General features: G+C 40.3%; 1 protein-coding gene across 11 annotated transcripts; it reads left to right on the forward strand.

The window, feature by feature from the left end:
- Nucleotides 1–3800: 3800 nt before the first annotated feature.
- On the forward strand, nucleotides 3801–87007 carry ELAVL4 (ELAV like RNA binding protein 4). Of its 11 annotated transcripts, none has more exons than XM_055725130.1 (7): nucleotides 3801–3878; nucleotides 43145–43385; nucleotides 66490–66593; nucleotides 77024–77177; nucleotides 77579–77804; nucleotides 79178–79216; nucleotides 83536–87007. In XM_055725130.1, the coding sequence occupies exons 2-7, from the start codon at nucleotides 43157–43159 to the stop codon at nucleotides 83861–83863; spliced, it is 1080 nt and encodes a 359-aa protein (XP_055581105.1). In that variant the 5' UTR covers nucleotides 3801–3878; nucleotides 43145–43156; the 3' UTR covers nucleotides 83864–87007. The 11 variants fall into 11 exon arrangements, with proteins under 11 accessions (XP_055581105.1, XP_027662831.1, XP_014136335.1 ...); XM_027807030.2 differs by lacking the exon at nucleotides 3801–3878 and adding an exon at nucleotides 20740–20929; XM_014280860.3 differs by lacking the exon at nucleotides 3801–3878 and adding an exon at nucleotides 21227–21358.
- Nucleotides 87008–144179: the final 57172 nt, after the last annotated feature.

Genomic DNA, 144179 nt, shown 5'->3' on the forward strand with positions numbered 1-144179 from the left:
GGTTTAAATCAGTGCTCTGTCAAAGTCACCTACTTTCTGAAACAAATGTTTTATTTATCTCCTCCTCCCCACTCCTACTATTCTGAATCTGAATAAAACCTACAGGAGCCTCAAGGCTAAATCATTCAGTGGGATCCACTGTGGCATTTTTATCCCCTTTGTATTTGGTAGCTTACGATATCTGCACGACTTGTTAAGTATTTATAGTAAAGCACAACTTTGCAGAGTGTTTTTAATAAACCAAACAGCCATATTAACTAAAATTAATAGTGCTATGATTGACTCAATGCCTTACACTTAGAGTCACACAAAAAGATACAAAAAATGGCTTGCTGCTAAAATCTGAGATTGCTACAAAAGTCTAGAATCTTCACCTGGAAAAAAATTCAGCTGTCTTTACTTGTGACACAAATATAACCTCTTAACCTGCCAACTGTAAAAAAAAAGCTGCTGTCTTGAAGCAGAAGCATTTAATTACATTTTTTAAAGTGTTTTTTTTCTGTAATAATAAGTCCCCCAAGAAATTGCATTCTAAAACACTGTGTTGCCTTACATTCAGCAATTTAAGAAGAAACAAAAAAATAAAACCACAAAAAAACCTCACTACAAGAAATCACTAAATAAATTGTAAAATGAATTACAATAAAATTCTGAATGAAGCTGCCTATGTAAGCCTGAGTTCCATTAGTATTACTGAGCATACTTGGAGTTGTGATCCTGGGATGCTGGCTTCATGGGAGTTTTGACTGTGTGAAGAATTAAAAGTTCGTATCTGATGTCCTCAAAGCCTTTGATGTGTTTATAGCTTTTATAGGTCAGTTGCAAAGATAAGCTTTGTAATGGCTTTCTACACTTACCTTGGAAAAGCACTTATAATCTCTTTCCATTGCTTAAAATACGTATTTCCTTCTGACAGTATTTGCTATTTATTCTAAAAACAGTGGTATGCATTAACAATATATTGATTCAGAATGCTATATTCTGAATAGGCAATTTCATCATTGTGCTCTAATAGCACAATGAAGCTATCAGATTTTGTCACCATCTGACTTCAGCTAGTCCTGCTGTTTCATCATGAAGTAATACAACCAAAATTCTGCATCAGGTGTTATGATGTTAATGGTGAACTAGGTAAGCCACTTCTCCTTAGCAAATCACGCCCCTCCATTCAGTCCAGGTTTCTAAACTTCTGCAGATCCTGTTGTTGGTTGCTCAGGTTAGACAAAGAAATGGGGCGGATTGTGGGAGGAGTAATGTGGCTCAGATGCTCAGGTAGAGACAGATGCACATAGACAAAGCAACGCAGGTGCTTTTCTAGTTCACATGTAGAATGAGCACTCACGTCCTTTGAGTAGAGACTTCACATCACTTTCATTGCCTACAACACACGACTTGTTTTTCTGAAGGAGAAACGTAAGTCCTTATTTTAGAAGGTGTTCTTGTTGGTTTTGTCATTTAACTAAGATATGAAGTAACATGAAAATGAACTAATTCTTTTACTTTGTGTAGCACGTTATCTAAATCATGCATTAGCAGTATTCAGTTGTAAGAAACATTCACATTTCTTCATATTTGAGCAGATCTACCTAGAACTCTCTTTTCAGAATAACAGCATCAGGCTTTACACTTCTCAAGAGCACAGAAGACTTTCCTATGACTCTTCTGATATATTTTTAAATGGCAGTTAGAAATATCATCTGAATCTAAACTTGTATCATCAAGCAAATGCCACATAATGATCATTAGTTGTACAACAATGTAGACCTTTTGCTATGCCTGTGGAGAAGTATTTGCACTGTAACCAGATCCAGTAGGAACTATAAAATGGCAGATACAAGTTTCTGGAGTATTAAGTAGAAATACTGAATAGTGCAGACTCAGTATACTGCCAATAAAAAAGCTGTGTAAGAGATGTAATTTTCTTTAGGTATACAGAGCTACAAAGTGAACTGCTTTTAGAAAAGCTGTTGTCTAATGGGGTGATACCTTATCATTTAATGGATTGATGCCCTTTACTTGACTGTTGTTTGGAGCTAGACTTCTCAATTTTAAGAATATCAATACCTCTTCAAAAGAAAGTTGTAGAGGCTATAAGTCAGAATTTCCATAATTCTGTCAAAATACACACAAAGAAAAGGTACAGCGCACCTACAAGTACAGCAACACAACTTTGGTTCAGAGAAAAGTATTTCAATATCAGTATACTGTTCAGGGGTAGATGATTTTTAATATAATAGAGTGCACTGAGAAAGTCAAACTTGTTCCCAGGAAAAAAAGAAACCAAAACTCTGTAATTTATCTTTGTCTGTATTTCTGACAATTGCACTTCATATCTCCACTTTTTAGAATAATTTACGTATTTTAGGGGATGCCTGCACTGAGTCTATCACAGGTCCTTTCTGTACTTGATAGTGTGTCTCTAAAACAAGAGGATTTTGACCAAACTAATAGACAGATGAAGTCAAACAAACAAATTGCTGCTATGCTAATTTCTGAAACAGATGGCTCTGATCCAGTATTTGCTAGCAAATGTAATTCATTGTTGATCTAACACAGAATCATGTATATCTTTCTGTCATTCTGTATGTATGGCATATAGGGAGAAATCTGGCACAGGATACTCCACCCACAGCTAAATTTATACACAAAGAGCTGAAAATCAAAGTGCGTAAACAAGTACAAATTCTGCCATCCTTACTGGAAGTGGAGATTAGACCACTGTTTTGAAGTTTCGGGTACAGATCTTCAAAAGGCCTGAGATGTTAGGGCTATAGTTTTTCCTCACTTTGTGGTAGAAATACACTTGAAATTAATGCAATTTGTATACGTGGCTTGCAGCATGAGAATATACCAGTCAAACCACCCTATAAACTTCAAATTTTCTAGACATGAGATATTTTATTTAAATGGCTGAGATTTTGTTACCTTTAACCAAGCTCCCTGAAAACATAGTTTTGCACCCAGCCTCCTGACCAGGCCATGCAGTTGAGACCATGGGTCTAATTCAGCTTTTCGAGACAGCCTGTCTTTGCTCTTGGTGTATCTTCAGCTAAATTTAGCCTAATGTTAAGAATGACCTACACAGCAAGGAAATAAACTGTTTCAAAAAATATAGGACAAAGCTTATGTTTAAGGGAAAGCTTCCCACAACGTTCTATTTGTGGCACACGATCATACATTTGTGTCACATCATCTTATCTTTTCCTTGAGCATTGATTGAAACAGAGGCTTTTTAACCTACTCAAAATTTTTCGTGAATCTTTATCGGCGAGGGTCACGGACCTGGTCAAAGGCAGCAGGGGAAGCACCTCCAAGCAGAGGACCAGAGCAAACCCCTTCCTGCCGGTTGCACTTCATTTATTTTTGTTTCCAACTCGTGAGGCACCTGGATGCTGCGCGGCCCCGGGAGGGAGCAGAGCTCTGCACACCGGTTGGGTATGTTACCCCGGCCCCGGCGCTCACCCTCACCCCCCAACCGCCGTGGGCTCACCGACCCGCCCCCCACCTGCCCCACGCCCACCCCTACCAACGCCCCCGTCACTGCTGGTTTCGCGGCGCGCCCCTGTGAGGTAAAAAGCCCACCCCGGCCCCCCCGCCTCGGACGCCACCTCACGCCGCCGCGTAACGCTGCGCCGCGCCCCGCCCCGGCTGCGCGGGAGACCCCGTGCCCGCCACCGCCACGTGCTGTCGTCGCGTGCTGCTCCTCCCTACCCCCCCTCCCGCCCCGACAGATGATGCGAGTCCGAGGCGCGGTGAGGAAACACCTTCCCCACCCCCACCCCCCTCTCTCGCCCCGGCCCCCAAAGTGCTGCCGGAGGGTGAGCGCACGGGAGCGAGGGCCCCGCTGCACCGGCAGCTGCGGGAACGGAGGAAAAAACGTAATTTTCCGGGATGGCGGCGGGGAGGGGGGTGCTGGTGTGTTCTGCCCCCTCCTCCGCCCTTTCTGTGCGGGCTGCCGGGGCGCGGGCGGTGGGGCGGGGGAGTGCCCGCGCCCCCCGGAGGGGTTGTGGCGGCGGGCCCGCCGCGCGGGGGAAGAGCCCCCCTCGGGGCGTCGAACGGCTGCGGGTCCTGCCTGCCCGGAGCGGGGTCCTGCCAGCCCGGAGCGGGGCCGCGCCTCGGGCCGGCCCGGCGGGGCCTCGGGCGGTGCTGCCCGGCAGGGCTCGGGGGCGGCCGGCCCGCCGGCCCCGCGCAGCCCGGCTGCGTTTCTTCCGCATCTAAAGAAGTGGGATTTTTTCCTTAATTTTTTTTTTTTTTTTGAGGGAAAAGCTATGCTCCGGAGTGCTGTTGTGCAGCCAGCCCCCGCGGCGGGCTGGCCAGAGGCCGGTATCCCCCTCGCCCCCCCCCCCCGCAGTCCGGTGCGGCGGGGGCGTGGTGGGGGCCTCGCCGCTTGCGGGCGGGAGCGGCGGGCAGCTGTGCGCCGGGCCGCCGCGGCTAACCGCCTCTAATGACTGAGTAGGTTTAGTGGCTTGATTGCATCAAATGCGTAAGAACCAGGAAAGAGAAGGTTACGTTCACCGGCGTAATGACTGTGCAAATGGTTTCTCTTTATTTCCGTATATATACGTGGTGGAGAATGTAAGCGTTCTAGGCTCAATCTAGTTTACTGTGATTAGCGCAATTAAGGTGTTTTTAATTAAAATTTTTACCCATGACAGTATAGTTTTAATTGCATAATACTTACTATGGAAGTTAGTACTGGTTTTGTGCCAGTAGCATTTTTTTTCCTGCAGTGGGCTGATAATGCTGAGTATTCCATGATACTAGAAGGGTAGCTTTGGTATAGTTGAAACTTCTCTTTCCTTGTTATTCCATATAATATAAAATTTAAAAAATTATATTGCTAAAGTGTTATCAATGAACATGTGTGTTAAAAGAATACATACGTCTCTAAATGTGCTTTTTAAGTGTGATGGCACATCTTGAATAGGAGTTGTAGGCACATACTGGCTGTGGAGACTTGGAAGTAGGGCTGATTACAGTGATAAATCATCTTAAATTTGAGCAAAGTAAAGAGTAGGATAATTCATATCACATTACTTGTGCAGTTTGTCTGTCTGTTCTAAAGCAGGTCTCCCACTGACTTGGTTGGAAAGTCATTGTACACAATGGCACCCTCAACACCATTTAAGGCTTCTGCTGTCTCTCTGTATTAATAGAAGGCCACATAATGCTATTCAACAGGTACGTTGGAGGTTTAGGTTTGTGCCAACACCTGGTCGTTTCTGTAAAAAGGACCAGGGAGAGCAGTAGAGTATTTTAATAAAATTAAAGCAGTTCCCATGTTGTTGTTTTTTAATTTAAAAAGTCCAGAACAGTATTGAAACCTTAAACAAGAACGCTGTTCTAGCGGTTGAGAGGCAGAACCTGCAGCATATGCAAAGCAAAAATGGAATTCATAGTCTAATTTTACTATCCACACTGAGTGACATACAAAACAGTAAGGAAGCCTAAATGATGAAAAGTAAATTAGATTTTTAAATTGGGTAATGTTTGAAGATGTTAGAGTATTACTACATTTATTTCATTGTTAATATTCTGAGATGTTTTAGGAAAAAGGAAAGATAAATCATACCAAAATAATTTAAATGACATTTGGAAAAAAAATCAATTATAATGTGAGGCTTATTGTTATGCAGAAGAAGAAGCCTTTGCACAGAAATAAGCCTTTACTTTACTCCACCTATTGAACAGAAAAATGTAGACCAGGGAGAAAGTGTTTGTCTAGCTTTGGCAGTAGAGAAGCTTGGGAATGATCTGGGGAAATGGAGATTACTGTGCCATTCCAGTTCAGCATGGCTAGTGAGATACATGGCATGGGCATGTATGGGTTTTTTCTAAATTTTAAATGGGTTTTGAAACACACAACTTCTTTTAGCCTTATACAGGAAGGACTTTTTATATATTTTTGTCATGGTACAAAGAAAGAAATGCCTCAAATTTAAAAGTTTAAAATGAATGACTTTAAAGTAAGATGTGTGCTATGGCATTAGCTAAAATAAGACTGCTTTACAGATTCAGGATACCCTGGTTTTGTGGAGGAGAAAGAGGTGACACCCTGCAGCCATAATAGCCTGAAAGATTCAGGCAGGGCAGCAATCCAGTGGTGGACCTGCAGCCTCTAATTTTAAAAATGGGCACAGGAAAAACATTGCTGTGGGCAGCGAACTCTTCCTAGGTAGTTCAAGGGTTACATTGGGCTAATGTGCACTGATATACCAGAACAGAACTTTTCTAAAAGCCTGTCAATTTGTATTAAATGTAAGATCGTATTTTAAAAAGTAGAATTTTGGTTCCACATAGCTGCAGAAATAGTTTTATGAAAGATAGTTCCTCCTAAGATTTTACTAAGCTGAAACAGTTGATGTGTATCTCAACAGGGCATTGGGTTTCATGCCAGCACTGTTGAGGAGAGGCAGAAGTTGTTGATTGCAAATAATTTTGCTGTTTGCATTCTGGGATTGTGGGTGGGAATTCCTTTCTTGCCCATTTTTATTTCACCTAGGTATACCTGGGATGTTTACAGCTGGGAGTCAGCAACTTTCGTTAATTTTCTGGAAATAGATGTGTAGCAAATAAGTTCTTAAATAACTTTAGGTTCTGTCAGCATTTTTCTTTGCTTGTTTCTATCAGCATTAACTAACTTATTGTTCAAATCAGCCCGGTAACAGTTTTGAAGAATGGCAAAAGTAATGAGAATGGATGTATTTTCATGGAAGGGTAGTATATAAGAGGAAAGTAGTAAAACCTAAATATTGCCAGTTAGATTCCTATTATCTGTAACTGCTTTTAGGCCTTAAGGGAAGTTCATACCGAACAGCAAGATCTGTGTGAAATCGCACCATATTTTTATACTGGCCTAGCTGCCTGGATAAAAGAAAAACACATGGAGTATAGCATTATTGATGTAGTAATGTATCAGGATCCATTTGCAGTAACTGCATTTGTTCAGGACAAATAAGAGGAGTGTATAATTATAATTCTGGCCCTATAATAATAATACTGTCCTAGGCAGAAAAGAGAGTGTCTCAAAACTAATGACAAAATATGCCTGTCATACAAAGTTAAATCTCTGTGGTATTTTCTTCACTTTTGCTCAGTTTTTGAAGAATTTCCATGGGAGAATCAAACATTCAAACAACAAAGGAGTGCAAACAAGATGTAATACTAAAGAGCAAGCTGAAAAATCATGACTAAACTCAGTAACAGTGACAGAATAATTGTGGTCATTTCCAATTAGCCTGTTTACTTCACAGTACCAGTTCAGATTTTTCTAAGAAAGTCTATACGCTGGTGTTTTTTTAATTAGCTCTCCTTGATTTTTCTTACATATCTTAATTAAAAGTTTGGTTGTAGTCGTTAATTATGATGTTCTTGTTTAGCCTTTGGTTTAGTCTTTGTTCTGTTTATGAATGCTGCCTTCGAACAGCATTGCTCTTACTCAGACGTCTTGCATGATAGTTTTCCTTGGGGGTTACGGAAATGATAATCAGCCTTATGCTTGCTCTGTTTCCAGGTGCCAGTAAGAGAGACTCTTTGGAAACGATAGCTCAACAAACAGACATTTCGTGTTCTACTGTGACCTAGGCCAGTTTGTCAAAGACTGAATTTTAAAGCATTAAATGGCTTATCACTAGCCTGAACTGCTGGTGAGATTTTCATATTTCCCCTTTGGCTGGACTTCAGAGTTTCGGTTCCAGTGGGTTTTTTTGGTGTGGAAAGAGGGTTATAGTGGAAGATCTAATGTCTGTTGTACTACTTGCAGCTTTTTATATTTTTATCAGCTTGTTTTTTCTCCCCAAACTCTTTGCAGTGAGTATGGCATAGAACCACAGAAAAATCCTAACCTCTCATGAGAAGAAATAACATGTCAAATATTACAATATGTTACTGGATTCAAAAAACAATTGACTTGTGAACCAGGCTTGGTGAACCATTTTGTTCATAATGTGTTTTCATTACTTATTCAGATAATTGATGCAATGTTTGAAATCCCTGAAGTGCACAGAAGCCTCTGCAATTTCATTGACATAGTAAACTATTTTCAAATAAAGTAACATGCTTCTGTATCTTCACAATAGAGGAAATATGCAGCCTTTGTTTCCATAATGATTTCAAGTTAATGTATGGGAGACAGGGTTTGGGATTTCCATAAAATAAGAATTTTTCCCACCTTTAAACAGTTGGGTTTTAGTACTGAAAAACAAGTTTCTATGTGCATTTTGTAGGACTTCAGTAAAAATAAGCATTCTGGTGCTTTCCTGTGATTATAAAAACTAATAATAAAAATAGTATTATTTGTAAAACCCTTGATACTTCTTCAGTTTAAGAATTATGTTGAACAGATGCTTCCTATTGCCATCTACTTCAGTATGTTTACTGGTGCTTCATGCAGCCTAGGTTATATTCTTGTTTTCTTATTTCTGAGTGCTCCGGTAGCCTCTGCCTTTTGAATGCAGTCAGCTGCTCCCTGATTTGGTTTACATGCTCTTAGTGTCTCCCTCGGGTTCTCTCCATTCACCCGTCTTTCACAACAGTCTCTGCAAGCTTTGTTAATCAGCTCATCCATTTGCATTAGGAGGTTTTATTTTTCCAGTGCAAGAAAAATTGTTTGCATCCCTCACTGCTTGCTGTCATTCCTTAGTTTGGAGCAAATCTGTCCCTGCTTCCTAGTTTATCATCAAATTTATCACTTGCTGTACTTCTAGATAAAGCTATACTTTTTTTGTTTGGTTGGGTTTTTTTCCCCTCCATGTGTGTCCCTCTATGTTATCTGGCCTCTTGCCTGCCTTTATTAAAAAAAAAAAGCTTACTTTTTCTTCTTGATTGATTTCTTCCACTTGGCTCCTTTCATTTTCTTCACTGACTAGTAGTTTTGTCACTTCTGGGATTTCATGCACTATTTCCAACGCAGTTGATTTTATGTGAACCATCATCCTCCATACTTGCATGCAATGTATAGCTAAAAAGTCTTTGCACCTTCCTGCTGTGCAAGTTTGTCTGCCCTTGTTTCTAGACAGGTTTCAGTTAGGCACACTGGCTTGCTATAGTACAAATACCTATATGCTGATGCTTTCTTATAGGTGATATATAAACAGTGGATTTCCTGACCTTCCCAACACGTGTGTTCACTGTGTATGCTTTTGTGATTTTTCTTCTACAAATGCATAATTACAGATTTCTTTTAGCAAGTTTTTTGACACCAGTTAATGCATTTTGACATCCTTATCAGTTTCTTTAGTTGCAGTAACCTTTGGCTAAACTGTTGCTCACTGGTTATGCAAGAACCCCAGATTTTCTAAGGTATATAAAAATGGTTGTGGTTTAATAGAAATACTTTTTATTGGAGGAGATTTCTAGATCAAAAGAGAAGGTCTGGCACCCTTGCGGCAAAGAAAACTTCCCTGTCTCCTGTGTGCACTGCCCACAAAATTTCAAAACCTCTTCCTGGGAAGATTCTGCTACCAGACACAGGATCCTAAAGCCCACCCTCTGCTGTAGACCTAGCTGTAGGTTACAGAAGGCTTATCTCACCTCCTCATGCATGCCAATTTACGGAAGTAATAATACCCCAGCTAATCTACTTCAGTTTGTTAAGGGATATGATGAGTTACGTGGTGGCTGTTTGTGTGCAGTCTCCTGGGGTTTGCAGAAGAGTGACTGCTACACTGCTTACGAGATGTGCTAACAGGGTTTGGTGGCTCCAGTCCAGGTTGTGCTACAGAGGTGTATGAAGCACCCATGGCTTTGCTAGAGAGGTTATTACTGTTTCTAGATCCAAGATTAGTAAGCTTCATTTACAGAAGATTTGATAAAAAGCTGGTGTGATACTTGGACTCCTGTTTCCAGGTCTGTCACTTGCCAATAGTTTTTAATCTTTGTTCCTTATTCAAGTAGATGTGTTTTTTAATAGCTTTTGTTTGGTTTTTTTTTTTTTAAGAAAACTAGGAAAAAGTCCTCATCCTACCCTGCTTGTCTGTTGGTCATGTATTCCTTGCTTAATAGCTTTCTAACCCACCGGCAAGTCTTGAATGGATGACAGAAATATGGAAGTTTCAAAGTTGCTAAACTATTACAAGCTTTGCAAAACCAAACATCAATGAAGAGCCTTAATTTGAGCTCATCTCTTAGATAGAAGGGAATTGCACAGCAGTAAAACTGAATGCCAAAACCTTTGAGAAGCATTGTTTCCATGGGACAGGGTTCCTGCTAGAAGCCTTGATACATGGGAGAAGATTTCACCCATGCTATGATGAGAAGAGATAAAGCACTTTGTATACAAACTTACTGACATCCTAGGCAGCATCTTATAATCTAGGCAATTTACTTTTTGGTGGAATTGAGCTGTGTGTTGTCTGTTGGTGTTTGCAATACAAGCCTTTCTGTTAATGTACTCGTAGCTGAACTTAACTGCTCTAAGGAAAACATCCACTTTATTCATTCAGATGCTTCTCCTTGTGAGTTTCCTCTCACTCGGTCCTCCACACCGGGGTTTGTGCTTGGCTCACTGGAGCTCTTAGGCTCTCATGTAAGTACAGAGCTCACAGCAGTACCAGGACTGTCCTCTGCAATTGTGCTTTGACATGGTGGTAGTCAGATGAAATTAATAAACACAGTAGATGAAAGTGGCCAAGGAATCACAGATGAAAAAGGTATTGGTAGAGAAGGCAAAAGTAGCATTTTCTGAAGTTAGTAGTGCATTGAGCAAGTTGGTTTGGGTGGTTTGTTTTGCCTTTTTTCCATTCTTGGGAGGGAATGTGGTATTTCTTGACCAGAAGAGCAGATCCTGGAAGAATGGTGTGCCTAGAAAAAGGGAGGACTAGGACCTATGTGTAGGTATGTAGAAAGAATCTGCAGGAATGTCTACCAGGTAGGTGTATAGTAGCTTCCCTTGGCAGATATGTGATACAGAGGAAGGAGCAAGAAGATCAAAAGCAGCAAACACCGTATATTTGCAATGCAATTTCATATCATGCTGGGCACTTTCCAGTCCAAGTAATTTACACTGGCTGTGAATAATGTCAGGAGATTTTATTCTTTCACATGATTTGTGAAGCCTCTCTTCTTTCCAGTAAGTCAGTCCTGTGATATCTTAATACTAACAGCACAGCCAAATTTCCCACTTCACCGGTGGGACCTTAGGAGGAAGAGAATTTGCCACTCCACATTTGCCGCAGCTGGCAATGTGACTGCAGGGCTGAGAAACTTGCCTTCCAGCCCACATACCTTCTTCTGGTAGCAGAAAGGAAAGAAACTGGTTCCAGACTTCTCTCCTCTTGTCCTCTGGTGGTATGTGGAGGGAAATACGAAGGTCAGCCCCGGCTCTGTGTGCTGTGATGGCATAGGTTGTTCCCTTTACACAGATGGTCTAGCTACTGAGAATACTTCGCTGAACAGAGTACTGAAGCAGGGTTAGTAACACCCAGCACCAACTACCCTTATGGAACCACATAGTTGAATCATCTGTAGTACTAGTACGCTGCATGTAGTACAGACACTTTTTGGATCTGTGTGCATGTCAGTGTACATAACAGTCTTGCCCTGCAAATGGTTATGATGTCAAAAATCCCAGCCTTGTACTCCAGAGAGGTATTACAGAGATTACAGCTGGACGTATGCGGTCCATTGTCTGCTTTTTCCATCCATTTTCTCAAGGGTAAAGTGGTCTCCTTACAAAGTGAAAGGTTGGATTTTTTTTTTTACCTCTGTAGCCCAGCCCTGAGCTTAAATGGAGTACCTGGACCAGGGGTGGTGGAAGCTGCAGGTGGGACTGATCTGGACACTCAAGACCCAGGGGCACACCTGGCAGTGGCATGGCCCCAGGCCTTCCTCCTTGCTTACTCCCTGAATCTCATACTGTTCTCAGCAGATCATTCTACTGGAAACCTGTTTGAAATTTTGCCAGGTTATGTTGCTTATGTAGTGTTGAACAACGCATTTGGGATCCCCTTGTGGTATGAGGCTGTCATCAGCCGATGTGCTTTTTTGTCTGCTTTCTGTTAACCCATCAGTTTTGATGCTCAGCCGTCACACTTTAGCAGAATGGTTAGGCTGAGCTTGTGGACAGGATGTGAAAGTGCTGATGAGCAAGCTGGGTACACCAGAGCATCTGGCCTGTCCATCTTAATCTGAACCTTACAAGTAGTCTCTTGTGTAGAAATTAAGAAGTTTTTTCTGGTTTCTTAAATAAAGTGTTCATTAAGCCTGATGGCAATGTTTTTAAAGTTATTTCTGTCAGGATCTTATGGAAGCATTTGGAGCAAAATACTGCTGTGTACACTCAAATGTTTTTTTTCCAACATTCATTTTTAGTATCTGGTCTTACTTTGGTTTGCATAGTTGATGTAACTGTATTTGCAAGGAGTGGCTTTTTTTCCTTCATTCATTACTTAAAATCTTACAAAATCTGTGCAATACCATCTAGTTTTGACAGATCTTTTTTTAAAAAAATAAATTACTATCATGATACAGAAGAAAAGGTTGACCCTGATTTCCACATGGATAGCAAGTGATGAGATTAAGGGAGTTCTTAACCTGAGGAAAATTTGCATCCGTCAGCATGTGCAGAGCTGCAGTCTTTATCATGGACACTTTTGTAGACTGTGGTGTTGTGAGCACAGGCTATGTGTATGGAGGCTCTTTGTGGTGAAGGCCAGAGTCTTAAACTTAGGATGTCCTGATAGTTGCCAACAGAAAGAGAGAAACAAGGTGCTTGGTGTGTGTAGTCGGGGTAGCTGATGAGTGTTGCGTGCTAGTAGGAGTCTCCTAAGCATCAAAGGTTTTGTGCCCTAGCATGTGGCAGCTGTGAAGTGGCAAAGGCAGGAATAGAGATAGTCATGTCATAACCCAGCAGCCTGGGATAGTCTCCGAAGCAGCTGAAGAGGGTGTCTTCCTGAACAGATGATAGTGCCTAATTGGCCGCCTCCTCAATGTTGACCATCTTGCAGTTACCAGTGAGGTTAGTGGGATTAACTGATTTTCATTGTGCCTTAAATTTAAATAGTGCCATTAATCAAAAAGGTAATGAGCTGAAGTTTCCACTGCTAAACCATGGTATATTGTGGCGTGCACCTGTACTGCCTGATCTTTTGACAGAAGAGAAAAGACCATTCAGGTAGTAGAAACTGAAGGAAGTAATCTGGGGAAAGAGACAATACAGACAGGCTGTGGGATTTTGCCAATTGTTGCAAGCAGTTGAATTTTTCTTTGTAAAATGTTTCACGTCATCACTGATCTCTGGTTTTCCTTTACCTGCAGAAGTAGGACCTCTACCACAGCAGAAAAAATAATATCTAATATCTTACTTTAAGTGGTGTCACATGTTATTTGTTCACTAGGTGTACGTTGGTTATCCATGCTCTTTTGAAATACTACTTTGATTATTTTTTGTGTGTGTGCTCCTGTAGGCTTTGGGGCTATGGAAAATGTTAAAAATAGAGGCCTGTTTCATTTATTAGGAGAGTTTTAAAGTTCCTTCATAGTTCGATATCAGAACAATTAAGTTTTATCTGAGCAGAGCAGGATGTCCCTAGATGCAGGTTACAGTGCATCCAGTGATACTATTAAAAGAAAGATCATTTGTTGTTGCATTGGGGAATCCTTCTAAAACATCAGGAAGACTGCCTGGAAGAATATAAATGTTCAAGCAATGGAGTGAAATACTCTTAAACTGCAGGGTGATGGCCTGTAGCTGGATAGGTTTTCAGAGTAGCTGTTTTGCTGTGATTGTTGCTTCTCCCAACAGTCATAAATTGGATGTACTAGAATCTTTTTTTTTCTTGAGGCTTCTGCTGTTTGTAGTTACGGTCCAGAATCAAAGCTTCCCTTACTGAAGAGAGAGCATCTAGTGTAGAGTTCATGAAATAGGCCTTGGTGGGTTTTCCTTTTGGTAGGATCCACATGTGCCTTATGTGCTTCCAGATATGTTAGGCTTTCCCATGTACAGACCAGCATAGTCCTGGAAGATTTGCTTGGTGTAGCTGTTACTTGTGCATTTAGTGTTGGCATTGTGTCTCAGTCTGTGGTCTGGTTCCCTGGACTGTCTGGAGCTTGCCTTCTTTGAATCACTACTTGTACTTAAGAATGGCTATGCTGAGTTACAGAAAAGATTACACTGTGGTGATAAGAGCTGCCAAAATTCAGGTAAACTTACTTGCATCTAGGTGAGCGTCAACTGGAGACCATCTGCCTTGGACACGTGGTCAACCTGTGGTAGGACTGGTCTGACCGAAGGTGGACTTCCTACCTGAGCTAGGCTCCCTTGGTCATTGCTGGAGATCTGCTTAACACACAGCCAGTGAAGTCAAGACCATGATTCATCTTACTCCAGAAGAGGTTTCTAGAGCAAAACAGATGAATTGTGCCTTGGAAGTGACCATTTCTCATAATTGCTTGTGCAAGGGGGTTTGGAGAGATGAGCTCCCCTGCACATGTATAATCTTAGGTGAGGTAAATTCATCCATGCTACCCCTGGACTGGTAGAGCTCACCCTGTCATGTATGGGTTTTGTCCACAGACTGGTAAAAACAAAAGCAGCCTGGCTACTGCTTCACCTCTCTTTCCTGCCTATTGAGTTAAAAGTTGGTCTGAAGTAGTGAGGAAAACTTAACAGCATGTGGCTGTGGAAGAGGCAGTTCAGAACAGAAGTAAATTGTCTTGGGTGCTAACCTACCAACTTCTCCAGCTCATCTGTACAGATAGATCCCTTGGAACCCAAGCACCAAATATGCATTGCTTAGTAATTGTAACCGAAGATATTTATTAGGAAGGTTAGGCTTCAAACAATTTTTGTAGCTGCTGAACATATTTTTGAATGGGTTTCCTTTTTTAGAAGGTGCTAAAAATACCCATTGTTCTTCATCTGCCCTATTTTAAAGGAAGCTAAAAATCATCTGCTAAGATGTATCTGACACTTTGCAAAGAAGATTTTGAAGAAAACCATAAATGCATATGGAAATGTGTGAGATCTGGGCAGGAAAACCTTAGGGCTTCCTGACAGGGGTCGTCCAGATTCTAAGACACTAGCTCTGTGAACTGTAGAGAGCAAAAAGAGGAGCCACAGGTGACTAATTTATTTAGTTGCCTTTCTTTAGAACATTCCTACTTGTGTGTCAGTAAGGAGAGTTCAGAGTTCGCATTGGTTCTTTCTTAAATGCTGTGTCTATGCAGGTTTTTTCTAACTTCTACCCTCTCTGTATTTTACCTTTTGTTCTCCTTACGGTTATAAAATTGTCACTTCTGTAATTTGAATTAGGCACTAGAGAGTTGTGTGAGCCATGTTCATGAGGGAGCCGTTTATCACTGAGTTTTGGGGTACCTTATTGGTGCAGCTTATTTAACTTTTTTTCTCAAGGAGTAGAATAAAATTATGTACATGGGAAGCTTTTCACAAGCCCTGAGACTTGCAAATACAAGTGTAAACTTCAGAGCATGAGGCAAGCTTGATTTATTCAGTTAAGCAGTTTTAAACTTTCTCCTTTTAAGCACCCTGGGTTTGGGGATAGGTTCCATTATAGGGTTTGCCCAGATGTGATTATGAGGGGGGTTTATATATGAAATTGTAATACTTACTTGCATTCTGCCTACTCTTACTAAAATACTGTAAGTGCCAGAGGTTCTAACAAGAAGTAATTGGATAATTAATAGCTTTTGATACTTTTTGTTGTCTTTATTCTCTTTGGTATCTTCCCTGGTTCTGTATCCTTCCTGTGTAATTGCAAAGTTGCAGGAGACATAACCCTTCTGCATGCTGTTTGTAGGTCTGTTTTGATTCCTGCTGTACCTCTCTTCTGATCCAGCCACCTCATACTCTTCCCCAGATCTTTTTCTGATCGCTGTCTCAAAGCTTGGAAACATCAGCACATTAATCCCCCTTTCAGGTTTTTATCTTTGTTCTTGTTATTGATATTATTTGGCCTGAGTGCAAGGTGTATAGCACACTGTATTACAGATTAGTTTAAAGTGAATGCATCAACTTTCCTAAAATTAGGCAATGCTTGTTGAAAGACCCTGTTCACATTTTTTATGAGGGTTTTTGTGCTCATACATAGGCACATTAAAAATGGCTGATCTCATGTAAATCTCCCTGGTAAGTCTAGAGTTCTTCAGTGTCTAGGTCCTTTCATTATTTACAAGTAAATACATTTTAAAAATGCAGTCATAAATCTTTGAGAAGTCTTCATTTGTGCTCAGTTGAAACTTTACTAACTGCATTATACAAAATAGCAATGCAGAAACATTTTAACTCTTTGTCTGTATGTAGGGTTGAATCCTGCTTGTAGTGATGGGAAAGCAAGCTGTAGAATTTAGGGTGTCTGATGTTTAATCTAAGTTTTAACATCTCTAAATTTAAATGGAAGAAAACAAAATCAGGGAACTGAAAGCACTGAAATATATATTCCTGAGCCAAAAGTAAGAGAACTGGGAAGGGAGAAAAGAATTGCTGGTATCTCTTACTGCTGTATTAACATGTTTACCTAGTGTATACTGCCGTTTGCTTTTCACTCTTCCAGCCCTGACTGTGGGTTCTTTAAAATGGATTGAAAATTGGCCAGACAAGATGTACTGTGTGACTGAGTGGATGCTGTGTTTTGCAAAACGTTAGTTAGGAGACAGAAGAGGAGCAAGGAGCTAAGGTGCCAAGGACATCACGGGCCTTCGGACATTCTGGGAAGGTGCTGAATCATCTTCTCCAAACCCTTCCTGCATTGTAGCAGAGATGTTGACCCACATCCCTGGTAGGTGTGTACCCTGACATTAACCTCAGCAAAAGCTTCCTGTGATTCACTGACATACATGCGTGCCTAAATCTGTGTAGATACCCAGCTTTCTGGGCACAGTTTGGAAAATGAGGATGTGGTTCCTATCACTTGAGACTTCTCTCACCATCAGAGCTATTTACATCTATTCATTTTGTAACCTCTGTGTTCTGGTGTGCCCTGGAGAATTTTTTTCCAGTCTCCCAGCATTCAAGCATAAGTATCCACAGTGGGATTTGCAAATACACATCTTTGGAAAATTGGTGTGTGGTACTTAGAGCAGCTATGCAGCATCCAAATTGCACATCTCATAAGGCATGAAAGAGAAAGTGGGCAAGCAACATTAAATGGTGTATTTGTGCAAAAGCAGCTGAAGTGTTATTTCTGTGGGAACTGTGATTACTTTCTTAAGCTTCATGTATCTAAATTCCTCATTAAGGGTTGCAAGTATATAGGAGGAATTTTTTATCTGGTTTTGCATCTAGCGTCTTTCCATTCCAGACCTCTTTAAGGAGCTAGATCTACTAGTTTGATTTTTTTAATATTTTTTTTTCCTGGGCACAGTCAAAAAGGTGATAGTGTTTCCAGGTAGATCCGTGGCATATTAATCTCCCCAGCATCAAGAAGAATCTCAGTGCACCAGATAGCTCTGCTGCTGATGCAATGTACTTGTACAGCTTGTCAGTGGGGTCCACAGCAGGGGCAGAAGAGGAGGCAGGGGCAGGGTCCCTGCGTTGCCAAGAAGATCATAAAATAAAAGAAACTAAAAAGCTCCAAACCATGTCAGTCATCTTTTTCACCTACTAATTCCTCAAAAAGTGTATGGTATTTCAGTCTTGCCTTTTTTTTTCTTGTGGGTAGTGTTTGAGTATCATGACTTACATATTTTTGTAGTGAAAACTTAATCTGACTTCTTTTCCTCAAATACATGAATTCACTAACCTTAAAGAGCAGTTTCCTGAGGAAGATTTTCAGTGTCATGCAGTGCTAACAGTCACAGTCACCCACTCCTGCGTAATTTCCACAGGGCAGTTGGTAGGGTGTGTACTTTGCTGGCTGTTTTTTAAACTATTCAGTAGCCAAATAAACTATGTTGTTGTTTATATATACACTTGATTGTAAACTGTTCAAACAACAGGAGGGGAAAAAACCTTACTGTAATAGGTAAATAACCTGTCCAGCCATTGTTTTTCCCTCCCCTGGTCCATCCTGTCTCCTGCACACACATACAGGGAAGGGCAGTCTGCTTAATGGGACTGATTTTCTGTTGTTGTTTCTTCCTGAAGTCTGACTTTGGGTTAAGTGCAACGAACAATTTGGCTGTAGCTTTTTCACCTGAGTTTGACTTTCACCACCTCTGAATTGCACATTTAGCTTTTCACATTTGCTTGTTACTTCATGGATGGTTAAAATATTTCATTTCTTCTCTCTGTGTACATTCATTAGGGGCTTGCACCCCTTCATGTTCCTTTCTGTTGCTCTGTTTTAGTTAGTAATGCAGTGAATTTGCTGGTGGTATAGAATGTAGAGGTTATTTTAAATTATTATGAGATCAGGTGATGAAAAGGCTGTGTGTAAGCTAAGTGTTGTTAAAGGTAGTGTTGATGTGGTATCTTGAACTGGAGGCTGTTTCTGCAGAGGTTCTTGAATTACTGCATAGGGCAAACCCTAGTGCTTGCATTGTGTAATGTCCTCTCCCAGCCCATTGCCTTCTATTAAATCACTTTGTAGTTCAAATCCATCTCTTAACTCTCTTGCATGCATCTCCTTTGTTCATCATCCACCTGCACCCTCCCATCTGTCAAACAACAAAATACTCTTTGATCAGAATTAAATATTAACTTTGATAGGAATGTCTTAGAAATGAATAATACAGTTCTAGGTGTAAATGTTTAGTCCTCGGGAAGAGTGGAAAATGAGGTTATGGAAAATGCCAGGTTGTAGTTCACAGGCAGCAGCATTTAAATGGTTTACTATAATCATATTAGGATAGAATTAAACTGAGTTCTTTATTTTGTACTGCAGTGAAATAGGGCTGTTACTTGTCATTTTCTCCTCCCTCTTGCTTTGATTAGCGTGAAAACTCAAGCAGCAAAAATTACAGGAGTTCTGCAGCAGTGCACAGAGAAACTGGTGTGAGAAGGTTTGAGTTAGTTTTGTGTCCTTGCACATGAGAGCTCTGGCGCTTCCCTAATAGACTGAAAATGAGACCACTGCTGCTTTATAAGAGGTCTGTTCCAGTCACATTGCTCTACAGCTTGGCAGATGGTGGCATGTGAATGGCTTCATATTGATTGGATGGATTTGCCTCAGGGTAAGAGAAGTGTGGGTCCTTAAAGATGCACTTCCAGATTCTTTCTTTCTATTTTGAAAAAAAAAAGTGTACTCATAAAACATTTCTCTTTATTAAAGTCAGAGGAGTGTGTGGTGATCAAAGCACTGAAGTTACCTGGAAATAAAAAGTCCTTAAATAGATTATCATAAAGACCGAAAAGCCAAGAATACTTAATTTACTAAATGATTACGTTTTTACATTAGAAGAAAGTGACACTTTTAATTAGTGTTCAAGGCATATGGTGAATGAGAAAATAAGCTTATTTCATGCAAACAGAAATCGATGCAAATAACCTTTCTTCTCATATAAAAAGGGATGACTTGAAACTCAATACATATTCAAGAAGGTTAAGTCATTACTGCATCACTTTAATATTAGTTAAAGGCCAACAAAGAAAATCACTACGCTGCATGTACTTACTCAGCAAGGATTGCTATAAATGAAAGAATTAGGTGATTGTACTTTTGTAGGTGATAAATCTGAAGAAGCCCTTGTCCATACAATGCATTTATTCTTTAACCTTGTTAAATAACTTTTTGGGTTCTGCTTTAGCACAGGTGGTTGCCAGAGGTGTCTTAATTCTCCAGCAATTGATGCCAGCTGGTAAAGACATTATGTGATGCTCTTTGTTTATTGTTCTTTCTCACACCTCTGTTTTGTGCTTCAATCTTGTAAATGTTGTTTGTAAATCCTTCAGTATGAAATGACTTTTCAGATGTGTTTGTACAGCACCTAACACAAATATCCCAATCTCATTCAAGCCTCTGGGTGCTGCTGTAGAGTGTTGCGTGAATTCTTTTTTTTTTTATAGTAATGCAAGTATTCCTTGAGGTATGTGACCTTAAAGCGCAAAAAACCTAATACTTAAATAGCTTACAGACATGTAGGAATGGGGACAGTTTGATAACTTTGGAGACTTGGGTGCAGTTGAAAACTGGATCCTTTCCGTCTGTTTTAGTCTTGTGCTCTGTTGCGTGCAACAGTGGCTTCATAAATGAATTGAAGCCAAAATACGTCATAGCAGTATCTTATCAAGTTGTCTTCAAATTTGCTTGAAGGTATAATTCATATTTTCTAACAGACTCTACCCACATGTGAATTATTTACGTGCTGAATTTTGTGCTTCCATGAAAGAACATGGTAGTGCTGAACTTAATGCTAATTTTGTTTCTTCTGCAGTACAGACCATTTCTATGGACGTGCTTTCCCTTTTAATTACACTTTGTTCTCAGAACTGATTGGATTTTACCTTTTAGTTCATTTTTGCCGAATGAAATGCTTCTGTGTAAATTTTAAGATCCCTTTAAAAAAAACATAATCAGTGGTAAAAGTTAAGTGATTTTTAGGGGGTTTGTGTGTGGGCTTGCCTCTGGGGAGGAAAGGGCATAAAACTGCAATTTTTTTTTTTCCCTCCCGCTTGATAAGCATAGGGGCATTTATGCTGTATATCGCAACCGGCAGCTATTCCAAGAAAAATCTTTAAGATGGTTACTTGGATCTGTGTACACTGCCCACCTGGTGGTTATGGAGTGAACTGTTACTTTAAAGAATAGTTTAAACAACAGCCATGTTTGGGGCAGGCTAATCTTGCAAAGAGAGCAGTACATATAACAGGAGTCTACAGTGTGATAAGGGGAAAATTCAGCTTACTGACTAGATGTTTTAATGTGCGAACTCTAGGGAAATAACATATTGACTATTCTGTTGTGCGCAAGAAAATTGAAGAACCCTTTGCAGACAGAGGGCTTGCAAAGGATTCTTTCTGTTTCTCTTAACCAAAATCTGTGGCAAGATGTTTGAAATCAGCAGGACGCTTAATGCTGCTTTGTTAAATAATGAGGTAATATTTTGTCACTTTCTCTGGGCAGCATCTGTTTTTTCTCCTTTTTCATATGTTTGTGAAGGATTCAGTTTAATCTTAGGAAAGTAAGAGATTTTTTAAAAAATCATTCTTCAATTTATGTTTTTTTTCTTTTGATGCTTTTGAGAATTGGGTTGTCTTTTATTTGCGGTTTCAATCGGCTGCTGTTGCCTAGGACATTATGCCACGTAAGGCTTCTAAACTGCACAGAGTAGGTAGTTATTAACGCTGAATTGGCTTCTGGTATAGTCCATCTGGGCTCTGTATGAGAGAGCTTGCTAGCGGCTACTGATGCTAAGATACCCGCAACCTTTGGGATGTATGCGTGGTGGAGAGGGGCTCAGTGATATGAGATCACTTCTTTTAAGGGAAACTGTCATTAATGAGTCAAGAAACTGCTCATTTATGGTAAGGAGAAGGAGGGGGGGCTGGGAAACAACCCTGTGATTTCATTTTGATATTGGATTAGCTGTTTAAGACAAGTTTCTTTTTGTGGGGATGGAAGATTGCATTAAAAATATGCTTTGCTCAGGGGCTTGCTGGCTGATGCTGGAGAGACTGTATAGAGAATCTGATGCTTTACAAATGTCACAACCGTGATGCGGTGGTCAGTCCCTTACCCTGAAAGATAAATAGTACTATTGGAAACATGAGAATAAGGTTGACTTTTTCAACAATAGGATTCTGCCTTTGTCTTTAGACAGAGGCCTCTGAGGGTGTTTGAGCATTTGTTTTAGCGTTCCTCGGAAAGACTGCATGTGTGGGGTGCTTTTGGGGACAGTGGTCAGTGTGCAGGGTACCTGGTTTTGTAAGACTGATAAGATAGCTAATTTTTCAGAGGGGCAGCGTGCAATTGTTGTTTCAGAAAAATGGCTGAATCTTTTGATATTCATAACGAATTTATAGTAACAAAGTAGGCTGAAGTTGGAAAGACTTAAAAATAATTTCTGGATGCCTTCTTTGGTGGTGTTAACCCCTGAAGAGACCTTGAGTAAAAATTTGCATTACAAATCTAACTTTAATATTCAATGTATATTTGCACAAGAATGTATGGTAATATACTAGCTGTGTAGCATTTTTATGCCTGTGTGTTCAGTCTAATAGATCACTTGAGCTAGGAGATCTATCTTAGGAGCTAGTTTAATCTTTACTAGTTTTGACCAAGCTACAAATGTGCTCAAAAAGATGCATGGTGAGAGAAATCCTCTGCAGCCTTTTACATTGTTCATATTTTAATTGAATTCAGTGCTCATTCCACAAATAGATTGTATGATGTCTTTTAAGTGTGATTTTTCTCTTTGCTTGGTCTGATTGTAGCTAGATTTTGTATGCTCCCTGTATTTCATATGTTTTACTGGTGTGTTTAGTCTGTGTGTGTGTTTGAGTGTGTCTGTGGTTTAAGGAAATTTAAAATGCACAGAATGCCAGCTCAGAGCTTAGTAGTTTGGAGGGAATGTTTATACATCTAAAAAAAAGAAAAAAACCACAAAACTTCTAGAACAATGATTATCTGATTACATATTTTTGAAAATGGTTTTGGTGGTTTGTAGCTAGGTTATCTTTCTCCAGGAAAGCTAAGTGAGCTTATAACGTGGCCCATCCTAGCTTTCTCTGTTTTTAGCTCTCAGGTTTAAAAATGCTTGCAATGATACTGAATTTTTAAAAAACATACTTGACTGTTGAAAGAAATGTGTGAATGGTAAAATTAAATGATTCGTACGTATGTTAATGGAGTAATACTCAGTCATTTTGGTGGATGTGAACATAAATTCAAGGTTAGTTGCAATTACAGGATGCCATGCCTTGTTACTTTTGCCAAAATGTGCTTTAGGAAAATAACTTCAAGTAAGATAAAGGAATGCTTCCGAACTTGTGAGAATTTTTAATTAACTTGCCATGCTTGGGAGGTGGTTAAATATTGTTGTTTGGAAGTGAAGTTTTGTTAGTTTGTTGGTGGCAGCAAGTGGAGGATTAATGAGTGTGCATTGTTAAGTTAAGCACGTTCCTCTCTAGGGCTGGAAAAAAAAAAATTCTTTTAAATGCCCAAAGTTTGCCATTTTATCTCCTGTAGAGCTGAAGAATAATGAAGCAAGGTGGTGAAATAATTCTGAAATACTACTGTCATTCGGGGAGAGTGCTCTGATAAATAGGTGTCTGCTGTGCCTTAGACAGCGTCAAGTGGCAGCAATATCAAATCCACTTCTAAAAATACGTATTTAAAAAAAAAAAAAGAAAAGGCAAACAACACTCACAGGGCCGAAGGAAGGAGAGATGGGTTGATTATTAAGATCAATAGTACCTGAAAATAAATGCAGCTTTAAATGCATGTCGAAGTGCTTTTGTTGTGCCTTTAAGCCTAGAGGCAGATCATTAAATATGCATTTCTCCGGAAAGCAACTGTCGAAAAAGATAAGGTGGTTAAAATACGCCGGACCTGGGAGCCGGGCGTGCAGGAGGTAAGAAGATGTAGGCACTGAAGCATGGCCGAGGTATGACATCGCTGCGGCCGAGTGCGCCGGTGGGGTGGGAAGAGGTTAAAAAAAAAAAAAAGAAATATTTTTTAAAAAAATTAAAAATACAGGGATGCGTGTTGTTTCTTCAACCGGGCCTTAATTACTAGACACAAGCAGCAGTTCAGAAATCTGGTCTCTGTTGTTGTAGAGGTCACCAAATCATTAACATTGTCAATCTGGCAGCGGCTAATTTCAATAGCACCTGATGTCGCAACGCCTCCCCGAGCGGCGGCGGCCAATCAGCGCCCGCCCGCCGCTGACAGATGGTCCCATAAATGGATGTAAAGGGGAGACGCCGGCAGCCAGTTCCAGCAGGGCTCCGCGCCGCTCCGCCCGCCGCCGGGGGCTGCCGCACGGGGACAGCGGTACCTGATTTTTAAAAAAAAGAAAAAAAATAATAGAGAATTTATTATTATTAATATTATTATTCGCGCTGCACAAACGTCTAGCACTGTGCTTTGTGGATCTTTAAAAAATAATAATAAAAATAATTCCCTGAAACCTTAGCAAATCTGTAGAAGAGTTGAAGCCTTTCAAGACCCAATATTTGCCATTAAGAATGGTTATGGTAGGTATTAGTAGATTTAAAATCGGATTGTAGCGGGTTTATATATATATAGAGGTAGATATAGAAGCTAACATACAGATTTTCCCCGAATCTGCATCATTCTCAGTCTGTGTTTTCACATGAATTTAGTTTTCTGCTACTGATTTGTTTGTACATGATCTCTCCCTTTCCCCCCTCCCTTTCTCTCTCCCCCTCTCTCTCGCTCTCTCTCTTTCATATTTAATGTGTGCGTATCCTTTAATAAAGGATGTACTTTGTCATTTTAAGGTAATTGCGATTTCTCTCAGAATAAAGAAAAAAGCTCATTTCTAATGCAAGGCTGGTACGTGGCTAACTGAAATGCAAAAGGAGGAAGAGGCTTTTTTTTTTTTAAGTGGTGGAGGTGGGGGGGGAGTTAATTTCCACATTGACATTTTGGAGATACAAATGCAGAGCAAAATCCTGGGGGGGGGGGGTGGGGGGGGGGAGGGGGGGTGGGAAAGCCTAGAGATTGGTAATTTTCTTTTGGTGGACTGCGCAATAGGTATGGTAATTTTAAAAGAGGGTGATTTATATGAGCTTCAGTAAATGCTGCATATTGTATTTCAAAGAGTTTCCTGTCATGACCTCATAAAAAGAGGAGGAGGCTTGTATGTGTTGCAGTGCCTAGTATATGTCGATTTTGTTGCATCGTTGGGCAGCAGCGCTGTAAGAAGGAATGTCAGCTTTTACATAACGCTCTTTTTGCTTTTGACTCTGTGAGGGGCTGTAAGGGTCCATCTTTGTGATCACAGATGGAGTGGAATGGCTTGAAAATGGTAAGTGAACGGGGAGAGCCTGCTCATGGGGTTTTGTCTCGCTTCTCGCGTGCCTCGTGAATTTCTTTTGTTCGGGGTGGCGGATTGTGAGTCATAAAATAAAATTAGAGAGCCTTGTTTATTTTTTTGTGGGATATGTCTGCCTGTGTGTGTATATATATCTATATATCTATTTAACGTATCTAACTGTGATGGCACTTCACAGCGTTTCCATTGAACGTTGCATTTCAGTTGAGCGAGGATGGTCTCTGCTGACAGTCACGGTGTCATTGTACCGCATGTGCCTGGCGGATCAGGCAGCCGATGATGCCTTTTAATCTCCGTTTGTATTACACCAGCCTTAAATACAAACCTAATAATCGCCTCTAAAATTCAGGTATTGCGTTTCCTATGGAGCCGGTGCTGTAGAGGATGGATGGATGGATGGGTGGATGGAAGGGTGTGTTTTTTTTTGTGTCGGGGTGGGGGCTGGGGGGGTGGGGGGAGCTGTGTTGTTTTGTGCTTTTTTAAATGCCAGGAGAAGTCAAAGCCATTTATGTGAAAAATAGTATTTCTATTTTTAGACTATATTCTCCTGGCAGAGGAGCCCGGACGTGCTCGTCTCGTCCCCTCTTTTGTGCTTTCCTTACAGATTGTGCAAAATGGCATGATCAAATACAACTGCCGGGGACTCTGGGCTGTGCCGAGCGGGGCGACCCGGGGTGGGGGCTGGGACCAAACCCGCACAATACCCATCCCTCCTGCCAGCCCCATGGGATGCTGGGGGGTGCGGGGGTGTGGGGGTCCCCCCTTCCCTTAATTTAACGTTTTGCAGACTTTTGCCGCGGATATTTATTATAACGGGGAAACAAAGCGACGGTCTTTTCCCATTCTTACAGGATTGTCTTTGTCTAGCTGCTTGTTTTGATGGGTGTAAAACAAATAAGATTAGACTGAGCAGCCGAACTGAAAGCGATAGCTGGGAGGAAAAGCCAATGAAAGGTTGCCGGGGAAACGAGCATAGGGGAAGCTGAGTGGGGGAGCAGGTGGCAATCATGTGGGAATACTGCAAACAGTGTAAAAAAAAAAAAAAAAATCTAAAAAAAAAAAAAAAGCAGGGGCTACCTCGATTATCTCTGCTGTTCTTTGTGGCAGTCACAACTTTAATTATTCTTTATAAATAGGTGTTAATTACATTTCTGGCTCAGGCTTACAGTGATTTCTAGAAATCTGGTTTTAAGCATCTGTTCTTTCTCTTCTGCAAAAGAGGGTTATCTTTCTTTTTTTTCTCCTTCCCCCTCCCTGCTGTGAAATTGTACGTGCAAAAAATTGCAAGGAATCCTGTGAGGCAGTATAAAAAAAAATGTAAATTATATTGAATGAAGTTGACAGAGGTATAATAGTGAACTCCCACAGCTGATAGCTTCTGCAAATCATTTCTTAGAATTTTCCAGCAAATGTCCCTATGAGAACAGTAGGTAGAATGAATTTACCCTAAGCAGTGATTTTGTGTTAAGTGATATTGGTATTTTTACAAAATCAGATGGTTATATGGCAGAATAATCAGTTCAGGGGAGTTCACCATATCCTAGGGTTTATGCACTGAGCAGAATTTACAAAAATAATGAGATTATTCTTCTCTGTGTCTCCAGCCCCACCTTTAGCCACAGTCTTATTATGTATCTGCTGGAGCAATATCCACTTCCACTGTCAGGCTCCTTGTGGCAACTTTACTTTTTAAACCACAGCTGAATATTTCACTAATTGCGATGGTCTCTTATTGTAGTGGCAAACAATAATGGGAAATAGCTATTGGTGCTAGAAGTGTTAGAAAAGCGTAGTAGACTAGAAAGTGATAGACGGTAGTGTAAAAGATACAAAAAATGTGGTTGTCCAGAAAATACTCATCTATCACACATCAGGAGGCACAAGGAGAAGCAAAGCAAGAATATAGAACACGCCTTTCTTTCTGTCTTCTGATTTTTGGATATTTTTACTTTCTTCCTTTTTCTGGTGCAGGGTTACTTGGAATGCTTATTGAAGCAGGAATGATAGTGCTTAGTTTAAATATGAATAAAAAAGAAATTAAATCCCCCTTTTAATTTGCTTTGTTTTAAGTATTGCTTCTGCTGCAGTCCTTTCTGTGAAGAAGTAATTGAATGGCCCTCTGACAACTGCACTGCTTTACAATGTTGGGGGGGCAAGGAATCTCAAGGGTGTGTGTGCGCCTGTGAAAAATTTTATATTTTATAGTCTGTGCATGTGCACAGAGATGTATTCTGACATGCATTGTAATTGTACGTGAGAGTAAAATAATTTTTCTTCTGTTGAAAACAGAGATACAGTGTTCTAAATCTGTTAACTTAGCCATGACAATAAATAAGGGTGCCTTTTATTATACACAGCTGCATTGTTTGTTTTAAGAGTCATCAGCTAGTAGTTACATTTTCATTTTCTGTTCAATTTGGTGTTTCTACAAAGACTTAAAAATAATGTAACCCTTGTTTTATGGTGCACGTGTTCCTGCCCCAATCTTTCTCTTTTCTTTGTTTTAAGATTTTATTAATGAATACAGCCTGCATGTACATAAATGACATTTTTCTTTTTGCATGTAAAAGATCGCATTGTATATCCCCATATAGAAAAACAGCTATTAAGTTAGTGAAATTAAATTAAGATTGGTACAAATATTAAAAGGTTAAAACTTAAAACCTCTTTCTGCTCAAACAAAGGTAGAGAAAATGTAGTTGTCTTTAGACATGATAGTTTCTTTAAAAAATTGTTCTCTTGGTGAACTACTAGTCAGAAGGGATGAGATACTACAATTGGATATTGATGCAACGTGAATACCAGCCATCAGTTTAAAATCGTATCCCCATGTACTCTACTAATCAAGTTCCCATGTTAGTCAACAGTGGAGAGGCATCCCTGTGTCTAGCTTGGTTGCCTCCTTCGCTTTCTTCCTCTTTATTAATTTTACCGTTTTGAGCTCTCTCAAAGTGAGCCTGAGCTGTTGTGACAAAGGATGGTTACAAGAGCTGGAAGGGGTATACTTAAAAATCCCATTTGAATGGGTGTGGAGTAGTCTTCATCATCTTTATTTGGTCCTTTTAAATATTGTGACTCTATTGAAAGAAAATCCAGTTGCATTAGTCTTACATATATTTAATGTATTAATTTTTTTGAAATAATATCTTCTAGGTTACAGTGAATTTTTTTCCTCAACCTTCCTACTTGGTATGCTGGGAGTGTACTAATTAAATGCAGGTTATTTTCTGTGTGTAATTCATACTGTTGGTACATAACCTGGAGCCACTCCACACCCCGAGGTTTTTAAAAAGAAATGAAGTATGATTGTGTCCCATATTCTAGCAGGGGAATTTGTTGTTTTCTTTGGGAACTTGCACTTTCAAAATAATTTCAGCAAACACCCCAGGCAAGAAATGGGCAGCAGCAGAGAATATTATAGCGAGAGGGGGAGAGATTCAGATAACTCAACAAATCCACTTGTCTGTTTTGGCAATCTGTGTCCACTAGACAACTCATTTGCATGCCTGGACACATTAAAATGTACATTTGTTTGTCTGTGGGACAGCTAACTGGATACACTCTGATGCACTGGCAAATACTGCAATGCAGTATTTTTTCAATGTCATTGGGGTTTTGGGGGAGAAGTGGGCACAAACAGTCCTTTTGCAAGTGAGGCGATGTTAAGAAGCATGGTACCTCTGTAAAGGATAGGCCAGGTTTTGCAGAATTTGCTAATCTGTGATGGAAAGTCACCCCTCCCCCATTGCACTCCTCTCCCTCGCTTGCTCTTTTTTTTTTCGTTCAGAGTAGGACGGAGGAAGAGATGGGTATGCATGTATTTTTATGTGTGTGTTCATGCATGTGTATCTTCCCTTCTCGTTTGAATGGACACTGAGGAAAATGCTAGGATTTGTATGAGAAGGGAAAGAGTGTTTGCATAATGTAATGTTTTCCAGTTGTTTGTGTAAATGTCCAGTTACCAGCAGCGTAGGACTTCCAAGTAACTTTAAAAGCAGGGTGCATTTTTCGGTTTCTAAAGAATTTTGCAAGGAGAAGGGTAATGTTTCAACTCAACAAGTGTAATAGCTTCAATCCTAACAAAAATAGCATTTAATGGGGACCTGTACCTCTCCTTTGCCTTTGCATTTGAGTACATTTAACTATTTGAGATAATTTAAAGTGAGGATGTTGGAGAAATGGATGTAAAGACTGTTCGCTTGCTTGCTTTTTCCCTTCAAATGATCAATCTTTACTTTCTAAAATACTGGAATTATTTTAGGTGCGGGGAGCTTTTGTAGGTCACTAGCTTTACAGCAAGAAGAAAGCTTTGAGGGAGAAAAGGTCTCAATGTGTCAGAGGCAGTAATTGTCTAAAATTAGCCGCCTAGAAAAGGCAGGAAAGGCTTGGAGGAAAGAGAAGGAGGTACTAATATGTGAAACAGCACTGTGCTAGTCGGGGAGATAATGAGTGATAAATTTGAACTGGTGCAGTGGTGTGATGCCCATTAATTTCTCAGAACCTTGACTTTGCAGGTTTGTTACTCTGTTGTTCACACCTTTAATTATAACCAGTTTTGGATGATAGCTTGGGGCATTGAAGATGAGACCTTTTGTTTGTTGTTTACTTACTTAAGTATCCAGGTTTGCAATAGCACTGGAACATCAGTGTTAGAAACTAAATGCTTTCAGATGAGATAATAATAATGCAATTAATTTTTGCAACTACCTAACATTTTTATTTGTAGCATTTACATTGCCTGCATAAATTCATTAAGAATTAGTTTAATAGAACCAGCATCAGGTTGATCTTTATTTTCTGTCACTGTAATCAATGTTTTTCCTAAATGTTTTGGAGCTCCTAATGCATTATTGCTTCTTTAGGGCCCCAAAAAGTAGAGAGGAAGCTGAGAGCCTGTCTTACCTATTGTTCTACCATTGACTGTGTCTTATGTGAGGACTTCCACCTTAATGATGAAAATCTGTAAAAGTCAGGAAATGCTGCGAACCAGTTAGGAGTCGTTAATTAAGTGAGGTGAAAAGACAGAATATTCAGAAAAAAACTAATTTAAAAAAATGGCTAAATCTTTATGCATGCTCTCTGGAAATGGTTTAGTTGCACAGTAAAATACAAGCCTGGCTTTGACATTAGAGTCATGATGTATATAAAATTCTGTAGTACGCCTTTGTTGCTAAGGCACACGCAATTGCATCAGCGATGCTGTTGTGATAGGAAGTTATATGTCTCTGAATTCAGAGGGGGGGGGAAATACTTGGTTTCATTTATTTCATTGTTTTAATATTAAACTTTTTTATTGTTATAAAAGCTCGTAAACATTGTGGGTTGGTATTTTTCCCAGTGTGGAGCCACATGCCAGTATTTTTCGGAATCGGCATGGTAGTGTGTTTGACGGCTTTTGAGCATTCAGAACTCTTGTAGGTAGAGGCAGTGCGGTAATGTATGTTTGTTTCAAAACCAACACAAATGACTAAGGGAGGTGGTTCTGCCATTCACAGTGCTTCGAGAAGTTTCCACACGTAATGTGTCTGTGTCCACGTAAGTGATTTTTGGTGTTGGCGGAGGGCAGCAATGCCACTGGAGCCATTCCAGTAGCATTAAGTCCTTCAGATCCAGCCACTTTGCTGCGTACCTGGGTGCGTTCACTGAGCTGTGGAAGGAAAACCAAACAGCTCCCTCTGGTTTTCGCTTCCAGAGGGACGTTTGGTGTGAATGTCCCATCTGACCCTCCATGTAGAGACCAAAAAGATTGCTGCTGGAGCAGGTAACTGCACTGTGCGTGGGCCCTGTGTCTTGGTCTGTAATTGCATGCACGCTTATCTGGAATAGCAGATTGTTTTATCTGAGCACTGCGAAGTATTTACTCCCAGGTTGAGTGCTGTAGAAATGCTTTTGTAGGAACATGAGGGATGAAGGAAGCTTGTCCTTCTTATTTTCCCTCCTCTTACGCATCTTTCATTATTGCATACTGGAAAACTAGCAGGGACAGCAATAATCACAATTTATAATTTAAGGTAGATCTGACTGCTCTTGTAATGTTACGTCTTAATTGTCCAGAAAGGACATAGAATTCCAGGGACTGACTCTGTTCCCTTGTCTCTCCTGCTGCAGGCCAGGGCAGTTGCCAGAAGTCCACATTTCTTTACTGCTATTAAAAGCAAACCTGATATTTGTGAATTTGAGAATTATTATTCGTAGACTAAACTTCCTCAGAAGATTTCACAGTGGGGATTTTTTGTTTAATATGTGGATTAATTTAAACTCTTGATGTCTGTGTGCTTAAAGTGTATGGTAGTCAACCTCTTTATAGTAGTTCTGGTTTGAGAGGGTGGTAGTAAATCACACAGGCAGAATACTAACACACCTTTTTACTGCGTTGAACACTAATCTAGGGAGGAGGCCATGTGTTTTCTCAGTCCTTCTAAGCTGACACATAGCCTCCCATAGCCATCAGCAGTTTGATGTTAGATAACCTGTGTTTGAGTCATGAATTTTATATTATTTCATGCAGTTAAGTCACTACTGTGGTGAAGTGTTTGGATTTGGGATCAGATATACTCGGAGGTATTTGTTTTTTTACTTGATTAAGTGTTTATAAATGTGGCTGTCGATTGCTGTACTTTTATTAATCTTCTACTGGTCATCCTTATCTTCAGATGGTGGTCAGTGACTTTTTGCTTTACTATGTGCAGAAGAACTTGTGGGCAAAGACTCATGCTGTTATATCTGTAGAGCAGAAGGCACAGTCACGACACTGTAGAAGTAATAATGCACATAAACAAATGCTCCTTAAATAAAAATAGTTCTAATACTGTTCCCTGTATATGTTTGTTCCAAATGAAGTTACTGGCAGTAGATGAGTAGGGGGAAGTTGATTTTTAGCAGAAAGCGTGAATGCTGGAAATGCTTCCTAATACGTGTGTGCCAGCTATACTGTGGCAATGTTGCTGTTGATTCCCTTCCTGTGAGAGCAGCTGTTCAGGGAATTAATCTCTTTGCTTGATGCAGAGGGTCCTGAAAAATTCAGTGCGAAAGCTACGGTGGTGGCTGTGGCCATTTTTAGTGTGACCATTGATGGGGACTAGCTCCATGATCTAGCACAGTGGCATATTGTTCTTTAGTCTAAACTGGGCCAGGAAAAAAATATTCTGTATTTTGTGTGCTCTGTGAGAGATTCCGGAGTGCACTTCAGAAATTGACATTGTGTTTGATAATTTATGGAGCACAGTTTATATTTAACTGTAGACACGCTAATCCAGGGGAAAAGAGTAGTATATTTTTAGAGTCTTTTTTTTTAATTCTCTGTACTTGTCATTACCCAACTACTGAAGGAAGTGTTCACAAATGTAGATGTTCACTGGGGTAGAAATGTTGAATTTAACTTCCATCGTTAATCTTTGCTATATGCAAAAATGAATATATAATGTTTGTAATGTTTTTTTGTGATTATCAAGAAGCTTTGCAGCCGTACATAGCCATTGCGGCCGCTGCAGGAGCCATGTTCTCCTCCAGCATTCCAACACCAGGCTGGACCAGGATGCCTAGGCTGAATGCCTCAGCAGTCAGGGATGCTTAGGTGATATATTAGTTTTAATAACGATGCAATATCACTTCCTTCCCCCAAGTTCTTCTTGGAGGTGAAACACAGATGGAGAGAATCCAGCTCTGTTAAGGAGTCTGCCTATGACTGCTGGGTATTGTAAGGGAAATCTAGCCAATAGAAAGCGCAGTAACTTGGTTAGCATTAAAAAAGCCAAAATAAGTAAGCTGTTCTTACATGTTCAGGCTGTTGGGATATTTCTGCCTAGTAATCTCTAATAATGCTGCCAGTTTGGGGGTTACCTGTTGACATCTAAGCAAAATGTAACATATGGCTTTTGAGTCAGGATAGCCAGGATGGCCTGGGTGCCACCCTGTCCCTAAGCGCCTGTGTCTGAGCAGGGGCTGAGGTCAGCAGGGCTCCTGTTGGGTGCATTAGCAGAACTGTGTCTTAACCAGGAGTATTGTTATCCATGGTCTGTTCACTTTGTTTTTAAGAGGAGTTTTGAAAGATTTTTAGCTTCTTGGTGTTCAGGGTATGTCGTTTGATTTGAATAAGAATCTGGTGAACTTGAATATTTCATGTGGAAATTTTAGCAGGCATCTTAGTAATTGGAATAAGGAGGGTGTTTGGTTTGGCCTGTGGCGTATTTCCCTCCCTTAGTACAGAGATCAATAATCTGCGTCCAGGATAAACGATTAGGATATGTTAGCCTGACCTGTGACAGATACGTGCATATGTACTTGATATTTTGTCCTGTATTGACGAATAAAATATTATTAAACTGTGGTCATGGCTCGTTGAGCTTAGCAGAGAAGCTTTTATGCATGAGATTGTTGGAATTTAAGGGTTACTGAACTATCCGATACAATACACTAAAACTTACTCTCATTTAAGCCATTCTGTGGATACTTCTTTTATGAGACTGCCAAGAGTAAACAGCTGCTTCTGCATACTAGAAGGTCATTTCTGATCACTTTTCCACCAGAAATTTCTTAATTCTTCAACTCTTGCTATCTGTTCATGACCTTTAAGATGGTAATGGCCATATTACTTCAGAGTAATTTGTTTTAACTTTGTCTGCCACAGGTATGTTACAGAAGAATGCCTGTATTTTATGGAAAGATTATTTACATAAGCACTATCAATGTGGTACACTGATCAGTCATCAGGCTGCTGACTTACAGGTGAATTGTAGAAATGACATTTTTTCTTTATTACTAATCCAGTTCAGTTTTTAAGATAAATACACTGTTAGGTTGCAATAAGCTAATGTTTCTAATGATGGAGGTAGAAACTGATGTTCAGCTAAGTCCTATTTTGGGGTCTCTTAGACCTGCAAGCAGTATCCATAGAGATGCTGTTGCCAGCAGTTGAGATGTACACATGTTGATTAGTGTTTTCTAATTGCATTTACCAGTGTGTCTTCATTAAGGTCCTGTTGAGGACAGAGCATTAAAACATCTTGGTTGTGGCATGCATTTTGCTAAGCCGTGCATTCCTGCCTAATATAAGCTTGTCTTTGCATTAAAAATGTATGGGCAACATTTTCAGAAGAACTTGAGGTTTAGGAGCTGAAATCCTATTGCAGTGAATGTTAATGAATCTTAAATCGCTTAAGGGCTTGTGAAAATTGTAGCTTTTGTTTCTAGAACTTCAGTAGAAATAACAGCGGTGGGGGGTTGAATGTTCCTAGGCTTCATGGAGAGCCTGCTCTGTCCTTGCTTTGCTTTGCCTTCTGGTAAGTAGACGTTTTTAGGTTTCAGTATGGCTTGTAATACAGCTTTCACTGTCTAAACTCTCAGGTTGCGAATGATTCTAGATTATTTTCTTAAAGGGAAAAACAAAGTGGAATTGTGACAGGTCTACAGCAGCTGAAGACTTGCAGCTGTCTGCTTGTTACATGAACATGTTTGTACCCATGGGAATCGGTGCATCAGTACACAGTGCAACATACATATTCCCAAGTCAGTAATATAATTCAGTTACAGATTAGTAATATGTAACTTGGTAATACAGTCAGTAAACTAAACAAGTAGGAGTGATTAGGAAGCAAAACTCAGGGCTAAAAATAAAATTCAAAAAGTAACCAAAAATATAAAAATACTTCCTCAATTTCCTTTGCTTTCATTTCAGTGTATTTTTAGGCTGTATGTCCTTCAGACTGAGGAGCTGTCTTAGATGTTGATCTCTACCATGCTCTATTAATATTATTATTATTATCATCCAGTATTCAGGCTTTTGAGAAACCCTCCAGTCTTTCAGGGTTTGCCTCATACTTAATGCTTTTGGTGGTGTTCCTTTTTTTATCAACCTTCTAACACAGATTTTAAATATGTTTTTCGTTAGTCACAGTCCCTCTTTCACGAGGGACAAGACAGTCACTAGGAGACCTCTTGCCTTTGTGGTATCTGCCTAATAAAATGCAATCCATGAAGAAAGAGTAAGTTTCCATCCAATTTTGGATTGGAGCATCAATCAAAGATCTGATCTGATCTTGTTGAGATCGATTGTTTTTCCAGACTCCTTTAGCCTTCATATGCTTGTAGTAGGTCCAGATGAAAAGCCAGGAGGGAGTAAGGAGCAATACAGAATGATGAAATAAATAAAATAAAGCTCTTGTAAAATTTTAGGTACGGAGTTGCCTGGTATAAATTTGGCAGAAGTAGAAGGGTAATTGAAGAGGAAATAGCTGTTCCTTCATAAGGCAGAGCCTGACCACATTGCTTTTTGTTCTGTTTTCAAAACAGTACAGACCTCTGAGTGGAGGTGGCTGGTGACCCATGGGGATGCGGGCAGACAGGAGCTGTTGATGGCTGTATCCCAGTGTAGAAGTAGGACATCTCCCTGCCACCAGCCTTTGTTATGGTCACTGGTGTGTGGGACCAAAAGGGGTTCTAAGGGGTTTTAACCTACGCTAGTTGTGTATCTCGTCTTAATAGACTGGAGACACATCCATTTTTCTCTCCAGTGTTTTTGACAATTGCTTTCTCCAAAGCTGTGTTCCAGAGCAATGTTTGAATGCTGTGGAATCAAGACTGTGTTCTCCTGTATCTTCATGGGTAAATTATGCTTAATGGCAGGAATTATTACAGGCAAATTCTGGTGAAACCAGTCTAAATAAAGAAGGGGCTAACTGGCTTTCTAGAAGTCAGTTTGTCTTGCTGAAAAGGTTGCCCCTGATACAGGGATAGTAGGAAACTCCTGTGGTGGTCACCTATTATGCTGGTTTTCCTCACCGTTTTGTTAGTGCTCTAGACTCATAAGGTGTATGGAGAACACTGAAGAATAGGGCCAAACATATCTGAGGTTTCAAATGTGCATAGTTTCTCTGTAGTCTTTGCAGGAGGTGAAGAAGCAGGAAACAGTGACTGAAAATGAAGCCCAGTAGAAGTTCATACAGAACCTCAAATACTGTGAGTTGAGATCATAAATATGATAAAGCTATAGCTATACTCCGCTTCTGGAAGAATGTTTCTTGTCCTTAAATGTGCAGTGCAGCCCTCCTATCGTGCTTCCCAGAAATTGTTGTGCATGGCGTGCTTGTCCATGCCATCTACTCCCCAGTCCTGTTTTTCCTCAGGGCTTTGGGGAGTGCTGAGCTGTATGTATGCTAATTGTAGTTCACCTCCTCCAATTCCTTATCCCCAGTGTACCTGCAGGAACAGTAAGAGACCATATAAAGTGTGTGATACGATGCCTTTGTTCTTATCTTGTCAGTCATTACTGGACGTGTAGTTCTGTGAGCAGTTTCTCCTGCCGATAGCCTTAGTAGTTACTGACATTGAAATGATTTTGGAGTCTTCTTTTTTTCCCCCCCACTCATTCCTTTTGTCCTTGAAATCAAATGCAAAGCTGTAGAGCCCATGTTTTGTGGGAACAGAAGACATATTTATCTGAAACTCAAAAAATAAAAATAAAAATAGGCAATTTGGTGCCTCATTATGCTGTTAAGCTTTTTGGAAAAGCTGTTAGGGGTGGTGACCTTATCGCTGGGCCAGGTTTGAGGATATTGTGTTGTGTTACGGAGCTGTCACAGCTTACTGTGTAACTTCAGCAGTTTGCCTAGATACTTTCCTCTGGTTTGGTGGTGGTTTTTTTTTTTTTCCTCTTCTGCAAAACTTGGAATAAAAATAACAGGTTTTGCCTTTCTATTTTTTTGTCACCGTGTTGGTACAGCGGCGGTCCCTGCCTTTACTACCTATTTGTACAGCATCTAGCACAACTTCATACTGGTATCAGTTACATCCTTCAGGCACTACTGTGAGAACAAGTAATATTGCCAATAAACTTCGTATTCATTTCGCTGCAGATCGGGGACAGAATATTTTGTTTTAGCATACTTGTGCAAAAGCCTATAAGGGACTAGATCAGGATAAATTTAGCTATTAAAGAAAACTTTCTCCTTCATTTGAACTGGAGCTTGCCTCTTAAAATGAATGTATTTGTTGTCTTCTCCATTTGTATTAGTTGCATGCTCTGTACAATTACTGTGGCACCCATAAATGTGAACTTGCTGAAAATGTTTGAATGCCATTTCAACCTGAGTGCAGTGTGCCCTGAAACCAGGATCTTGTAAGAAGGCTGTATCTGTGCCAGAAGAGCCAGAGACTGGTAGATTTCCGAGCTGAGAGTTTTCAGTTATGTATCTATATTTAAATATGGCTTTTACTTGAAGGAAGGTAAAGATGGAGCATGTAAAAGTGCGTGTGAGTGGGGAGCATGTCAAAGTATGGAGGGTTAGATAATGATTTGTTTCTGGGATATTGGATTTGCCTCCAGGCAGATTTACTCAAAAGCTTCATTTTCCTCCTTTATATCATGTTTGTGATGTATTTACTAGGTAAATAATAGCAAAGCGTAGTTGTGCAGTACATAAAAATGTAATTGATGGTGAAATTTGACAGTTGTGTTACAGAGAAGAAAATCTTTACTGGAGCTGCACACAGAGCATCGTTTGCCTCTCCTAAGGTCACTTTAGAAAGAAGCCCACCTAATGTGTATGTGAGGTTCAGGTGCACCTACTTCTCACTCTGTCTGGACTTGTAGTTTTGAACCAATGAATACTCAAAATCACTTTTTTAACACTCCTATGGGAAGAAGATGATCTGTCCTGAAGATTTTTATGATCCAGTGCCTCATTCTGCAAAAATGTACAGATGTCTTTAATCCCCCTGAAGTGAGTAGCAGTGGCTGCATATGAAAATGGGATGGGAGCATGCTGCTGCTGGTCCAGGGCTGAGGGACCTACCTGGTCTTGGATATATTTATATGTTCCACTCCATACCTACAGACTGACCTTCTGGCTTTGGTATGGCTATTCACATAAAGATCAGCAGATGGGAGGGCTGTGGATGGATCTGTCAGGCACTCCTGTAAATTAGGTATTCCTCACCTGCAGAAAAGTTCTTGTGGGACAGACTTGGGCTGTGCTGACTTCCATTCAAAAGAGCAGATACACTGGGAGTTAAAGCCTGCTTCCCATTATAGAAGGAAACTTTTGTGAATCTACGTTTATTTTCCTCGAGAGGTTTTGTTTGTTTCTCCTTTTGTCATCATTCAGGAGATGGCTGTGGGACCTCTGCCATGGCACCATTTGTTTTCACTTGTAAAAGCAAACAACTTGCAATGCTAATTAAAAGAGTTTTTTAGATAAATAATGCAAAGCTCTTACATTATCTAAACTCTTTTTTATGAGAATGTTCTGAGTTTGTTCATTAATGAACACTTAGAAATAATATAAAATTAGATCTCATGAATTCTTCATGAGGTGTAATTTACCATGATCATTTTTCTTGGCATTTAGGTGCTGTGAACAACAGTTCATTATTCGTAGATAAATTTTTTTGACTTGAGTCCTCAAAATGGATGTCTACATGAATTCTCCAGTTTTTAGAATTTTTTTCAGATTTTGATTTTGGGAAAAGATTGCTTGTGGTGTGTTTCAGAACACTTTTTTGTGCCTATAGATAATACTTAATCATTGTTACTGGTTTTTTTTCTATACATATCAACTTAATTTCTATTTGTTGTGGAGTATACGTAATTCAGATAACAAGAATGGGTACTAATTACTTGCTAAATACAAGCTCCTTTCAGTGTACATGTGTGACAGTCTTTCAGTTTAACTTAGAGACCTAGACTGCTGAGAAAAAAAATTGTAAATATAAAGCATGTATATTTACATTTATCAAGCCATTGGCTATTACTTATGCATGCAATAGAGAGATAAGACTGTCTTAGTTTGTGGGTAGTTTTCTAAACGATTCATTAGCTGCTTTGTAATGGTAGATGGATGTCACATTTACTGTATTAATTGAAGATTAATGTCAGTTACTCTAGCTTGTTTAAGCATTGTAATAGTTGTGTTTATACATACAGGTATTCTTTGCATCATTGTTTCAAGATAATATTTCAAGAATACATTGAAATTAATTGAATTAATTGTTTTTTAAAAAACAAAAGGAGATATGACAGAAGTATTTCTGAAACATTGTTTGTAATGTAGGAGATGCTATAATGGCTACTTGTCGCTGATACTTTGTAGGAGGGGTTATACCAAGCCTTTTGGTAAGCAGTGTTTTGCAAAACACTGGCAAAGCTTGTGCTGTCTTCCCGAGCAGCAAAGCATTTCTTTGTGAAATCTGTCAAACTAAAATACTGTGTACTTTGCTGATACGTTACCATACTGAGAAAAGTAGTACGCCAAGAAGGCATTTTTTAAAAGCAGCAGTCTGATGAAATACATCCAGAATTTGAAATACGGGTTGCCTTTAACTTAAATTGCAGTCTTTAAGTTCTGTCACAGATAGTATTTTTTCAATGTTATAAAGATAGAATATTCAAATTATTGGCAGCTGAATGAATTATCAGTGTCTGCCAATGGTAACTGGGGGGGGGGGGGGGGGGCGAGGGGGGAGAAAAAACCCAACCCAAAACAAAATGCCTCTTTATACCAGTAGCATGTATATGTCATCACACCTGATGTTTGCACTGTAATATTTCATGGCCAGTAGTAGCTGCATAAATTGGGTCTGAGAAGGTCTACAAAAGCGTAGAGGTGTTGCTAAAATGTGGCATCTATAGAGATGTAATCTTCAAGGGATAAGAGTATATTTTGTTTTTTTAAAAAATAACATTGGTGTTAAATCACTGTTGGATTTACCACATTTATTTTGCTGGAATCCAAATAAGCGCTTGATGAGTAAGACAGAATTACAGCCTCTCTTAGTATTTCTCTAGAATTGAATTAAAGCCCAATACTTCCTTTAAAAAAAGCTATTACCAGTAATTAAAATGTAAGTTAACTGTGTGCCCAGGAAACTAGGGTATCTATTTAAAAACCGTTCATACTGTGGTACAGGTATTGATTTAAAAATCTAAAATCTTAGTGTTGTGGATAGAAAAAAACCAGCAAATGGCATGTTGAAATTTATTACTTGAATTGATGTTACTCTTATGTGCTGACTGAGGTGGGATCAGCAACTACTTTAATATTAAAGACAGTCATCAACAATAAATGCCCCAGTGCATGCACACTGAACTCTTTAACAGTGGGTTGGAGCTTCAGACATGTAGGGGAAAGGACAGAATGTTTGGAAAGAAGAGCTAGGACTTACCTTTTTGTTACCATTAATAATTTAAGTGTTTACTAATGATGTGAATCGATATGTACATCTAAAATAAGTGTTATTCCTTTGTGCCCATGAGAACTTTGAATGCAAGCTCTGGCACATAACTGCTTTTGCACAGAAATCACTCTGTAAATGGAGACCAAAATCATGCAGTAAAATTACATCTGAAGTACTTTTTCAGAAACATTTTTAATAATTCTTCAGCATTTTTATCTAACCATTGTTTTTTTAATATAGCAAATTGATTTTCAGTAATCTACAAAACTGCAATAATTTGAAAGGCAAATAAGTGCCTTGATTTTTCCTTTCTACTATTGAAAAATCAGGAAAATCTAATTGGAGTTGAGTGAGAATAACTAGAAAGAAAACCTGGCACCTGGTGCAGCATTGGTTTATGCCAAGCTATTTTGATGAGGTATATGAGGAAATCTCATTGTTCAAGAACAGATTTTTAAGGAACAGCTTACTTTTAATGTTCTGAATGTGTTAAATGTCTGAGTTGAATTCTTTTAATTTCCTTGGTGTGGAAGGTAAGCATGCTGAAAATGTAACTAAAAAAAGTTTATGAAGTATAGAAGTAGGACACCAGCCCGTTTTGAATTTTGTGTTCTTTCACAGATTTTAAAAGATCCAAGGTTATTGTTTATTGTGGGGAACTATAGATGGCTTTTGTGTCTGTTGCTAATAATAGGTGATATACCTTTCTCAGTGCATTGTGCTGAAATCCTGCTTTTGCTGTAACTGAAACCAGTGGTGTGGTATTCCAGTCTGGTTTAGAAGGGCAGGATCAGTCCCTAAAATTGCACTTTACCATGTGAGGTTTTTTATGTTGGAAGGAATATGGTCAGATGATTTAAATGCTCATGGAAAGCTGCAATTAACCATATCAGCTGTTTCACTCATCTTCTGAGTATATCTTATTCTCAAAACTGGAATTCTTTCCCCCCCAGTTTTAATCAAGTTGATGCAGATACATCATATATGAGCACACTGTGCTCAGCTGAAGCACAGTCAGCCTTGGGGTGCTAAACCCCAACCCTGCAGCAGGCTGTTACTGAAGCTTAGAGTTGGTGTTGATGTCTGCGGGGTCACAGAGGTACAGATATCAAAGGATGATCTTCCAGCTGGAATCCCGAGCTAAAAAGATTAAGCAGCATTTGAAGCATTTAGTAGTATGTGTGAGTAAATATGTGTATGAAGTCAGATTGAAAAAGGAAGTATGGCTGGTACCAGGTGAAAGGGAAAGTCTTGAGGAGTGTATGGGGCTGGTGTACAGCTTGACAGAGGATGTCAGCAGCGCTCGGTGCCATGTGGCTGGTAAAATTGGCAGGGGGATTCTGGTTTGGATGTACTGATTTCTTCCGAAGTGAACTATTTTTGTGAGGTGTATTTTCAAAACTATTCTGCTGTGTGATTTAAGGCCTTTCTGTTAAGCACAGTGTGGCAAGACTTTTTATTTAAAAAATGTTAAACCAAGAAACTATTCCTGGGCTTGATGATAAAAAATAATTGTGGTTCAAAACTTACTTCCATTGATGAAAAAGAGGGTTATTTCCTAAATGAGGCAATAAACTAACAGCAAAGCATTTCAAGTAAAAATAAATACTAATAGAATTGACCAGAATACAGCCTATTTAGAGTCTGAACCACCCTCATGCAGTTAATTTTAGAATGGACACCCCTTTTTGGTGTGTGTCCCCATCCTCCTGAATTACAGGCCCAATTTGTCACAACATGTACCTCCCTAGATCTTTTTTTTTTAAAAAAAAAGGCAAATTGAGTCTTGAGTAATTATAATAATTATAATTATTATCAATTACTACTCAAGATGGTCACATGGTTCAGTGTGTGTGGTGTCTTAGCCCTCAGTTCTCCCTGTGTTTGTCCCTGTCCCTGGGCAATAGAGTCTTCTGCCTGGGGCAGCAGTCTGCATCATTGACTCTGAGTCTTTGATGAAGGAAAGCTGAGCCCATCTGAGGGATATTCTTTGATAACAGATACCAGTGAAGCTGCACACTGCTAACTTCTCTGTAGACAGCAAAAGCCACCATTTACATGGCTTTAATTTATCCAGATTTGAGACTAAGATGTCCTTCCCTTGTCAGTACTGGTGACAGTGAAGACAGTCTGGAAGCCGTGGTAGAGGCAAATACCTACATAGAAAAGGCTTGCAGTACCCAGTTTTTTCTGCTTCCTTTGCCTGCCTGTGCAATTTTCAGATGAAAGCTTGTGTTCTGCAGATAAACATGCAGGCAGCTTTACTCATGTGACCAGTGGCACTGGTGACAATGGGGCTACTGTCCTGCACACACTTTGCTAAGCTGGATTCTTATTTTTCATTTTTTGGAAAGGTCTATTTGACTCTCTTCTGTGAAAATTGGAGTTTCGTGTTCCAAGATAGATGTGCTTGTTAAAATTCCAGCCTGCACCTGTGCCTGATAAGCCTTTCTCTGATTAAACCTTTCTGGTTCCAGTAAATATCTGAAGACCTTTGTATCTCTGAAGATTGCAAATCCAGGGCTTTATTATTTAAAGAGGTGTCACTTTGTTAGTGAAAAATATAACTGGAGAATATAGGTCATCACTGGAACCAGTAAATGGTATGTCTTGGGACACTCTGAGTTTATTAATTGAAGGGAATCTGGATGGCGACATGTTGCAGATTGACTGTGCCTGGTTAATGTTGTTGTCATTGCACTCTGTGATACAGTTATTAAATAGGTAAAATATTTTACCTTTTCATATAGAGCCATACACTTACTTCATCTGATTTAATGGAACTATAATTTTAATTATGATTATTACCTTAAATTATAATTAAATTTGTGGTTTAAATTTACATTTGTGAAAATGGCTGCATGATGAAAGCAGACATCAGCTTCACGTTAACAAAAAAGGTTTTTTAACTGCATCTTAGTATATGCTCACAGCCGAAGACTAGCATGACCTACTTTGCAACAATAACAGAGGAATCAAGCTGGGTTTTTTGTTGAAGTATCTAAATTGGCCATGAATGCTACCTACTCATTCGTTTGTAAGTATCTTTAAAAATAGCTATTGTATCTATGAAACTTAAGGGTGGGTTTTTTTTTTCCCTTCTCCTCTTATTTTGATGTAGATAATTAGCACCATGGAGCCTCAGGTGTCGAATGGCCCTACTTCCAATACAACCAATGGACCCTCCAGCAACAGTAGAAACTGCCCTTCCCCCATGCAGACAGGGGCTGCTACAGATGACAGCAAAACCAACCTCATAGTCAACTATTTACCCCAGAACATGACCCAGGAGGAGTTCAGGAGTCTCTTTGGGAGCATTGGTGAAATTGAATCCTGCAAGCTCGTGAGAGACAAAATTACAGGTAAGTGCTTCATATTGTTGACTTGTTGTGCGTCAGGGTCCGTTTACATTTGGGGTCAGCAAAACCTCGGTGCCTACTGCAAGTGCTTAACACGGGGAATACTGCAGATACTGTGATGAATTCTTCAGATAATAAACCTTAAGTTTTCAATGATGCACATTGGATCTTGAACAACTGTAGAAGAAGCCCCTTGTCTTTCAGCCTCTGTACAGATCTGAGGAGAAGTACAAACATTGCCAGTCTGCGTGCATGTGACACGCTATGCAGCTTCTTGCAGCAGAGCTCAGGTGATGACATTACTTTCCTGATCATTCGGGTTTTTATGGAGGGTAGTCTAAATGGCTGGAGCCAACTGAGTGTTCCAGATTCTGCCTAGTTCTTTCACCATACCTCATCAAATTTTTGCCTGTTAGCAACACTGTAAAGTCAAGGTGGTTCTGCGTGCCTGTCACGGTTTATTTACCACAGCAGTGCTCTGTAGTTGGGAGCCACTGCTCTGGATTTCGCTCGGACATTTCTGGATATTGTTTAATGAGCTCTGTTCCCTGAAAACATTTTAATTCACCATGATCCTTTTCTGCGTGAAGTGACACCCATTGGTAGGTCCCTTCAGAATAAGAAAAGCCTCCCCTTACAGTTACTACCTCAAAAAGGAGAGAAATGTCTGCACTGTTGCTAGAGGAGGTGTGGATGGCTGCATATTCACCTAGCCTACTCTGTCCTTGCTGCAGCAGCCAGGAAATTCACTGATGCACAAGATGATGGGATGAACAATCAGCTTTTATAGCTTGCTTTATAGGTTAGTTTTATAGGTTGTGTGTCTACTCGCACCGTAGGTGGGGAACAGCTGAAATTTCACTGCTGTTTAGTGCATCACCTGCATTGTTATGTTTAGCACAGAGAGCAACAGCCTTGGGAAGGAAAGGATTCCAGGAAAGGAGCAGTCTCAGATGAGCTCCTGGCAACCTGGGTGTGTGCTTTGTGGAAAGAGGCACCATGTAAAGATGAGGAATTAAAATACAAATTATCATACCTACTTCCATAACAGCCTGGCAGCCGTTCTGTTGGCAGCATTAGGATGATCTGCTTAGTGCTTTTAAACATGCAATGCTGCTTCTTTATTTACTTCCTGACATATAGCAATGTTCTGGTTGAACGCAAGGCACATAACAAATGGCAGTAGCTGCAGGGCAGCTCAAGTCTTCGGAAGTGTAGTCCAGCAGAGCTTGCTTTAGCATGTTGACCATGATGTATCTATTTCAAAATATCTTCTGATTGGGCTGCAGCTTCAGGGGTATTAAAAGGAAGAAGACTGAAAAATGGAATTGCCTTTTATTTATTATTTATTTTTATCTATTTTAAAAAAAAATCACTTAAACTCCTGTTCCAAAAATATCCATGCAAATAACTGAAGTCCTCTCCTTTTATAAGCATAGTTGGTGCAGTATTCCGTGTGACATACCACCCTTGATACCTGTCACCAGACCAGTTTATCTCCAGACTGTTGTTTTTCGTTTAGTCCAAAAATAATCTGAGAAATTAAATTGCAGGTTAGTTCAGTTATTTCAGACAGAAGCGAATACCTAACACTCATCTGCAAAGGTCTAGTGTGCCTAGCTTGAATTTTGATCATGGCAGGTCCTGCGTTTCATGAGCTTTTTTGCTTCTCATATCCCTCAGATTCATAGCAATTTCCTCACAATATAATTTCAAGACTGTAGATATTCAGTGTTGGTTTTGTAGAGAATTGGCTGTCTTTGGACAGAAAGCCATTACTTCATCAGCTAAGAACAGTATCCTTTTTGTTTCATTCCATCTCCAGGCTTTTGTCTCTGTATTTGAAAATGTGAGAAATTTGCTATATAATCTTCTAACATCCTTGAGTAGTTTTTTGCCTGTGCTTTTTGTTTCTGTACGATCTTTATGGTCAGTAAAATACTTTACAGGAACCATTCTTTAAAAAACGTACACAGGTGCTTTGAGTTTTACACCCCTAAGTGACGGAGGAGCTTACATGTTTCTTTAAAAAGTGATACAAGTGCAACAGAACCGAATTTGCAAAAAAAGAATTGTCCTCCAAAGTGTCTGTGCCACTTTTGAAAACAGAATTCAATCTGCCAAGGTTTTCAGGCCTGTTATCAAGGCACTGTGCAACCTTACTGGATTTTAGGATGCGTGTTCATTTCTCACATTGAATTCAGTTAGCAAATTGAACGCAGTCCTGCCAGAAGCAGTCCATGTTTTTAAAGGTTCTTAGAACACTGACAGTAACAAAATGGAAATGCACTGAGGTCATACCCAGCTCATCTTTCTGGATCGTCATGTAAGTGTGTTCCTCATTAGGCTTTCTGGGGGTTTTATGGGTTTTGGGAAGGGAAGGGAGGAAGTATGCCAGTAGGCTGTAACAGGAATGACTGGCTTCTCAGGGATTCTGTTTTTTTTTTTTTCTTGTTAAAAAGTCAGTGTAGATTTTTTGACAGGAAAAGCTGTATTGCAGAAGAAACAGTAACTACTTAAGCTATTCTTGCTGAACTGGTGAGGGTCTGAAACAATTTAGATTTTGTCTGCTTTTGGATCTTCCATTGTTTCTGTTCAAAATTTTGTGTTTTTAATAAATCTCAGCAAAGTGTGCTGTTGCAGTGTGCCTCCAAATGAATGTTGGAGCTCTTTCAGTTAGAAATAAGGGTTGTCTTCATAGATACTAAGTTTTTCTCCTTCTTGCCAAGGTAAAATATTGGTTACATCAAGGAAAGCCAGGCTAATTACGGGAAGAGGTTGCTTCAAGAAAAATAAAAAGTCATAAACCACATCATCATTAAACAGTTACGCTGGCAAAACCATATTAGAAAATCTTGAATGTATTTCTGAGGCTAGATAGGATTGAATTGGTTCATGTAAAAGATTGTCCCTCTGTCCTGTTATAGGAATTTCATAGATTTTGTGAAATAATGTTTAGGCTTCCAAAATACTTTCTCCTAGGAGCTCAGAGCTACACAAATGCTGTTAAACATGCAAGATCTCTTTGAGAGAATTTATTATCTGAACTTTTTTATTAATTTTAAAATGGATTAAACAATATATGTCAGGAATAATTTACTCCCAGTCTTTTTGCAGTCTTAGAGCAGTAGTAGGGCTTTTTAAGAAAATTGATTTGTGATGTTACCCCTCGCTTTGGAAAGACACGTTTTTAAACAAGCATATTCCTTTACTGGAAAAAAAAAAATGCTAATTTGGTAGTACACCGTACTGAGTTGAATAGGAATGACAGCTTCTAAGACAGCCTTTAATTTGGTATTCAAAACCAAAATTGTAAACTTCGGTTTTGTTTGGTAGCTTCTCAGAACAGGCAGGATATACAGTAGCATTTTTAAGAGATGCTAATGACTTGAAAGAGGAGATGGAAGTCAGGCATACATTTTAATTATGGGGGAGGGGTTGCAGTAGAAAAATTGGGTTTTTTCACTGCAGAGATTTTAAGGGAATGAGACAAGGAAAAACAGACTGAAGATAGTTGCCTTCATTTGGCAGGGGTGTTTAATAAAAGCAGAACTTGTGGTTGTAAAGTGTGCTTATTAAATTCTTCATTTACACTACCTAATTAATTCTAGCATTTTAAATTAACAGTGAAACTGGTCCCTGCTGTACTGTTTCGTAGCTACAGCATATTTCGTCCAACAACCCAGTTGTTCAGGTTTAATCAGCTGCTCTCAAAAAATGAGAAGGAACTTGAATTAAAAAAAAAACTAAATGGCATAAACATTTTAGAACAGTGTTAGATGAACGAAGATGACTTCATAGAGGAAGACTGTGGCGTCAGATGGATGTGAGGCTCAGTGTTTACAAGTGATGTGAAGCTATATAGTGTTGCAGATGCTATTTATTTCTTCTGTCCAAAGAAAGCCAGTGATCTGTATCTTCCTGACTTTGGGGAAAGAGAGGGCTTGAATTAATTGGAAAATTTTGAGAGAAGAAATGCTGAACTTGTTTTGTCCTGTGTTTGAAAACAAAAGATGCGCTCAGCGTAGTGTCTTGTCAGTCACACTAACTGCTGCTGGCCAAGTGAGTTGTCCTTGTTGACATAGTTTGTGTGTGGGAGAAGGAGGTATTTGTTACTAATTTTTTAATTGATTTGGTGCCCTTAGGTGAGCTCTTCAGAATTACGTTCTTGTTTCCCTGTAATTTGCACAGGAGTTTACATCTTGGAATTTTCAAATGATCCATATCTAAAAATCTTTGAGTCTCAGTCTTTCAAGTCTTAAAATGATCCAGGCGTGCTGTAAAGCAGAATATTTATTGATACAGGATTTCTGTGCATCACTTAACTTATGACAGAGTTTGCATATTCCTGCTGTGTGGTACAATTTGATGTTCTTTGCATGCATAATCAGGAACTTCATTGCTCCTCTGCCTAAAATGCAACTTTGTTTTTAAATCCTTCCTTCTTTAATAAGGAATTCTTTTAAGATTATGTACGAAGATATTTTTTTTACCTCTTTTGTTTTAATTTCAGGTATTTGTAGTAGGACTGATGCAGACTCAGATTAAAACTACAGTTCAGAAATAATTGTGGCATTCTAAGTGTAATATAAATACTGATGATCGCTGTGAAAATCAAGGACAAGCAAGCTATTGACTCAAAGCAGTAGCATCTGTGTGTCCTTACATGTTAGGAGAGAAAGAAATAAAGAAATACTGACTGGTTTACCTGTAGTCCTCTCTGAAAGTTACGGATTGTCCGTTCCTCACTCTTTGGATGTTCAACCATATGATCCAAGAAGCAAAAGCTAACAAAATGGCAGTGTCAGAAGTAATGCAGCATTATGAGAGAGTACAGGAAAACATCTTCCACATAAAAGCAGTGTTGAATGCTCATTTCTCCATAGAAACCAGTAAATTCCTAACCTAGGAATTGCTCTGCCTGTACGCTGAGCAAGCTACCACGAACCCCTTCTGGTCCAGAAGTATGTCCACACTACATTTAGTTGGCATCATCTGGCCTCTAAAAATTCTCTTTTCCTGTCTTGCTGTGTAACAAGCAGCTTACCAGCACATACCGAAAAGGTGCTGCTGTAAGAAGCAAAGACCCAGATTTTATTTAACCAAGCGTGTTCAGTGAATGATGGCACTGAACTGGTGTTTGTCTGGAACGTGCTGTTCAGAGGTTGCATGCTTGATGTCCCCTGAAATTTGAGGCCTAATTAAGCAGCCTTAATTTCAGCATCTGGAATCAGTAATTGTTTTGAAAACAGTGGATGGAGAAGGTCTGTATCCTCAGGAGCAGAAGCCATTAATTGCACACTGCGGTGGTGACCCTAGGAGGCAAGAGGGAAGGAAGCCAGGTACGATCATGTTCCCCAACAGTACAGCTCTTCATGAGGGAAGCTCTTGAATCTGATGGCAAGCGTACAGTAGCAGGAAAACACTACTTAAGCTTTCCTTAGTAAACAGTAAACTAGTATTGGCCCAGTGTTTGTAGCAGGCAACAGCTAAGCTTTACGTATTTTAATGGGAGGTTTTGATGCCTGATAGCATAAATGAGCGAGAGGTCATACTGTCCATCTTGGGATCAAAGGGGGACTCCGAAAGCTCATCATATTGGAAAGACACAAAGCAAAACCAGGAGTAACGGTTAAATTCAATTATAGGAAAGATACCTTTTGGTAGTATAGTTCATGTCAATAGGTAACCATCACACAGTTGAGTCTGCATTTGAAATACGCAGGCTGGAAATTGCAGAAATACTAGTAAAATTTTGTTGCTTTGTCATGGGGGGAAAATACTTATTTTTACTCAAGGAAAATAGGTCTCAGCTATTTATGTTTAGAAGCTTCAGATAGAACATACATTCACTGGAAACTGGGCATGCAGAGGCTACCAGTGTTTTGTATATGTTTTCTCTGGGAATTTTGTAAAAGGGCATACCAGAAGTGTTTGCTATTGGAAGAAAAAATTGACCCATATGCAGATAAATACAGCTTACTGTCAAACCCAGCGTTGTTACCTGATTCTAAATGACTGAAAGTCTAATCTGAGCATAAACTACTTTTACATTTGATGTCCAGTTCACTGATTGTGCTTTGAAAAAGCCTTCCATTTTGAGATACTACTGGTTCCAGCGGTTTTTTCCCCACTTAAAATACATTAAACAGATAGGATTATAGAATGTAGGGATTACGTTAGATAAGACTTAAACTCTTTAGCAAGTATGTAAACAGTCATGCCTCCTGGCATAAGCCCACCTAATAACAGGGTTTAGGAGAAAAATACCTTGTAGAGGTAGTTTATTCCCTTGTTGACTTGGAAGGGTATTTTTAGTAATTCTCCATAAAGCGGTAGTAACTACTCACTGATCTCTGATCACTTATTTGGTAGATCTTGTTAGACTAGACTGTTAGCAGCAGTTGCTTTGCGCTAGTAGTAAATGAGAATTAATGCAATCCTTCAGAACAGGAAAAAAACCCCAAAGTTACATACTGTGGTGGTTGCCATGTACAAAGTGAATATAATTCTGGCATTTGGTTTGATTGCATTTAAAGGCTGTATTTAGTAGTGCCCCTTAAATTAGCTGTGCAGGGAATCTCTGTAAGAAACAGTGCAGCTTTCTACATTTGACTTCCTTGAAAGCAGAAGACAATGTTTGCTGAAATTGAAAAAATATTTGTGCAGCAGAGTACTCTGGTAGAGTTCTTTTGTCTGAAAAATAATACCAAATTAAGTGAATTACCTTAGGTTCTTCAGGAATTGACTTTTAGATTGGCCTCACTGTATTTTAGCGGATACATGAGATTTGTATGGGAGTTATTTCTTTGTGTTGAGTGCATGGTCCAAAATGCAGCAAGGAAGGAGTAGTCAGAACAGTGTAGCTGCAGTTGAAAGTCAAGTGCCCGGAAAAGCAGAAGTTGAATGTGTTTCAGAGCTGGAAAAAGAAAATTCTTTCTGTGAATCAGATGGAATACAGAGCATGCTTCCATTTCTGGTTATAGTCTTTGTCTGGTACCTCCAGCTGCATGTGGAGAATAAAATATTATAAGACAGGGGGGGAAAAACAGACATGTTTAAGAGTCATTTAAACCTAAAATCTAGGATTATTTTTTAAAAAAACTAAATATATGGCTCTGAATGTCATTAAAGAGCTTTGATAAGTTGATCTTAATTTGGTAGCCTAGTTATTTTATTCTTACAGCTTATTTCCTGAAGTGTATTCTGTTCTTCAGCAGAGATAAACTTAATTTCAGTTGCATATCCTATTCTAAGGGCTGCAGATTCAAGACAATCCCCAAATATTGGTTATCTAAATGAACATTTGCATTAAGTATCTGAACTAAATTCATTAACACTGTGGGGGAGGGAACACAGAAATAGTAGTGTCTTAGTGCTGGTTTTCTAAAATATGTTTGGTATGGGTTGATGTCTATTCTAAGTGCTGAAGAAAATGGTCAAATTTGCATTCATTTTCTTTATCACCTCTCTGCAGTCGCCTGGTGCATATTCTGCGCTGGCGAACAAAAGAATTTTGATTTCTGATTATTGGAAAGAAGCAATTGAAATGAGTGTTGGGGCAAATAGGCAGAAAGCAAGCAGGCATGACCTGTGAGGTGTGAAAGAGCCTTCTAATTAACCTCAGTAGTTTCAGTCCTGAGCTTGTTCTGAAGTGTGTTAAATGTCTTTAATGCATATTCAGTTTATTCTTCAGTTTTAACTGCTTGGTTTGGGTAAATAACATCACCTTCCTATCAAATCTAGTGAGAAAAGGTTAGCAGTATGGCTTTCCTTAACAGTACAAGTACACTTAAACCTCTGAAGTTGTGACTTCCAGATACAGGGTTATTTATGAGGATTTTCAGTGTCTGCTGACTTTTTTCCATCCTTCAAATCATCTGCATTGAAGATAACTGTCTATCAGGGAAGAGCCAGATGGAACGGCTCTGTTGGTGAAACCCTCTATTTGATGGCAGTCTACCCTTAACCTCCAGTGTTGTCTCTCCTTTTTCCCTTGTTACGCCCTTCCCTCTAGAAGTGCAGACCCTGTGCGGCAGCATTCATGCACAGCTTCTGTCCCTAACCAGTTTCTTTTCTTTCCTTTTAGCCCAAGAAGGACAAGGAGAATGGGGAGGAAAGGAATGAGAGAGTTCCAGGAAAGCTCTGGGAGTTTGGCAGCAGTGTCCATTAACGATGAGCTGGATTCCAGCTGAGGCAGGGTCTTTTGGGGCAGCAGTAGGCAGCACACCAAGAGATACCTGTCAGGGCTCTGAGGCTGACTTTCCCCGCATTCATCTGTTCCCTGCTACTGAAGACCCTCTGCCCTTCAGCCATACCAACAAAGCAGCACGGCTGTGCTGTGGCTGTCACGTCTGCCCATCTCCCCAGTGCCCTTGCTAGACAACTTGTCCAAGAACAAAAGGGACCTCTGTAAAACCAGTCTAAATGGTTTTGGAAGTGGCCTACCTCCTGCTGTCCCTTTTCACAAGACTGCTTTTTTACCAACGCTGCATTAGGAGTTTCTTCTTGGCTTTAAGATGGTGTTTGGTAAACTTGTGACCAGGATTATTTGACCTGCCTGCAGTAGCTGTTTTTCAGTGAGCCAGGAAGTTCTTGCCCCCTTCTCTGTTGCAGAGCTGATCCATCATCATCATCACTTGACTTCCTAGCATACAGGTGCTTTTCTCTACATTAAGAAGAGCCCTGCAAGATCTTCTGCTTGATTTCTGGGAACAGTCAACCTGAGGCCTTCAGTTCAGTTGGGATCTGCTGCCCATGGGAGTGTGTCTGTCTTCGGCACTCCTGTCTTTTTCCTCTCTTGTGTTTTCTGCTAGCTCAGTTTATGTGCAGTCCCTATACTGATGAGATAAAGTACCTCTTCAGACTCAATCCACTCGGACCCCATCCTTCAGATCTGCTTTGCTTTTGGGGTTACTCTAACTGACTTGAGCAAGGACCTATTTACATCATCGAGCCAACCTAAGTGAGATGCCATCTGTAGAGAGCCAAGTTCCTTTTGGGATATCTACTGCATGGAGGTCTTGCCTGGCCTTAAATCCTTTCCTTTGCTTCCAGAAAACTGCAGAGGTTCAGTCCTAATGCTTTGAAACTTAAGGTATCATCTTAATTTGACTTCTGGTTGAGGCATTAATTTCTAGTAATGCTATGTTGTTAACGTACAAGAACATATGGAGAATGGGGGTTTATCACTGTTTTCTACACCTGCACATCCTTGATGCTGCTTACCATCTATTCCTTTCTGCTGTTCGAAGGATACTTTCTCTTGCTGCCTGAATTGGGAGTCCAACAGCCTTTGTACACAGCTTACTGGCAATTGCGTGCTTATAGTTAGCACTGATAGCCAACATATTACTGAGAAGGATTTTTGGAAGTTGCTCTGATGCTCAGCCTTTGCCAACAGACAAGCCTACATTTTTGGATTTCAGCAGCATTCTACTTCGTGTCCTGTGCTTCATTCCTGGAGTGGTTATTGATAGGGTGTTGCAGCCTCTGACTTTTCAAACCGTTCGTGGTACAGACTGGGTTTTGTTCAGGCCCTTCTGTGCCTCCACATGCCTATTAAGACAGGGTTTGCCCAGGTGCCATGTTTCCCATTTCTCTGATGCCCCAATCTTGTGGTCATTACCATCCCTGTGAGATTTTCTTTCTAAAGAGAAAGAGGGGAAGAAAGCACCATGTCACTGAAGTCCAAGTCCACTTCTTCAACTTTGCTCACTGGCTCTGCTTTGGCTGACTCGCTGCTGGGGTTTCTTAGATACAGCTGCTGTTTTCCATTCTTCCTGAGCCGTATCCATCACTTGATTTTGAAGATGTTCCTACTTGTCCCTGCTAGGAATTTCAGTGCAAGTTACTGGCTTGCAGGTGCTGCTGGAGACAGGATATTGGACTAGGCAGACCTCTGCTCTGACCTAGTAGTGCTGTTCTTAGGACTCTCACAGCATCTGTTTAATCAGTGGAACATATCACCTGGAGGGGAAGAAAACCTGAATGTTTTTATTATTTTTATTCACAAGAGCCCAGACTGTTTTTTTTCCAGTTAGATGTTTTTTAAGTGGTGTTGCAAAAGCAGATGGACAAAAAGCTGTGTCATACTCACCTGCAAGCAAACAAATGGCAGCATTGCCAGTATGATTAATTGTTACTGTACTAGAGGGGCTGCAGTTTTTGTGCTAGAAAGTCTAATGTGCCTGCTGCCCTGTGTGGATAATTGTGCTCAAACGTATTTTAAAGCACCTCAAATTAGGTATCAACAGGCTTCCTGTTCCCTAGGATTCTGTTGGTTACATGTAGGGGGTATTTTGACTTTCCTTGTTGTGAGGATGGGTAGGTAGGGCATGAGAAGATGGGACATGTAACAAGGAGGAAGTATTCTCTAGCAGTTCCTTTTTTAAAGAGTCCTCTGTTCTCCTATGTGCTGTATCTGTGTAATTTCTATTTACCAGTGCATAGCTTTCTCCTATTTCTCTACTTTTTCTTTGAATATTTTCCTGCTCTGGAAGCCACTTTGTCTTAAAACAAAAGAAAAAAAAAAAAAACCCACAACCAAAAAACCCCCAAACATGAACACCTTGAGAGCTTGCCTGAACAGTTTTCCCCCCTTTATCCTTTCTACTACATTGGAATAGCTGCTTTGTTACCTTAACTTTGTTTACTGGTAGGATTGTGATACTTGCGCCAGGTTAGGCATGTTTAGGTGCTTTGCCAAACTGGAAACAAAAGGAAAAATAAATGTATTTTCCCTCTCCTCTGTTTACTACCTACACGTTTAATATTGTGAAGAGCTCTTCTACAAGAGTTGTGTATCAAAATGTGCGCTGGTTTTGGTGGTGGTCAGCCAGCAGGAATGGCTTGTAGTCAAAACAACACATGGTACATTCAGTGCCATACATGTGAATAGTGTCCTATATAGGAGAAGGTGTAGGCTGAAACAGATTAAATATGCCATTTTTAAAAGGAAAATTTTTGCTTCTCAGTCTCAAGAAAATGTGAGGGGTATATTCATGCCAACTTTCTTTTCAACAAAAGTACCAAGAAATTTAAGTGATAGGACTTTGTTGTGTGCACATATTAGTTCTGTTTTCTCCTTGAAGCTGTTTTCTTTTTCATTATTTCTATTACCATCAAGTATCTAAAAGGAATATTATAAACTTTTAAAGTTTACTTAAATTTCTGCTGTTGTTTTGAAGTTCTTGAAAGTTCTGTCTTAAAGCCAAAGCAAATTTGTTAAGTAGGTTTGCTGCACTCATGAGTATTGATGGATAACGAAATTTTTATGGGTAGCACATTTTGGAATACAATAAAGTGGCTTTACTTTTCTCAGCATCTTTCCAGATGCTGTGTGAAGTAATCTACGTAAATCTAACTATTACAGATTAACCTTCTTAGCTGTCAGGTTGCAGCTTTTATTTATGTTTTTGCTGATCAAATTAAAAATGCTGCAGTCACAGGTTGTGTTGTTAATATTAAATTTTGTATTCCGGTCTGTAATAAATTACTTTCCTCTATGCATTGGAAAAACTGGTTAGTAGAGCTCAAAGAGCTTAATTAGCAGGCTGTTTGAGACAGAATAGGTATTCCGAGTCATTGTTCAGAATTGCTGTGAGTTTCTTAGTGTTGTGGTGGCTTTTGTTTTTTTTGTTTGACAGAGGCAGAGGTACAAAACCTTAAATGTTGCTGCATTAAATTATTTAATGACAAAATTACCAGGGCTTTTTGAATTTGTAGTCATCCAGGCTTCAGATATTGCTGCTGCAGTGTATTGTTATGCCCTACTTAATATTCTTGTTTTGCAAAACAAACTAATTTTTCTCCAGTTCTATGTGCCTCTGCCATTTCCTTTAGACTGAAAGCATTACTGCCACTACTTGCACATAAAATGCTCCCAGGTTTGAGGATACACTGGATTTTCGTACCTGAGCTGTACCTTTCCTTTCCAGATTCCTCTGCTTGCATAATTCTTCACAGTGAGAGAGCATGTTCTTGGTCTTTAACAAAAAATATCTCTCCTATAAACCAAGCTGCATGTTTCTTTAAGCCACAACTGAGTTTTCACTCTGCCTGTGCAGTTCTCTGATCCATCACAAAGGTGTGAACCCTGGTGAGTGCACAGGCTCTGTTGTGGTTCTGTCCTTCTGCCGTTCTTTTCCCCAGCACTCCACCAACTACCATCATCTTCTAGAACAGTGGGTTTTCTCATGAGATTTTACTTTAGGTGCCTGGAATCACTTTTGTTGACGTTTGGTACGTTTGCACCTAAATTATGCACGTGGTATGGTATAGGATCACTGGGACTGGAACTCACTGGGCCCTGTGGTCCAAGTCTTACCAGTAGAAGAATCGCTTGTTTCCTTTGGTTTGCTTTCAATTTCCGCTCCATTGTTCAGTATTAAATTTTTTTAGGTGCCTTCCACGTTCATCGAAATTTCAAAAGTACTGATGTTTGAGATGGGATGTAGGAAGACTGAAGCGTGTTCCTCCTCCATGACCTACTGATTCACGCTGTTGGAGTGCCTTTTCTCTTTGGTTTCAGACAGTGTATTTTTTTTACCCTCTTAATTTCATCTTCCCTTAATGAGTAACAGTGTTAAGTAGCACACTTTGAACATTTCATCTCTGCTCGTAGTCCTTAGGCATTGGAAGTATCTATAGGCTTTTGCATTTCTTTTTAGTCACAATTTACCCGAAGGACAGCATATTTTAGTGTTTTAAGACGCAAGATTAAAAGTGTCCAGTGTTGCTCCCAAGCCTTAAATCATTGTTGATTTAAAAACCCGGTGGTTGCTGAAATTTGCCTCCAGTTTGTTGCTTTCCTCATTTCCAGTATATCCATTGCTTACTAAGTTGAATACACCCTTTACCATTCTTTCGGTACTGCTGGTCCAGCAATACTGTATCCCCTCCCACTCCTTAATGTGACATCGCACGTTTGGGATGTGAAAGGCTGCCTGCCACATATTGCATCCTTTATGTAATGCAATGACTTCTTTAACTCCTGTTGCTAATTTCTTTTCACACTGCTGCTTACCATTTTTTATCTCTGGTATGTCCTTCGGGTTTTTTCTGGGTCTATTTGTTTTCACTTTTTCTAACTGAATATTGTTTTAACTTAGCCTGTTTGTTTCTAGTGTCTGCATTCCTCTGTTTAATTCATCTCTTCAGCATAGAATTTACTGTTCCGGATAGACAAGTCATGGCTGTTTCTTGTCCATTCATGCCTGTCCCCAGAACACTAGATTTTTATAGTACAGTCCCTGTTCTGTTCTGGGACAAAGAGGGGAGGAGTGCAGCCATGCTTTTCTCAGAACAGCTGCTGATTCAGAGGCTGTGTGCTCCTTGAAGGAAGGGAGGGAGAAGATAAAAAGAAGGGAAGCAAGAGATGTCAGCTAGATGGGGGAGGAATCCAAATATTTGTTCAGAAATGGAACTTGGTTGTCTTGCGTTATGTCGGGAGCAGTAGCTTCTGGAAACGTACTTAATCAGTTGCTTGCAGTAATATGAACACACTCGTGCTTAAAATCAGTTTTACATTTAAAGAAACCTGATAGAAGCAGGAAAACAAAAGAAGAGGGTAGTACATTCTGTAGCATAAAATGTTCTGTAATATATTCTGTAAGCATAAAATTCTTACAGGGTATCTCCAGCCCAGCATGAATCTCAGTGGTCCAGTGATAAAATTGCTTAGGGTGGGGCAGGTCCAGTTTTAGAGCCTTGCTCTAGTGACTGTGTTACTCTGTCCAAGTAACCCTGGAAATCTTCACGCCTTCAGTTTCTTCTCTCCAAAATAGGAATAAAGTGCTTTCCTCTGTGTTTGTGAGGAAAGGTGTGGTACAGAGATAAAGTGCTTCCATGCTGGTAATCGGAACCGCAGAAGACTCCAGCCAATTCAGCAGCATTTGTCTCAAACTGCCACTTAAGCTTTGCATGCAGATTAGTCCATGTCCTCAAGTACAGTAATTACACAGCTGACTTTGAAAACTCTGTGTAGTATGCAGGTAAGAGCAAAGTCTTGTTTCAGGTGAAATGCAGAACATCTGAAATGCTAGAAGCCCTTAAGAGACTGTAAGGCACTATCTGCAAGAGTAGGTGTGTTTTATATTGCTGGTATGGTCAAGTTTAAAATGAAGTAATTGCATGTTTTTGAAAGCCCTCCTGAAATTTCTGTGGGAGTAGGATTTTTGAAAGGATCTAGTGGTGCTGGGCAGCAGCAGGTTCTGTCAAAGCACGCTCCATCTTGTTCTGTTTTCTTGGGTGCATGTGTGGGGCTGTTCCAGAATGAGAATCATTAGAGTGTCTAATTCTGAGGGGTAGCAGCTACCGTCAACTGGAATTTCATGTGCTGAGAACTGCTACTGCTTAATCATCTCTGAAAATCAAGACATTAAGACACTGTCTTGCATTAAGGGATTTGTCAAAACTACAGAGGAGGACAAAACTTGCGTAATCTCTGATGCTGCCTGGTGAAGTCACACTCTCTAACTTGAGGTGCTGGTTGAATGACATTGCTTGTAGTTGGGTTTTGGGGGTCTTGCTTTGTTTTTGAGGCCGCTGTGTTCAGGTCCTGGTGGTTCTCTTCCAAACAGATGCAGAGATCCAAGGGTTACGGTTACCTCACAACGCTAATCATTTGAACACTTTAGCTACATTTATAGGATTTGCTTCACGTTTCGGGCAACAGGTTTTTTTTATTCCCCTTTTATTTTTCTAGTTATTTTCCTAGGCTTGTTGTCATGGTATCTGGCACTTCCCATTCAGATATTAAAATTGAGTGAGTGGTGTCTGTATGTCTGGTTCATTTTCCCTCTCATCGTCTCCTCAAGGGAGAGTTTTACGTGGGATGTAGCACGCTGTTTGCAAGGGCTTCCTTTGGGGGATTTTTTTAATCATGTAGCAGCGTCTCTGTTGCAGAAGGCCTGGTGCAAAGAAGCCCCTTCCACTTGGACTGGAGTTTATTAAATCCTGTGTGTGTAAAGCTCCCGTGGGAGCTCACTGTGCAACTCGTGACTCCCCATGAGCCCCCCAAAAAGGCCTGTCTCCGCACAAATAAGCCTTTATCCAAGTTTCTCTGGCACTGCCAGAATTAAGGCAGTGATACAAATTTTCTCCCTGCAGATTTCCTATGGGGAGGGCCCAGCCTTTGCTATTTGAGGATCAGGGTTCTGATGCCTTAGGGGAAGAGTTTGCCTGAGGAGTCTTGTCCTGTCTGAGCAGGATTGTGTCAGCATGTACACCTTTACAGGTGCTCGAGCTGCAGCTAGGCTCCAGCCTGTGCAACACAGGGGTTTTTCCCAAGGCTTATTTTAATAAGATTTGCTTACTTATTTGTTATGAAGCCACGAACATGTTTTTTAGGAAGGGATCTGTGGCAGGAGTATCCCAGCACAAGTCTGGAACCTGCCTGTCTCTCTGGTAGGACCTTAAGAAGATGAATCTACTGACAAAAATTTTGCTGCTGGCTGGTTTTAACCAAGGATAAGTCATGCTGTTTAATTGTAGGTGCACTGTAGCATCGAAGTGTATCTGGGGCGCTAGATTGGATCACATTTAAATACAGCTGACTCTTCCTAATCCAGAAGGTAGATCTTCTCAAAAGAACAAGGGTACTCAAAATACAGAATTTGATGGAAGGTTCCCAAACAAAACCAGAACCCAGTCACCTTCCTGCAAAAGGCAGAAACTAAGCTATTTAGTTCTCATACTTCTCTTGTGTCTGTTTTGAGAAATACTGTGCATTTTCCCCTAAATTCCTGCAAAAGTGACAGTTATATTGTAATAGGAGGATGCTTTCTTGCTATTCATAAGCAACACATACTTAACAAATCCTAGTCTGTACAAATATAAGGAATCTAGTCTAAATAAGCTATAGACTAAACGGATGCTGTGGTAGAGGTGCACTAAGTACAGAACAGGTTACTTTCATAGCCTGATTACAGTGAATTGTGACAGCAGTAGCCTTAGCTTAATTGTTTGGTACTAGGAGCGCTGTGCTCAGAGGCTGCTTCCTTCCTGGTTTCCTTCTCCTGTAACTGCAGTGTGCATCACTGGGGTGACAGCAGGTGCTTCTCCTTGATAAAGGGATGGAGGATGAATGAGACTGATGTTACTGGTATAAAAAAAAGCATCAGACAAGGAGCAGAGTTTAAACCGGTCTCATGAGCAGATCTCATTTTCCCTTGATCTGAATCATCTCTCCAGCTTACATCTTTTTTTTTTTTTTAGGTAAACAGCTCTATTTGTTGGTAACTGTCATAGGGGAAAGGAGGGGGGGAAAAAAAAAAGGCAGGCTATTCACATTGACCCTCTTTGTACATTTTGAATGTGTCTTCTCAAGGGTATTTATGTAACCTTCTCCGAAAGCTCTTCCTTCATACAGCTTTCATATGAGTTTGTCATTCTTTGTCCTTCCAGGAGTGTGTTTAAAACACTTCTGAAATGGTTTGGAGGTTCACAGGTTGTGCTCTGAAATGGGACTACCAGCTGGAGCAGGGCTTACTTTGAAAATCAGTAATCTCTCCTGCTACTGTTACTTAGAAAGCAGAAAGCGTGGCAAGTCTTTCTCTTGCCCCTCTCTCTTGCTTGCTGCTTTCCTTGCCAGTCATTGTATTGTAGGTGGTATTTATTAGGGTCATCCACAGTTTATAGGTATCATTGGGGAAGGCTGAAGAGCATGGAAGGTCTGCTTGGAATAGTCACAGGTGGACAGCAAGTTGACCTCAGCAGCTTTGATAGAGAGAAGCTCACCCTGGCACCAGTTTCTTCCCTAAACACTTGCCGAAGTTGGAACAGGCAGAAATTGGAGCCAGAAGGCTCAGAGAATTCATGGTGAACCTTTATTTATGTTTTGGTCCCAAACCCGGAGTGACTGAAGGCTGTTACTGTCTGACGGCTTCTGCCTGGCTAATATGAGATGAGCTGTCAGATGTGGCCTACTTCTGAAGGAAGGGATTGTGTCAGAAAAGCATCGGCGCTCAGTGGCGTTCATGTTACGACTGTCAGGTGAGCAGCTTTAGGTTTTACATTTGGGCAGGGGACAACAAAACCGCAATTAAGGCAGTTTGCATTGTTGCTGTCCTGTTCTGCGCTTGTTTTTGCATGACTGTTCATAGTGGGTCCCAGAGTCCTTTGACGTGACTTTGCATTCTGGAGTAATTTTTTTTTTCAAGGAAAAAGGATATTTAAAAAACTTTTTCTAGCTCAACCAGTCATAGGTGAGCAATTCAAAGTTGTACTCTTCTATAAGCGGCTTCTAGAAAAGTTTCCAGCAATAGGAGGGCTTCAAATTAGTCTGAGAAAAGTAGTTAACTTCTGCTTCCCTTGTGGGAATGATGGCAGCAGGAGCTGTATGGAGAACAACCAGCAGGAACAGTGTGTGTGTGTAGAGCTTCAGAGTGGAAGAGATGATTGAGCACTTAACACATCTCACCAAAACCTTTCCTGGATTAGTTCCTCTTGAGCTAGAGCATAGCTTTCAGAAAAAAAATTTCAGAATTTTCAGTCAGCTGACAAAATGGTTGGTAGGTAGTAAAAATAATCTGTTACTTTCATTGTCAAAAACAGGACAAATGCCTTTTCCCAGGAAAACAGCATTTGCTTTATTTCTAGCCTGCTTTCTCTTGTTTCAGCTACCCAGCAGTGGGACTTGGGATACATAACTCCATGTTTTATCTGCTGGACAGGCAACAAAAAAAGATACCTGTACTTCAGATGAGTGTTAATGTAGTACTGTTAAGGTTCATCTTAACCTTTTTTTGATCAGGTAGACAGATTTACCCCCATCTTTCAATTGAAAGTGCTGCAGTTTATTCTTGTGGCACCAGCGCCAAGGCATTGCTGTCTTTCTTGAAGCACGTACACCAGGACTGGGCACGGCGCTTCGGCAGCAAAGCACACAGCCAGATGAGAAGCAGCAATTTTTCTTTCCCTCTTTGAGTGTGTGTGGCTTTTATGCAGCATTTGGCATAACCCTTTTGGCAGCATTGCAAGCTTGAGATGTGGTTGATTATCTGTCATTCTTTATCAGAGTCCTTCATTTCCCATTTGGAAAATATGCTGCAGTTAACTTGGCTTGTTGGGCTGTAATCTTGGGTTTGTCCTATCTAAATGTACGTATTTGTCATTTACTGACGAGCTTAAGTTGCTTTGCACCTTCGCTCTGTCCTCTTTGTTCTTATCCTCTCACCCTGTCTTTCTGCAGTCGATTACCTTCAGGAGCAAGGAGTTTGGGTTTTTTCCACTCATCAATGGAAATAAACAGTGTAGGGCCTAGTAGATCTGTTTCCTGAGATAGACCTGTAGGAAAACATATTTCTGGTTATTTCCTATTCACAATTCTCAGTTAGAGATCTGTTGGCTGATTTATATTTTTTTAATCCATTTAATGTGTGCCATGTTAATTTCGCTTTGGTCAATTAATAAGCAGTACCAAATCAAGTGCTTTATAGAAGACCAAGTATATCAATGCTATTAAATCGACATTCTTAAAATTTATAAGTCAAACATGTAATCTCATCAAGAAGGATGTCAGTTTAGTTTGACAGAATCTATTTTCTGTAGACCTAATTTGATTTACATTGATTTTATTACCCCTCTCTAATTCTTTATTATTAGAGTCCAGTAGCAAATATTCTGTAATTTTGCCTTGCTCAGCATTAGACTGATGGACCTGTAATTACTCGGTCATCCAGTCTTCCCTTTCTGAATTTAGTGCAAAATTGTCTTTCCTCCAGGCTCCTAGAATTTGTTCAGTGCTGTGAGAACTGCTGACAATCACAAGAGAGCTATTTGCCCATTTCTTTGGAGTCTATTCTATGCAAATAATCCAGATCATCTCATTTAAACATGTATAATTTTAGGACCTCCTGTTTAACATCCACCTGGGTTGCTAGTTAGTACTTTATAGAGCTTCTTCAGGTATACATAACACATCTGTTTTCTCTGTACTATTCCCTGTTACTATTAGTATCTGTTGATGAGTCAGCATGAGTCTTAAGGGATCTTTGTTCATAATCTGGAAGAAAAAAAAAAAAGCTTTTGTTATTCCAACCTTTACTAACCAGAAGGGTTTTTTCTGGGGTTTTTTTGTTTATTTCCTATTACTTTTCTGTTCTAGCTTACATTGGTTCTTAATCTCTTAATATCTCTTAATTTAAATACGGAATTGCCCTGATGAGACTGGCTTACAAAGGAAGTAAAAGCAGGTGCAGGTCTAACTGGCATCGCCTTTTTCATAGTTGCAGGTTTTTGCATTTACAGGTAAATATTATAAAAAGGGTGTATTGATTTCTCTATATTCTTTCTTACAGTTTGTTTTAATCTTTGTGATTTTCAGCTCTGAAATGGAGCCCTTTATGTACGTTACCAGCTTGGGCTTGGCTCTGCATATGGGTGGGTTGTTTTAAGACTGTCAAGTCCTTGATAATTTTTAACCCTGTTACTGTGCACTTCTAGATCTGGTCTTTACCAGATAGTAGGAGGTCCACTACGCCTTTTCTGCAAGCTAGATAAAACATTCAGAAAGAGCAATGGTAATAGTGATATAACAAGGTGTTGGTTTACTATCATCCAGAAATAATCTCTTGCCTGCCCTACTGAATCGCAGCATGCAATGAAGTACTGGATTCCAAAACGCAGAAAATATTTACTATTTACGGTGCTGTTCCTGGGAAGTGTAGCATGGGAATGAACTTCAGTGTCTGTGTGGGATCCCACTGAGAGGTCCAGCTGCTTGCTTCATGCTGCCAGATTGCGTCCAAAGCAATGTTACCCTTTTCAAGTAGGTGCAGGGAGAGTACACGATAGGGGGAAAAAAAAAAAGTTCATACTGCTTCACCACATTCTGAAAAAAATCTTTCTCTTCTTTCTCTACTAGTAAAGATTTTTATTTTTTAGTATCTAGATACTGTGTTTTGTCTGACGTAAGGTGTATTGCTCTTGAGAGTAATTTAAAAATAATATTTGTAGCAGGATGTATTGTATTTTTAGTTTCTTAGCTGTAAATGTTTAGCACACTAAAACTTTATGATATCTGCCAGCAGTTGTAAAGCTTTTTCACAAAATGTGGGGTTTTTTTCAGAGTTTACTTTCTCTTCGGTTTTTTGAGCTATGGGGGGTGGGGGGGAGCTATCTTCATTCAGTGATGGTGTTTAGGGGAGATGCTTGAAAATACAAAATAAACCAAAAAAAATATACCCCTGATGTAGCAAGCTTTTAGCAGAAAGATGCTCTCCCTTCAGCTTCACTGGTACAATATGAGTCATATGGCCGAAGGCAGCAACAGGAGTTTGCTGATTGAAACCACTGCACCACGATTTCTGTGGTCTGCAAAGGGTGTGGGGTTTGAGGTTTCTTAAGATAAAACATGTTTTTGTTGAATTAACAGAAATTCAGTGCTCAAAATGCCCAGTAGACCCACCCTTGTTGTGAGACTGTAATACAGCGAATATAGCAATTAATATATTTGATATGAAATCTTAACCAACAGCTTACGAGTAACAGGCCTTAAACTGTATTACAAGTTTTGTATATAGTCCTGAACATCACAAAATATACTAACAAGAAGAAATCATGTTTCTGTGTGCTTATTCTTCTAAGCGAAATTGTATGACAGTGTAATTATTTTCTTTAAGCCCAGTTCTGCAGACAGGCATGGAGACGGCTTTGTGTTAGTACTCCTTATACCTCACCTTGGAGAAAATACTTGTTTGTTTCCAGTTGGTGGTGAGAAAGATGATAGCTAAATAACTTGAATAATGTTACTGGAGAACTCCAAGGAAAAGAGTGAATGGTCTATGAGATTTTTGTATCATGATTTTGCTGTTATTTCCCTTTCCTACAGTTTGTGTTGTCTAGGCATTTGTTATCCATGGGTTTGTCCTTGCAGAAGTATTGACGGGGAGAAGGTTCCTCTGAGAGACTATTAAAAATCATCGTACATATTGTAGAGATTGGTCAGACCATGTTCCTTGAGAGTAACAGTGGCTGGACATGGAAGCCTGTGTTCAGGCAGACTGACATAAACCCCAGGGCCTTGCGTCAGCGACTCCTGTTACCTGCGTGCCTCTGAAGGTTCATGGGTGGTTAATGTGGAAAGTAGCGACACAAACTTGGGTTTTCTAAGCCCTCATCCTTCCTCCATAAAAAGTGGTTTGTCTCCTAGAGAATGGCTTCCTTCTGCCTAGAACTGTTGAGGGTTAAATATATTAAGGATTTGATGTGTTCAGAGGCACAGGGATTGGGGCTGTATAAAATCTCAGGTAGGCAAGAAGAGGAAGGTACAGCACAGGAAGTATCTTCATAGTATTTCTGCTCCAGACTTCGTGCTCAGTCAGATTTCGGCTCATTCTTTGTTAATGTCGTGTAACTAGGGTAAGAATATTTTTGTTGAGATTAATTCAGCTTTCTGGGAAGACTAGATATGTTTTTATACATTTTTTTCTGAAGTTAAATTGATTGGATGGAATTGCTCCCTGGATATATATGTAGGTTAAAAAAGCCATTTCTAATCCTTACGCCTGCATGTGGGCATTTTAAGCATGAACTGTGGTGTTTCCATGGATTTTTAAGGTCTTTTATTGCATAGTTAGCAGCTTTTAATGCTTTGAACTGATTTCGTAAGACAGAAGCGCTCCCTGTATTTGTGTTACAGCAAATGCTGTATTTTTGGTGGCGTCTGACTTTGAGAAACACACAGATGCTTTTTTGTAGTCCAGGAGACAAAGAAACAAAGCTTTGTGCTTGGGAGGCAGGATCCGTGCCTCCAGGGTACATCAAGGCACTTGGTGTGCAGCTGCTCTCCCAACCTCCGCTTGCTCCTGGTGAGCAGGAGCTGGATTGCTATTTGCTGCTCCTGCAGATAGAAATCTTCATCCACAAGTGCTGTCCCCCTCCCTGGGAGGGATGAGAAGCATGGTTGAAATAAAGGACCACTTGCCTGCCTGCTCAGGCTCGCTTGTTACTGAAATTTTGATTATCTGTGTGTGTTTCTAAGTGTATGTGCCTCACCAAAAAAAAAAAAAAAACCAAAAAAAAACCCACCAAACCAAGCACACACAAAAAAACCCCACCAAATGTATAAGAATTGCTTTGTTTTCCAAATCTGCAAAATAACTTCAGTAGGAGGCTCAAGAAGGAAGGGATCTGGAAGGGGCTGTCTGTCACGTTGCATTAATAGATTTGATGCTGCAAAAATGCTGTTTGGGAATTGGGAAAAGGTCCCTCTCTGGTGTGGGTGTTCGCAGCCCGTTGCAGACCCACAGCTCTGTCCTTGTGCTGTGTGCGGGAGTATCTGTAGTGCTACCAGCACGGCCTCTCGAGCTCCGTATTACTTTACCCGGTTAATAACCCGGTCTCCTCTTTCTACTGCAAATGCAAACACGGATCTTGCTAGTAAAACAGAAGCTGTTGAAATGATTTTGGCTGCTAAAGTGGGCTCCTGCCATCCCGTGCGCAGCGGCAGTTGGTGTACTGTTTTGGTTTTGCCGTCATCTCTAGTACACAGAGGAAAGCTTTAATGCGGTCTCTGACTCTACTGCGATTTGATCTGTCCTTTCTCTTCCCATTTACTGGCTGCTCACCGAGCAATAAAACAAGGCGTAAAGATGGTTGTCTGTTTCTCAGTCAGCTGCTTCAAGGTTAATGTTAAAACACCATTTCCTGATTTTTGTGTTTTAAGCACTTACAAACAACAGCAGAAAAATTGGGGGGTGGGGGGATCGTTTTTAGGAGGTGGCCTCATCACTGCTTTGCCAGGTCAGCCATCACATTTATTAGGAATTCAGCACAAAACTATTACACGGTTCTGCTGCTGTCAAGCCTCATACACATGCTTTTTGGTAAACTCCTGGGGAGGGCAGGGTGGGGGGTTGCTGCTTCTTGTTTTTGAAGCAGGCTCTTCAGAGCAGCATTTTAAAATGTTTGTTTGCTTCCAGTGTATTAATGAAATAATGAAGTGGTGAAGAACGGCATAGAGACCATAGGGGAAAGCAGGGATGGAATGAACAGTGCAAGAAAATTGTGTTCCCACTCTTGGAAGCTTTTCCTGTGCTTTAAAAAAAAAAAAAAAAAACACATCAACACTGAGGCCTTTTTTTTCTTTCTTGTGTTTCAACAGGGCAGAGTTTAGGGTATGGATTCGTTAACTATATTGATCCAAAGGATGCAGAGAAAGCCATTAACACTTTAAATGGACTCAGACTCCAGACCAAAACCATAAAGGTAAGACAATACAAAACGCCTTTTGCACAATTCAGGAAGTGGTGAAAGTAGTTGAAACGGTTTCTGGCAATTTCATCACTATTTTAGTCTCCATTGTAAGGGGGCTAACGAGCTCCTCCTTGGAACAATGGGAGGACATGCAGGAGATGAAATCTCTCTTCTCTCAAATTGATGCTATTGTTAAAGGGAGGAAAGTAGCAGGAAGCTCCCTAAAGCATTGCAGTGAGGCTTAAATGTAGAATAAAACAGCCATAGTGATAGTTATCCATAAACAGGTGAAGTACCTGACGGTGTATTCATAAGGTAGAGGTTTTCTTATGTTTTAATAGGAAATACCTTGACATGGAGCTCTCTTTTAGTGACACTCATGTCATTATCAGGTGTTGAAAGTATGTTTGTCTCAAGTTAGAATATGTCATTCTCCAAAAAACAAACAAACAAAAAAAATGCACCACATTTCTTCTCAGTTTCCACATCCTTAGTTTGATTTAATCTTTTAAAAGCTGGAGGCTTTAGAGATCCCACTGAAGTCTCTCACTTCATTGTAATAGACCATTAGTTATTCAATGACCTTCTTTAGTGGTCTCACAAGAAAAGCAAGCTTCTACACTGTCACGTTTTTTGCTGCATGGCTGATAAAGCTTTTTTGAAACAGCTCATGAAAGATTTCCACATCCCAAATTCTGACAAATAATATAGCTTAAGGAATGTGAATCAAAAAATTGAATGCAAACAAACAGCAGATCTGATTTATCTAAGACTTTGATCGTATTTAAATGCTGCCTTTTGATTTGTACTATTTTCTTAATTTTTCTGCTGTACTTAATTTGTATTTCAAAGGCAAAAATGTTGAAGAACATAAAACCAGAATTTTTACTTCTGAAAATACTGGTTCAAACAATGTCAGTGATTTTTGTATCTTGCAAAAAAAGATACTGTATGGTCAATACTTCAGTTGTACTTATCCTTTCTCATTAAAGGTTTTGGTTTGGACAGAGTGGTATTTGGGAAAGCAAAAATATTTATTGTAGTCCTGTGCATCTCTAAGGATGGTTTCAAGCAAGTTTTTTCCTGGTCTGTTTCATTAGTGAGGAAGTCCTGAGCCCGAGGGTTGTCAAAGTGGTGGGGTAGCTGCATGGATTGCGTAGACATAGCTATTTCCAGAACCTCCCTTAGACCAACAAAGTTCCATCCCATAGATATATATGTTGGCCATATATCAAAATGCTCACAGCATGGTTTTGCACAGTTAAATAGAAAAACTTACAGGAATGTGTAAGGCAAGGCAGCAAAATCTACAGTCTTATCTGCTGCTGCAGGTGGAAATACACGCTTGGACTCAGCAGTTTCCACTTACAATGAAAAGTTGAACAGTAAGTTGCTCTCCAAATTGCTTTTAAAGGCACATTAGCAGGAAAAATACAGTATTCTGAAAGTACTAACCTATCTTCTAAATTCATTAAAAACTCAGTAGAACTTGAAAAAATATAGAGCAGTTTTTAATGCAGCACTTGTACATTTTGAACATTATTCAGCTTTAGCAAAGGTGCTATATTTCTCATCCTAAGTACCTATGTTGCCTCTTCTGATTTTTGTGAGTCTTGTATTTGTATTCATAATATTCCAAGGCTACAGGAAACATACAAACTACAAAAACTGCAAGCCACCCAAATATTTTACATGTGTGTCTCATGCAAAATTAAACTATTATGCCTTCCTTTTATCGTGTATAGTAACATCTTTGTTATCCATGAACTTCCCACGCTAAAACACCTTCGCAGAATATTTTTTTCTTTGTTTTTAAATTCAATATAAATTTTAGGAATATAAGTAGTTTATTAGGTTTAGGTTTTTCGTGATTATTAATAGCTAATATACTTTTATAGAATGTGCCATTTTGTCAGACTCTTGAAAGCTGTTAAAACTTAGTAAGAAGCAAAGAGACTGACCTAACCCCACATGCACAGGAGCTGCATAATTTCTCCAGTGGCTGGGAAGATGTTTTAGGCTATTTTTTAAATAAAATTGTTTTCAAGTAAGTGTTTATGCAGATGCCTGAAACTGACCCAGGAGAGCTTTCTGTTCAAATAGCCAAGCTTTGGACACATGGACAACTAATCAGCAGTTTCCAACCCAATTTTTAATTGCAGAATTGCATGCGATCACCTTACCTTACCCCCCTTGTAGGATTTGTTCTCAGAAATCGTATTAGATCTGATTCCTTGGTACTGTGTGGTGGGGATAGAGGTTTCCCAGTGTTCGCGCCGAGTAGTGAATCGTGTTTTTACCGCTCCCAGCAGCCCCCATGTTGCTGGAGGCATCCCTAGTTTCTAAAGGGTTGTGAAGTGATGAAAAATCGTCCTCAGCACCACTGAAGTCTCCTAGCTTGCCTGTTGCTCCCACACGCCCCTTTCCAGCCTCTCACTGTGATTCATTATAAGGTTGAAGTATTTTAAGTCGTGGAATTTATTTAATTGTCAGAGCTGATTACTTTAGTCTAGCTAGATACCCTTTACCATTATTAAAAATGCACCTTCAGTACATCGAAAGAGCCTGTCTCAAAAGAACATATAGAAAGGGATTTAGTGGCATATAGATTTGCAGGCTAAAAAATATTTAATTAAATACTAGAATAACATTGAGCTGGAAAAGTACTAAGCATTACTTTTTACGTTTTCGTGAGTGTGGTTGGTTTTTATGGCCTGGAATAAATCCATAACGTCCTATTGATGGATAGGCTGATGGCCTCTGCCCAGGTACGCTGGGTAGCTGCAGCCCTGCAGGTAGCATTTCTCTGGCTACCTTTTGGAAGCTGTTTTGATAGAAAGTTGAAATTAATAATTTGTGAAAGTCCCTTTTACAGGGGCAAATTACTTCCGCTTGCCAAGGTCACCTTGGTCTTGATGGCTTGCATCCCATCTCCTTGCTCAAACAGTTGTGGTCTCTGCTGTCCCTTATACCTCAACTGAACATCAGCTGGCTGGGGAGGGTCATTTTTGCACTCATTTTTTGACCTATAACGCTTAATTCCTGCTTTAAAAAAAAATATTTTTCTGTATGTGTCCCCAAATCCTGTCCTTCTCACTTCGGTAACATTTTTGTGGCAGCTTAATGTTCTCTCTCTCCTGATGCCTTGCAAAACAGCCATGCAGTCACAGGAGGACCTGGTTTTATCGCAGGATCAGCAAAACAGCTAGGCACAGTCTGTTCTCAGATGTGCGGACTAAAATAACTGAAGAAATGTTCTCTTTATTATTTCATTGTTACAATAAATAACCCCTTTTCACTGTAGCAGCTAAAATATTTCTGTGCGTTTTATTTAAGTCAGTGATGCCCTTTCAAGTCAAAGTTGAGAGGTGACTACGGAGTATCTGTTTGGGGAAGCATTGAAGGAAATGTTATGCATTTGGTGGTAATAGGTTATAAACGTTATGTTTGTCCTCAGCTGATCATAGTGTATATTTTATTTATGCCATTTCATAACATCATCATCATTTTGTGAGGGAGAAGGGCTTCACTTTATTTTTTACAGCTAAAGCTTGACATAATTCTACAAAACAGCTTAGAATGAGGGAAGATACAGCATGTGTTGAAATAAATATATATTCCAGAAATTGAATCTATTTTTAGAAATTAAATTTGCCCATCCATAAAAGCATACGAAAGGTCACTGCTGCTGTTGAAGATTGCCTGGCAATTCGGTTGCATCAAATATCAGAAAGAAAATGTGTGATGCATGGGGTACAGATTGTTTAAACTGTGCTGCTTTGTCCCGAAAAAGGGACAGCGTCTGAAAGGATGCGAAGGAAGCGTTTTACAATTTACATGGGGATTCAGGTGACCTGGCTTCGTGTTGGGGGACGCTGGAACAAGGGCAGAACAGAGTTTTGAAAGGAAGTTTGCAATCTAAAAAGAGCCAGCAACCCCCTGAAGTGCAGTCTTGTGTCCCCCTCTCCTTCCTGCTCTCTGTCGTCTGAGAAATAGGTTTGTTTCTTTCTTCCCTCACAGGAGCAGGTAGCATGCTGTGACACTGCTGGAGCAAAGGGAGAAGCCTCCAGTAAGGGGAGAAGGAATCTGGGTTCTCTTGAGCCCTTGATGCCTTCTGTATTTTGAATCCGTGAAATCTATCAGATGATAAAATAGCAAACAGATGGGGTCATTCCTCTGTGGTCAGATGCTTCCTCTATTTTAATTTTCAGTTAAATGAATAAACAACATGGAATATAGCTACTGCTATTTTAACACTTCCTATTGTTAGTTCAGAATGTTTACTTCGGTGTTACTCTCCTGTTTTGATTGATAGGATTGCATGGTCCTTGTTTAAAATACAGTGAATAGGGCTGTAGGAGAAAATACTACTGTGTTTTCTGGAAATAAACTAGTAATGTAACTGCCCAAAGATCTTGCTATTTATCTGGGTTTCTCTAGCGTTTTTTTTTAAATGCCAGGTATTTCTACAAAATTCAGGCTCTAAATCTGTCCATGTTAATTCTTGTAATTGTCTGCAAAACTACAAACCACACTGTCACTGTAGGGTAACCAAACAACAGCAGCCTCAGACTTCTCTGTCCTACAAAGTCATTTGTCAAAAAGATTGCCTTGCAGTCATGCTCAGCAGTGAAGGAGGCGTGGGAAGCACAAGGCCCGGGAGGAGGAAGGCTGCAGCAGTGAGCAATGGGGAACAGAGCTGCGTCTTCTGCACCCCATCCCAAACTGTTTGGAAGGTAGCGGGGGGACACAACAACTGGAGCTGCAGCCAGAAAATGCTGGCTTGCTGGCAGTTAGTCACAGAGCTCTGGTGTCGGGTGCCCTTGGTGCAGTGCTTTGCTGAAAACCTTGTATTTTCCACCTGTGTTCTCCCATAGCTTCCCCAGGGGCTACCTGCCACTGAGCCAGCCAGCCACCACCTGCAGCTGCTTCTCCTGGTGAAGAAATGGGTGGTAAGGGGAGGGTGTGTGGAGAGGTCTGGGGATACTCTGATTTGTAGGGGAGCTGGGGAAGACGAAATAGGGGGGAAGGCACAGAGAGGGCTTAGGTGTTCGGTGGGGGAGAGGAGAAGGGAGGGTCCGGGAGCTGGAAGGTACTGGGATCAGCGAGGCCCACTGGCCTGTGCAGAGGGACCTGCATTTTTAAGTTGCCCGTGCGTACAGTTGTGCTGGCCTCGCTGTGCGTACAGGCATGCCGTGTGTGCCGCCCCAGTGTGCTCTGCCAGCCCGTCGGCTGCCTTCAGACGCACCCAGCTGCGTTCCCCCCGAAGTCCAGCAAAGCTTTGTAGAGGGCAGAGGTGTAAAAGAGCATGTACTCCTTTCCTTCCCTGTAAATTCAGATTATAGCATTTGCAAGCTGCAGATTTAGGATGTAGTTGTTCTGTGTTTCCTTTTTAAATTAAAGTAATTGCTTGTTCTGTTTTGTGGTAGCTCAGTTAGTCATAAGAGGGGTCATCTGCTGTGACTGCTGCACCCTGGGGCAAAGCTTTGGACAAGAAACTTTAAAGATGCCACAGACCTGGAAACCCTCAACTAAGTTTGCTTAGTTTCTGTTCTTCAGGAACCTCTGTCTGTGTAACCTTTTGGACTTTGTAGTGCTTGTTAACAAATCTTCTTTCACCCTTTGTGCCTGTGGTGATGTCGTGGCTCAAAGGACCTCTCCGTGCTGCCTTTGAAGGTTCAGATTTGGCTCTGCTGCTTTCAGCAGGCACCAGAGTTTTTACCTGTTAGTTTTGTGCAACTTCTCTTAATCGTGATTTCTCTGAACTCAGGTTTGCCAATGAGTCCTTTTCATTCCACAGAGCCAGAGCAGCCATTTCTCTTAGCCCTGCTCTTGATACAGCCGGAGTGCTTCTGGGTTATTATCTGTGGGGTTTTTCCTGAAATGATGGAATAGACCATTGTATCTTACCTGCAATCATAATTAAACCCAGCAAAATGGCATTGAATCACTCAACGGTAAACTGCATCGTCACTCCCCTCCATCCCCCAGCCTAGGGCTTGGAGAAGAGATAAAGGACAGAGCAGTAAAGCAGCAGATGTGAAAATACTCCATACTCTGGTCTTCGGCCTTTGGACCAGAGAGCTTTTGTCTATGCTTGTCCTGACAAAGCACATAGCTTTCACAGGAGGGTTCCTCAAATCTGTGTGTTCGCACAAAATTAGAGCATGGGTGAGGGCCTGGAAGCAGCTGTGGGGAAATGTCTCTTCTGGCCACAGCCCATCCTCTGGTGTTAAGCAGATTTTACTTGTAGTTCTGTATGTGTGTGAAACAAGTGAGAGCGTGCTTATTTACGTGTGTGAAGTTCTTTGGTCATGTTAAAGCACTTGCATACCCGTGGAATAAGAGGCGTTCAGTGAAGGAAGGGTTGTTCCCATTTTACACATTTGGACATCAGGCAGAAAAAAAGCGAAGTGGCTCACCCCAAAAGTCAGGTGAGAAATCCTACATCTTGGAGCGTGTTGTGCAAAGAGACAAAGCAGTCTTGCAGAATTAACGTCACCAAGAAGTTCAGGATTTTTGAATGTTAAACTTTTTTGGAACATGCCTAGGGAGTCACTTAATGCCAACTGCATCTTTATCTGCTTGGGCTGGAGAGGGGTCCCAGGGATGGCAGGTTTGGTGGCCTGTGGGTGCCTGTGCTGCTGTGCACCGCTCTGATTAAGTCTCCTGACTGGTTTTACGTTCCCCAGGTGAGTGACACTAGATGTGGAGCAAGACGCACGTCTCCTTGGAGAAGTTTTCATTTTGAAAGATGTGAGCTGCTGTGTTGCCTGTCAGTGGATGTTTTGAGTGGGGAAGGATGGCTCTGCTGGCAGAGCACATCGTTTCAGGGAAAGATGATGCCATTCCTCTTTGGAGCATGTGGGAGTTGAATTTTGTGAGGAAGCTTCTAGAAATGGACCTAATGTTTGAGAAGTCCGGGTTTAGTATATGAGCTGAAGGCATCTCCTGCGATGAGCAGCAGTGAAGCAGTTAAGTGTCAGTGTTTAAATGGCTGCTGTTACATGTCCAGTGCCTCCTCTCTGTATGGCAAATGGGATGCGTTCATGCCTCTGGGTGCCTTTGCTGTGGGCTCTGACTTGGAAAGACCAGACCGCTTCAATTTACCTTCCGAGGAGTCTTGAGGTTATAAATTTTTCAAAAAGTTTTCTATGTGGGAAAATAGGTGGGAAATTAATAGGGAAAATAATTACTTGAGGATATTTTCTGTGCTCCTGAACAAAAATGTGCATGACCATGGAAGATAGGAAACGCTGGACCATACAACTCCACAGTAGCATTTGGGGACAGTGGTGCAGACCCGTGAGATGGGTGTTTATACTGAAGAGAAGCCTTTACGCAGGCTGATGTTCAATGTCAGATGAGAAATACCCTAGCAAATGTCTTTTGCTGTTACTGTGTGTGTGTGTGTGTGTATATAGAGATATATGTATAGTTTTATAGAGGCTTAACATTGGAGGCCAGAAACCCATAAAGTGAATTATGCAGTATTAGTATCTTCCTTGCAAATTTGACCGGAGAACTTGTAAATGATCTTACACAGTGAAATATAACAACATCATTCAACCTCCAGCCGTCATACAGGTGGACAAATGTTTTATTCTGAGAAATGCCTGGGACAGAGTAGGTCGGTGTTCACCAGCTCACTTAAATTTTTTTGTCATAGCTAGGATTTCCATACTCTTTTTCAGCATCCTGTTTCACTATAGGGTGCCAGCACTGCCGTGAGCTAAAAAATAATTCTTAAATGTGAATATAAAGAATTAATGCAGCATCTTCACTCAGTGCTTAGCACTTTTCAGTGATAAAATGGGAGCTGGTTTTGGTTCCCATTTTAACTTCCACAGCACAAGGAGCGTCTGGTCAGGGTGGGCGATTTCTTCCTTTGATAACTAACACGGGGGAAGACATCCCCAGTGCTAACTGAATAATGGCTTGAAAGCAGGATGGCACAGTCTAACCGATCGATTTGTCATTGGCTGACCCGAGAGGGAAGATGAAAAAGATTCTAAAGCAGATAAATAATTGACATTACTAGCCTTGAGTCCATTCAGCTCACAACCTTTTCTCCTTGATATTAAAGACAGCCGAGTTGCTGTTGGCAGCTCCTTTCTTTAGCCCAGGCTCCTCTGCAACCTGAATGTTTGATTGCAGGAGGAAATAAAAATTAGACCTGAGCGGCAATAGGTGGTTACATATGCTGTGAGTAGCTGGATTTGCGTGTGTGTGCAGCCTCTCCTTCCACTGCATGTCTGCATGGCCCACAAAAGGAGAGTATTTTCTGTTTGAGAAATGCAGATAGATAGATAAATAAAACGTCAGGCACTTGGTGCTTGGGAAGTAGTGGGTTTTTTCAATATCCCAATACTTTTCATCTTCCCTGTAATGTGGCATTTGGTTAATGAATGTGCCACAATGAGGAAAAAACCCAAAGGAAACCCCTGGCTGTTTTCCCAGGAACTTTATTAATTTTGCGGCTCTGAGTTTTGAGGAATAGGTAAGGTCCCTACCCCCACTCGAGAGAGGCTTTTAAGTGTTTTTTAAACCATTATTCCTAAAGTGGGTTAAACTGTAGGTGTCGGAACCCTTACAGTACCTTCTCAAGGTAATTTTGCAGAGTGTGGAGGGAGTCCGCTTTTCCAAATGCCCCAGCATGGGGCACGAATGAGAAAGCACTAACAAGAGACCACCAAACCAAGCATCAAAACCAGTGGGTTTTCAGCATGGTATCTATCCGTAGGTGAAAGCACAGGGTAGTTTATTCTGGTCTCCTCAAGCACCTGGCTTGATCTTAGTTACATAAAAGCCAAGTGGTGCTGTGTGTGTTCCGGTCCTGGAGCATCAGACGGTTGTTTGGGACCAGCAGTAAGTGACTCCAGTGCTGCACCCCATCATCAGGAGCTCATGGGCTGAGGTCCTAAATTGCTGAGGCACAAAACAGTTTCCACCCTGATACCCTCTCCCTTTCAGCACTGATCTCGGCACCTGAAGGTTTGTCTGCTTGTGCCTTGGTGCTGTGTGCCTCCTGAGCTTGCCTCAGTTGATGCAAATGTTTTATCTAACCTCTTTTCCACATTTCTTTCCCTAAATTTTCCCACCTCCTCTCTCTAACCTTTTAAACCTAACATTTACAGAGAAGGCTATGTACAAACATGTAAGTTATAAAGAAGTTGCCAAAAATCTTAAAAATCTAGAATCTTTAGAGTTTGTCTGCTATTATGCAGAGAAGATTGTGGAAGCAAATATTAGTCATTAACATCATTTTCTGTGAGTCAACATCTATTTTTAGGTGTGGAGCACATAAAGACAACTCTTTGACACATAGCACATAAAGACATCCATTTGACATCATTTGTGTTTGGGCTAAGGCTTGGGAAGAGGGGAAGACAGTTGCTGAATGCATTGTATTCATAATGGGACACCCCCCCCTTTCCTTCCAAGACACATTTTAAAGATGTAACACAGGAATGTATTGATCTGTTTATATTTAAATAGATCAAGATGAAGTACAAAATCTTCAGGTTTGGCTCCAGTGCTATTTCAGATGTGCTGCAAAGTAATTCTTCATGATCCATGCTGAATACTTGCCATTAGGCTTTATCCAGGAAGTATTTTTATTATGTTAAATGTGTGTATTCTAAATGTATATATTTTAAAAGTGCAGAAGGCTTTTTATGCACATACTATAATTAAAAATCTGATTCATAGGTAGAAGAGCAGTTAAGAGTCTTGATTTAATAATTTTCCAACTGCATACATGCAGTGCCTCGGCTAGATTTTTCCTGTTTGCTTGGTCATAATGTTTTATGGTCTGGTTCTGGGCTTAGAGTACAAAGGAGCTTCTCGTGATGAATTGCAGATATGACAGTGAGTGTCGGTATACAGTTCCCTGAGCAGATGTTCATTTAGTCTAATTTCACTAGTACTTTACTGTTCATCCAGAACAGCTCTCGCCAGCTCAGGATGAAAACACAAAGAGAGAGAACTAAAGATCACTCTGCAAATAACCTGATCTGTTTCAGACACTTGGAGCAGGGGAAAGAAAGAAAAAAAAACCACACACACACAAAACCGTGCTGGAACTTCAGTGCTATGTATGTGCTAAGGTTATTACAGGTTGGATACAGTAAATCATCCATACACCCACAACTCATAGGGGTAAATTTACAAAGCCGTGCGTAGGAAGTTGCACATTAATCTACCTCGGAACAATAGTTATTTTATGACTGCACTTAAAGAATGCTTGCATCTGTTCTTAAGGTCTCTCTAGCTCTTCCTTTGTTCTCCCAGCCTTTCCTGGCACTGCTGGTTTTGCAGAACAGGTAACATCTGAACTGGAGGGTTATTGCTAGTGAAAGAACAGAAAATCATCGGTCTGTTTGAAATGCAAAGGGTGGGTCTGGTGTGCTAATCTGCCTTTCCTTTTCCTCAATCCACAGGTGTCGTATGCCCGTCCAAGTTCAGCATCGATCAGAGATGCGAACTTGTATGTCAGCGGCCTTCCGAAAACAATGACCCAGAAAGAATTAGAGCAGTTATTCTCACAATATGGGCGCATCATCACCTCACGGATTCTGGTTGATCAAGTCACAGGTTAAAATAAAATTTTTCTTGATAAATGCATGTTTTTCTGGAAATGGCAAAATTGTAAATGCTTGTTGGCGGTTGGGTTCTAAGACAATGTGACTTCTAGTGTAAAATGCCATACCTGGTTCTTTATAAGCTAACTGTTTGGAGGCGTAACTGCTGCTGCCTCTTTTGTGAGGGATCTCAAAATGCAGAATGTTGTTTACTTAAAATCGTTCTTTTCAATACGGATGGAGAGTATTCAGTGCGCTGGAGAGTACAGATGGGGAAGAGCATTTTTCTTTATAGGCCTTTCCTTAATTTGCAAGACATATTCTGTGAAGTCAAAACCAACATGCAGTTTGTTCATTACATAGGTGAGGCTGTTCCTACAAATATTCATCTGTTCACATGTTTTTACTTCCCAGGGGTTTCTCGAGGTGTGGGATTTATCCGTTTTGATAAGAGAATAGAGGCAGAAGAAGCCATAAAGGGACTAAATGGCCAGAAGCCTAGTGGTGCTACAGAACCAATTACTGTGAAGTTTGCCAATAACCCCAGCCAGAAAACAAGCCAGGCACTCCTTTCACAGCTGTATCAGTCTCCCAACAGACGCTACCCTGGACCACTTCACCACCAGGCTCAGAGATTCAGGTAATTACCTGGAAAAGAGCTGAAGTCCCACCAGCAACGACAATGTGGGGCAGGTGCTGCGCAGGAAAATATGCTTTAGTTCCATAGGCTGACCTGATTTTCTTTGTAAAATTAAATATTCTTTCCTGGAGAATGAGGAGGAAAATCTGCTGACAGCAGTAGTCATGTTGTATTTACTAAAACAGCTGAAGTACTGTACAAACAGATCTCATGAAGGCTCATAAAAAAAGGGAGGACAGAATAGAGTTACACTGATAATCAAACGAGCAGTGACTATCCTGTTCTTTCTCACTTTTTTGGTAACGCTTTTATTTTCTGCTATATTATTACAGTTTTGATGCAGCTTAGACTTTGATGTTAATGACAGCGGATTGGTAGCAGGAAAAAAAGCTGAGTCTGGTCCAGTCAGCAGCAGTATCATTAAATTTATTAGCCTGAGATCTGCTCTTAGTATAAAGAGACCTTGTATTAGTCTTTGGTGTGATTCTTCAGATACTTTCAGGGATGTTTTATGCTTTGCATTCTGAATATGCTGTTTCCATCTGATACATAAGCTAGAGTTAGTGATGCATTACTCTTACCTTTGAGGATAATTTTCAGGCAGCCTAGCATTCGAATAAAAAAGTCTGCCTTCAAAAAAAACTTGGACATACTTGCGTAGCTGAGTTGCATACCAGCTTTTAGAGAATTATTGAAAAGTAATTTTAGTTTTTCAGTAATGAAAAGTGCTAATGAATTAAAGATTATAAGAAAAAAAAGTCAGTCATCAGATACTTTAAATTTACACTTGGTTTTGTGTCTTTGGCATGCAGCTGTGTCCATTGAGGTTATCACTGAATCATTCCATGGATAGAAGGACTTTATTGTGCTCCCATGGAAAACAGATGGTTATATTCTGCAAAATTTGGTGGTCATTTGACATATTGTGAAGGATTAATACTAAGTATATGTAATATAGCGAGGAAGAATTTTTCCAGTTCCAGCAATTCTGGACTGTAACATTCTGTTTCTAAGTTAACTGTAAATATAACGTGAACAGTTAAATTATTTGCAATAACTTCATACTAATATTGTCTTTTTAAAAAATAAAAAAATATCAGAAGTGGATTTTTTAAAACCAAACGCAGGAAATGAAGAGGTTTTTTTTCTCTTAAGACCGTAAGCAAGTTAAAAATGGCTTTAAATGCTGTGGTAGAAACTTAAGCACAACCTCAGACTTAACAAATCAGGCTGGGAGTTGTTAGGCTCCTTAGATGTGTGGGAAACTTGTTGAACGCTTCTTCTTTGAAAATGGAACGCTATTAATAATAGTTCCATTGAGCGATCTTGCCATCTGTGAGACATTAACCCAAAGACCCTCCTTCTCTTTTCAGGCTGGACAATTTGCTTAATATGGCCTATGGCGTAAAGAGGTAATTAGAATTCCACAGATTGCCAGATGTCCGTGTTGGCACAGATTGGTGCTACAATTTATTTTTTTTAATTCACTAACTTTATTTTTTTTTTCCAATTCCTTCTTTTTCTTCCACCAGCATGTCAAATTCTTTTTAAGTTTGGACTTCAGTTGGTTTTGTTACTTTAAAGGCCACACGCAAATTCTGTGGGTTTTTTTCAACCTTTTTTTATTTACAGGTGGGTTTCTCAAATGGTTTAGGTGCAACAGCTACAAGCATTCAAACTGCAGTCACCCTGCTAAATGGCACTTTTTCCAGAATCAGAACTATTAACATACGCTTTTAACTAATCTCTGATCTGATAATGGAAAATTTAATGTCTAAATCTCATAGTTTTTCTCCTACATCTGGCTTCACAAGTTTGACTTGAAAATATAGCTGTGTGCACCTTAATCAGCCCTAAGTTTCTTTTGTTACAGGTTTAATACTTTGAAATTTTCTCGGTGCTTGAGATTTCATTTTTTGTTTAAAATAGCTCTGTGTGTTCGTATGTTTGTGCACGCATGTCTGATAAAGCTCAGCTGATTTGTAAACGTTTATGCTGTTTCATGTTAATGTTTGATCTGATAGCTAAAAGGAGTTGACGTGTTGTTAGTGTTTCTTCTAATGGCACACACCAACGCAAGCGAACCTCACAGCAAATTAAAGGTGTAGTCTTATTCCTGATGTTACCGTAAGATGTCCAGCCATCCCCCACAATTAAGATGAGAAAATACTACTTAATCTTCTGAAATGGTCTACTCGCCACACTTGAAAATTGAGCTTTTTCTTTTTTTAAAAAAGCTCATCCTGTAAAACGGTATGGTAAGTATATCTTTGCACTAGCTAGTAGTGGACAGCGGTATGGGTTTTAACTACTGCCACGGTAGCTATCCTACAAATCAGAAATCTTAAGACTACTTACAGTAGTAGCACAGAGGCTGTGTATCTTTCCAGAAGCACTACTTCTGGTGTTCCTTAGTACGTTTGTTACCTCTGTGATATCCGTAGTGGCGATGGTGATACGATGAGTCAGAACTTACCACATGATTTTATCACACATCACTTCTGCATTCCCCCATCTCATTTGTGTCTTGATTTCTTCTTCTGCCGAAAACGTGGCAGGACTCAGCCTCGAGTATCTGTCAGGTGTAAGTTGGTGTCAGAAGGATGGGTTTGTTCAGGGAGTTTTCCCTGTGCTGCTGCTTCTCTGGAATTGCACTGGCATGTGCTGCGGGACAAAGGGGGCTTGGTCTGACCCAGGGAGTGTTTGAATTCAGATCTCACAGGACCTGCAAGAGGGAAGAGAGTGCGTTACCTGCCTCTCCGGGTCACGTATCTGCTTTCTTCGTATTCAGAGTCTGCAGTGTTAGTCTTAAATCACAAGAGTATTTGTTTTTTAGGCATCTTGAATTAGTTCTCTCCTCCCAGCCAGTCTCGAAAACTTGTACTTGCACTGGCAAACCCCGTATCTACAGATGTAGGGTGACAAAAAAAATCCTGTATGGATAACAGTTTCTGAAACTGCCTCTGAAACATCTGCGGTGCAGCATTACTGGGGCTGAGGGTCGGTTCCTTCTTTCCCTGCGTGAAGTATGTGGTACTGATGGAAAATGGAATGTGCTGATGTGGAACAGAGGTTTTAATGATGCTAATTTCAGATCACTTGCTAGTAGCAAAGCTACTTACGCAATAGGTTATCTCCTATTTGTGTCAACACACTTGCACTAGTTTTGTGCATGTTTTCTTGGATTTACAGCAGCTCCTGTGCTCGTGGTACATAAATAGTTGAAAGCTGCATGGCTCCAAAAGGTTTCCAGAGAAAAACCGCTCTCCATTACATCGGTGCAGCATTCCTTAAAAATGCAAAACTTTAATGACATACTATGTGGCATGCACAGCTTTGCATTGTACAGATTTTACAGTAACGTTACTTACAGGGTAGTGTATACATTCATGTTGTACTTCATATCAAATTTAAACATTACAGAGAAGGAGCGTTTGGCTTCCATACGTTACCAGCACAGTTAGCACTTGTCAGCAGCGGGCTTAGTCCCACCTTCCAAATTTCAAAAGAAGCTGAAGCTCTTGGCTTGTACGAGCTCTCGATCCTGGCCGCCTTATTTACAATTCCACGTGGGGTGGAAGATGCGGTATAAATTGGCCTTGTCCAGCCACCTTTGTTTTGAGCAGCTGGGGAAATACTGTGGGTGAGAGCCCTGCTGAACCATTGTGATAATGTTACTGGTTTCAGTATGCAGGAGAGAAACTAAAAAGCTGTTGAGAGCAGGGTTTGCAAAAGTGAAGTTCAGTTGGAAAATTGCCATGTGTTTTTAATAAACTGGCTGCAAACCTGTATGTATGTCTGAGGATCCAGTGCTGTGAGCATTTGTGAACTCATTTACAGCATAGCTACACCCCAGTGAGTTCCTTAGCTTAAGATATATATTCAAATGGCTTTTTTTGCCTTGAATATACATATAAAGTGCCATCAGGAGTCAACAGAATAGTGAGCAGCCATCAAGTGTGTAGTTACTTTTATGGTTATTTAATATAGACTGCATAATATTGTGCAGATTACTAAATGTGTGTGAAAGTATTGCGAGTGTAAAAGGAGCAGCTCGGGAAGGCACAGGATCACTCGGCAACACTTGATTCCCCCCTCCTCTCCTCCAGTCATCTCAGAAAATCCTGAGGAATTTCAATTCAGTTCTGGTATTAAAACTCATCATACTAAAAGGTACATGTGAAACTGGATTTTTATTAAGACATTTCCTCTGTGCAGTTGTTATTTTAAAACCTATCCCAAAGTGTAGCTTCAGAAAGCATGTCATTTTTTTTTCAAACTGATGAAAGGAAAATTATGTTGATCCTGAGGGCTGATACATCTTCATTAATAACCTGAGTCACGGGCTGCGATGCACCCTCCTTGCTTTAACGGGTGACTACAGTGGTGGGGGAGCGGGGACGGCCACCGTGCTGTTGGCCATGGCTGCTGCTGGGGAGGCCTTGACAAGCCAGAGGGAAGTGGTGAAATTCAGGAAAGGCAGATGCAGAGTTCAGCCCCTGGCTGCTGCCTTCAGCTCCCCACAAGGGGCATCAGGAAGGAGATGAAGCCAAGCGCTTCTCGGAGGTCAACTGCAAAGGGACAAGAGTCAGCAGTAACAGGTTGCAGCAGGGGAAATTCAGCTGAGTATAAAGGAAAATCATTCGCAGTGAGGATGGTGGAGCCCTGGAGCAGGGCTCCAGGATTGGAGTTCCCTTCCTTGGAGACTCTCAGAACTTCCCTCTGCAAGGCCACGAGCAGCAGATCTGATTTGAGAAGTTAGCCTTGCTTCAAGCAGCAGATTGATCAGGTGACCTCTGGAGATCCTACCCAGCCTGTGTTGCTCTATAATGGCTCTGTGCTCATAAACATACTACCTGGCTTCAGCTCCTCTCTTCAGGTCTTCAAGCTGAAGAAAACAGGTGCCAAAAGACAGTGAGGGGGGAAGTCAGGGTGCTGTATGAGATTTCTGGAAGCTTGTCTCTCTGCGTTGACTATCCAAAGAACCTAAGAGCCTGTTCTGGACATCAGGTCTCACAGTGTGAAGGTATTAGTTGACATGCTCATTAATTATGTGCTGTTTTACTTACTCTACAATGGCTGCATAAATCTTCTTTTAATATGTGGCCAGCTTTAGGACTACTTTATTAACTGGATATTTTTTGGCAGTATGTGTCAGTTAAGGACTGTGTTAAGAGGAGAATCAAAATCTACCGCTTACAGATGTCACTCTACATCTAATAGTATTTTCAGCTGAAGAGGCTACTGTTACAGCTGGATCCTGACAGTGGCATTTCATATTTAATCTTTAAAATACTTCTTGAAGTTTGCTTGGGTTTTGTCACTGCAGACCAGTGAAAGGTAAAGCATTAGATCTCAGTTTCCCTGAAACTACGTTATTTTAATGATGGGAGAAGGTGGCAAATTCCTACAGGCCTTTTTAAACAGCATGTGCAGGCCCTTTTTGTCTCAAGATTGGCCTTAAGCGTTCCTTTTATTAGGTCTTTGTGTATGTCTAAGTAGGGCTTCTCCTTGAAGGGAGATGTGTTCATGCCCAGATTTGGTCTGTTTATTTAGCGTAGCTCCCCGCCACTTAAGTAGGAGTTAGAGACTGAGGGTGGCTATGTAGTCATCTTCCAGGAATAGGATCAAGAACCTTCATTAACATCAGCTTACTGATTTTAAAGTCTTGGTTCCATGTAGCTTGTGCCAAGAGATATATTTAGAATAGACCCCTGTTTTTACTTGGTAGGTTTTCTCCGATCACAATTGATGGTATGACGAGCCTTGTCGGAATGAATATCCCTGGTCACACTGGGACTGGATGGTGCATCTTCGTCTACAACTTGTCTCCTGACTCGGATGAGAGCGTGCTGTGGCAGTTGTTTGGGCCCTTTGGAGCAGTCAATAATGTCAAGGTGATCCGTGATTTCAACACCAACAAGTGCAAGGGATTTGGCTTTGTCACCATGACCAACTACGACGAAGCTGCCATGGCGATTGCCAGCCTTAATGGATACCGTTTAGGAGACAGAGTATTGCAAGTTTCCTTTAAAACCAATAAAACCCACAAATCCTGAATTTCATATCCTTACTTACTAAAATATATATATATAAATATATATACGAACAAAACAAAACAAAAAAAAACTCTTCAAGGCTTATATTCAACCATGGACTTTATAAGCCAGTGTTGCCTAAGTATTAAAACATTGGATATCCTGTGAGGAACAGGAAAGGATTTTATAATGCTTAGAAAAAAAAAAAAACCTTTGATGCATTGAATGTTCTTTCATAGCTGTCGTTGTTGAATATAATATACATAGATAACAATGTGCAGGGATTTTTACCCGGCCAGCTAGTTTTACTACCTTCCTTGAAGGTGGGTCTTTTTAAGATGACCATTCACTCATTTGAAAAAATAATAAAACAAAAACAATTTTTACGAACTAATGGGATTAAAAGCAAGATAAAAGGCTTTTGTTTTCTTTTCTTTTTTTTCAAAACATTGATTGAATCAGATTGGTAAACCCCCCACATAAATTAAAGAGGAACAATAAAAATTGCAAAAAGAAGAACATAATTTTGCAACTTTTTTTATTTTTCCTTTTTTCTTTTGTATCATGTGAACTAAACAGTCTTCTGTTAGGGAATGGGGTAAAGGGGGATACCTGATGACATAACAATTTAAATAACATTAACAATGTTGCCAAAGAGGTGGTCTCTTTGCTGAAAATGGGTTTCAAGAAAAATCTATTTTTATAAAATATAAAGAATTTTTACAAGAGAATCTGGATTTGAGAAAAAATATTTTGACTGGCTAATTTAGGGGAAATTGACAACTTTGTCATGTTCATACTGCACTGGTAACTTTTTAGAGATCAAGATGTGTGTTTTAAACTGGATTAGTAGATTGTTTTTTGAAGGATGGGCTACAAACAGATGATCTTCGTATCTTTTCATAGCATGTAATAAAAATATTAAATACAGTACGGGAGAGTGTTCTTCCCAGGCACGCAGTTACCCACAGTCAAAACCCAAAAGCAAGGAGATGAGTTGCAAGACGGTTTTTCTTTAAGTCATCAGTATGGGATATCAGCAGAACAAAAGTTAAAAAAATTAATTTTTTGATCAAAAACTTCCTTGGTTTGAGCAGTAGGTGCTACAAAATTATTTACATATCTTAGTATCATAGTTAAATGTAATGTGTTTAGAAAAAATACATTTGCTTTAAATTTGTTAAGAATTTTCAAATTCACTTTATAGCCCAAGCTAATATAATTGGGCTGTGTTGGCACATTTGGAACACTGTTTATGTTGCTTGAAACACTTATTTATTTAATTGCCGATGTGATGCATATGGCCAAAATCAAATATAGCTAGTTTGGCTAGTCTACTTATTTGTTTACTTAAACTATGGGAAGAAGCATATTATTGTGTCATTTTGTTGTGTGTGTATGTGTATATATAATATAAATATATATATATATAAAGTTATTTTTTCTTTTGGTTAATTTATTATAAGTTGTAACACTTTGCTAGTTTTGTTTGTATATGTCTTAAAATGTTTTCTTATGATACTTAAGTGACAGAGGTATCAAGGTAACTTGTGTAGAAATATTGTTTGATATATTGTCATGTTTGTTGTGAATATTTTTTCTTACTGCACAGTAGAAAAGAAAACAACTGGGTCTTTATTTTAATGTAATTCAGATTGGGGAAAACAGAGCTAAGGGAACAAAATGACTGAGGGGGTGCTCTCCCATGTCCAGTGCACTGATCATTTTAGTATGTTTGTGCTTTGTACGGTTATATATTTAAAACAAAAAAGGGTCATGCTCTTCCCTGAGTACTAGAAACAGTTACTCGCTATGCATAATCTAGTTGATAGTTAAATTTGCTATTGCTTTTCTTGTCTTGTTATATAAAATCTTTTCAATACAAGTTTAGTCTTAATGGTAATAAAACGTTATGGTTATTTATAACTTGTGCTTATTTTGTGCATTTTTTCCATGCTATACCCACTAACTGCATGTAGACTAAGTATTGTTTTTTCACACTGAAGAGGCAAACTTTTTGTAGTAGACAAATAACTAAAGCAAAGGCTGCATCATAATTTTATCAGTTTTTTACTTTAACAATGTTAGATTTTAGTTTAAAGGAACACTCATTCAATGTTCAGGGAAACCTTTATACATCATCTGCTATGAATGAGCGCAGTTTGCTGGGAAAGTTTTGATGCATTTGCTAAGCATTAGTGGGGAAGGCATGTCAGAATCTTTTCTCTACGATGTGTTTTACTATCTGAATAATAATAATAATTTAAAAAATCTTTCTTAGGACCAGGCAGTTGTATACTTTAGTTATAATGAATGACTTCATGTTAACCTTGCTAGTTTAGATCATTTCTGAGGGAAAGTATTGTAAATGTTTTTTTCATAACCTTGTTGTGTTTGAATTATTTGTACTTTAATTGTCCAGACAATAAATGAAAGTGTGTAGAATGGCTATGGACTTTCCACCTTTTTAACCGTGTTCAGATGCTTTAGTAATCCCAGCCACACCTCAGCCGAGGTAGATGATAGCCTGGTTTCAGAAGCAAGGTCTTCAAGAAACGTACTAGTCAAACCAGATTGAGCATATTCATTATTTGTTTTTCCTTCTGAAGGTTAGAAAGACTCGGCCATTTCATTTGAGATGTTGAACATGAAATACCTAACTGTAACTTTACTTGAATGTGGAAGCTACTGAAGGATTTCTATCATATACAGTATTTTTACACAATGAAAATATGAACTCAGTCGATATCAACACTCAACCAAAAGTAGCAAGCAAATTTCAGCATTAATACAGTTTTTAAGCCATCATTTAGTTCAACTTTTCTATGAATATGCTATGAATGTCATGCAATATGAAACAGTGTACATACTATCTGCTGTACAACAGTCTATCTATATGATCACATTCCAAATCTGGTTCTTTTCACCATGTGTTCTAACTAGAGTTGATACTTCTTTCAGTTGACTTGTTTGAATCCCATTAATACAAATATTCACTTCATGTTTATGTTCTGTAACATTCACTAATTGAGAATATGTACCTTGTAAAACTGCAGCGTTGAATTTCGTAACTGAGATTAGGAAAACTATATCAGAGGGCTGGATGGACTGTGTGGTTCTTCAGCTCCTTCACCTATTAATAAACTTGTGTTTTTGTGAGATTAAGTTACCATGGTGGTTATAATAATTAATTTCAGGCCACAGAAGGAGTTTGTTCTTTAAATTTACACCTTGCTTAATTCATCCTTAAGCCAACCTGACCATGCCATAGTAAAACACAGAAGTTACTAATTTGCTGTGTTTAAATGACTTGGCTCTGAACAACATCATCCTTCCATCTATATATGTATATACACACACTTTTGATGATATACATATATGCAGACACTTCACAACATAGTGTGACATGCACCAGCCCATTTTAAAAAACTGCACTTTCCACTTAAGCCCATAGTAAATAGTGTTCATTTTAAAATAACGCTACCTCCATTCTAACATTTCTTAGGTTCATTGCCTGATTTTTCTGACAGCGTGAGGTACACAGAAGAAAGGACAGGAAGAAAGCAGTGAGGTGACAGTCACCTTACACTCTAGATGCTCTTAAGACCGAAAGGTGACTGTGCCACACTGGCATTTTGCTGTTGACTTCAGACAGGCCAGTTTTGATCTAGATTATTTCCCCCCTCCCCCCTAAAGGTTGGCTGCTGATCTACATCCCGTTCATGTAAGGTACTTACTGCCCCACTCTGCCCAGCCTGCAAGCTGTGAGCTGCACGAAGGCTCCCACAGGACAAGGCAGTGCCAGTTGTAAGGATCCGGTATGTAAAGTTTGGTGCCCCTTTTGAGAGCATCACAAATGTGTGCTAGATAAAAGTGGTCACAGATGGGCCCTTGGTTCACTACATCGATCCTATCTGAGCATTTTTAGAAAGTCTTACTGAAACACAATTTCTGCCCAGCTGGGATCAGAAACAAATTTCACTAACGCTCATTCAAAGTAATCAAGTTTTATATTTCTTTCCTGAAAGGGTAATCGCTCTTTCTGCAATTAGCAAGCCTGCTGCATAAACGGAAAATCACCTGGGGGAGGGCATTTCAAGTGTGTTCACTTTATATAATACTTCAGACTACCTTGGGCACAGAGCTGGGCTCTGAACGAACAGAGAGGGGAGCGTGCATTGAAAATGATGGCCGATACGTGCAAGCTAGCAGTGAGCTACTCCAGTGTTTACTGTGGGAAGGTGGCTTACCTGGTGCCGCTGAATTTGTAGCAAGCACACGGCAGCCAAGTAGTCTGGTGCTGTTGATGGTTTTCATTGGAAAGGCTGGGCAGGGGTCCCGGGTCTGCTGCACCGCAGAGGCTGCTACCTGGGAACCTAAACCGGCATCGGGATGTAATTAATGGGAGGGGCACAGCCAGAAGGTGTCCCGGGCAACCCCTGTCTCCAGCACCAGTAGCAGGAGCCAGGCAAGACTTAACTCACACACGTCGCTTACACGACCACGGATAGGTGAGGTAAAGCCAGGTCAGCGTGTGATGACACAAAAGATTTGCTCCCTGCCCTGGAGATCTTGCAGACTGAGCTCACTGCACGGAAGTAATTCATTGTGCACACAGAGCAAAATGAAAGGAGATCAAATCCCGCGTAACTACACAAAAGCTCTGACATCTCCAACTAATCCAGTATCTCTCTTCTAAAAATAACTGACTTCTTAAACCCAGAAAATGTGATGGAGCCAATCCAGCTGAGCTTCAGTAACTCATAAGGGGACAAATCACTTGGGGACAAACGGGAACTTCTGTAGAAAGGAAACAAAAAACAAGCACACACAGACACACGGCTCCTGGCGCTGCTGCAGTGCCCCACACTAAGGAAATGGCTTTTACCCCAGGTGTGTGGGGGTGGCACCTTCAGCAAGCGGGACACGTACATGTGCCTGGTTGCAACAGGCACTACCGAGGCCTTTCCCAGAGCACGGCACCACTGGCGTGCTTGAGAAACACAAATGGAATCACGTGCAGTGGGGTACAAGGGTGATCAGGAGAACGGAAACTTAGAGTCACTGAGCTTAAAGTGCTTCTGTTCCCATAAACTCAAAAACTGTTTCAAAAAGCCTGGTCCCTGTAAATCTCCAAGAGCCGGGCACCTGAAAGGGCTATAGGAATGAGAGCAACCACAAAGACGAGTTGTACAAAGGCAAACTAATTCGACTCGCCCACAACTGAAGACAAGAAATCAGACTGGTTCTTTCTGACTATCAGATCAGCAGTTTTCTGAAATACTCTTTCAATAGAAGTAACTGGGAAGGTGGGGGCATGGCTATACATACACACGCACACACACAAACAGTTGCTTTTCAGAGAAGGTTTGAAGTTTCATTTACCACGGCCCTAAGGTATCACTGATATTTTTAAACGCCAGTCCAGCATATTTTAAAGGACTTCAAATATATCTTGAATTCCATTCAGATTTTAAACGTTATGGGGCTGCAAATTATTTCTTGTGCAGTAGCAAAAAAATAAAATCCTAAAACCTCTATCCTATCCATTCCACAATAAACCTTCACTCTTACCTCAAATCCAGGGTTCGGAGCCACCAGCGAGCATGACCCAGCTACTGCTGTTTGTTCACAGACAAACACAACCCAAGGCTGGTTCATATTCCACTCACCCCCACCCCCACCCCATCTTCCACAAAGCAAACCAGTGTGCACCAGTGGAGCATGGGTGTGCCATCAAGTTCAGAAGCCACCAACACTGCATATTGCTCTGGGGTGGATATAAGGGCTTTGTCACCAAAACAAGTTTCTTGTCCCCAAACACTTCAGCCACCAGCCTCAAGGTCCCTCATGCTACCCTGCACCCCCCACTGCAGGTGGCAGCCCCCACACCCAGCCCTACTTGTCTAGCGCGACATCCTCCCCATAGCAGTGCTACCAACAGCTCCCAGCCAGCCCTGAGTGCCATGGGGTGATCCCACCCGCTCGGCCTTGCTCCATGTCTGAAGGACAAGAAAGACAGTTTAAGAATCCTAGAATAACATGGTTGGAAGGCATCATCTAAAGATCATCACTTAGTTCCACCCGCCCCTGCCACAGGCGGGGACACCATTCACCAGACCAGGTTGCTCCAAGCCCCATCCAGCCTGGCCTTGAACACTGCCAGGGATGGGGCATCCACAGCTGCTCTGGGCAGCCTGTGCCAGTGGCTCACCGTCCTTTTTATTCAGCTCTTTATTAATAGCCCCAGTGGCACAGGGGAAACACACTGGAGACCCCCCCACCCAGGCCATTGTCTTACCTGGCCCGTGGGGCACACGGCACCCCACAGCATCAAACCTTTACTCAATGAACCGATGCTCCTAAATTTCATTTCCGATTAACCAGCCCCTGTGTCACAGCAGCACAGCAGCCATCACTCAGGCAGGAGGAGCAGGCAAATAACCATCTTTGGCCTTATTTTATCCGTCCTGACCCCCTGCTTAACATCACAGCCATTAAGGCCCTGGGTTCCCCCCTCCAAAGACACCAATGTGGACCCTGTCCCAGATGAAGCCCCATTTTCTGCGCCACACAAGGGTGCTGGAGTGGTCAATGCTGGGGTCTGGACATACCTGACCACTGAAATTCTCCACTCAGCCCCACATTTTCTGTTTTCTCCCCAAGACCCAGACATGTGCCTGGAATGGCTGCATGCCCGACACAGGGTGCAAGCCACCAGTGACACCTTTCATAAAGACACGAGGCTTTATCAAATTAGGAAGGAGAAAAAAAAAATCCCCTAAATTTTGCAGTGAACATAAGCAATGCTGTTGAAAGAGCAGTCATTTAAAAAAAAAATCCCTGATAAGGAAAGAAACACACCAAAGGAAAAGGGGCTTAATTCAGAGGCTCTGTCTGTGCTGCATATTACTAAGCCTGGCTGAGGCTGAACTGCCCTGGCAACCTTCTTCACTGCAACATCTGCGGAACCTGACACTGAAGCCTAATTTTACCTAAGTGACTTAAGTGACTTTTAAACACACAAGATCATTAGCTCTTCAGTCTGCGTGTCAGAACTGACTAGAGCTGCCACGATCCATTTGCTTTAAAGCAGCACTTAGACTTTTCTTCACTTAAATTTTGTTGGAATTGCACAGGTCCCGACAAAATGATATGCAAAAAATTAGCTTTTTACAAACAATACAATTCTGATTTTAAATCAGCACATCAGACAATTAATTTTGTAGGATAAGGAATCTGTTGCAAATATACAGCAGTACACCCACACATCACCATCTGCTGTGGAGAATTAAATGTACAACTCACAAATGAAATCCTGCAAAGTTGGTGCAAAAAGGTCCTTGCTTGAATTTAAACAAGGCTGTGGAAACCTGCAAACACACTGCAAAAGATCATGAAAACAATAACAAATTTGTCCATCTGTGAGTCATTTCTAACACGGTTGGGTTTTTGTTTTGTTTTTTATATTGGTGTATTTGCAATAATCATTGCAGCTCACAATGCAAATTGTGTAAAGTGTATTTGAGTGCTTCCCCTGGCCAGAACAAAGCTCCACCACATCATGGCAGGTCTTCTGTTTTTTTGTGGTTGGTGTGTTGGTGGGTTTTTGTTTTTTTTTGGGGGGGGGATGACAACAGGGGGATGGACACAACAAAAAAAAAAAAAAAAAACCACAAGACATGCCTTTTCTTTAATATTCAGTTTAGCCACAATTTTGAAAAAATAATGGCAAATCTGGCAATTGTTGTGGATGTTTTATTATTAGAATTATTAACAAACACTGTTCTACTGAAATGAGGCAAAATAAATATCAACAACTACTGCTGCCATGAAAGAACTCTTAATAAATGAATGTCTGTATCCCTTTGACTCCCCTGAAGCCAAGCGTTCATTTTCTAATTTTGCCTCCTCATTTTCTTCTAACATATTGATTTGAAACGTGCTTTTAATTTTACACCTAGTAGAATCACATGATACGAAGTCATGTCTCCTGATCTCCTGTACTGAGGAGATGGCTATGAATCTTCACAGCCGAGAAAAGGCAGTGTAGTCTCTTGACCTAATACATGCCAGTAAAACGCGTGGGTACGTATGAGCGTCTGGAGCAGCCTGAAAGCAAGGCTCTTTGTACAGCTGCAGCCCCTGCCTTTTCTGTGCTAAGCGTTAACCCTCAGGCCAGCCCAGACTGCCAAGCACTTCCCGGCAGCCACAGGCTGTAAATGAGCCCAGGACCAGCTCCTCGCACACTCACCAGCTGTATACCTCAAAAAGCTTGTCTTTTGCAGCATGGGGATGACTGGAGCCATACCAGTGATCCCTGAAATACAGATGCCCTTCTGTTTCCTTTTAAACAGGGTGCCAGGAAAACATGCTGACATTTTCTGTGGTTAATACTTCATTTTATCAATAAAAGAGCTATAAACACGTCGTCTCAAAGCACACACTTAGGATGCTACCAAACCCATCTGGAATTATACCTGCACATCCCCAAAACCACGAGAGTACATAGGAAATACAAGATACAGCATTCCTCTGCCACGGCCAAAAATTGCTCTGGGTTGGTATTCTTATGGATTTTAGCAGGCGCTTTTTTGCAAAATGAAAAGATTTCCTAAACCTTTTCTGAGATGCATGCACTTTTTTAACATGTACTTATCCTCTCACACACCTGGGAAGTATTCTCAGTACACACACACTGAGTATAATTTATGCTAAGGGGCCTGTTACATGTTTAACTCAGATAAAGAGTATCCGTAATTAAGAAATGCAGCATCAGAGGTACAACGTGCATGTAAATTTGCAGAAAGGATTCCATCAACTGAAAGAATGCTGCTAAAGACTATTTAAAACCACAACCTAATCAGAAAACTACACACACACACACATATATATATATATATTTTTACATCAATATCACAAAACCCTTTGACATCCTTAGTACTGCTAACACTCTGACTAGAAGCCGACTTAACACAGCTGCTGGGGCACACTCGCATGCATAAAAAATGAAGTGACTTGATTAATCAGTTAAAGTTGCTGAATCATGGGCTTGCAGCCGTGCCTGCATAGCCTTGGCTATCGACAGGAAACCGTCAGCGTGGGATTTAGATGAATTTCTATCAGCTGGTCCACAGACCTGTACAGCCCTTATCTTTGCCAGCATTTTTATGAGAAATAGAATCCCTGTCCTGAAAAATGAGCCTTGTCAAAGGGGTGGAAGTGTGTGTAGGAGAAGGGGGTCCAAAAGTAAGTGTCAAGAGGGATGCAGATCTTAGAAGAAGAGGTAGGAAAGCTGTAAGCAAGAACATCCTGAAGCCACCTCCAACAAACACAGCCAGAGGCCGCCTGGCCACACTGAGCAGTAGCTGAAGACGGATCCAACCTGAGCAAACTGTTCTGACCATTCTGAAATTCAGCAGCACCAACAAGGAAAGAGCTAGAAGAAATGAGGAACATGTGATATGGGTGGGGATGGAAAGCAAAAGCAGCCAGGCAGTCTATGTAACAGAAAATTGCATTCTCAATTTTGTGCAGCCATACCAAGAAAATGGGAGCACTTCTGTGTCTCCAAAGCATGAACTACCTTGCCATGTGTTTTCTAAAGTCTGAGGGTGGGAAAAAAAGATGTTTTTCCTTAACACATAAAGAGCATTTTGTCCAGAAAAAAAAAAAAAAATCACTTTCTAAGGGATATATTTCATTTGATACTCACTCTGGAGGCTCTCTGCATGGCTGACTCTGCCCAGTGTCCCTGCAAGCTTCACCTCATCTCAGGAGGGCTGGCAGCTTTGGGAGAAGGAGCTTCCTTCCTGTGTCAGCCTGTGCTTAGAGAAAAGAAAAAACTCAGAAACAATTCACTGTGCCCTGCAGGGACCCTGCGCAGCAGCCCTGCTTGCTGCCTGGCCATGTGCACCAGATGGGGATGGCGCTTTCTGTCATTGACTTCAAACCCTGCCATCCAACGCTGTTATCCTTCAGCTGGATCTTTAGGTGAGATAGACAGTCACTGCTCCTCTGAAGGACACTGATCCAGCTACTGTCTGCTTGGAAATAAGAAATGTTTGGTTAAAGACAGAAAGAAATCAGATGAAGGCCTGGTGAGAGCTGGAGAGCCAGCGCCTGTAGCTGCTGCCTTCTCCATGGCCTTTCTCCCACCTGCCCGCACCGCCTGGCGGACCAAGAGTGTGCTGGGGAGGAAAGGCCTTAAAGGACAGTCCAGGCGAGAGAGGGGTCCCTGGAGGGGGCTGTTCCTCAGCTGCTGGTGCCTTCTTGCCCGGCAGACCATAACAGAGAGAACCATGATGACATATTTATTTGCCAAATCTTCCCTGCCAGGCAGCTGGTCAAAGCTTTGGCTTTGCTTTCTCAAAGTGTGAGCAAAGTGTCATTGAACGAGTGTCTAGAATAAAAGGAAAAGGAGGGCAGGCAGCCTTTGGGCCAAACATTTCCTCCACAGTGTGACTCTGCTGCACTCGTGAATGATCATATTAACATATATTAAAGGAGTTAATGTGCCATAATGGAAGAGCTTGTCAAACCACAGTATTTTATCTATGAAAATAGCCAGGGTAATAATATCATGTCAGCTAAATTAAAAAGAAGAGAAGAGGCTGAACAGGTTGGTCACTGCCTAAAACCAGTATATCTTTGGCTACACACATATATATTCCAATATGAACTGACTGTGTGTGTATTTTCAATATTAAAAGATAAAATATTGTTCTTTCCCATGTTATAAACTAAGTTTGTGCAATGAAACAGATTTTTACAGCTAAGTTAAAACCTCTTGAGAATAAGAGGTTTATAATGGAAATGCTGACAGACTCTTAACTATAGCACTGGGATCTCTCTTGCTATTATGACCAGATAAACCAACAAGGTAATTCAATGTAGTGTTCCAGCTCTGTGACACTAACACACTCCTCCTGGTCCCAGGTGCTGAGGGAAAGTTAAATATAAAACTTAATGAAACTGCAGTGACTGACTACAGGGCTGGATGGTTGCCCCTGCACCAGGGAAAGGTGAATTTCTCTCGCGGGAAGGTGTCTGAAAGGCAGGTAGTGACCGGCTGACTCAAGTGCAGGTGGTGGCTGGAGCCTTCCGATGTTTTCCTTTGCTAAAGTCAAACGTCTGGCTAAAGTCAAAAAGCTGTAAGAATCAAACCCAATCGCTGCACACATATCAGACCAATAAATTAATTGAAATGCCAACGCACCCACCACCCATCCACATGACAGACGCTGAGGAGGCACAGACCTGCCATATCCCTCCCTGCAAAATTGCCCCAAAACGCTTCAGTTTAGCAACTCAAGTGCTGGAGAATCCAGCTCCACCGAGAAAGCAACAGCTAGAGGGAAGCTCAGGTGTGGATGGATGTTCATTCCTTGCTCTGTGTCCAGAGCCTTTCCCACAGCCTCAGAGGCGGGAGGTAGCGGCAGGGCTGTGCTCAGCTGGCATGGTGGTTTTCTAGCTTGTGACCAAAGAGATGACAAAACTGCCAGCAGCAAAAGTGCAGTTCCTGCCATGCTTTTAACACCCAGCAAACTTTGCTACTCCTTTTTGTGCCATGTATAAAATTACTGAGACTACTAGCAGGGGCACGTGCTCCTTCTACCTACACATCAAATCCTGAGCAAACTTCCTGAGGTTGGTGGGCTGGTAGTACTGCCTACTGTCAAGACCGTCTGACATTTCCAATTACACGACTCTACTTTCAGCTGCTTATAACTGTCATATTTTGACCAGTAACTTGTCATTTTCCATCCTGGGCATCTGCCTCAGGCTGAATTTTTTTGGAAGGCTTCAGCCAAAACAATATAGCTATTCCCAAGGGCAAGGCCAGAGAACAATGCGCTGTTTTGTAATGGTAACAGAGAAAAAGAACTGACATCCTCTTCTTTAAGATGCACCACAGCTCCTCACGGTTTGGATAAGGGAGTAGAAATTTAGTCAACTTGTGACCTTTGTATTAAGGATGTGCCTTTTCATTACTGCCGTGAAAATCTATGCAAGCGTGGCCAAGTGAAAGCATTTGAAAAAAATCCAGTCCAACTTTTCCAGCAAAAACTTTTTTCAGTGGGAATCCTAAAAGCTCTGAGGATCTTGTCCTGCTGGGTTCATCTTGCCCTTCAGCTTGTCCAGAATGGAGTAGCCCCATCCCACCCAACCCCCAGCACGGAGCAGCTAAATCCCTTTGCAGCACTCACCACAGCGCAGGCTCACATGCCACCAGTCGCCACACTACATACGTGTTAATGCCTTGTCAAAGGGTCAGAGCAAGGTACTGCCCATGGTCACAGCTCCTCGTTGCTATGCTATGGGTGCCAAGATCACCTGTTTTCTGGCGTTCAGACCACAAGGGGAACAAATCCAACCATGCTGGCACAGGAGAAAGGAGACTTGGGCCAGGATCCTGGAGGAGCTGCAGCCATAAAGAAAGGCAGGGACATTTCAAAAATTCTGTTGAGCTGAGTGAAGGCAACAGGACTCAGCAGCAGAGCAGGTGTTGGAAGCCTGGTGCTGAGCAGAGAAGGGGGCTGAGTCTCAGGAAGCGAACCCAGACAGGGAGGTTTGGGACTAGCCAGGCAAAGAGATGGAGTGAGAAAATACAGAACTGGAACAAGAACGATATGGAAGGGAACGGGCAGAGTGATTTGCACCCACCGGAGCTGCCAGCTTTCCAGGACTGGGAATGGGATCCAGGATCCTGAGTCTTACCATCAGGAGGCTGCCAGAAAGAGCTGTGAGATCCCGCCGTGCCCCGTCGGAAATGGCAGGTTTTACAGCTCCTAGCTCGGCGTGGCTCTTCCTGGGTTCACAGCCCACCCACAGGAGCTGCAGCTGGAAGTGCTCTGCACTCTGGAAATCAAATGCCAAAATGAACAGCATACATTTAGCAACCCCATGCAAAACGTCTCGGTTAAACGACCTTCCCAGGCTCACAGAGCAGGCTTTTGGCAGAACCCAGATCTGCAGGGCACCATTCAGGCGGCTGAACCAGGACAACATCCCAAGCCCAGCTGCATTCATCACAGCCCTCTCAACCTCCACAGCAAATGAAGCCGGGACCTGCAGGAAACAGCATCCCTTACTAACCTGTCCTCGTAATTCATTGTGAGCACCAGCCTCTCCTGTACCAAGCGTAGCAGAAATAACGTGTGACACTAAAACTGCAGCATGATTTGCATGCACAAGTGGTGCAGGCAGCTTCTGTTCAGGGATTCCCTAAATTCTGAATATAGGAATTTACAGTCCTTCGTTATGTCCTTTGAATACAGAATTCCAAGAGAGAAAATGGAGGATGTCTTCCTTCTCGAAAGTTGTCTTTGAATGGTGCATCCTGCCTTTACAGAAAGCTGATGTTTACTACTGCAATACATTTATTTTGAAATTCCGTTCATCTGCTGTAAGAAATTACTCAGACCATTAATTTTGGAAGCCAATGCTGAGAGATCACGAATGTTAAGAATTCTAATTATGTTGGGTCTGGGAAATTTAATGAATAAAAGAGACTTTTCATAAGCATCTCAAGCCATAATATTTTAATGCTATTGGCATTAATTAAAATATCTGGAATTTTTAAAGGAACCTTCTCCTTCTCCCTTTAAATTTTTTACTTCTACCATTAGAACAGAAGCATTGCTTTGCTAAAGCCACAAAAAATAACGTTCTTTGTGGCTGATCATCTCATTTATAATCATGTCATGGCAGGAACAACCTTTCACTGAAATTTTGTTTATGCTTCAAAAATTTCCCCCTAATAACTTCTTCCCCACCCCCCTTCCCAAACACTAGCAGGCCTGGATTTGTCTTTTGTGCAGGGCTGGGAAGATAAAAGTCCAGATGATTCGGCACCGTACAAGGGACTGAACTCTCAGTGTCTGATTAATGATACTATCCATCTCAGAAGGTAGTGATTCCCTCCTTTAAAGCTTAGGGGGAAAAAACAGGCTAACCTTTGAATTCATACTTTATCACCTTCCACCGACATTTGTGGCTTTCTGCAGGACACCGGGGTGGCAGCTCTCGGGCAGTCCTGGGGGCTCAGCAGCAGCAACAGCAGCACTGCCTTTCTTCCCACACCGACCAACACAGCAAATGCTCTGTGAAAAAAGGGGGCACCTGCTCTGCTGCAGGGTGCTTTGTAGGTAAGGTGGGTTCACACAGATTCAGCACCACATCCTGCATGGCTGCAAAAAGCACTGGCTTTTCTAGGGTGCATCGTTTCACCGTGGGGAGGGCAGATCACGACTGTCTAGGTCTCTGCTGCTTATATGCCGTGACCAGTCACAGCAATGCTGAATGCAAAGGCTAGAGACAGCTTTGGCATGGCTCTGAGGTCCTGTGAAGTGGGTGTATTCCCTGACTTCAGAGTTCAAATGAGCTCAGAAAGATAAAAGACTCTTTTTGTCTCTGATCTTAAGCTCACAAGTTTTTATTTTGATTCTTTTTTTAAGTATCTAAATATACAGTCACTTGCTAGGTATTAATAGTGGGGCCTCACCTTATTTGATGCCGTTCTCACTTCTTAGAGTGTCTAATTAAAGGAGGGACACAGAAACTGCCATGTGCCACTCAGCCACTTGGCTAGATTGAGAAAATGGAGCTAGTGGGCTTTCCAGATGCCGAAAGTGCCATGGGCAGCCTCAGATGGAACCAGCGCTGTACCATTGCCTGGTCAAGGCAGGGTCAGGTGTGCTGAAATATCAGGCGCAGTGAAGAAGCTATCATGCCTTCAGAGGCACTTAAACAGGTATTTTCTCTAGAGAAGGCCAAAACTGTAGCCACCTGAAAAGCAAAAACAGCATTTTGCAGTAGATCAGGGGAAGCAGAGTTTCCACAAAAATAGCAAATTACAGATAGAGGAGGTTGCTTTTCATTTCTGCCACACTGGGCACAGTCTCCTCTGTCTCAGAGTTGCTTGGCACAAAACAAAGCCACTCCTATTGGGGTGCTGGACACCGGTGCATTGCAGAAGAGGCAGGTCACTCCTTCCTGGCAGTATTTTCTCCTCCACAGCAAATATGCCGATTCAGCAGGCTGCCAAACTTGCTTGTGCTTATTTCTGTGCTGGGCACAGCCAGGTGTCACACAGGTGAGGTTGCGCATAGACATACAGGAGGCCCAGAGGGCTTTTATCTATTTTCTCCATGTGGCTGAGAGAGCGCTCAAAGGCGCCTGCTGATTTTGTGTGTTCGGTGCTGCGGAGAAGAAAATCAATGTGGGAACTACAGATGGCTTCAGTGTTACAGGGTAATCCAGGCTGCTTTCCGATGGAAGCAGAACTGATTTACTCTTAATGGCTTAACTTTACTGACCATTATATTCTGTTTCATTATTCAAAGGCAAACACTGAAGAAGCATTTTGTGAACATGCCCAATTCTTTCAGGTGGAAGGAGGTGAGAACCATTTGTGTATTGTTTCAGACACTTGTTTAAGTGACTTCACATGGTTTCAGGAAGCTTTTCTTCTCTCTGATATTGAGCTGTCTTTAGCAAGTCTCTCTCTTTTTTTTTTTTTTTTTTTTTTTATAATTCCTATGCCTTGGGATCCAGTATCATTTCCTTGTTTATTCTGCACTCCAGGGCCATCAGCCATCCTCAAGTGTTTGTCTCATCGCCTTTGAGACTGCACCCCTACCCAGGAAAACAGCGAGGGACAAACTTTCTGCTCTCTGCAGGTTTTTCTCCCAATAAGCTGGAAAATAATGTTTGTTTGGCTCATATTCTTAGCTAGCTACAGACTCCCCACTGAGACCCCCTGCCCTGTCAATTGCTGACTAATCGTGCCTGCAGCAAAAGTAATCCAAACTAGGGAGTTACTCAGCAGCAGCAGAAGGATCCATTAAAATAGATTATGCTCTCTGCTCCGTTTTGGTACTTACCCTACTGGATCGGCCTGCCTAGGCACTGCCCCAGGGCACATGCACCCAGTGCTCTGCAAAGTCACTCTGGAGTGTCCCCTTGGCCAGTCTGCAAGGCTCACATGTACAGCAAAGGGCCAGGCAAAATTCAGGCCAGCAAGGTCTGTGCACTGAGGGACCCAGCTGTGAGGCGATGCTTACAGGCTGGCTAGTCCAGGAAGCTGCTGTGATATTTTTTTTTGTTAGCTTTCTTACCAAATTCAAGTACAGCAGCTCTGTTTTTGATTTAACTCAGCCCTCCTCTGAGATTTCAAGGGGAGCAAACCCCTACAATATTCAGGCCCTAGAGGGGAAAAAAAAAAAGCGTAGTAGCGACAGCCTGGAGTTAATTCAGCCTCAAAACTTGGTGGCTGCCGGGCATCAAGAAAGACCCCAGCCTGGGGTGAGGAGCAGGATTTCTCCAGGCCACTGGAACAAGCCTTTGGTTCTTACATCCCTTCCCCTTAGAGCAGCTTGGTTACAAGGCTTTCATGTCTGTCCTGGGCACAAGGCCAGTCCCTATCGTTTTTATTGCCCCTTCAAAGACCTCATCACAGGGTCAGTACTTTGCTTCCAACGTTGACTTTCTGGAGGAAGCATGCCTCTGTCTCTGCACCAGCTACGCTAGGTGTGGACTCTGTGGTGAGGTCTGCTGCTCCAGGTGCTCTTGCTCCGACCCTGTGACTGCCATTTCACCCTGGAGGTGCCCATCTCTCCAAGGGAAGTTACCTCTGCTCTTCTGTTCAGTGTCTCAGTGTGCCCAAGCGCGTCTCTGGGAGTCATTTCTTTTGGGCACAGGAAGTCAGTCCGACTGTAAGGATCGTAACCCTCCTTCCAACCTGCTGTACAAAATAGAACATATACAGTCCTTGTTACATCTATGAGCTTAACACAGCCACCTCCAGCTGAGCTATGGCCATTGCTAATAATGCATGAGCTGCTCTGTGGTGTGTCAGAAAGGGACTGTAGCTGACAAAAGCTGGAGAATGAGGGACGCTGATAAAATGGAGTTACCTTGGTTGGACAGTGAATCAGTCACCCCTTCTGCTCTGGAAAGCACCACACACAGTTAATGCCACATGGCTAGACCTTGCGAGGCTTCCTCTGGCCACTTTGTTTAATTGTGTGACATTAAAGTTACCACCTAAGCCAGTAGGACAGGCATATGCAGAATGTGCCTATTTACCTTGCAGGTTTTTAACCCTACTGAATTCAAAGAGGTTATGTAAAGCAGCAAAATCTACACAATTTAAATTGGCCTGACTTCTGAAAGCTGCAGGTTCCAGGACCTGAAAGAAAGCCTGCAGCTAGACTGAGTATCCAAGGGAGGTCCTTTTGGCATACAAAGATCAAGCACTAACTGAAATTCAAACATACCTTTAAGCCTAGTTTTTATCTAATTTCAGTTTCACGCAAAATAATGTTGCCCTAGAAATAAAATTTCCCCATATGTCTGCCGCAGCTCTACAATGGCCATTTAGTGGAGCAGTAAAGCAAAGCGCCAGGTACTTGACAGCTCTTATTGTGACACTCGCAACATGCCTTCTAATTCTAGAGAGGTACTGCCATGTTCTCCAACAGGGTTTCTTTGCTTTCCTGAAGCAGTTACATGACTTAAGAGTTTGGTCATCCTTTCTGCTAATAGGAATTGTATATAGGAACAGGACACAAGCAGAAAGGACTGCACATTAAAATCTAGCTAGCTCAGGACACCAGTAATATGATCTACGCAGCTCTGCAAAATGAATTTTTATGAATTTCCCCGCTTAACATGGTAGCATTAATATTTCATTACTAGATTTCACTATGATTTTGGTCCTGTTACTGTCTCAACCAATTTATTGCTTGAGAAGGTTATTTTTAATCTTCAGCAGTAACTGAGAATATACCCTTAGAAAACCTTTCCCAATGTGGAATTTCTTTGCTGTTTCATTATAATTGAGGTGATGCTGTATCCAACAGCTCTTTACGAGAACAAAATATATACGTCAATTTTAAAAGGAGAGGGAGGGTTATCAGTTTCTAGCTCAAAAGTCTGTGTTCCCCACTTGTCTTAATTTTTAATTATTAAATTTCAGGCATTAAGAACAGGGAGAATGAGTTAAAAAGAAGTGATGTCATACAGAAAGGCTAGGTTTAGCACTGAGCACTCAGACAGCTGGCCTCTGGGGTGCTCCGGCAATTTGCCTTTGAAAAATGAAGGTGTTTATTTGGGCTCTGCTTCAAACAGGGTCAAGGGTATAAAGGCACAGGCAGCTTTAGGCCAGACTTGTTCCTCTCTAGGCTTGTGATTTAGGGCCCTGTGTCTCGGAGCCAGTCCTGGCAGCCAGAGAATGAGAAAGGGCCAAAAACTGCTCAGAGTGGCTGGTCTTAACCCCATCTCCTACCAACCTCACTCAGGCACCAGAACAGGGTTTAGCACACAGGATACAGTTCACTAAGTAAGGCAGCAAAAAAACCCAACAAAACTCTCAAAGTCTCTCAAAATCTGCTTCACAGCTACAAAACATTTCTCAATGTCAAATGTAAGTAAATACTGTTAATTATTCATCCCCTCACCAATGTGAAAAACATCCTCACTCCCCAGTTCCAGTTCCCTCCAGCCAGGTACAGGCAGTGATATTGCAACTCCCCTTAATTTGAGCCTGAAGGATGAAGGACAGGATGTGCCGGCTTGGTCCCTTACTCTAACCTCTGGAGTCTGCTCTCTTTGCTTTGTGGACAACTTCCTTGTCCTAAGTGCAGGGTTATTTTCCCAACTGTTATGGAGATACACAAAATGGGAGAGGGGTGCAGGCAATTCTCTGCTGACCACTGGCATGAAGCATAACTGCTGCCCCTTCACCATCTAGAAAACCCAGGCTATTCTCAATCGTACAAAGAAACACAGGGCTACTGGGGCAGACCCCATGTCAAGCAGATGATTTGCCTGTTTTTCCCCTTGGATATAAAGTAAAAATATTTCTCTTTATATTGGCAGGTCTCCAGAAGGACTCTTCCTTCCTGAGCTGCCCAAACCCTTACCTGAATTCCCCCTGGAGCAATACTGTTGTGCATCACCCTTCACACATACCAAAACACCCATTCAGGGGCTCCCTGGAGCTACCCTGAAGCTCTCCAAAATGTATCCTCAGCACCTCAATTAAAAGAAAAACATAGTTTTGATATACTACCTGTAGGTGTGCCGCCTGACGTGGCATTAACATTCATAGACACCTGATGCAATCTCAGTGATGCAAACTCAACGTGACTTGTTGCAACAGTGTCACAGTGGTCCCTCTGTACACTACCTTGGCCGCCTCCTCTCCCAACCTGTGTATGAGCCCAAAGGATGGTCCTGTTTCTTCCCCTTTAACTGTTTATCGAGAAAATAGCTGCTCTTCCCCTCTGTCACATCATCACAGCTACAGTCACAACAGCACCCTAACCCAAAGACAGCCCAAAAGGATCACTGTGGTAACATTGCCAAACAAGCCCAAAATTCCAGTGCAGTGTATTTAATAATAGTCGTACCTGTCAACAGCACTCCATCAGACCTCAGTGCACTTACGGTACCTGCATTTTGAGGGGTTTTACTCTTCAAGAGCTTCTTCTAAAACCCCTTCTGTGTAATCATGGCTCTTCTAATCTGGGGACTTAAAACCTTAATTCAAAGCAGAACCAAAGGACACAAATTTTTCACTCTGACATTTCATGTTTCTCAAACATTTCCCAGCCTGCTGGTGAGTGGCCTCAAACAAAATAGGTACAAATGAGTGCATCAGTGTTCGTAAAAGTATGTTTTGGGGAGAAACCAGGAGGTGGGCTTATACTTATCCCTTTAACAGACTCCAGAAATGACGCTAATCCAAATCAAATGGTCTGACTTTGACACTTACAGCATCAAACAACTCACAAAAGCCTTCCTAGATACTAAACATTGGGTATATTCTTCACAGGGAATATGAGCAGCAGAGCAGATTTTCCAGTGAAAACGTTTTCTCCTGTTATCTTTCCTGATCTGAGAATTGTAACGAGTGCATGGAAATTACAAGCTGCTATAAAAATTATAGAGACTAAAACTACCATTTTATCCTGCATTAGAGCAATTTTAACATTGTTAGAGGAATACATCTCTGCAATTTTAAAATTATTTGCGTCATGACAGAAAGACTCACAACTGCAATATTTATCTTTCAGATTCATCTTAGGATGTTCCTCAAGACTTGTGAGATGTCACATTATATAGTATTTGGTGGGGACCAGAGAAAGCCACTTTGACAAGTAACGCAAGTAAATTGCAGCCATTGATTATGGAGGATTTAATTTTATCTATTCTGTATTCATGGTACAATAAATAAAAAAGACTTCAGTGGTCACTGTAGGACTGCAACAACTTCTACAGAAATGCAATTTATAGTTGCATATTTTTAACAGCAAGCTTTGGCATACATTTGATTAAATTCTGCTTTCCAGTGCACTTCATAAGGATGCTAATTCTCTAGAGATTTCTATAGACATGCCAGGTAAAGAGGAGTCTATCGAGTCGTAGCTGTGGTTGTTAGTACAAGAAGCTGTCTCCTTTGAAGAGAAACAAAATTCATAAGCATGCAAGCATATATTTTAATATTGCCAAGATACATATTGGCAGAGCAATAAATAGTAAGAAGATTTATTACCCACTCTATTTCCCAATGTATACAAATGCAAGTAATACTTGTGAAGCATAACATCTTTCAGGAATGTGTTTGAACTGCATGGCTTGAGCAAACCTTATTTATTTTGGGTTCTCAGAGAATTTGAGGTTGATGCACTCTCTAAATTTCAACAAGTTGTCCCATTGCTTTCCCTGCCTGCCTGCCTGCCTGATGGGGAAGGCAAAGGACTTCCTCTAAGGGACCCAAAGTCATCTCCTGACTGGAGGCCACCCACTTCTTTAAATAAACAGGTTAAAAAAACAAAATAACTTTTTCTTACCTGCTCCTTTTTGGTATCTTTCTGCTTCAGCTCTCAGATTATCATCACTTTTATAAGGACTATCTCACTACCAATCATCTTCTTACAGCAGCTGGGAAAATAAGTTTCATCCTTCCTGGTAGGAATTTTGGGGGTGTTCAGCCAGGACAGATCCTTGCTATACAAATCTGTAGCCACAACCTTACTTCAGGTAAAAGAACCCTCATTAAATTGTACAAGGCATAGTCTAGTTTTGCTAAGTGTTTTATCCTTGGCTGCAGAGCTGGGAGAAGGACAAAACCTGTCACCACATAACCTGTTAGGAGAAACTCCTTGGAGCTGATAAAATCCAGCTTTAATATTGTCAAAGGTGGAGCACTTGGTGACTGAGGGTATCTCCACACTGTGACTGAACGCACAAATCAGGTCATGCAGGCAGTGCTGTGCTACCTTGCTTTTATGCTGAACACAATGGCAAGTTTGCCTTGTTCCAATCCTCCTTGTTCTAGCCCAGATACTGAAAAGTATGAGTACAATCCTGACATGTTCATCTCCGTGACAAAACCCCATTCATATCAATTGGACCAGGATTTCTTCCATGCAGCTATAGGTGTATCTGCCGCCTCTGTAAAAACTTTGCCGACTGTTTTTCTCCAGACTGAATCTGGTTTCTGGGATGTACAGAGTTTATCGCTTTATTGGAGTTTTAAGTCAATTTTTTGTGAGAAAGTGTTAACAAAAATATCTAGTCATATAACTCTTTTAATCTGCAGATTTCAAATTAACTAAGGAGTTCGGTAAGTTTGTACCCACCTTTCTGATGGGGACCCAGAGGCACGCAGGCAAGGGATTTGCTATTCAAGACAGCAGAAGGGGACAGTGGTAAGACTAGGGGTAGAGCACAGAGTTTTGAAGCTGTACCCCAAAACCTCGGTCATCAGGTCACAGTATTCTTCAGGTGAGTATATTTTTCTTGCTGTCATAATCATTAGTCCTAGAATGAAACTAGAATCAGTCTCCCCTAAAGAATAGAAATGGACATAATAAACCTTAGCATTTATCATTTCAGTTGTCACTACCTGAGCCAGTGGGTTTTTTTTAATACTGACCAATGATCAATTTCTAATTCTTACACTGGAATTAAAACCAAAACAAGATACATTTTAAAAAAAAAACAATAAACTTAAAGCAAATGAAAAGAACAGATTAAATATAGCTTGTGCCTACGCTGATTTTCAGAAATAGGTTAATAAACACTGCTTAGATGAAAGGAGCCTCAAGCGTTAAAGAAAGAAATCAGAAGGTCTCACTTAAGTGATTTTTTGGCAGGAATCAAATTAACGAATATAATATGGATTGCTGACAAGGTGCTTGATCATTCTCCGCAGTAATGATTTTTTTATGTATATATTATATTTATTTTTTTATATATATATATGCATGAGTTTGTGTGTGAGTTGATTCCATTAACACTTCATTTGATATTGATAAATGGCATTTTTATTTAAAAGGAAAACATTAAGAAGTCCTGATTTGCAAGAGCAAGTTGGACTATATGACATTATTATGTCCTACTGCATTTTCTTCTCCTTTAAAAAACACAAGCCTTCAATTAAGGACTTTGCTAGTACAAAAGAATGCAAACATTTTATTTAGTCCATAGACAATTTTCCTCTAATTCAATCTGCAAACAACACAAAGTATTTTTTTGTAAGAGCGTGGAGGATAAAATAAAAAGGGAGACATAAAAGAGAGTTAATGAGATCATGGAACTCTTTCTTAAGCAGTACAACATCTTAATTTCTGGTAAATTCAAGCAACCTCCATCTGGGGGCTGATTCTGTCAGTCTGTATCTATGTCTGTCTGCCTTTATCCATCTCTCTAGGCATTCACTGCTGTGGCTTCAGAGCACCACGGAAGGAAACGGGAGCTCTGCATGAAGCGTAGCTGCAGAATCCAGCCCCTATTTGACAATGATTGGGTCTGACATTGACAAGCACTTACACCCCATTCTCTGGCTCTTTTTGTTTGGCCTTAGATACACGTGTCGTCTGGCAAAAGTTAAAAATAAAACATTTAGGGCTATGCTGTGGTCAGTTTTTACGTGCCTCCGCAGTGTGAGGGGGAGGAAGGGGAGGGTGGAGGCAGCCGTGTCTTAGCGTTCTGCACCACTCGCATCAAGGTCAGCCAGAACTGCTGTGAGAGCAAAGTCAGTGCCACCCAGAGCACGTGGCTTGCTGTAAAAGATGTTTTCCTCTTAGAAGTAATCACCTGGAAGTCCAGAGGGTCTAAAAGATGCTCAGGCATTGCTCCCACTGATTCAGGCAGCAGATTTAGCTGGCCACACCCTGATGCAACCAGCTCCTGAGCCTCAGGGCTCTTTGAAAATTTTCCATCAAAACTTTCATGGGAAGTATCTGATTTCCTTGAAAATGTCAGCATGTTTTTATTTCATTTTGCTAGACAAATTAAATATGGAAAATGGAAACGATATTAACAGAAATCCAGAAACCCTAATGGCTGGGGGAGGGGACAGCATTCATTTTGTCAATATGGAAGGCACTATTTTCAGCTGAACGTTTTGGAATGAAATGATGATGGTCTGACTAGGCAAAAGAGTAACTGGAGAAACCCACCTCTTATTTATGAGCAGCTCCATTTTAGATCTTTATACAGCAAAGTTGACTGCTTCCCCCCTCCCCATTTCTCAATACCAAAGGGGTGGGTATAGGCAAAACATTTCTCCCTCCCTCGATTTCCTAAAGCTGGAGAATCTCCTTGCTACCCCATCTGTCAAAGCTGCAGAAGTGTCATAACCCTGCTCTGGATCAGTGGTGCTGGGGGCTCACCTGAGGGGACTTCAGGGTTAAAGGCTGAAATGGATTCATATGAATGTGGGACCAGAATGAATGAGAGAAGGATGATGGTTGTGGAGTCCAGTCTGCTGCTACAGCATGCAGACATACTGCTGAATCCCTCAGACCTGGACCCATCTCCACTACAGAATTAGTTACAGGGGTTCTCCCCAGTGCTGCTGTGGAAGGCTTTTCCAGGAACTCCTGTCTTTCATTAGAACCCCTCTTCTAAAATACCGGGTAACTTATTGATGGCTAGTTTACAGTTATTTTTTTATATAACAATATTTTCAAAGCTTAAAAAAATCCTCTTCACTCCTACCATGTTTATGGATGATTCTTTGCAGCCTTTAGTATGCTAAAGCACAATTCGTATCCCCCACCAAACCATTCACCTTTCTCTGATCCAACTCTAGGTTGAATTTCTTTCTTTCAGACACAGGTGGTTACAACTGGTCACCACATTCCTAAAAAAGCCTTACTAAAGCCTTCTAAAGGGCATTAATTTTTTTCCTGTCGTCTCGACTGGAAATGCTTCTTTTGATATAGTGCCAAATATATGCCCAATTCTTCTGTATCAGTCCAACTGACAAGCCTTACCTTATATTAGAAGTTGTCATTAGTTCCCAGCTACCTGACCTTGCTACTTGAACTGTTGAATGTAATCCCATTTATATCTCCCCAGTCCCTGAGGATATTATGTTTTTCTGTATGCTGTGAGCCTCCTTGCTATTGACAATCCCTCCCACCTTCAGACTTCAGCACATTGCTCTAGCAGGTTCTTATTCTTTTTGTCCCTGGTTGATTAATGAAAATATTAAGTGCTATTGGTCCCCAGACTGTGCCTTCAGGAACTCCAGCTCTAGCTCCCTCTAACCTGGTATTTTCTCTTTCAGCATCATCTGTTATTATCTCCTTTAGCCAGTTTCTACTTATTTTACAATTCTGGCTCTAATCTTCATCTTTTCCAGTCAAGCAATTCTCCATGTAGCTCTGTGTCAGATGCTTTTCTCCTAGTGTATATACATCATAGCTACTGCCATTTTCTTTGTCTAAAAAGATCAGGATAATCTAAAGAAAGATTATCAAGTTAATCTAGTAAATCTGCTTTCAGTAAACCTATTCTGTGTGTTATCCTACTTCTTCCATTTGCTATGCTCTCTGTTACTTTTCTTTCCAAAAGCACTCTAATGCCTTGCATACTACTGATGTCATGCTAATATGCCTACATTTATCTAGATCACCGTTTTTTTCCTATCTTTAAATATAGGAGTCATGTCTGAAATTTCTCATACCACTCCTACTTTAACATAGTCCTAAATATCCTTCAAGTTGAAATGCAGTTTCAAATGCCAATTCCTTCAGACTACCATGACGCAGATCCCCTGAAACAGCACTCCTTAAATTTTACTTCTACCTCAAAAAGCATCTTTTCAAACCTCCCAAATGCACTCCCATAAAGCCAGTTTTCTCCCATCCAAGTTCAGAACCATTGTCCAATTGAACACTGAAGGCACAAAATCATCTCATTTTTGGAAATCTTCTATAATATAATCTATATATAATCAAATATAAGGTTGATTTTGAAAATCAACCTTAAACCCATCCTCCCTTAAGCCAACCTCACTGTTATTTTCCTCGCTGTCATCCAATTTTGATGGATAAAAACCTCTACTGTTTGTTTTAACTGCTTTTGCAAGTTCTAAGCCACCTTCAGTTCTCATTTTACCTCCATGCTCCAAATCTTAGGCTTCCTGTTGATCACTCTGTTTCCATTCCTGGAAGACTTCACCATCCTGAAACTTCAGAATTCCCTCTCAGTAAAAATACCTGCAATGAGACATCATTGGGAACATTTATTCTAAAGCATTACCAAAATTTGTTATTATCCTTTATACAGTATAAGACAATTTCTTTGTATTTATTGACTTCAATAGTGTCATATTTGAAAAGCATTGCTTCACAGATTCAGCATAGCAGATTTACTGAAGCCTAACATGCATGTCTGATTGGAAAGCGAACTTCTAACCCTGTAAGAAGATAGTATCACGGGTTCTGCATGGCCCACCCGTTATGCATACTGATCGGGCTAAAATGTAACCATGTGAAGCCTAGCTGCAGCTGGAAATGTCCCTCAGTCAAAACAACACTCCTGGATCTGGATTTAATCTTTCTCTGACTCTGTATCAAGTTTGCAAGTCAAAAGAGGGTTTTTCTAATCATCACCTTTGAAAGCTCACTTTCAGATCCACAGTCAAACTCTGCCTTTATTTCCTCCTCCCTAATCACCAGCACCAGACTGCATAATTAGCAAGTGAATGACAATTCAGGACCCACTGCAAAGCCGGAAGTGTGAGTTTATTTGATGATCAGGCCTTTTAATTGAAACTGCAGAAGGGATACAGTAACCCATCCACTTCTCCACAGCAATTTCGACTTTGTAGCGCTCTGAGCTTAAAAGTATATTGTGGGGTCAAATGGAGGTTTAGTCGACAGAGGGAAAAACAACTGCAGAATATGCACTTGTCCAAGTTAAACCACAGGGCTCCACATTTGCATAGCCCTTTCTCTGAATATGGCCATCCCTAGCAAGGTGCAAAGTTCTGAGCTTTACAGGTTTTTGGAGCAGAAATGCCTATGTAAGGTACAAAACTCACCCTGTTGTTCTCGCTGCACAGTTTAACCCCCAAAGCAACCCTGTGAATTCCCATCTTATTTATATCAAAACCAAAGCTAGACAAAAAAATTTCAAGTGGTCTTAACTATAGTAGAGATCTTGTTTCATAGAAAAACAGATGTATTTTCAATATAGCTGTTTGTAATATCAATCCAGGCTATTCCTAATATTCGGTACATTAGATATGCTCTGGGATGATGTATCATTTGCCACTCGTTCTTCTGGACTATATATGCAAAAAACCCACCTTATTGCATTTCTGCTGGAAGGTAAAGCAACTGTCTTAAGCCTATGCTTAAATGCAAATCTACCACTGAACTCTTATCATATGTTAAGCACACAATTAAATGCTGTGACAAAGCAGGGTCTAAACATCCAAAACGCTATGTAAAAGGTAAAATCATGCCTACACAGCAAAACTGGCATGGCTGTTGTGGTCAGTGGAGTTACAGACTATGCTGAACAGCTGTGAAGATTATCTCCCCCAGTAGATACTATGTGAGTACTGGTGTCAGAATAAAAATCACGTTTGGGTATAATTAAATTATTTCGATGTAGCATTTTCATATTTATATTCATATAGTATACTGGAATACCTGCGCAATTCGATTTGTTACATATATAGGAGACCTGATTGTAACAGTTAGTACCTTATGGAAGATAAGTGTCATACCCTGGTTTCATATATAGAAATTGAAACATACAAGATCAATGATTTATCTAATGGCAGGATCAAGATAGAGCTGCCAAGTCAAAACTGAATTCTCATTTTAAAATTAAACAAAATCCTACCCTGCTTGGTAATTCATAGTAGAGTTTCTCTGTGTAATAGGAATTAACTTATTAAACATGGCTCCAATCTTAATTTCAAGTATCTGTCTATTAGTACACAGCTATACCCCATGGTTGGTACCACTGTATCATGGTTTAACCCCAGCTGGCAACTAAGCACCACGCAGCTGCTTGCTCACTCCCACCCACAGCAGGATGGGGAGAATTGGGCAAAGGTAAAACTTGTGGGTTGAGATAAGAACAATTTAATAACTGAAATAAAATAAAATAACAACAACAATTGTAATGAAAAGGAGGGAGAAGGGGGAGAGGAATAAAATCTAAAGGGAAGGGAGGAAAAAGGAATCAATTGCCCAACCAGTCCCCAAGCAGCAAGCAGCCCACCCTGGCCAGCTCCCCCCAGTTTATATACTCAGCATGACATTCTCTGGTACGGGATATCCCTTTGGCTAACTGGGGTCAGATGTCCTGGCTGTGTCCCCTCCCAATTTCTTGTGCCCCTCCAACCTTCCCACTGGCAGGGTCTGAGAAACTGAGAAATCCTTGGCTTAGTATAAACGTCACCCAGAACAACTAAAAACATCAGTGTGATCAACATTATTCTTATAGTAAATCCAAAACACAGCATTGTACCAGCTACTGAAAAGAAAATTAACTCTATCCTAGCCAAAACCAGGACACACTGAAAAGGCTATTCTTGTTTTAACATCTAGAAAAGGTTATTAATGTCCTATACCTCTGGTCCTGTGATATTGATTTGCTGCCCCAGTTAACAGGAATATTTTACTAAGGTAGGTGGCTTATTTCTATACCTTTTTTTATTGAATTGTTCTCTAGGTGAAGAAATATGGCTCTTCTAAACTGAGAATTATCTTATCTTGTTTCCATTAACAAGACAGCAAAAAATAAACAGTAGCTCATGTTTCGACATTTCAGGTAAACCTTTCCATTTTGTTCATTGGCACAGAAGAAAGAATCTTTATCCAGATAACCGCAAATCAGCATATAATAAATGGATAATATTTTTTAAATACAAAATAATGCTTGGATAACATGACTTTTAGCAGTAACTTCTATCCGAATTTTGCTTTGATTCTTCTGTTTCATTTAGAATTCCCAGCCCTTCATTATTAAATTATAGCCTACAAACTATTAAAAATTACCAATTAGAACTGACAGATACTTTTTCAGAGTGGAGATTTAAGTGTTGATTTATTACAAAAAATATTCACATCCCTACCCTTCACACACAGTCAGCATCTGCCCGGCTTACTCAGAGTAGCTGCTGAATTCACCAGCCCATGCTCCCCCATGACTGCGGATACTGTGAGGTGTCAGTGTAATGCACTTGTCAAAAGACAAATGCAACTTCAGGATGTCTCCAGGAAGGTATTTCCAAATGCAAAAAACTTACTCCACTCCACAAGGAACTTGTTCCACTTCCTCTGGAACAGTCTGAATAATTCTGCTCTTCAGTTTCAAGAATGAAAAACTCAAAGAGGTGCTAAGAATGACAACTGAGACAGGAGGAATGAGGGGTGAAAGCAAGATGAAGGGGGAAAATTACTGCAGTAATGAACATTTTAATATGGGAAACAGCTTAAAGAGAGAAAAAAAAATCTCTGCTATAGGTGATTGCTGACACTAAAGCAAAAAGTATAAATAGGATAAATTTGGGCTAGAAATTAGGTTTCTAATCATAATAGCAAAGGTGTTCTAGAACAGGCTTCCAGTAAGAGTAGTGCAGAAAACAAATCCAATTGCCTGTAAGATGGAGCTTAATAAAAATGTACCAGATTATATGACTTAAGCACCAGTAACAACAGGGCATTGGACTTCCTGCTTGTTTCCATTGTGAATTAACAATGCAACAATCAGACTATTACTTGAACTATATTATCAGCAACTATGTGTAATTTTACGTGGTTTGTTTATTGCTAGAACTGAGGTACTCTTCCAAACTCCCCAAAGTAAATGCAGTGAGTACAAAAGCAGCTAACAAGCTGATGAGTTTTAAAATGTGGTTGAAGTGGAATCTGTTAAAGAGGAGTGAGGTAGGAGGTGACTGAACCACAGCTCAGTCCAGGTCCAAGCTTGTCTGGGAAAGCAAAGGATGTCAACCACAGCAATGCAAAATTCCAAGATGGCTCCTAGTTTAAAGAGAGCAAAGAAAGCTATCATCACATGTAATCAAGAAGGAAGACAGAGAGCCTTCCAGAGTAACTATCACAGAACTGGGCCAAGAAAGAGGGAGGTCCTGGTCACAAAACACCCGTTTGCAGGTGGAGCCTGCTAGTAAAGTCAGGTACCCGACAGGGAGAAAGTGCAATAAAGGAATTGTGAAATAAGGTTTGCTTCTACAAATGAGCATCGTTCGCAGTCTGAGGGAGGATGGAAGTAAGAGGTTTAACATCTAGATCATTACTTGTAGCTCTTTGTGGTTGCTATGTGTCTTTGATATCAGTACTGTCACCTAAACACATGTGGCTTTGTAGAATAAGCATGTGGAAACTGAAAATGAATTGGCATCTGTGTTTATCTTCTAAATTTACAGCTGAGTATTTTGAAATCCTGAGACTGACCCATAAAAACTCTTTTAGTTCTAGCTCTATTTCTATGAAGAGATTCTTTTAAAATGTTCTCAAATCTAGTAGCAAGTAATTAAAGATATTTCAATACAATTTAACAGCTGGTTGCATTCATCTATATTCCCACCCACAGCCTACTTATTGTATTAAATAAGAATTTATAAGTACTTTTAAAAATAAAACTTGTAAGCACAAGGTGACCCAACTCAATATTCTTTTCAGTGTGACACAGAAGGCTAAAACTACCTAAATACTATGTTCAAAACGGAGATGGAAAAGGCACTGGTTCCCCCATTGTGTAGGTATTGAAAATGAGAAAGTTTGTCACTGAGGTCATATTGTTTTTCAGCCACAGTAACTGTGATAGCAGGATAATTAGAGGGGTTGTATTGGTGCAACAACCTCATGGTAGTGATCAGCATTGGTTGCCGCTGTTGTTCACACCGTAAACTCAGAAGTGCATTAGAAAGCAGATGCTTCTGGCTCCTTATTCCTTATGCTTATGATCAAGCTTCATCTCCATCCTGATATCAAAGTAAGTGAGTCAGTTTTCAAGTCTTTCACATATCCATAGCATTTTGTTTTCCCCAGAAAATTAATTCTGTTGCCAGCCACTGCATTCAGTGTAAATGGAAAAGCCATTTTCTAGAGGAAGGTCACTCCTGCAGACATTTCGATGACGGAGATAAAAGCGTCCCCTTGTTTCAGAGTGGTATTACAGTCCACCATGATGCCAAACAACTACAGTCAGAGCAACCTTCTAGGTCAGCCAAGTCTTGGCAAAATTGTCAGCTATAATCTTGTTCTTAATGAATTATTTGGAGAAAAGCAATTAGGACAAAAGAAAATCCATATATAAAACCTTCCTCTTATGCTAGGCATGAAATTTGTAACTAAAAGTGACAATTCTCATACTCCACAAATTGTGCACAGAAGTAATAAATCCAGTATTAAATAATAAGTTCACTGTGCCTTTGGCTATACAACGATTTTGGCTGGCTTTCTTTTCTATATTATAACCCGTCACTGATACATATTCTTCATATCCATAATGATAGCAGGGAGTTAAATTTAGGAAATATAAGGAGTAGTTCTTCATTATACGTTTTTGACCAGAAGAACACCGTAAGGGAACATATCTTGTATTTCATTGTGACAATGTTTTCCTATCATTTCACTGAAATTATCATTCATGTACAGTATTTATTTTTAATTTAAAATTAAAACACTGAATAATTAAGTACCATAGAGAATACTAATGTGTGGAACAAAGTGGGACAAATAGACTCTGTCTACAAGATTTCTATGATCCTCTCTCCATTAACATAAGCATGAGTTCTGCTGGGTATTTACATATTAGATTTGGCAAGCAATAATACAATGAGAAGTAATTTCTGCATTAATATTTTTTCTTTCAAATAAGACAAGCTCTTGAACTTGTCAAACATAAATGCAAAATTATGAAAAAAAATCTTAACCAAAAACTCTTGTTATTAAAATGCATGGCAACTAATTATTGATCTGATGCTATTCTGCATAAAGAAGACATGCTTGACTGAACAGAAATATTTTAAAATCATTAATATACATGTGTTTATTTTACTGAGTCTAAATTGGAAGTGGTAGATTATTCTTATTGTCTAACAAATTAGGAAGTGTGACAATACTGCTGTACAGTGCTGATGTATGGTATCTTTCTCCTTATACTTACTAATTTCTGTCAAATTAAAACTAAAAACTACTGGAAACCTTGAACAGCCTTAATATGAAAATCAAATGCGAATTGGTATTAGAAAAGCCATAGTACCTTAGATTGCTCCAGGCAAACACACAGAGATACAATACTAAACACTGTCTTTGTATAAGAAAGGAAAGGAAAAAATCTCTTATGGGACATGCTGCCAGTTGAAGCTGAAGCCCTGTCAAAACTGCAGTTCTTCTGTGGGAACATTGTGAAATCGAAAAATCTTTGTGCAGCTGGGGTTTCTCTTCCCTTCAGTTTTCCACTTAAAACAAAAAACTAAGTGAAATTCAGTTCACTGCAGATTTGCCAATGCATCATTTCACTCTAAGGACAGATTAATAATTTCTGAACTTATTTCAACTGAATTTCATGGCCAAGATATCCTGTAATTTTACACCTCCCCACAATGACCTTTATACTGTACTTATTTTACAAAATATCACTGGTAACATTTTTTCCATTCCAACAAGCTTCAGGATACATATATCTTGATATTACTTTGGAATTACTATGGTGTGGAGTGCTCCGTAAATAATCAATGACATGTAGCTCATTCACTGTAAAATTCTGAAGAGCATAGTACTGAAGACTGTTCATCTTTAATGCATTTTGTACAAGTCAAAGTTAACCTTTATGGAAGGTACAAGCTCATTTTGATAAATCCCTAAATCAGCCATACTAATCTAACTCTGGATAATCACAAATACATATTGTAACAATAGCAACATAGCTGCTGCATAATGCAACTCTCCCCCAGAAAGTGCTGTGACAAAACAACGCAACTCTATAGCCTGAACAACCCAAAGTTCTTTGATAATTTCTCTAAAAGCAGGCTCTGACACTCATAGCATCCTTTGCACGTTTCCTTTCAGTTATTCATGGAGGTGAAGTAGTAAATGCTGCTCTCACAGCTGAAAGTTTTTCTAAGTTTATATCCCAGTGCTAGAACACACAATGCACCCAAATGGTATGTGATGCAACCAGAGGCATCAAGTAGTTAAATGCCCCAGTCTTCTCTCCCAGAGAATATTAACACATGGATACATTGTCTGCATATAGATATGTTATCTGAAAGTGCATTATTACATTACCAAAAAAAAAAAAAAAAAGATTTCAATATTTTGACTCCTGGATGCCACTGATTTCAGGAAGAACTGGTTCATAGCATTGCTGGAGACAAATAGGAAAGTTAGGACCGTTAGTTCTTCTACAAAGTAGGTAAAATATATTCTTAGTTACGCTGGTAATCCAGAGGCCAGCTAGGCGAAAACCTCTACTGTCTCCATGACCACTTGACTTCCAAACCTTCCCTTTGCCAGCATACAACACTGCTCTGGAGAGCAGGAGCAACGAGTACCCTACAGAAAACATACCATTTATGTGAGTCATTAATTCTCATTTTAACAGCTCTTTTGGCAAGGTGTTTATAGGTCTAGACCTGGCTTCTCTTTGCAGATCAGGCCTTCACCACACACTGTAACCTATTCTCTGGTCCTTTGTGCTCTCTCAGTGTTGGATATGTGATGTGCTACTGTGATCCACTGCTCCTCACCAAGTTTACTAGTACCACAGGTCCTCCTAGCAGGGGCAAATCGCTCTTGAATTGCACTTGCTCTTCTTCTGCTGAGGTGTTTTATTGCTTTTGTAGATATTGATCTGCTTTTGGAGTTGTTGGAACCAAACATCTCGTTTCATGAAAGTGTCCAGGAGAGGAATTTCCGCAGGAATGAAAAACTCCAAAACTCTTCTCTGAAAAACTTCCCCTAAGCCACGCTTTTCAGAAGCAAAGGAATGATACATATGGAACACACTACCAATAAAGACTGGAACAAGCAATAGTTCCTTACTATAAAACCCTATGAAAAGGGATATTCAGAGGTCTAAGCCAATATCTTTACAGCCTGGAGCCTCTAGGCTGTCTCTGGGACCGGTATCTCCCATCTGCTCTCTGATAGTAAAGCTCTACTAGAGTACAGGTGAGACAGGCAGTACAGTGATATTGTTGTTTTAGTGAAGCCACATTGCCATGTCAAACAAACTCACATTTCCCTGAAAACTGCTCACTAGATCTGAGCACAATTCTCTAAATTTCATTTTAACAAGAGACTCAATACAGCAGGAAACACCAACCACCTTGAAAGGAATTGCTTCATTTCATTTACCCAAGACTGTATTAAGATCTTCCCCCTGTTTACTCAGCAGAATACGCTTTTGCCAAGTACAGTTAATTCAAACTGCATCAAAACTCCTTGCAAATAAGAATAATACAAAACATTCAATAAAAGAAAGCCGATGCAAACACATCACCCCAGCCCTCAGCATTTGGGTAAACAAGCATCCAACTTTGTTTCCCTTCTCCCCTGGACAGTTACAATTTCACCTTTATTCCCTGCCACTGCTAGATGAGAAAAGCAAGTATTTTATTTGTGTTGTGGTAGTACCTAAGAGCTCATCTCATAAATGGACCCCCCATGTTATGTGTTATATAAACCTTGCAGTAACACAACATTATTGCTACCAACGAACACAGTTAAAATTTTAACAATTGGTCTCACATTGATCTATTCCTTCATCTCAACCTTTCCCATCACTGAAGATTGACTAGGATATAAACATGCAAAAGCAGAAATAAAGATTTTTAATAGGTCAGATGTCTATGAATTAAGAGTAGCTTGAAGGAAGTCAATAGAGCTGTACTGATATACAACAGCTAGATATGCATCTCCCATGGCATACTGGTCCCATATGTATATTTGGGGAGAAAAATCACTACCAAAAAGATTCAACAGTACTTTTATAATGTTTTACATGAATCTCCAAGAGCAGCAGCTCAATAAATATTTTGAACCTTTACTGTAAGAACATAATGAATTGTGAAAATTGTGGTCTTCTTTTGATGTAGTAAGCTGAGAGCTCTTAGTGAATCCAATTTATAATGAATTCTTTCAGATACTGATGAAAATGGTTCACTTACTAAGGAACTTAGCTTGATTTTGAAATTAATGTAGTAATTTAAAACTACTTTGGTAAAAAAGGTTTAATGACAGCTGAAACCTGAAAAGGATAAAAGATGGAGGCTCAATGAATAAAGCATTTGCTGCTCCTGCTCTCCAGGTTTAGCTGATGGCTAACACGAGTGCTGTTTTCCAGGACTTTTAGTTATTATCACATAACAAATTGTTCTATTTCTTCATACGGTGGACAAACACTACATGAAAACTCCCAAATAAACTCTGGCTGCATTGAAACTGGTGGCAGAGCTCCATTATTTCCTATGGTCTCAGCTTGCTTCTAACCTTCATCATCTAACTTTAATGACAAAAACTGAGCAACAGAAATTGCAGTAAACTGTGGACCACCAGTTCTCTGTCATTTTATATCCTGGAGTCACACAAAGCTACAGTATTCACACTTGATGTCTAAAATTATCATTGTTAAGGACACATTCCTGATACAATGTAAGAGATGAGGACAAGCAACAGGATTGTTTTCAGAGGCTTGGAATTGGTCATCAGTGAAAAACTGTTCACATGACCAAAAACAGTCTAATCTTATTTTCTCAACGCATTAGGATATGATTCATTATCTAATCTTATTTACATCATGGGCATCCAAGTCATTCTCTTACTCTTTTTTTTTTAATCTTTAAATCCCAGCTAAATGGATTACGCCAGTACAATTTGTGTTCGGAAATCCTACCTCTGATTGCCTTCTGGGCAAAAGTAAATACCATCATATGTATGCATTCTAAATACTGGAGTCAAATCCTCATCTGGGGTAAATGAGCATGGCTTGGTCAGATGTATAGTGAGTTGCATCCATTTTTTGAGTTTACACCTATTGAAATATTGGCTAATACTGTAGGCAGAGAGAATTTCAGGACTCCTCAGGTATTTTCTGCTACTTGAATGTGGTTGAGCATGATATTTCATCAATTGGTCCATAACTATTAAACATCTATAACTATTAAATTTGCATTAAAAATAGCTCTCCATGACATCATTCTGGCACCCAGGTAGAAATAAAAGCAGTATGTGCAGTCTGAAGAGCATACAGGAGTAGAGAAAGACCTTAGATAGACAATACAAAACTTTAAAAAAGTAGGAGAGAGGTATATGTAAAGTGACCAAATTATCCAAACATGCTGAACCATTTCAAGGCAAAAGGCATATTTTTTCATTAAAATCTTAGTAGTAGTATTGTCCTCGGAGCACACAGAATACAGTATCTAGTTGCAATAGAAATCTTCTGGGAATTTCGGCCCACGTTTTTAGCTCTCGTAAATCCTCTTAGTACCATTCTGGCTGCACTTATTTCTAAGGATTCCTGGGAAATCTGGATGTCACATTTTTCTTACCAGTAAGTGCAGAAGGCAAACTAGTGTGTGGCTGCTCCAGAAACCGTCTCTGTCCTTCCCTCCAGCGTATTTAAAACCAGTCAGGGTTAATGAACAAATCTCAGGATATGGTCATTAGAACTTATGCCTAGCTCTTACATAAAAGCATTGCCTTGCTTCCGGTAAAACAGGATTAAGATGGGCTTGTCATTTGAGATCTTTATTTTGTTATATGGTCTCTCTGACTGTGGTATCCAGTGTATTCAGCATTTACAGAGAACTTTTCATCAGTGAGAAACTGAGGCAAAGATAAATTACATGACTTGCCCTGAAACTGAACTCAAATTTCCTAAATTCCAACCTGACAACCTAACTACTGGAATAATCTGTCACTAAAATAATAAGAAATTTACAAGAAAATTGTATTTGTTTCTGTTGCTTTACTCTGTTATTAAAAATGTACAAGACTGATCCAAAGTGTCTTGATTTATGATAAGGTTCATAATTCTACATCTGTCTAAATATAAGGTTGCATGAAATCCTAGGAAGATTATATGACAAAATATTTGAGGAAAAAAAACAAATCTTGGTTTTCTTGATACATATTTTCTTGAACAGAATTTGCTTTCAAACTACTCGTGGATTGATGGGTTGGGCTGGGGGACGGTGGTGTTTGTTTGTCATAGAAGTATTTTCTTTTGGATTTTTTAGGAAAAAAATGAGTTTGCACATCTGAGAAAATCAGACCAGCAATTTAATCAGGATTTTTAACATTCACTATATTCCTGCTGTGCTATCCTCAGACTACCCCTTTTAAGATTTTTCTCTACATTTATTAAATAATACAAATGACACTAAAATAGGGCTGGTCATTGAAATTCTGAAGGATATAGCTGTTTATAGAATAGTTTTGATAGCACTAATAGAAATGTGAACGGCATAAAGAAAATATGAACTGTAAAGCAGAAGAAAAAAGACAAATTCCAATGAAATCATCCAGGTTTTCAAGAAAAAATTCACTGATTAGTGCCAGTACCCTCACTTCATATTGCAACATCCTCCTCTTCTTTCCTCTTCACAGAAAACTAGTCTATACAGAGTAAATAACGCTGAAATTAACAAAGAGATGTACTAAAACTAAAAAGAGATGAGCTGGTAACAAAGTAGTTAACATGAGAGAGGAAAAAGCCCTGGGTATATTTGACCGATCCAACTCATGCACTCTCAGTTCAACAGGCAGTGAAGAAGTTTAGTAAGATGCTAGTATACATTAAGAAAAAGGTATTTCTGTAACAAAACAAAATTAAATTTTTACTTTATAAGACTCTGTGGTGCTTGACAAAATTTGGAATATAATGTCCATTTTCAATCGTGAGAGTGGAAGACAGATGTAAATAAAATCGAGAAAGTACAGCACAGGGCAACCAAAATGATTAATGTTCTGGCGAAGGCAAACACAGTAGCTGAGAGAATGATGAAATGGGAATTATTTAGCCTCAAGGAAAGGTGATTAGGAGGTGAAGTGACTGAAATATTTAAAACACCTATGGGTTATTATAAAATTAAGCTTGAAGATCAGTTTGAAGTTTCTTGACAGACCAGAAGTAAGGGGTGCAGGATTAAATACACTATTCTCACAGGTCACTGTAATACAGAAGTTAGCTGCAAGAGATGCCTGGATTTGGAAACTGCAGTGCAGTCCTTGTGCTACAACAGATAGTTACAGTCTTTATCTCTGGACTATGTACTATGTACAGTCACTGACAACTGGTGAGAGCTGAAGGTTCAATCATCTACAGCATCAGTGGGTAGAGACTGCTCAATCCAGATCATATCCACTTGGAAATGGGGCTGTCTGTCTCTTTTCATACCTACATAGCAGCTAAACGAGTGGTTCCCAAATGGACCGGCTAGCTCCCTGCCAACAGGACTGATTCATGAGGTAACATGTTCAGCATCATCTTTGGATGTCATGCTCTGAACTTGAGGGTGGGATTAATCCCCCCTAGGTTTAGCCATCTAAGAGAAGGCAAGGCACTAACTTTCAGCTAGTCACTTCAGCTCCCACTGCTGTCACTGGAGAGAGGAAGAGATGCTGCCAATGCAGCGTGTTCATGCCCACTCTAAGGCATGTGCCTAAAACAGGTAAAACTCATTGCTCCCTGGAGGTGCCTTTCTCTTCCCATTGTCTCTACTGGCAGCCTCACATCTAACTAGGCTTGAATCCCAGTGCTAGGTACCTTTTTGACAACCATTACCATGATGCCTCTGAGTTACAAAATGAGTGCTGGAGTCCACGAGCATACAGAAAAAACAGAAACTACAGAGAAACGAAGGCCAGATTTTAGACCAGGTAGATGGCATTGAAGACAAGATTTAAGTCCCCAGGGTAAAGTGAGGGAGATGATGAAGAAAGGCAAAGAGTTCAGGCTCACTTATAGTCATTCAGGAACCTGGGAGTTAAGCAAAAAATTTTGATGAACAAACAGTTCAGTTTGTCACTGATGGATGAAGGCTCTGCATCTGCACCGAGACAGTCCTGACATGGTACTTCAACAATACACACCAAGAAAAATAAACTGTACCTGAACAAAGAAAGGAAGAGGCTACAGTGGCTATTAACAGTGAAATATGATGGTTTTAATTAGCAAATGCTAATTGTAGGACTGGATATACAACGGAATGGAAACATCAAATCTCAGGTGAAAGTAAGTGATAGCAAAATACTATTAATCTGAAAAGGTATAATGAGGAAAACAAAGTAAGAGAAAATGGAAAGGCTGATTGTTCCTTCCAGCAAGAAAAAGTTATTATCAATAAAAAAATTAAGTGGAGCCTATTTTTTCTGTACTGAAACAAATTTTATACAGTATGTATACTGCTTGATATAATTTTTTTGCATTAAAAAGCCTAAAAATGAACAGTATTAATTTTCCAAAATAATATAGACTTGAGTAAATCATGGAAATTCAGTAAAGTAGCAAAAAACTTTAAAAATGGATTTCACAACAGTGACATAAGCAGGATGGAGAAGGGGAACACAGGTGGAAAGAACTAGAGATGTGTAACTAGATGTCTAGTACTGAAGACAAATACGTAAATAGATCTGCAGGTAACAAAAAAAGTATCAAACAGGATGATCAAGTTTTACACCTTCAAAACTACTTTGGCATTAAGTGGAAAAAATTAATAGTACAAACATATTTTCTGCTGAACTCATTCTTTCAGAACCTATTGGGTTTATATATCATCTGCATGAGATGCAAGAAGATCATAATTCTCCGGGACTTTGTTTCAAAAAATTAACTAGGCTGATCAATAAAATACAAATTAGCGCACAATTAGAATTCAGTGATCATGCCATTAGATCTGAAATATTTGTAAGGAAAAGGTAGTACCATCATGTAGCACTCTTATTACAGACAGACTTAAAGAATACAGAACAAATTTTAAAAAGTCTTGAATAAAGTATTTGACAGAGCTTATGGTGTTCTGGTAAATATTTAAGAACAGATAAAGATGATAAAATCAAAATTAATTCCATCAGAGCCTGCCAGATTGCAGCTGAAGAGTTTGGAAGCTGAATACATTTTTGCTGAAGGAAAAAAATCACAGATAAACAGGAGTAGCCACAAATACTGGAAAAAACATTAACATTAGTGTCTGCGCCATACCCAATCTATTGATTCTTTTTAAGGGTAACATAAAATAGTTTGATTTTACTGGATGGAAACATAAATTGAATGTGAAGAGAAATTGCAGATATTGGGACTGTTTACATTAAAAAAGATGAAGAGCAGTTATGATAAAAGTCAAAAAAGCAGCTTAACAACCCTACTCAGTTCTTTTCGAATATGTTTGTCCTTCCATAAGTACAAAGAAACTGAATGGCAGCAAAATGAAAAACATTAAGTTGATAATTTTGCTTTCTCGGGTACTGCTACCTAACCAAGACTCTGAAGATAAACCGCAGTAAATAGACAGTATGTACAAGGTGACAGCAGTAGATTTTTTCATTATTTTTTTTTTTTAACAGTTTTGAAGCACCTTGCTTCAGAGCCTGCACCAACCTTCACCTAGCAGGACTGGTAGGAAAGGATGACTAGCCACAGTTATCCCACAGCTCCAGGACAATTGCGCATTTACCTGCAGGAACCGGCACAGGTTGTTAGAGGCAGGACTGGACAATCTAAATCCATGTATGAGCCAAACTGGACAGTTCCTGTTTTTCTCCTTTGTGTGCGTTTTTAGAAGAGAATAAAGGACAGTTTAAAGAGGAACACAGGAATCCATCCACGCTGTAAGTACTAAAATTGCACATGTGTGCTTTTACAATGTATATATATTTAAGAAACACTTGGCGTTTGTTGTGGAAATATAATTATTATGAACTTAAATACCTCTAGATAGAAGGACATGACTCCTGTCCTTACTTTCACCTTCCTATCAGATAAGAAGGATGATTATCTGTCTCCTATTAATAGCTCCAGAAATAATGGCAGCATGTTTCTGCTCACACTCTGACAGGACACACTTGACTGCTTGAAAAAATAGTGGTTGCCAAATGTGCTCTGAGTAAAGCTAGGGCTGGTCTTCAAAAACTGGTAGCCCAAGCGCAAGATCTAAAACAAGCCCTTGGAAATATGTAAGGAGAGGCTGAAAATTATTTTATATACTTTATTAAAAATGTAGTCCCGAGTGTGTTAGATATCTGCAAACAGCAGAAGCTAATGATGGAACTCTTTAAACACAAAAAGACTCAAGGTTGGGTGGCCCCTGGGAGAGCCTCTCTCTCTCATCTTTCACAGGACCAAACCTGAAGAAAGTGTTGGTTTAGTACGAGCTTTCTATTCCCCAGCCCAGTTGCTCCATGCCTTCTGGAGAAGCATGCAATGGGAGGGTCAAGAAACCGAGACATCACATGAAATGCTGTTGTGGCTTACAAGGTTGTGCATGCTCATTTCTGAAAGACAGTGATGCAGGGAGGGGTGAAAGGCCTTTGGGTCCCTGGTTGAGTATGCTTTATGTTGTGTGTTAGGCTACAGGCACAAGCTCACCCTTAGTCATTCGTATCTGTGACATCACCTTGCCTCTGATGTGATACCAGTTACTGGACTTAGAGGTTCTGTGTCGGGTCTGAGAGAACATGCTGTGGCTGGTTAAAGTATAAAATGGGATATAAGGTTTTGGGATTCTCCTCCCTCCTATGCCATTAACCTACAGCATGATGGGAAGCATGCCAGCTAAACCCTCTGTGCCTCAGTTTCCCACTTACAAAAAAGAATAGTAAAGCATTCCTATCATGTAGGACAACCCTCATCGTTACAGCCTAGGGAGTGCTTTGACATCTCAAGTAGGTAAACACAGCTGAACTGTACAGTATTATCAATCTTACACGCAGCAAGGAAGAATTTTGGCTGTTACAAGGCCCTAACCTTTTCCTCCTGCCTTCCCTTCCACTCAGAATGCCCCAAACACATGCCGAGGAAATAACACTGATGGCAGCTGAGGAAGGGCCAGTGGGTACTGAAGTGTGGCTTTGTCAGTTTAATAAACTGCCGCTCTTGCAAAAATGGCTGCAGTCTCTAAACTTAACCCCTGAGAACTTCAATTATTTTATCTACCAATCTTTTGGATTACTGACACCCTCCAAGGGAAAAGCTGTTGTCTTAGATTAGCCAAAGCAGCTACAATGCTGTCTTCCTTAGAGACGGAGGATGACTTAGCTGTCTTATCCTTGGAAAATCTATATAATCCAAAGATTAATCCAGAAGACCCTGATCTCTTTGCAGCAAAAAGTCATTGCTAACAAACTGCTTTCTCTCTTGCAAAGCTAGCTGTTCACTTTCTCTTTCAGCCTAAAGTAAAAAGAGCTGTAATTGCCCTAATAAAAGCATTGTAAGTCATGGATAGCAACTGTCATAATACAATTTCTTTCCTAGATAAAATTTATCCAGAGAGTGAAATGGTTCCTACACTCCTTACTTTGAAAAGTGAGTTAATTGCTATCAGTTAAATAAAAGCACCAAGGAAACTAGAGGAACAGCTTTCTCTTGGATCTCCTACAGGTATCTTAGGCTACAAAATGCTTGGTACTGTATGTGTGTTGACTTTAAAATCATTGTGGGATACAAAATAATGCACATCGCCTCTCTGAGCTGCTTCATTAGCCTGATTTACCTCCAAGGTTCCGGTTGCAGGCAAGTCTGCTAGCCTTGCATACAAAAGGATCAGCGACAGTACTCTGCAGCTTAAGCTGAGTCTTTTGTCCTCCCAGTAAAAGGAAATAAAGAGTACAAAACAAAAACAAACCTTCCCTGCAAAAGTAGCCTGTCAAATTAGCAGGGCACTTCAAATACAAAGATCTTCAAATTCTCACTTTTGCTCTATTTTAGAGACAGAGAAGAAAAACCTTGTTTAGCAACAAAACACAGTCCTTGACATACCACTTTTAAAGTAACTAATCGATCAATCTCTCTCCCTCTGTCCATCTTTTAAGAGAAAAGAGAGAATGCCATTTGAAAAGAAACATCCAAGAAAGCTCACCTGTGTGACAAAGCAGAAGCCAGACCTAAAGCAAACGCTAAGAGCTGAAAATGTGCCTGCTCTTCCGAACAAGGCAGCAAGGGAGGCAGTCCTGGAGCAGGGTGTGAGAGCTTTACAGGTTGCTCATAGGTCCACTGTAAATGAAGTCATGTAAGTTATCTCACCTGTCTTTACTAGTGATTGTGGGACATTTTAGAGTGTGACCTTTTGAAACATACATAAAATACTGCAGATCATCTCTTCTCTGAGGGCATCTGTAGCATGAAACTGAAGGTGGCCTCACAGTTGGCAGAAACTGTGTAGGGCTTTCTGTTTACATTTATTTGTATACAGACACTGGTTTGTTTGCTGCTTTTTCTAAATTACTGCCCTCTGCATTTTCTTCATTTTACATGCACCGCAGTTAAATCACTTTTTCTGATAAATACAGAAACTTGATTACTTGAAAAAATCCTTCCATGTCAATTCTGCAGTTCGTATTCATGCTGAGATTGTATCTAATTTTTAAAATCTTCACACTTGTGCCCTGCCATCATGTGTAATCTTTTATGCATGGCTACCTCCACTGCTGCTGAAGCAGTTGCTATGCGACAGATGAACCTGCTCCGTGGGGCCCTGACATTAGTAAAAGCAAATTGACCACAGGAGCACTAATCTAGCATGAAAAGCAGTTGGTGCCGTGCATTTCCTAGAGAAGGATTACCTAATCAACAAGCAAAACCTCTTTTTAAACGTGAGCTGAATTACCTGGGTCTGGATTTCCCTGTTTCACACCTTTTTGCTACACCAAATTATCCTGAAGAGTGAAGTCTGTGAAGGTGCATTACTCAAGAGGAACAGGGACTCACCTCAGACCAGATTCTTCAGCCCTCACCCTGGCTTGCTTGTAAATTTGTCATCTGGGCTGACTGTTGCTGTAACTTGTTTCTCCAAGGTTACCAAAATCTGGTAATAAAGACAAAGACAAAAGATGGTCAGACAACAGTGACTGTCACCCTTTTATCACCTCACTGATAAAAAATATGAACTTTAAGTGTCAAAAAAGGATTAAATGCGAAAGTGGTCAACTAATCCACATGGAAACTGGGGTATAATGCCTTCCACTCAAAAAGCACCACAGCATACATTTCTTGGAGAAAGAAAACTCTCAGGGGAGTTACACTTTGCCAGCCAGATCACTACTAACATCATTATTAGTGATTTAACCCTGCAAGTACTGGGCAATTTGCTTTGAATCCATCACCAGACATATGATTATATTATAGAATATGAGTCCTGACTCACATAAAGGTTCAGCTGACCTCTATCTTGGATGTTTCTCGGGAGGATAAGGCTGATAATCTACTGTTTTCTCCTAGAGGTAGAAAGGCTTTTCAACCCTTATCTTGTCATAGATGAATACAGTTGCTAGATAAAAGGGGGACATTCACTATTGCGCGACCATCTTTTGTCTTTATTTGTCTCCATTACCATTTTTTGGTAACCTTGGAGAAACAAAAAGAACATTTTTGAAGCGGCAAGGATTTTATAATGTGAAACATTTTCAAGAGAATTGCAGGTGCTACAGTGTTGGAGGATTCAAATTTGCCCCATCAAGGGTGTCTGCAACTTCACTATATCCCAGTGAGACTGGATTTATTGCATAAAAGACAGCCTTCCCCTTCCCTCCTGTTCTGTATTGTGAAAAAAATCTAACAGTCCAGTGTGCAATGTCAGAATACTTTGCACCCAGATAATACACAAATGGCATCTCAGGTCTAATACCTCGGAGTACTACATCCAAGGTTAAAGCCATATCTTGGTAGCACTTTGACTACAGCCCAGTTTGTGCAAAGGGCTCAACATGCTTAGCTCTCAATGTAGATAAGGTAGCTCAAATTTCTCAGGAGATATTTGGAAAAGAACAGGATAATAATTTGATGACATCTTCATGGGGAAAATACTGAAAACTGATGCATCATAAAGCTTATAAAAGTATCTCAGATAGGAAAACAGAAGTTACTTCTTATAAAATCTTAATCTCTTCCTTAACTCCTCGTTTGTCTCAGCTTCTGAACAATAGCAACCACAACGGAACTTGCTGTCCTTATAATAATCATTTCATTTAGCTCATCAAATGAGTATTATTTCTGGTGGTGCTGCTGTTTATGACTAAACTCTTGTTAAGGCACACAGTACAAGGGTTACTGACTATTCACTGAGCGACGCGAAGGGACTTGGTGGTACAACTTCCATTAACCTTAATAGGATCCACGCAGCTAAATCCCCACCCTGAATATTTAACCTCCACTGTCTCTGTCTCTTCTAGTCTGTATAAATTGCCTTAAAGAGTGAAATAAACAAATGTATATATACCGCCTTTGGTGTAGTGCTTAAGCATACACAGCATATATTCAGCATACCTTCATGCTGATCTCAGATGGGTCCTGGCCCCCAGCCTGATCATTGCCCCATGTGCATCAGCACAACAGTGACTCACCTTGTAAGCCTTGCCCTACACATGCATACAAAGTCCTTCATATCAGCCAAGCTATAGTTCTTTGCAATGTTATACCAACAGCATTTTGTGCAGGATTATCTACTGCCACAGATAAGGAGCTACCATGTTCCATACTTGTAGAACTTTTATTCAGACCCATTGCAAATAAATCAAGATCAGATGTAGGACCAGTGAGAACCTGAGAGGTAGGAGTTCAGTTCATACTCATACAAGAGAGATTTAGTTTGTACTGAACCACTGCTCTAGCGCAGATCTCAGGGCATCAGCAGAGATCAGCCAGCGGCAACATTATGCACTGGGTAATGATTATGCATTCAACGAACCTTTTAGAATTTTAGAATTTTTACCCTCTCAAGTGCCAGTTTGTGTAAGTCAGCCACTGGCTTCCATTGGCCTCCCATAACTGGAACAGGAGAAACTTGGACTCTCTTTCCAGCTTTGTCTCCTGCCTGCTCTGCAACTACATCTGTCTTTTCACTCTTCAATGTCTGCTGGTTAAAATGTTTCTTTAATCAATGAGATACCTTCTTTCTAGGCTGCACTGAGATATAAAAGATGTTAAGAAGGTGTTACTTGGGTTTAGCTGAAAAAAACAAATGGATACATTAGACCCCACTATCCATCCCAGGAGACCCTGTGAGTTCTTGGCCCCAGTGAATTTACTGAACATTCTGGAACTCAGGGGGGATGTGGATTTAGCCAGGATATGTGACATCTTTTGCACAACTCTTGCCTCAAGTAGACTATTTTATCCAGCAAAGGTACAAATGCAAGGTACAGAACTGGAGGGTCAGTGAATCCATGCAGCTTCAGTAGTTGGCCCCTACATCCTTTAACTTGCTAATGAAGGCAGCAAACATCTGCTAAGAAGCAGATTCAATACTCTTCATGTAAGGCCACTGCAAAACTGCTCCTTCGCCAGTTAGAGCTCCTACTGTTTTCATGACCAATTTAAGGACACTTATTCTTGTCCCAGATTTAACTAGTTCTTCTCTCTCTCTCCGTTCTTCACTCACCCTTCCCATTGCACGTGTGCATGTAATTCAGCCTTTTATCTTTATAAAAAGAGAAATTATATCCATTCAGTCTTGACCTGAGTAGGTTTAGCAAGCTTTTAGGATGTGCTACAACCCAAGGAGAAAAGCTGTGCAAGCTGGAATCCGCAGGAGCCAGTTCTAAAAAGCTGTGAAGGGTACTTCAGCACAGCATTCCACCTGAGCAAAGAAGTACTGCTGCATTGCAGGGTACCTCAGCTGATGTTCAGGGCTACACTGATGCTGCTATTTCCACATCTGAGTGCCCCATCTGGATGTAGTAGCTTGGGCAGGTGCTAGCTCAAGGCTTTCTTTGCTGTACTTCAATACACAGAATAGATATGTCCCCACTTGTCAGGCAAGCTCTCCAGTTCCCCTTTGTCACCCCTCTGTCCTTTCCAGCACCTGTTTCAGCTTGACTTTGTTTTCCTTGAAGGTAAGTGATGAGAATTATATAGATGAGGTTGTTCAAAACTCATCAGTGTTTTGTACAAAGGTCTCAATACTTCCCTCTTTCTCCTGGAAATACCTGTCTTAATGGATCCTGTGATTGCATATGGGGCTTCTGCCCATCCATGTTAATTTATTCTCACCTATTGGTCATCAGAGCTTTTTTTCTGCCTTAACAGCCACTTCTTTTTTTGGAGCACTGACACAAATTATCATTAAGCAGGGCAATGTTCAAACCCTCAAGGGCTACAATTAGGTTTCGGGGTTCCGTGTGGGAGGACTGCACAAGAATACTATAATCCTTTCTTTATTCTTTAATGATCATTACATTCTCAATGTATTAATAAAACTCATTTGCTATCCTTCTGGATATGCAAGACAAGTAATTAAAACAGAAATTAAGAAGCTCTTGTTGTATGTAATAACAACAAGGGTCCAAATTCAGCTTTCAGCAAAGCTCCAACAGCTTGATTCTGTGCCCAAAAAAAGTCAATGGAAAATATCATAGACTTATAGAATCACATAAGTCATAGAATGGTTTGGGTTGGAAAGGACCTTAAAGATCACCTAGTTGCAGCCCCCCTGCCACGGGCAGGGACACCTTCCACCAGACCAGGTTGCTCCAAGCCCCATCCAACCTGGCCTTGAACACTGCCAGGGATGGGGCATCCACAGCTGCTCTGGGCAGCCTGTGCCAGTGGCTCACCATCTCCACAATAAAGAATTTCTTCCTAGTATCTCATCAAATCGAACTTCTTTCAGTTTGAAGCCGTTCCCCCTTGTCCTATGGCTACATGCCCTTGTAAAATGTCCCTCTCCAGGTTTCTTGTAGCCCCCTTTAGGTGCTGGGTGGCTGCTATAAGGTGTCTCTGGAGCCTTCTCTTCTCCAGGCTGAACAACCCCAACTCTCTCAGCCTGGCTGCACAGGAGAGCTGCTCCAGCCCTCTGATCATGTTCGTGGCCCTTCTCTGGAGTCGCTCCAACAGGTCCATGTCCCTCTTATGTTGGGGGCCCCAGAACCAAACACAGCACTTCAAATGGGGTCTCATGTCAGTGGAGTAGAGGGGAGGTACTACCACACTTGTCGTGATACAGCCCAGGATACAGTTGCCTTGCTGTGATCCAAGTGCACATTGTTGGGTCATGTTGAGCTTCTTATCCACCAGCACCCCCAAGTCCTTCTCCTCCGGGGTCCTCTCAATCCTTTCTCCACCCAGCCTGTGTTTGTACTTGGGATTGCCCCAATCCATGTGCAGGACCTTGTACTTGGCCTTGTTGAACTTCATGAGGTTCGCAAGGGCCCACCTCTCAAGCCTGTCAAGATCCCCCTGGATGGCATCCCTTCCCTCCAGCATGTCAACCACACTATACAGCCTGATGTGAATTATTTCACCTGGACTCTGAATGCTTGTGTGAGTTACCTGGTTCTTGCTCTGGTTCTCACTTTGAGATGGGAATGGAAATTTTGAGAAGGCATCCCAAGGTGTATGCAATTTCCTTTTTTTTTTTAATAATTAAAACAATTACCATATATACTACATGCATTTTATGGTAAAGTATTTCCTATTTCAGCATTTATGACCTTCTCTTTTATACTTTGGCATCTCTTAAGAGTTACGTTTCTACCCCTTACTAGATGACCCACCAAGGACGGGGAGCAAGGCTGGGAACACAAATGTATGAACTTCAAACTCAAGAGCTGGGAGGAGAGAAGGATAAAAAAAAATCTGAAGCCCAAACTTCTATGTTTCATTTGATGAAAACTAATTATAAAATCAGAATGCATTACCATAATTGTTTATATCTGTGTTTTAAGGAATTTGCTGTCTTCTGAATCTAATAAATGAAGGAACTGAAGCTTGACTGCTACAACAGTTTTTAATCTGTTTGGAAATTAGTCCGAACAATGAAGAAATGCTTTCCAGTACTACAAGAAAATGTTACAGTAAGGAAAAAAAAAAAACCGGTATGGAAGAAGCCTTCTTAAAAAAAAACCAAAGAAACAAACAAAATTGCTTAATTATTAATTGGGGATAATTAGGGGCAGAATATGCCTGTGTCTCCTGGAGTGCAGGATGGGAAACAAGGACGTATGAAGCATTGCCCTTGGCTCTCTGACGTGACACATTCCCAGTAGATACCATACATTGCTCCCCAAGGAAGCTGGGAGCAGGGGCCCTTGTGCACTGGCTGAGAGAGGTTGGCAGGTTACAGACACAGTATCACGATCCCACTCCTCACAAGTACTTCAGCTCCACGTTCTCCCTGAGGTTCAGCAGCAAATGAATAAGGTACACTCTCGGTGAGCTAAATGTGAAATACCTGTCAAGTATCACCATCTCTGTGGTTTTATCCCTCTCAGCAAGGTAGTCTTCAAGCATCTGCTCATACCTCTGCAGCTGAGGCAGATTAATTTAAAGGATAAAACACCAGATAAGGAATAATTGCTTAGGAGCAGCCAAACCAGACAGAGGTTTAGTACAACTATGTTTAGTATTAGCACAGATCCTTCATCCTGTTCTTGGCCATAAAAGAGAAATTAGTCTTTTTCCCATATATCTCACTTCTACAGCTGTTCACCTCACCACATTGTGCATATAGTTGTTAGAGACGCCTAAGATTAAACAAGTTTTTGGTAAAGATTGCAAGATAGGCAGTTTTCTGTCAGATGAGGACAACTGTGTAGGAGGTTAATTTCAGGCACACCTAATGAGAGCAGTAACAGCACAAAGGCCAACAAAGACCCTAAAAGCAACAGCACTTTTGAAATTCATCTCAACCCAATTTTTCACAGACATGGTCAGGAGGCCTTCATTTGCTTCCTGGAGAGAACATGTTTCTATCACCTGAGCTCAGCTAATTTCTGTAGTTCAGGTTCAGTAGTCTCCAAGATCTGAATGAGCAAAAAGAGTGAATAAATGGTGCTTTTATCCTACTCATGACTTTCCAGGTGCACATACAAATGCAGCAGTGAGGAGGAGCAGGCCAGTTGGTAATGTTGTTACCTGTATTACACCTGTACTGTGCATCAAAACACAACCTTGGGTCCAATCTTTCAAAACACCAAAGCATGCACGGCTTTCAGCATGAGTAAGCCTGCTAATTTCATGGTACATCTCATCTGCCTAAAGCTGAGTGTCACTGATCCCATGCATGGATACTATGGCTCTTAGTCCAATATTTAGCACCCACTTAATTTTGCACGGAATAGTAAACTCAGTAACACTGCACTGTAATATCACAGGGACTTAGAAGTGCTGCAGAAACACTCTGAACAGAAGCTGTATCTCTGACTCAGAAACAAATCCTCTGACATTTTGTCTGTAGAAGCCAGCTAAAAATATCCTTTTAATCGTGATTTGGCCAAAATAATCTTTTCCAAGGGTAAAGCAGTGAGTGTCCAAACCTTGCTGTAGAATGAATATGCAAAAAAGTCCAATCATTCAGCCCAGCTGAGGAAGCAGTGCTTGCTAAAAGCAGAGGTCAGTTATTTATCCACAAGGCAAGATACAGGGGTGTCAATTTCTCACACTTCTCAGACAGTATAAAGTTCTCTCCTGCTTTTCTTTCTGAGGATGAAAGTAGCATTTGTGGCTTGCTGCAAAAAAAATGAAACTTGCTAGAGGACATTCTGTTTCTCATACAGCTTGCATGCATCTCCTACATGTTCCTGAAATTTCCCTGGCGATAGGTGTTTGTTGTACTGATGCATGGAATCTCAAATATTTTTATGACAGCATCTCCTCTGAAGTCTCATTACTCTCAAAAACAAAGTTGTGTTAGAAACGTTTGCTTTCTTTCCTTTTTGTTTCAATATTTGAAAAGGCAACTGCTAGAGATTGATTTTGGTTTTTAAAAATACTTCACTCCTAAATAATACAGCATCATGTGCCTCTCAGATGGAGATCATGCTTTGGCTGTATGTTTAACTGAGCTGCTTTCCTTGGGAAAATGTCATAGCTGGGATGTGACCTGCTTCTAAACTTTGATTTCATTTCTGAAAGACAGAAGTCTGCCATAACTTGTTAGCCCTTTAAGTAGGAATTACATGTTACTGTCTCAGGCCAAGCATGATTTTAGCCCTCAATAATAATAATGAGTTGTGAAAGGACTTCATAACTGGATGTGTGAGGTAAGGAATATTTGAAGAGCAAAGGTTGACAATGTTCTTGGGGATAATGGCAGTATTTCAGGGGAATCTTTCTAAGCAGCATGTATGAAAGGAATATGTCCTCTACAGACCTCACTGCCAGCTTTCTTGCTGCCAGCACACAATTTAGTTTCCCAGCCATTATCCAAATAAGCATTTATTCTTCAAACCTTTTGGTACCATGGACTTTTTGAAAACACAGACTCCCAGGAGGAGTTTAGCACATCAAATAAAGTAATTAAAGATAATAAAATAAACTGTGAGGATAACAAAGCCAGAGATTGATTTGTAACAATGCAAACCTTGCTATTTATGAAGTGCTACATATTTTGTTGTACATTATTCCTGCTAGGACAAGTACATTATAAGTAATCACGATGCTGCTGCCTCAGAGAACGCGATTTAAGCTGCTTCCTGCTCAATATAGTGAATATCCAAAACATAGTGGAAAAAATTTCTATCAGAAATTTCTCAACTTTCCTAAATCTCTTCCAGGTGCTCTGCATAGCTGCTCACACAGTTTATTCTGCCTGCATTAATGAACTGTTTGTTGTTGCTACAACAGGAAGCACTTGTGTGAGGATGCAAACACCCTGGCAATACCTTGTGCATGGGAAGAAGTACTTTTTTGACCTCTTTCAATCCTCTCAATTTTTGTATTCTTCTCATCAAAAGATTTGTATGCTGAAATCATCATGCCCAAACTCAACATTTTTGCATTTGAATCATATTTATACATCAGCTTTCTTTCCTCCCCCCATATTCTTTTGTACCTCTTCCTGTGCCTGTAAATGCCCAGAAAAAGCTGTAGAGTATATCCTTTTGGGTCCCAATTAAGATTCTGAACTGCTGTTCTCTGTATGATAACAACCTGAAGTGCTGACAACACGCTACCTGTCAACAGGCAAATGAAGGCCAACCATCTGTTCTACTATAAATTGTCTCCATTACTCTCAACTTGAAAATCTGCTTTAAAGACTCCCCAATTATCTAGTAACCTGAGCCAAATGATGCAATGTTATTTTAACTAAAATCGTCATTGTGTACAAGAAAAATAAACATAAAAAGCTCTGAACAAAGAAACATTTTTGAAAAGCTGTTTTATATCTGATTTTGTGTGTATGGCTCTGATGTGTGTGCTGGAGCAGCTCAGAATCGCAGAAGCAAAGAGTATCAGATTACTGCTGGTTGAAAACCTGAATTTCAATTGACAGAGAGCCGGCTATATGCTCCTGCTCAGGAGCCTTTTGTCTCAAAACACTGTAATTACAAACCTGCAAATAACTAGAGCTCCCCTGGCTGCACAGTAGCCAGTATAGCCAGGCACCTGACTGCCCCAAAGGTGCTGCCAGCCCCTGGGGGCTGCAGGTTCTGTGGTGTAGCTCCATGCAGAAGTGCACCTGCATAGCACAGGCTCATGAGTAATGTCAGTAGCATGTCAGTGCAAGAAGTTCAGAGGTGAGATACCAGCGGAAAAGTCCTGAAACAGGTTTGATTTTGGCATGCATTTAGTTTAGTTGAGCTTGCATCTATTTCCAGGATTTTTGCATCCAGAACTAGCGATCAGCAAAAACAGGCACTAAAGGAAGGGTTCAGCTGTTGCCCAAGTCTCTGGTTTCCCATTCCTTATTCCTTAATCTTCAAGCCCTTGTATTACTTGCTGGGTTTTCTCTTTTGTGCATTCCCTGCTTTCCATCTCACTATACAATAGGTTTGTAACGACTTTACAAGTAATGGAATTACAACCTTCTCATTTCCTCCTACACACCGAGGAAAACTTGACCTGGCTTGCCTAGTATGCCAGAGACAGTAAGCGAGCATAGCTTCTACCTGTGCATCACAAACTGCACAGAGCTGCAACCGGTGATGTCCAGGGACCAGTCTGCCTGTGGTACGCTACCTCAGATCCTTTCAGAAGAGCAATGGTACCAAAACCCAATTTTATTACCTTATTAAAGTCTGCTGGGGAAGGCAAAAAAAAAAACCACAGTGAGTTTCAGCCAGTTTTCCATACATCACCGACAACTGTACAGAGTGTGTAAAATAGGACGCAGAATCAGAATTTATATGGATATAAATGAACACATACACAGTGGGGCTGATAATCTAGCTCAGACTTTCCCTGTTCAGTAACCCAAACTTGTATCAGCAGCTGGTTCAAGCCAGCAGGCCAGTCTTAAAAGCTACTCCGAGAAGGATTAATCTACTGAACATATCCCCAGACCGCTACATGCAATAGTGCTCAGGATTGTGAACACAGGACTCATTACACCTGTATTGCAGTCATAGAGATGGAAAACTAAGTAGTGTAAGTCTCTACCTACAGTGGAAATATATTTAAAATTTATCTATACCTTTTAATGCCAAAAGAGTACAGATAGCAAAGGTATCGACTGAAGGGAAAGTAGTAATGTATACAGGCTTAGCTTTGCAGATGCAAGAATTAGGATACGATATTCTACTGGAAAACATGCATGCGCCTTCAGAATGATCTTCAGGTGCAGGTGGTAAATCAAAGCTTCAAAGATAGCAAAGAAGAAAATCTAAAATAGGGAGACATAAGCATGTAAATGTTTTTGTTACTGTGATGACTTTTACAAAGCCATTCACCTGCATAATGCCTTATTGATAAGACAATAGTTGCAATTTGCCATACTTAAATGACACAGAAACACTCTGAAAACCTCTGTAAAACACTTAGCACCTAAACAACAGTACCTGATCCTAGGCTAGGGGCCCAGCAAAATTAAGCAACTGTTTTGAATACAGCTTTGTGTACAGGAATAACAGTTTGTGCTCTGTGGTACTTGCTACTGAAGTTAAACACAAGGGAGTCAGTGAGGAAGAATAAGATGACACAGTTGTGCTCATTATGAAATTTTTGTATTTCCTCTTTCATACAAAAGGAAGGCAGGAATTTATGGATGGTACTAGATATTTCCAAGAAACTTAAATGAAGCAAAGGTAAAAGTTGGTTTAATGAATCAGAATTGTATCAGTGTGACCACTGTAACATATGTAAATGAGGAAGATCATTGCCCTTCAACACAAGTAAGTTGCCGCCTTCAACAGCGGTAGAAATTTGCACTTGGCATGACACTTGAGACACTGTTTTCAGTTTATGGACTTTAAATTGTTCCTCCTACGAATTTCTGTGTAAAGGAAAGCCTTCCTCCTACTATGATTACTAAATTACTGTTGGTGTTGCTGGCTGGCTAGCCCGATGGGAGTGTTTGTTTCTGGTTAGGTTTGTCATTCTCCTTTCTGAAACCTGTAGCCAATATTTTCATCCAGTACAATTCTGCTTGCCTTTGCACTAGCAGCACCATGCAACTGTCTGCATTTGCCACTGACATTTGCAACTTCCTACTGGTGTAAATAGCCATAGAAAATGATACACACACACACACCCCTCTCCTTAGACAAGTATTTCAAAATAATAAAACACAGAACTGTCTCCAATTCTGCCAGCTTCTTATATAATCTGAAAAAATGCAGATTGCTTAAATGTAATTGTCCATTCTGGCAGCTACATCCAGTATGTATTCAATAAGCTTCATATTACCCAATGCAACGTAGAATCTAACTGCACATACTTCTGCTTCTGACCACCTCCCTGTAGTCAGGAAATCCTAAGTTGGATGGTCAAACTTGATAATAGTTCATTAAGTAGGTGACTCATTGAAGAGCTGGGCTACCTCCAAATAAACTCTGTTATTAACTTGAACCAAAATGAAACAATATCATGTTGCATTAAATTTTGATTAAGTCTGGAACAAGTCTGGAGAAAATATAGGAAATATATTTTGTTACACCTGTACTACATCTTCTAAGTCATGGCATATGAAGAGCATCATTCCTCATTGTTTCAAACCAAAGTAAGGCTAAATCATGCACCAAATCTAACCCAGGTTAGATCTCACATCCAGACACCCAGAACTCTATGCTATTTCACATCGACATTGAATACTGCCATCTCTAGTCACCATCTGGAGATCTGGGGCAGGGGGAGGATCTCCAAGAATATGAGTCTAAACAAATAAAGCCAAGAACTCGTTTGCATGACATAATTGCTTACTCTGTGAACTACAACTACCTCATTTCTTGTTGCTCCAGACAGGAACAGTTCATAAAGAACGTGGGTATCACTTCCGAAACAAACACATCACAACAACATTCCAGCAAAAAGTGAAATACATCATATATAAATACCTATTAATTGATGTAACATACAATAAGGGGAGAAGGAAATGTATATTCAACTACGTGACAGGTATTTCAAAGCACCACATAATTAGCTTTGTTTGGTTATTTTAAATTTGTTTTTATTGGCAAGATGCAGTATGAAAAAAATCTACTAATTAGATAGGAAGTTCCCCTGAAGACATCTATCAACTGTTTCTATTAATACAAGCAACTGTGAGTAAGTAGGTAGGAAGGAAAAACACTCAGAAATAACTTTTAGTTGATTGAGATCTAGATGCAAAAAACTTTTCCCCATCAACGAGATCTAGATGCAAAAAACTTTTCCCCCATCAACAAATGTTCAGTCATATTTCCCAGAAAATTGGCTAAAAATTTTTTTTAGAGTGAAAGAGAATCCTAAAGCTGAGGATCATATCAGACTTTTAATTTCCATCTACCTTATTTCTTGTAACTTCAACACAATAACACTAAGTATATTATTATCTCTATGGATTGCTGAACCCATGGAGAAATCCACTGTCGCTACTAGTAAGAGGTGTGTATACATGGTTATAGGCATTACAAGTGTGTAGGATGGTAGAGCTTTTTTAACACTTGCACTCCTTGACTGACCTTAGTTACAGAGTAATAGCACAGAGTATGGAAATGTCACCAGCTACTGAGTCTGACTTCTCCCAGACAGAAAACTAGGATATTTGTTTTCTTCTCTCAACCAACAAAATTTAAAAGACCTTTTCAGATACTCAGGCTGGCCAGCTAGCAATTTGTCATGTTGCCATCCAGGTTTCTATTCTGCAGGCCAGGCTGTCAGCCAATTGAGGTTAAATGGCATAGGAATGCATTAAGAGCCTCTAAGGAAAGATTTAGATTCGATGGGGTTTAGTAATACATAGCCATAACTTGATAACGAAGGCAGTGTCCTCTGGTTCTAATGATGCTGTAGGGTAGCAGGGAAGGAAGCAGGGCAACAGCATATGACTTAATAGACATTTGCTCAATATTCAGTCTTTGCTCTGTTCTGCCTACGCAGCCCCGAAAGGGCAGAAAAGAGCTGCATCCCCTTCACTGCATAGGCTTCAGCTGGAGCAATCCTCAGTGGCCCTTTAAATGGAGTCTATGTAGACATGTGGCATTGCATTAGCATCATAATTAGAGTGCACACTGTAATATCACTAATAAACTTATCTGGGATGTTTACCTGTATGTGCTAGATGCAGAAATCTGGCTGGGCTTGGAGGGAGCAGACAACATGGGCAATCACCTGGCAAGAGAAGAAGTAACACGGAGAAACACCTAAACAGCAGAGGTGGTCTTGGATCCCAAGAGTCCATATAGCCTTGTGGCTTGCCTCTGGGTGAGCAGGCAGCCTAACATGGAGTCCAGACAAATATGAAAGTCTGAGGGAGTGTCTCCTTTGAACATGGTGTGGGGACTCCTGCAAGGCAGGCAGAGTGCCAGCTGCCATGGGAAGGGAAGGATGCAGAGCCAGTTACAGGAGATTGGCAAGGCAAGGTCTACTGAAGAAGAATCAGACGCTGTTCTCCCTACAGACCTAGTACTGAAAGGGGTAGGTGAATGTCCAAGATTGAAAAGAAACGCTACTTTAATTCCTGATGTACACATACATAATGCAGACAAAAGTAAAGGAACAGCTGAACAGTGAATTTGTTAAACAGATATAGCACACAGTGCTCTGTGTAGCATTTCTCCACATCTATAAAATCACTAGATCTCATGCTTATTTTGCTTCCTTTCTCTATATCTAAATTCATATTCTTTACCACCTGCGTGCTCAGAATGGAATAAATAATGATCACCACTGTGATAGTGAACTACTGCTAAAATCCCAGTAAGTCATCAAATGGTTGTTACGTACAAAGATAATGCAGTCAATAGTGGGGTTTTTTCAGCAGGGTTAGACAGCAACACTATATGTGCATGTTTTATTAGTTACAAAAATGGGTATTTCAGTATAAGCACCACATGTAGATCAAACTGACAGACTCCTTTGGGATTAAGCCCCATCACCTTCTGAATGCAAGACAAGCATAAAACCACTGCAGCAACGGGAAAAAAAAATCAGCTTGAAAATAATTAAACAGCAAGGCAGCCACCCATAATGATATTCAGCAGAACACATTAGGGACAGTTTGCTGGGAATGCACAAGAGCACTCCAGTTGTTTAATTAACATTGAAACGGCGGTTCCACAAGAACTAAAAATCCTGTTAATTTATGTGTCTCTTAATGATGCTCATTTAAATACTGTCAACTTTTCTCCAGTTTAATATTCATGATTTCTAGTCATTAAAACACCAGGCTCAGCTTGTGGATTCACCGAGAAACACAAATTGTTTGATGATGATGTCAGTTCTTAAAAAGTTTTTTACCCCTTATAGTGTAAATCTCTCAGTGCTCATCACTGGGGTCATTGTAATCTGGTCTATAAATAACATTTTTATCATTCATATAATACAATAAACTACAATGTTCTCTCTCACCTTCAAAGATGAGCCCTGCTTGCATAGTCAGGAGTTATTTATGTAAAGGTAGTTATCTTTTTATGACAGAGCATCTCAGCTGGTTAATATAATGGCTTTATATATGGGGATACTGGGCTCAAGTCCCACTTTAGATTACAAAAACTATTTTCATCCAGGGCAGGAAACATTACATTAAAAATAATTTTAGTGCTGAAATGACACTTGCAGCTGGATACTAAAAAGACACTGCCAATGTAGGCAGAAGTCAAATCTTGACCTCCCCAGGATTTGGATACGTATGGTCTGAATGAACACTTGCTTCCATGAAACTTTTGTTTGCCCTGTCCTTTCCCTGTTCAGATAGTCTCTGATGCTGTCTATTTGTCAGAAACTATGTTGTAGCCTCCTGTGACTGGGACTTGTTCAGAAAAATATTATATATTAATCTTATACTGTCAGATTAAAACCCTAAACTTTTAAATAGATTAAAAAATACAGCTTAATTATACAGTTAAACTTTCACCTTTATCAGGAGAATTTGGTTTTCAAGGAAGAGCTGAACATTTTCAGCAAAGGCAGGGAGCAGGACATTTGGGACAGGACAAATATGGACAACTAAAGATTGTCATTTAAATGATCTTCCTTTACAAGTGCATTTCTTCCTGCTATTTTTCTTCTAAGTACCAGACCATAGCATCTTCTTGATTGCTTCTTTTGTTGATGCCTTTTTTCCCAGGCAAGATATATTATTAACTCTTCTTTTTAATATCTAAACAATGGGAAGTCTCTCTTATTAGATATTTTACTATTTTTTCTAAGTGGATTGTAAAAAAATATTAATAAAGGGCACAGGTTCAGGCTTAAAAGAGGTTATATACAAAGGACAATGGAAATCTTGTTAGCACTCTAGTTCCCACTGCATACCTTTAAGACTTAGCTGAGTTCCCTGTCTTAGGGGTTTTTTTATTATTCCTGTCAGATTTCCAGTACACATTGAAATGCAACAGTGCCATATAATTTTTCTGAAAGACAGTTTGTTTGGCATTTTAGACAGACATCCAACACAACAAAATGTACTTTATTATACAGAGAGAAAAATAGTCTGTGAACCAGGCAACACAGAACTTACACTACCCGATTAGTAGCAAAGCCAATATTTATCACCTACTTCTGCTCATTTCATTCTTTACATTTTATTCTTTCCCTGTTGTTTCATATTTACAATATGCACTTCATAACTAAATAGCTTAATGTGGTTTACCTCTGAAAAAAACAGTTATAACTAGACAAGTCTAGACATAATCTTAATTACCAAAATGCTATCCCATATCTGAAATGCTTTTATGCAGTTACTGTTGTTATTTTCTTCCAGAAGTGTTTCAATTAAGAAAGTAATCTGTATTAACTTATTGTGTATGCATCTTAATGTAATATACCTTATTTTCAGCATCATTCATCCCTGCAGAGATCTTTCTATTTATTTTAGTAGTCTAAATGTTCTTTTTTCAGCCAAAGATTTTTTTTCATTATACCTCACAAAGGCCTAATTATTAAAGGCACTTTCTTGGGACTGTAATTTTGGAATATAGCCTGATACATAGTTCTATCATGAAGTATATGCCCATCTCTATTCTGCTTTAATCTGTAACAGATTCTCTCCAGTAAAAATGCATTATAGCTCCAGACTGATCTATGAGTGAGCTATGTAATTCCAATATACCTATTGTTTTTCATGCTGATCATAGGGAGAAAAGATTACTTATTAACATCTCGATTTTCTTGGGGGAAAAAAATTTGAATCACTGAAAAAGGATGCAGGTCTTAAGGCAAAATATATTAATTCTATCTATGGTAACACCCATTTACATCACTACAGATAAATTTGATAACATACACCTAATATGGTAACTTATACAGCTCTTCTGTTTTGGTATTTATACCTACATATCCAGCCCTTTTGACATTGCTTTCAGTAGGCAGTTATCTTCTTTTGAAACTTAGTCATTGTCTGTAAACTGGTTCCCAAATGAAAGCTTCCATTACATTAAATTGGTATTTTGCATAGCCAGCATGAAGTAATCAGCATATAATGTCTATTCCCAATACATTTATTTACTAAACTTCTTCAGTGTCCCTAATCTTTGGCACTAATGGTTCAATAATTAAACAAATTATAATGAACAGTCTTGTCTTGTTCCTTGTTTTTGAAGCACTTGAACCCAATGCATGAGGAAAGTCGTTTCACATGCTAATTCAATTCAGAAAGCATTTTTCATATTTCTCCAAAATCCCAATTAAACACAGGGATTCTACCAAGAAAAACACTTTCTCTGTACCTATACACTGAGAATAAGCCTCTTTTTTAGACTCTATGAAGTGCTAAATGTCACAGAGGAATTTCTTGTACTCACCTAAGGGGCTTCTTTTTCTAAAACACAGTTTGGTTTGCATCAGCATAAGCTTTCTTGCCTCTTAACTCCACCAGGACTTAGCAGAAAATACTGCTTTCTGTTGACTCAGGGGGGGAGGTTGATTTGGTTCATCTTTATTTGGACAAAGTTTCAAAACTATTTGTAACTGTGGAAAGTTGTCTGCTAGGTATTCAGTTTCCAACCAGAGAAGAACCCTCCTGAAGAAGGAAGATACTTGGGTCCCAAACATTTCAGAGAGTCAACCAGAGGGCGCATGACTCTTCCCTGTGTTTAATGATAAAATCATCATTTCTATGCCTATGCCACCAGTCTATGTACTCCCATTACACAGCCAGATATTTTGGAACACTGCAATATATCAGCAAACCTTCCATGTTTTGCATATTTATTAACATGCATTTTTGCAGAGATGTAACACTTGCATTTTATGAATCCCTTTATTTTGCTTGACTTTGCTCCTGAGCACTCCTTCTTGTCCTTACAGCTATCTCAGATAATCTATTAAAATTAAGTCTGACTGCTGATATGTCTAACTTCTTTCCCATTGCGAATGGAAAAAAAAAATGCCAATGACCACTTGTTTGCAAATAGAAGATCTTTCTGGATTTTGGCTCTTGTTTTTGACAGCAGTAGCTCTATCTGAGAATGGACATTTCACTTTTTTCCTTTCATGAAGGTCTATGTCATTATTGCTCCTGCGAAGT

Source organism: Falco cherrug, chromosome 12, assembly GCF_023634085.1.
Source record: "Falco cherrug isolate bFalChe1 chromosome 12, bFalChe1.pri, whole genome shotgun sequence".
Taxonomy (NCBI): Eukaryota; Metazoa; Chordata; class Aves; order Falconiformes; family Falconidae; genus Falco; species Falco cherrug.

Bases quoted from the DNA above. Each gene is read 5' to 3' on its own strand.
- ELAVL4 (XM_014280860.3), top strand. From the start codon at position 21,242: ATGCTAAGATACCCGCAACCTTTGGGATGTATGCGTGGTGGAGAGGGG. The intron at 43,386-66,489 runs GTAAGTGCTTCA...GTGTTTCAACAG, and splicing joins CGTGAGAGACAAAATTACAG to GGCAGAGTTTAGGGTATGGA. The intron at 77,805-79,177 runs GTAATTACCTGG...TTCTCTTTTCAG, and splicing joins CACCAGGCTCAGAGATTCAG to GCTGGACAATTTGCTTAATA.